Below are 141286 nucleotides of genomic sequence, written 5' to 3' on the forward strand. Positions count from 1 at the left end.
TTTCTAACTCTTTTATTGCATTAAATCTATCAGTCTCTCTATACTTTTTCTCTCTAATTTCTTTCTCTTCCATCTCAATCCACCCTGAAAAATGAATTGCAGGGCACTTTTATTCACCATGACAATGCAATACCACACGTGGGTGTCACTCAAACTGTTTTCTTTAACGGGAGAAAATAATCACACGTGGTTTGATTTTACAAGTAACCATTTAAATTAGTAAACAATTACTTTGCTTTGTCTTTCATGTAATTATAATATTAAGATGCAGCATTCAGGGTGAAGTTAATTTTATTCTGCTAAACTAAAGAAGTCATTGTACTTTCTTCAAATTAAAATGTATATTTTAAAGCTTTAAACATTAGATATTATTTCTTTAAAATATGTTTAGCCTTTTGACTGTAATCGAGATATTAAAATAACATTTTTCAATGTTAAAATATTTTTTAGAACCAAAACTGAAATTATTTAAAATTGCATAGAATAAAAATGTAATTAAACTGGAAAATTTATACCAATAATAAACCAACAATATTTTCCTAAGATTAATACGATGTTAAATATGTAGTTTATGGATAGAAGCATGTGTCAAATAATTGAAGGCAATAATGTAAGTAAAAATGTTTCATATTAAATAGAAAAAAGAAATTTGATATTGTCTCTTCGTGGTAGAGATGTTCAACTCTTCATATATATCGGACCAGTGTAATGAATTAATAAATAAATAAATTAAATCATTTGATTCCTTAAGCAATCTACTCAATTTTCTTTGCTTTTGCTAACTTATTCCAATACTGTTATATTTTGGTCTAAGAGAATAATTAGGATCGAAATCAATTAAGAACATATTTAGTATAGTTAAATTATTGATTTCAAGTTTTATTTGTTGTATTTGTACAAATTTAATCATCTTAAGATAATTCTTATTTTAAAAACGATATATATATATATATATATATATATATATATATATATATATATATATATATATATCGAAACATACTACTATTTCTTTTTTTTACATTAACCCATTCATGATTGATTGAATTTATTAAAATATTGAGAAAGTAAACTGATCTTCCAGTATCTTTCCTTTTTCAAATCCAAATTTAACCCATTTTGTGGACCCTAACAAGGTTGAGTGAATTGAGAGACAATCGTGTCAGGAAAACAATAACTCCAAATTAAAGCACATTAAATTGTCGAGTCTGGATTTTCAAATAGACCAATTCAAAGTAATTTGGTAAATGATCGAGTTTTATTTAAATGGGTTAAGACAAGAAGTTATTAGCATGATATTAAGGTTAAAAAAAAAATCAAATTGAATTCATAATCATATAAGTTTATATTTTTTTTAAAATTTAAATTTAAATTTTTAGATTTTAAATTCAAATATTTTTATTTGATTTGATATAGATTAAATATATTTTAAAGTTTCAAAAATTAAAATCAAGATATGTATATATCATTTAAAATAATGAAATGTTGCGTCTGATCAAGATATGTATATATCAAGACCAAATAAAGTAGCATTAGGTTGAGTTCATACAAAGAGAAGTCAAATTGTTCTAAAATAAAATCAAGCCAAATATGAACCCAGATAAGTCAAGTATACTTAAATGAAGTCCAAATTTTGTACCGAAGTTCTTTTGGTGTTGTCCTATGTAAATAGTAAAAATATACTATAATGGTACTTTAAAATATTTTTTTTAGTATATTTTAAAATTTTAAAATCAATGGTTATCCATATATTTTGAAGGTAAGTATAAAAATAATACATAAAAATTCAGTAAAGAATCCAAATTCACTTAAGTCCTATTGTGGATAAGTCTACATTCACTAATTCCGATGACAAGTTTACATTCATCTAAGTCATGACATATTCACATTCAGTCGAGTTGGATTGGCCTAGGTTAGTCTTAGTCTGATCATTATCAAATTAGGCATATAATTTGATTAATATTATGTCAAGCTTGATTCAAGTCAAGTTAACCCAAATTTAAGTTGAGTCAAATGAATTCAAATATAAATTAAGTCAAGTTTAAATCAAGCCGAATTATTTATAACCTAGATTGATTGGAGTTTCTTCAAAATCAAGTTGAGCATAATCTATTCAAACACAACTTAAAGCCGAGATAACCTGAGCCCAAATCCATTTGATTTTTTTTTTATCAAATACAAACCTATAATACTTTTGTAGGATCAATATATTAAATCCAATTAAAATTATATTCTTTTTCTACATTAAACACTTTTCAAAATTCATAATCACTTTTGTTTATATTCACATCTTCGGTGAAATCAAAAAATAGTTTTAATGTAAAATAATGATTATCACAACAACACAAATAATTATAAATACAATGTAGATAAATTTGTAAAAACCTTGTACATAAATAAATAGTTATGAAGATTTCTTATCGTATAGTAATTATTACAGTGATCTCTTCTACTAGAATTTATCAAGATGTAAACGTAATGCTTTTAAAATTTAGAGTATATATGAAATACAGAGAGAAAGCAGATCCGTACAGAATTTTAAAAGTATCTATATAAAATGCTATATTAAGAATTGGTTACGTTACAGTACACATTTAGGTGGCAAAAATGAGCAGACACTTGTTACACAAAATTATATAATCAGTATTATGAGACAAAAAAAAAATTAATATACTCAAATATAATGAGTTTTAATTCCTTAATTTTCATAATGCTATTATTTTAAAGTATTTTTTTATCTTTGAATTTAACTATCATTCTTTGAGAATAATTTAGTTATTCTTTTTAAGTTTATTATAATTCATTCTGGTTATCATTTTTTTTTCAGTTGAATTTTAATAATTTGATCGTTTTTATTAAATTGGTATTAGATTTGTATGAATTACAATTCACTTTAGGCTTAACTTGCTAGCATTCTTTTAAGGAGTACCATAATATTGTTGTGGAGGTAATAGCTTGAATTTTAGTGTTTAAATTTTGGTTTTATGGAAACTTAGAGGCAGAGGAGGTGGAGTGAGAAAAAAAAAAGAGATCATAAAGATAAAAAATATCTAAATGTTGATTTAATATTTATCCTATTACTCAATTTATTTTATTTAATAAATATTGAAGGTCAAATTAACAAAAAAGAAATATAAAAACCAAATATAAAAGTCAAATTATTAATTATCCTAAAAAAAGTATTGCATAAAAATATTAAATAATCTTAACTATTAAGAGATAAGATAGTACAACTCAAAAAGACGAAGTGACTTAAACGTTAAAACTCAATTTTGCCGCATCATGCATCATATATATTGGGCTGAACAAACGTGTAGAGAATCTATCTCAGTAGTAGTGCAGAATATGATGCGCATGCCACAGGCAAACCAGACTAAAAATAACTACAAAAGAAACAAGAAAATGGAAAGGTTTTTGCTCATTAATTTTCTCTCTGCGTTAATAATATTGTTCTCCGGTGGAGGCATAGTTGAAGTTAGGCCCGTGGCAGCGACGGGTCTTCCACTCCGCACGGAGTCTCGATGGATCGTGGGCCAAGATGGGCGAAGGGTAAAGCTGGCGTGTGTGAATTGGGTTTCCCACGTGGAAACTGTGGTGGCGGAAGGGCTCAGCAAAAAGCCCGTCGATGACATTTCGAAGGGAATAAAGTCCATGGGCTTCAACTGTGTCAGGCTCACTTGGCCCATACTTTTGGTGACAAACGACTCCCTGGCTTCTCTCACCGTTAGACGCTCCTTTCAGAATCTCGGCCTCCTCGAATCCGTCGCCGGCGTCCAAACCAACAACCCGTCCATCATTGACCTTCCGCTCATCCAAGCTTTTCAGGTAAATTCTTTACAATTTTTTATTATTCCATTATTATTTTTTTCTCTCAACCAAACCACTTTCTTCACCGTTCTGGATCGCTCACAGTCCTTATCTTCTTAACTATTGATCTTATCAGAAATTTTGTCTTTGGCGCGTATTTGAAGGTTTCTTGATAACTAAGTAGCTACTCCAACTAACTAATTGCCTTCTACGTTGCGACAGATTCTTCAATACAACAATATGCTTTTTGTTTTACTTTTTACGTCAAATTTGTCTGATGTAGATTTTTTTCGTATATTTAAAATCATTCTTTTACTATTATATATTTGTTGGTTTCTTTAATTAGGTAATTTTGATAGTACAAATCGCTATCTCAACAAACTTGCGAATTGCATGAGTTACTTGAAGTTTGCGTTGAGTGTGGAGAACATTTTAATTTTTTTTGGATGATTGTAGGCAGTGGTGAAAAGTCTTGGAGATAACGATGTGATGGTGATATTGGACAACCACATAACGCAACCAGGGTGGTGTTGCAGTAATTCTGACGGGAATGGGTTTTTCGGTGACAAATTTTTTGACCCAAATTTGTGGTTGTTGGGTCTCACCAAGATGGCCACACTTTTCAATGGGGTCAGCAATGTGGTGGGTATGAGCTTGAGAAATGAGCTCAGAGGACCTAAACAGAATGTGGACGATTGGTACAAGTAAGTGATCTTCAACACAAACTATTTGAAAAAAACACAATTAACGTTAAAATTGTGAGGGATATATTGATGTTTTAGATTAAACCAACTATAGCAAAAACATGACGTGAGTAATATGTTGTTATATGAACTGAAGGTACATGGTGAAAGGAGCAGAAACAATCCATGCTGCAAATCCAGATGTTCTTGTGATTCTATCTGGTTTAAATTTTGACAAGGATTTGTCATTCATTGAAAAACGACCAGTGAACGTGACGTTTAAGGAAAAGTTAGTGTTTGAGGCTCATTGGTATAGCTTTACTGAAGGTGAAGCTTGGGTGAATGGGAACCCAAACCAAGTGTGTGGACAAGTGGCTGGAAATTTCATGAGAACCTCTGGGTTCTTGGTGAACCAAGGATGGCCACTGTTTATCAGTGAGTTTGGTGTAGACTTGAGAGGCACCAACGTGAACGATAATCGCTACCTTAACTGCTTCTTGAGTGTGGCAGCTGAGTATGACTTGGACTGGGCATTGTGGACACTCGCTGGAAGCTACTACTTTAGACAAGGAGTTGTGGGAATGGAAGAGTTTTATGGGATTCTTAATTGGGATTGGTCCCAAGTTAGGAATCCCAGTTTCATGAATAGAATCTCTTCCCTCCAACTTCCATTTCGAGGTGATACTCCCTAAAAACTTCTTTTTTAACTGTAGATATATACTCCATACACACAAATCTAGATATTGCTTAAAGAACATGGTTATCTGCTAACTATACCATATAATATTACTGAAAAATGAATCATGCGCACCAAACATTCTTGCGTTTCTACGGATGTCAAAATAAGTTCTGGTTATCAGGCGAGTCTGTCGGCGAGTCAAAATATGGTGGGTTAGGTTTATCCTACCAAATTGACAGTTCACTCGGTTAGGTTAATTTATTTAATTAAAAATATAATTAAATATGCTTTAAATTTTTATTTATAAATACATATACTAATAAATTTACAATTTATTATTTCTTTGTATTTTACACCATGCAGGTCCTGGCATAACAAAAGGCAATCCATACAAACTGATATACCATCCCTTAACGGGGTTGTATGTGATAAGAAAGACATTACTAGAGCCATTAACATTAGGACCTTGCCATTTATCCGAAGGTTGGAAATACACTCCCCAAAAAATTCTGTCCATAAAGGGTACTTACTTCTGCATTCAAGCGGAGAATGAAGGGATGGCTGCGAAACTTGGGATAATGTGCTCAGATTCTAACTCAAAATGGGAAATGATCTCAGATTCCAAGTTGCACCTTCAATCTAAACTCAGTCATGGTTCTGATGTGTGCCTAGATGTAGATGACAACAACATCATTGTGACGAATGCATGTAAATGTTTGAGCAGAGATCGCACATGCGACCCTAGTAGCCAGTGGTTCAAACTTATTGACAGTGGAAGAAGGTCAATCTGCACAACTTCATCATCATCATCATGGATGCAAAATTCATCGGACCTTTTATGGAAACAATTGACCTCAATATAAGTAGCTTGAATAAAATTATATATTACCTGTTAAATATTGGACACCCTTTAATATATACCTGTTAAATATTTATTTCTTTTTTCTTTTGTATCTTATAAACTTTATAACTTTCTTTCTCTTTCTAGTATATATATATATATATATATATATATATATATATATATATATGTATATATGTATATGTCGATGAATATTTGGCGTGTACATAAACTATTTTCATAAGCATATCGTATTCATAAAATCTACTAAGAATCCTTCCTATGTTTCAACGCTGGGGCATTGATCATATTCTAAACCATTCTAAAAATTAATCTCAACTTTCAGAATTGATTCAAAATTTCAGAATTTTTTTTAAGGATTATCTTAAATCTAAACCATTCTAAAAATTAATCTTACAACTTCGTATCAATTCTAATTTATGCTAACAATGTTTATGTTCTTCTGCATGCTCCTAGTAATAATTAAGTAAGTGGTTTATTATTTTATAACTCCGTCTTTTCATTGTTAATTAGTTTTGGATTGTAAATTAAATTTGAAATTGAATTATATTAAATATAGCAAGTTTTTATTACTTTAAGTTAATAAATACTTTAAGTTAATATTTAGTATATAGTTATGTCGCATGATATAATACTTTAAGTTAATAAATAATTAATGCTATTGAATAAGTATCATTTTTACTCCTCTTTTTTTATTTTTAATTAATTTTATTTGTCATGTTAAACTATTCTTAAAGTTGCCAATTTTAAAAGTACTTTTTGTACAAAGCTGTTTTTGCATATACCCTTGTATCTGGGCAACAAAGAACCCATTATAAGAACAAATTGACGTGTAATTGTTTTATTTTACAGAAGATTCGAGTCCAAAACCTAAAAATACAATCCTTAAAAAAAAGTTGGATCATTCAAAGCAGTGTTATTTAAAAACCCACGTGGCTTATTAAAAAGAAAGAAAAATAAAAAAACAGCTCAGAAAATCACAAACTTTGCCGGTTGAATAAATAATAAATTAAAGAACACTGGCATGTCATAATAACTACATAAGTGAGTGTTTTTGTGGTGTAGAGTGTCTCATATGAAATGGAAACTGGTAGTAGGTGGTGGGGGTGGGTGGTGGTTTTCACCGTTTTCTTTGCGCCGATAATAATAATCACAACAGTGTTTCTCCAAGGAGCTACAGTGAAAGACGTTGATATCACAGAAGAGGCGGTGACGGGCTTTCTTCAAACGGATTCGCGATGGATCGTGGGCCGAGATGGGCGAAGGGTGAAGCTGGCGTGTGTGAATTGGGTTTCGCACTTGGAAGTTGTGGTGGCGGAAGGGCTGAGCAAAAGGCCCGTGGATTCAATTTCGAAGGAAATAAAGTCCATGGGCTTTAACTGCGTGAGGCTCACTTGGCCCACTCTTTTGGCGACCAACGACTCTCTGGCTTCTCTCTCCGTTAGAAGCTCCTTTCAGAAGCTGGGCCTCCTTGAATCCGTCGCCGGAGTTCAGACCAACAACCCCTCCATCATCGATCTTTCCCTCATCCAAGCTTTTCAGGCAAGTAATAAACCAATCATGTTTTATTTTTATTTTTTTTTGTAAAATAATATTTAATGAATATTTCATCGGATTTAACTATATTTGTATGTATATATTATGGCGTTGAGATGACGATGATGCTAGATATAAAATTGGCCGTTGACTTCTCATATTATATCACCGCAATGTCCTTATCATACCATCATGTCATCATGGTTAACGTGGCTGCACCGTTTTCCGAAATTAAATTAGAGATCCAACGTGTTATGTTGGTATAACGATTTGAATATGTCAAAATGTAGAAATCAATTTTGGTAAGGAACTATTTTCCTAATTTCTTATTCAAATTAATAAATTTACTATTTATGATAATTTGTTTCTGAAAAGTAGTGTAACAGAATATATATATATATATATATATATATATATATATATATATATATAATATTCTTTCAAATTAATATATATTTTTCTTTTAAGCTAAAGGAACTTTTTTGTCTAATTAAAAGGACAAGGAGCCGAATGACTCTTGGTTAAAAGAAACAAATCATGGTTTGCCATGATTAAGAATTAATCTTATCTTTCAAGCTTCTGGTAAAAAAAAAAGTTTAATCTTTAGGTCTTATTTATTTATGAAAAAAAAAAAGTGTCGTGTGAATTTTTAACTGAACTTCGATTTTTCATAAAGTCAGTCCGTAGTTTTTTCTCTTTTGAGAATATCTTGGATTTTAAACACATATAATTAGAATTGTGATATATAGAAAAACTGTATAAAAAAAACATTTGATAAATTAATAAATTTATTTTGATAATAATAAGATATAATATGTTATATATTAATTTTATAAAAATATATAAAATTTTTAAAAAATATAGTAAATATATAATTATTATTGTGTGAATTTAAACTAAAATAATATAATTAAAAGTTGTCAAAATAAAATATTATAAATTATTATTATCATAAAAATATTATTGTTCATATATTTATAGATTAAATACATTATTAATATGTATAGGTAAAATTTTCTAAAAAGATAAAACACAAATATGTGTTAGTAGTAAAGAGTATACGTGACTCCAATTAAAATATCTGTGCATCATAAGTTAGGTTACCAAGATGATTAACCATGCATGAGTTATGCAGACAGTGGTGAAGAGTCTTGGAGACAATGGTGTGATGGTGATTTTGGACAACCACCTGACCCGGCCAGGATGGTGTTGCGGTAACTCAGACGGCAATGGCTTCTTCAATGACAATTTCTTCAACCCAGATCAGTGGATATTGGGCCTCACCAAAATGGCCACTCTTTTCAAGGGAGTTACTACAGTGGTGGGTATGAGCTTGAGGAATGAACTGCGAGGATCTAAACAGAACGCTAATGATTGGTACAAGTAAGTCATAACAACTATCATTCTTCTACGCTCAATTCTATATAAGAGTGTGTAATCATTTGGTTTGGTGAAGACATGTGAAAGGCAAATAGAAGAATGATGAATGCTTTGCAAGAAATTATAACAAATCTTTTTCAACATTGATGCTTTTGAATGAAAGGTATATGGTAAGAGGAGCAGAAGCAGTTCATGCAGCAAATTCAGATGTTCTTGTCATTCTGTCTGGTCTAAATTTCGACACAGATTTATCATTTATTCGAGATCGACCAGTGAGCCTAACGTTCAAAGGAAAACTGGTATTTGAGATGCACAGATATGGCTTCACTGATGGTCAAGCTTGGGTTGATGGAAACCCAAACGAAGTCTGTGGAAAAGTGACAGATACTATAAAGAAAACATGTGCATACTTATTAGACCAAGGATTGCCATTGTTTGTGAGTGAGTTTGGTGGAGATTTGAGAGGTACCAATGTCAATGACAATCGATACCTTACTTGCATTTTGGCATTGCTTGCTGAGCTTGATTTGGATTGGGCTTATTGGTCACTTGTTGGCAGTTACTACTTTAGAGAAGGTGTTGTAGGAATGGAAGAGTTTTATGGGGTTCTCTCTTGGGATTGGAGTCAAGTTAGAAGTATCAGTTTCTTAAACAGAATCACTGCACTCCAACTTCCATTTAGAGGTATACCTATCCCTTGAACATTGACTTCAGATTCTCTAATGAATTTTCTTTTTATGTAGTTTTTCTACTGAGTTTTCAGAAATACATTGATGTTGGTATTTTAATATCATTAAGAACATCAAAATCAGTATCATAGTGTAACTTACAAGCTCAGCTAAACAATACCAAATTTTTGAGCATAATCCATCAATTTTTTTGGTACTTTCTTTGATTCATATTTTTGGCTTGCAAATGTAATAACTGCTCAGCAGAGATACAATACGAAAAACTCAGCAGAGAATTCAAATTCTTTGAACACATAATTTGTGCACTATTAGTTGATTACAAATATCATTACTAATTTTACACTTGATGGTGTGTTGTTTGTTATTGTGTAGGACCAGGTATCACAGAAGGCGATTCACAGAAATTGATGTTTCATCCCTTGACAGGTCTCTGCATCATAAGCACATCACAGCAAAAAACACTAACACTGGGTCCTTGTGCTTCTTCTGATGATTGGGAATACACATCTCAGAAGACTTTATTAGTAAACAATACAAACTTATGCATACATGCAGAGGCACAAAGGAAGCCTGCAACACTTAGCAGAGCATGCTCAGATTCTAACTCTATATGGGAAGTGATATCAGATTCCAACATGCACTTTTCATCTAAACTAAGTGATGGTTCTAATGTATGTTTAGATGTAGATGATAATAACATCATTGTGACTAATACTTGTAAATGCTTGAGTAAAGATAACAAGTGTGAACCTGGAAGTCAATGGTTCAAACTTATTGACAGTGGAAGGAGGTCGATCTCAACAACCTCAGTAATGTCCAATATTTTGGATTCATCAAACCTTTTGTGGGAACCATTGAGCGTGATGTAGTTGCTTTTAGGAAGTTCTGTATAATGTTAACGTTATGAAATGTGTCCTTTGCTTATGTTTCAATTGCATAAAAATGATGTTGTGAATAAGCGAAGCCATGTAAATGTTGGATTGGTTGTATATTATGTTTCAGTGAAACACGTAAAAATTCATTAAGTTAATAAGAACTTGTAAATGTTGCCGTACACCTTAATCAAAAAGTATTAAATGTTAATCATTGTGCATTTTGATCTATTTGTCATATAGTTTCCTAAATTTTTCATTTTAGCTTATACCAGTTGTCTAACGTAGCAAATGATGAACCCTTGAGAGCAATTTTAATGGTGGGTTTGTTAATATAACATTGCAAAAAGTCACTTTTATCACCGCTTTAGCGATGGAGAGAAAAAGGTGGAGGCAAAGAAGATTCTACAAGAAAAAAAAAGGGTATGTGGTTTAATTAAATTAAAAGAAAATAATTAAATTATTTGATTTTTAATTTATTATTTGTTAGAAATTAAAATTATTTTTAGTATAAATATATGAATTTAAAATAATAAATATGTGGAGTACCATGTAGAACCTTAAAAGGTTTAGCATGATAAAAAATTGAATACATCAAATATTATTGAAGTTAAGATTTTTTTTTTCATAATATTAGTATAAAATATTTATCAATCAGTCTTCTTAAATTTCTTATCTCAATTTTTTTTAAGAAAATATGAATTTAATTTGATTTGAACCAACACTATATTAACATATTTTGTGGAGTTTTGTTGAGATATCCATGTACAAATACAAAACTATATTTATCTTATTATATTGTCTACGATGTCGTGTCGAAATCTGACCTCGAATTGTTTGAAGCCACGTCAAACCAGTTCGAGTTAGTCCACCTTAAGTATAGATCAGGTCGCATACAATCCACGTAAGGAAAGTAACGTTAGGATCAGGCTAGTCCCATGAAAGACATGGTAGTTGAGTCGCTCCGAGATACGTGAGAGTCATCATACAACTCGGATTGGGGATAGGCCATTTTGAGAGGTCGGATAGCGACCCAAACACTCTCTATAAAAAGAGAAGTATGAGTTCAAGGAAGGCATATTCTTTCTACTCCTTTTTTCGTTGTCTTCTAAACAATCAGGAGTAGTAAATAATTATACCGAGCTAAAGAGGAGAGGAAGAAACTTGTTCCTAGTTCTGAATGTTAATCAACAAATGAAGGCCAAGATCTAGAGGCATTAGAGACTCGGTGAGGAGAAGGTGGAGGCGGCAACTGAGGAGACAAGGAAGTTAGAAGAAGCAGGCCACATTAGAGAGAAACAATATCACAGGTGGCTTGCAAATGTGGTCATGGTGAAGAAGGCAAAGGGAAAATGGAGAATGTGTGCGGACTTCACCGACTTGAACACAACATGCCCTAAAGATTCCTATATGTTACCAAATATAGACACCTTGGTGGATAAGGTTTCCGGATGTGGGCTACTAAGCTTCATGGATGCCGACTTCGCTACAACCAAATCAGGATGCACCCAGAAGATGAAGACAAAACTGCTTTTATGTGAATAAAAGCCAATTTTTGTTATAAGATGATTCCCTTTGACCTCGAAAATGCAGGCACAACCTATCAGAGGATGATGGACAAGATTCTTCAACCTATGTTAGGTCAAAACGTGGAAGCCTATGTCGACAACATGGTGGTCACCTCGATCAACAACGAAACCCATACAAAGGAATTGTAGGAGCTTTTCGACACCATGAACAAATATCAGTTGAGGCTGAATCGGAGAAATGTGTTTTCGACGTTAAAGTTGACAAATTTCTCGGTTTCATGTTAACAGAAAAGGGAATATAAGCAAACCTCGACAAATGCATAGCCATAATCAATATGGGAAGCCCCCGATGTGTAAAAGAAGTCCAACAGCTCACCAGAAGGATGACAACATTATCCAGATTCTTGTCGAAAAGTGACGACAAAGGTCACCCCTATTTCCAACGCTTAAGGAAGAATGAAAGGTTCTAGTGGACCTCAGAGTGCTAGCAAGCCTTTATACAGTTGAATGAGTACCTGAGTCAATCTCTCGTACTCTGCCATCCTTAGAAAGGATATCCCCTACAACTGTATATAACCGTAACTAAGCATGCCATAAATGGTGATAAATGTCAAGAATAAGTAAATTTCCCATTTGAAAATGACACTTATCATGTATCAAATGGTGTTATTTGTGTACAAAACAAACCTCCTTAACTTAAGATACAAAATGAGATATTAAGAAATAGAGTTTTATGAATTATAAAGATATTTTGTTATTTTGCAGTAAAAATAAAAGAAAATATCAAGTATACAGCTGAGCCACAATACTGGAGTTGAGCCATGAAAGTAAAAAAGACATGACAACATATTTAGACTTTCTGGATGAGCACAAGAAATGGAGTTGAGCCTCGTGAGGAAACCCTCTTTGTAACGCACTCCTCTGGTTATTTGTTCATAAGGTGTGCCATTTGCTAAAATTAGGTAAAGACATTTTTTTGGAGTGTTTGGTGTATGCTAGCTTTAGTGGGTGAATATTGGATGAATATTTGGTTTATTTGTTCATAATGTTAGGTTTTGGTTGTGATCGTGTCTTTGTTGTAGTTGGTTATCATGCCACGAGAGTCGAGGTTTTTCTCCTTATAGATTCATTTTTTTCTCTATTTCAGATTTTTCTCCCTCTTCAATTAGAACTTTTTAAGTGAAAACACCGAGTCTGACCATGCTGAGCAGAGTTACTGAGATGACCTTTTACGATCCTCAATATCCCTAGGCTCCCCTGAATTTGAAAAGGGAGTATAGTACTTTGTGCATCGACAAAAGGATTAAAGCTTTTAGGGGTAAGCAGGTCTTGTGTAAGAATGATGAGAAGGGTGTGGTTGTGGGGACCTGCGATTTAGATGAACCCGTGTGTAGAGATTGAACTCTTCCCCATTTGCAAAACTTTACCTTTGTATATGCCACCCTTTTCTAGCGACTCGGTTTCCGACTCCCGTTTAGTACCTTTGAGAAAGAGTTATTAACCATGTTGAATTTGGCTCCTGAGCGATTACATCCCAACAGGTGGGGCTTTATCCGAGCCTTAAAACTTTTGTGCTTTGATTTAGGGATCGACCCGACTTCTTCTGTATTCCTTTACTTTTTTTAGTTGAAACATAGTTCGTTTAGACAACTTTTGGCCTCCCATAGCGGCGCTAGTGGACGTGGCCTCTTTACCTTGTACTAGTCTTCTTATAAAGGCTTCAAGGGTGCTTTTGTGAAAATCCTTGCACCCGACCATAACCCTACCTTGCTAGAAGGGTTTCTCCTGTACTGGACGAGGCACCTTACTCCACAAGGTCCTTGATTTCGTGGTATATTGATTCCCCTTGTTTGTGTTGACAGAACTTTAGATGGTCTTTTCACAAAAGGACCTGCGTCATCAGATCAAACAACAATAGGCTGCGATAGTCGAGGCGAGCTCCAGGACTAGGAGTTCTCCCTCGAAAGTGTTAGTTTTGGAGAGTGAGTAAGAGACCACTCAAAAAGTGATCCCACACTTAAAAGGAAAAGAGTAGAGCATGTAGGTGGAGATCATATTACCTTGAAGATCTCAGAGTCTTCTAACCGCTTCCCTACTAATGTGGTTCAGTTTGCTGCTCTTCGCTTGAAGAAGAGATTCTAGGATGAGGAGTTTCCTCACTTAGTGCATGAACGTGCTAATAACTATTGTCATGCAGATGACGACCTGCTTTCTGATTGTAGTACCGCTTCAGTTCACAAAGGGCTTTTGCGTTGTCTTCATCAGGCTGAGGCATCCTCTATATTCCTTGTGAGTCGCCTAGAAGTGTCAGAGTAGAAGGAGTCAAAGGCTATTTTCGACATGGTACTCTCCAACAAAGAGATTACCCAACTTTAGGCTGAATTGTCCGAGTTCTCTAAAGTCTAAGAAACTCTCAAGGATAAGGAGACCGAGCTGAAAACGCTGAACATTGAAATGGATGAGTTGAAGCCAAAGGTTCAAACATATGAGACCCCAGTAAACTATTTGTCAACCCAATGTCGCACACTAGAAGGCAAAAAAGAAGAGCTCACCGATCAACTTTCGTCTACTCTGAATGAGGAATTCCAGCACGCTTTGGATCAAGTGAAGATCCTTCATCCCGATGTCGATGTGTCTGGTGCCGACATCACCAAAGAGATAGTGGATGGCCAATTAGTTTATATTTGTTAATGGATAGGAAGCTCGACTGTAACTTAGTTTTTTTATATACTTTCTATGACGACAACCTGTATTTAACTTTGAACATCTGTTTGGATAACTTCAATGTCTTTAAACATCTTTAACTTTTACTTGTTTGTACTTCAATCTTCTAATCGTTTACTCGTCATACTCATCGTATTTAATGATAATGCTTAAGTCTCAAATGGTAGAATCGTGTTAGTCTTTCGTGCTCTAAATACTCAAACAAAGCGGTTTCTCAATGTACTGAAGTTTATACCAAGCTCGTAGCGAGGTCGGACCGAGTTAGCTCTCAACATACTAAGGTTTATACCAAGCTCATAACGAGGTTGGATTGAGCGAGCCCTCAACGTACTAAGGTTTATACCAAGCTTTTAGCGAGGTCAGACCGAGTGAGCCCTTAACGTACTGAGGTTTATACCAAGCTCGTAGCAAGGTCGGACCTAGTGAGCCCTCACCATACTGAGATTTATACCAAACTCGTAGCGAGGTCGAATCGAGTAAGCCCTCAGCGTACTGAGGTTTATACCAAGCTCGTAGCGAGATCAAACCGAGTGAGCTCTTAACGTATTGAGGTTTATACCAAGCTCGTGGCAAGATCGAATCGAGTGAGCTCTCAACGTAATGACGTTTATACCAAGCTCAAAGCGAGGTCGGACCAAGTGAACCCTCAACGTACTGAGCTTTGTACCAACCTCTTAGAGAGGTCGGACTGAGTGACCCCTTAATGTACTGAGGTTTATAACAAGCTCAAAGCGAGGTCAGACCAAGTGAGCCTTCAGCGTAATGAGGTTCATACCGAACTCAAAGCGAAGTCAAACCGAGTGAGCCCTCAACGTACTAAGACTTATACCAAGCTCGTCGCAAGATCAAATCGAGTAAGCTCTCAGCGTATTGAGGTTTATACATAGCTCATAATGAGGTCGGACCGAGTGAACCATAGCGTACTAATGTTTATACCAAGCTCGTAGCGAGGTCAGACCGAGTGAGGCCTCAACGTACTAAGGTCTATACAAAGCTCGTAGCGAGGTCGGACCTAGTGATCCCTCAGCGTACTAAGGTTTATACTAATCTCGTGGTGAGTTCGAATCGAGTGAAGTCTAAGTGTATTGAGGTTTATACCAAGTTCGTAGCGAGGTCGGACCAAGTGAGCCCTTAGCGTATTGAGGTTTATACCAAGCTCGTAGCGACGTCAGACCGAGTGATGTCCCAGCGTACTAAGGTTCATACCAAGCTCAAAGCGAGGTCAAACTAAGTGAGCCCTCAACGTACTGAGGCTTATACCAAGCTCGTCGCAAGATCAAATCGAGAAAGCTCTCAACGTATTGAGGTTTATACATAGCTCATAACGAGGTCAGACCGTGTGAGCCCTCAGCGTACTGAGGTTTATACTAAGCTCGTAGCAAGGTCGGACCTAGTGAGCCCTTAGGTATTGAGGTTTATACCAAGCTAATAGCGAGGTCAAACCGAGTGAACCCTCAACATAGTGAGGTTTATACCACTCTCGTACCGAGATCAAACTGAGTGAGCTCTCAGCGTACTGAGGTTTATACCAAGTTTGTGGCGAGATCAAACCAAGTGAGGTCTTAACGTACTGAGGTTTATACCAAGCTCTTGGCGAGATCAACCTAATAAGCTCCCAGAGTACTAAGGTTTATACCAAGCTCGTAGCGAGATCGAACCGAGTGAGCTATCAGCATATTGAGGTTTATACCAAGCTCGTAGAGAGGTGAACCGAGTAATGCCTCAGCGTAGTGAAGTTTAGACCAAGCTCGAAGCGAGGTCCAACCGAGTGAGCCCTCAACGTAGTGAGGTCTATACCAAGCTCGTAGCGAGATCAAACCGAGTGAGCTCTTAGCGTACTGAGGTTTTTACCAAGGTCGTGGAGAGATCGAACCGAGTGAGCTCTAAGCGTATTAAGGTGTATACCAAGCTCGTAGTGAGGTTGAACCGAGTGAGCTCTTAGCGTACCGAGGTTTATACCAAGCTCATAGCGGAGTCAGACCGAGTGATGCCTTAACGTACTGAGGTTTAGACCAAGCTCATAGCGAGGTCGGACCTAGTGAGCCCTCAGCGTACTGAGGTTTTTACCAAGCTCGTAACAAGGTCGAACCTAGTGAGCGTTCAACGTACTGAGGTTTATGCCAAGCTCGTAGTGAGATCAAACTGAGTGAGTTATCAGCGTACTGAGGTTTATAGAAAGCTTGTGGCGAGATCGACCCGAATAAGCTCTCAGCGTAATGAGGTTTATCCCAAGCTCGTAGCGAGATCAAACCGAGTGAGCTCTCAACATATTGAAGTTTATACCAAGCTCATAGCGAGGTCGAACCGAATGAGCCATCAACGTACTGAGGTTCATACCATGCTCGTCGCAAGTCGGACCGAGTGAACCCTCAGCGTACTGAGGTTTGTTCCAACCTCGAAGAGAGGTCGGACTAAGTGAGCCCTCAGTGTACTGAAATTTATACCAACCTCGGAGCGAGGTCAGACTGAGTCAGCCCTCAGCATACTGAGATTCATACCGAGCTCGAAGTGAGGTCAAACCGAGTGAGCCCTCGACGTACTGAGGTTTATACTAAGCTCGTGGCGAGATCAAACCGAGTGAGCTCTTAGCGTATTGGGTTTATACCAAGCTCGTAGCGAGGTCGGATCTCTGAGCCCATAGCGTATGGTGGTTTATATCAAGCTCTTAGCGAGGTTAGACCGAGTGAGCCTTTAGCGTGTTAAGGTTTATACCAATGTCATAGCAAGGTCGAACATAGTGAGCCCTCAACGTACTAAGGTTTATATCAAGCTCGTAGCGAGGGCGAACCGAGTGAGCCCTAAACGTACTGAGGTTCATACCAAGCTTGTGTCAAGATCGAACCGAGTGAGCTCTCAGCGTATTGAGGTTTATACCAAGCTCGTGGCGAGATTGAACCGAGTGAGCTCTAAGCGGATTGAGGTCAAACCGAGTGAGCCCTCAGTGTACTGAGGTTTATACCAAGCTCGTAGCGAGGTCGAACCTAGTGTGTCCTCATCGTACTGAAGTTTATACAAGGCTCGTAGCGAGGTCAAACCGAGTGAGCCCTCAACGTACTAAGGTTCATACCAACCTCGTAGCCAGGTCGGATCAAGTGAGCCCTCAACATACTAAAGTTCATACTAAGATCGTAGCGAGGTCGGACCGAGTGAAACCTTAGTGTACTAAGGTATGTACCATCCTCGTAGCGAGGTCGGACCTAGTTAACCCTCAAGGTACTGAGGTTTATACCAAGCTCGTAACGAGGTCGAACCGAGTGCGCCCTCAACGTGCTGAGGTTCATACCGAGCTCGATGCAAAGTCGAACTGAGTGAGATCTCAGCGTACTGAGGTTTATACCAAGCTCGTGGCGAGATCAAACTGAGTGAGCTCTCAGCGTATTGAGGTTTATACCAAGCTCGTAGCGAGGTCGAACCGAGTGAACCTTTAGCGTAATGAGATTTACACCACGCTCGTAGCGAGGTCAGACAGAGTGATGTCTCAGTGTACTGAGGTTTAGACTAAGGTCGTAGCGAGGTCGGACTGAGTGAGCCCTCAACGTTCTGAGGTTTATACCAAGCTCGTAGCCGGGTCAAACCAAGTGAGGCTTCAATCTACTGAGGTTTATACCAAGCTCATAGCAAGATCAAATTGAGTGAGCTCTCAGCGTACTGAGGTTTATACCAATCTCATGGCGAGATCGAACCGAGTGAGCTCTCAGCGTAGTGAGTTTTATATCAAGCTCATAGCAACGTTGGACCGAGTGAGGCCTTAACGTACTAAGGTTTATATCAAGCTCATAGCGAGGTTAGACCGAGTAAGCCCTCAACGTACTGAGGTTTATAGCAAGCTCGTAGCGAGGTCGGACTTAGTGAGCCCTCAGCGTATTGAAGTTTATACCAAGCTCGTAGAGAGGTCGAACCGAGTGAGCCCTAGACGTAATGAGGTTCATACCAAGCTCGTAGCAAGGTTGGATCGAGTGAACCCTCAACGTACTAACGTTCATACCAAGCTCGTAGCAAGGTCAGACTGAGTGAGCACTTAGCGTACTAAGGTTTGTACCAAGCTCGTACCGAGGTCAAATCGAGTGAGCCCTCAGCGTACTGAGATTTATACCAAGCTCATAGCGACGTTGGATCTAGTGAGCCCTCATCTAACTGATGTCAATACCAAGCTCGAAACGAGTGAGCCCTTAACAAACTGAAGTTCATACCAAGCTCGTAGCAAGGTCGGATCGAGTGAGCCCTCAAAGTACTAACATTCATACCAAGCTCGTAGCGAGGTCAGACCGAGTGAAATCTCATGTACTGAGGTTTGTACCAGCCTCGTAGAGAGGTCAGACTTAGTGAGCCCTCAGTGTACTGAGGTTTATACCAAGCTCAAAGCGAGGTCAGACCAACTGAGCCCACAGCGTAATGAGATTCATTTTGAGCTCAAAGCGAGGTCAAATCGAGTGAGCCCTCAACGTACTAAGGCTTATACCTAGCTCGTCACAAGATCAAACTCGTATCGAGGTCGGGCCGAGTGAACCCTCATGTACTAAGGTTTGTACCAACCACGTAATAAGGTCGGACTGAGTGAGTCCTAAGTATACTAAAATCGATACCAAGCTCGGAGCGAGGTCAGACCGAGTGAGCCCTCAACATACTGAGGTTCATACCAAGGTCGTAGCGAGATCAAACTGAGTGTGCACTCAAAGTACTATCGTTCATACCACGCTCGTAGCGAGGTCGGACCGACTAAAGCCTCAACAAATTGAGGTTCATACCAACCTCGTAGCCAGATCGGATCGAATGAGCCCTCAACATACTAACGTTCATACCAAGTTCGTAACGAGGTCGGGTAGAGTGAGCTCTCGCATATTGTGGTTTATACCCAGCTCGTAGCGAGGTCGGACCGACTGAGCCCTTAGTATAGTGAGGTTTATACTATGTTCGTACCGAGGTCGGACTGAGTAAGCCCTCAACGTGTTGAGGTTCATACCGAGCTAAATGCAAATTCAAACCGAGTGAGACCTCAACGCACTGAGGTTTATACTAAGCTCGTGGCGAGATCGAGCTAAGTGAGCTTTAAGCGTATTGAGGTTTATAACAAGCTCGTAGCGAGGTCGGACTGAGTGAGCACTTAGCATACTGAGGATCATACCGATCTCGAAGCGAGGTCGAACCGAGTGAGCCCTCAACGTACTGAGGTTCATACCAAGCTCATACCGAGATCAGATCGAGTGAGCCCTCAACATACTAATGTCCATACCCAGCTTGTAGCGAGGTCAGGCCGAGTGAAGCTTTAGTGTACTGAAGTTTGTACCAACCTCGTAATGAGGTTGGACTAAGTGAGTCCTAAGTATATTGAGATCGATACCAAGCTCAGAGCAGGTCAGACCGAGTGAGCCCTCAGCGTACTAAGGTTCATGTCGAGCTCGAACGGGGTCAAAACGAGTAAGTCTTCAACGTATCGAGGTTTATACCAAGCTCGTGGCGAGATCAAACTGAATGAGCTCTCAGCGTACTAAGGTTTATACCAAGCTCGTGGCGAGATCGAACTAAGTGAACTCTCAGCGTATTGAGGTTTATACCAAGCTCGTAGCGAGGTCAAACCGAGTGAACCTTTAGCGTACTAAGATTTATACCAAGCTCGTAGCGAGGTCAGACCGAGTGATGTCTCAATGTACTGAGGTTTAGACCAAGCTCGTAGCGAAGTCGAACCTAGTGAGCCCTCAGCATTCTGAGGTTTATACCAAGCTCGTAGCCAGGTCGAACCAAGTGAGCCCTCAACCTATTAAGGCTTATACCAAGCTCATAGTGATATCAAACTGAGTGAGCTCTCAGCATATTGAGGTTTATACCAATCTCGTGGCGAGATCGAACCGAGTGAGCTATCAGCGTAGTGAGTTTTATATCAAGCTTATAGCAAGGTTGGACCGAGTGAGCCCTTAGCGTACTAACGTTTATACCAAGCTCATAGCGAGGTTAGACCGAGTAAGCCCTCAACGTACTGAAGTTTATACCAAGCTCATAGAGAGGTCAAACCAAGTAAGCCCTAGACATAATCAGGTTTATACCAAGCTCGTAGCGAGGTTAGATCGAGTGAGCCCTCAACGTACTAACGTTCATACCAAGCTCGTAGCGAGGTCAGACCGAGTGAAACCTCAACGTACTAAGGTTTGTACCACCCTCGTAGAGAGGTCGGATTGAGTGAGCCCTAACTGTATTAAGGTTTATACCAAGCTCCGAACGAGGTCAGACTGAGTGAGCCCTCAGCGTACTGAAGTTTATACCAAGCTCGTAAAAAGTTTGAAGTTTATACCAAGCTCGTACTGAAGTCGAATCGAGTGAGTTTTTAACATACTAAGGTTTATACCAAGCTCGTAGCAAGATCAAACCGATTGAGTTGTCAGCGTATTGAGGTTATAACAAGGTCGTAGCGAGGCAGGCCGAGTGAGCCTTTAGCGTACTAAGGTTTATACCAAGCTCGTAGCAAGGTCAGACCGAGTGATTCCTCAGCGTACAGATGTTTCTACCAAGCTAGTAGCAAGGTCGGACCTAGTGAGCCCTTAGCGTACTTAGGTTTATACCAAGCTCGTAGTGAGGTCGAATCGGGTGATCCCTCAACATAGTGAGGTTTATACCAAGATCGTAACGATATCAAACTGAGTGAGGTCTCAGCGTACTGAGGTTTGTATCAAGCTCGTGGCAGGATCGAACCGAGTGAGCTCTCAGCGTATTAACGTTTATACCAAGCTTGTAGTAAGGTCGAACCGAGTGAGCCCTTAGCGTACTAAGGTTTATATAAAGCTCGTAGCGAGGTCGGATTGAGTGAGCCCTCAACATAATGAGGTTTGTACCAACTTCGTAGAGAGGTCAGACTGAGTGAGCCCTCAGTGTACTGAGGCTTATACCAAGATCGAAGCGAGGTCAAACCGAGTGTGCCCTCAACGTACTAAGGATCATACTGATCTCGAAGCGAGGTCGAACCGAGTGAGCCCTCAACGTACTGAGGTTCATACCAAGCTCATAGCGAGATCGAATTGAGTGAGTTCTTAACGTACTGACATTCATACCAAACTCGTAGCGAGATCGGGCCGAGTGAACCCTCATGTATTAAGGATTGTACCAACCACGTAATGAGGTCGGACTGAATGAGTCCTAAGTATACTGAAATCGATACCAAGCTCAGAGCGAGATCAGACCGAGTAAGCCCTCAACATACTAATGTTCATGTCGAGCTCGAAGCGGGGTCGAACCGAGTAAGCCCCCAACGTATCGAGGTTTATACCAAGCTCATGGCGAGATCAAACTGAGGGAGCTCTCAGCGTACTGAGGTTTATACCAAGCTCGTGGCAAGATCGAACCGAGTGAGCTCTTAGTGTATTGAGGTTTATACCAAGCTCGTAGCGAGGATAAACCGTGTGAGCCCTTATCGTATTGAGATTTATACCAAGCTCGTAGCAAGGTCATACCGAGTGATGCCTCAGTGTACTGAGACCAAGCTCCTAGCAAGGTCGGACCTAATGAGCCCTCAACGTTCTGAGGTTTATACCAAGCTTGTAGCCGGGTCGAACCGAGTGAGCCTTCAACGTACTGAGATTTATACCAAGCTCGTAGCGAGATCAAACCGAGTGAGCTCTCAGCGTACTGAGGTTTATACCAATCTCGTGGTGAGATCGAACCGAGTGAGCTCTCAGAGTAGTGGGTTTTTTACCAAGCTCATAGCGAGATCGGATCGAATGAGCCATCAACGCACTGACGTTCATACCAAGCTCGTAGTGAGGTAGGACTGAGTGGGCCCTCATCGTATTGAGGTTTGTACCAACCTCGAAGAGAGGTCGAATTGAGTGAACCCTCAGTGTACTGAGGTTTATACCAAGCTTGTAGCAAGGTCGGACCGAGTGAGCCCTCAGCAAAGTGAGGTATATACCAAGTTTGTATCGAGGTCAAACTAAGTGAGCCCTTAGGGTACTGAGGTTTATACCAAGCTTGTAGCGAGGTTGATCCCGAGTGAGCCCTGAATGTACTGAGATTTATACCAAGCCAAATACAAAAATGCAAGAAAAGACAGGATTAATGTGAATGACCCACCTCGTTAGAAAACCCTCTAACGTGGTAGGGAAAAAGAGTGTAGGGGAATTTATTTGCGTGATCCTCATTACGACTTTTCACAATCATAAATAGAAAAAGGAAGTGCAATGTTACTAACTAAAATAGAAACGCAAAGTTGTCACGATCCACGTCTTGGGTATTGTCGCTACATCCACAGTTTCCATCATGTATGCCCCTCTAGGTAAGACCTCTCTTATACAAAAAGGGTTGACCAACTTGGGAGACTACTTATCTTCTAATTCAACCAAATGCACTCTTCTTAGGATCAAGTCGTTTACCTTGAAGTCTCACGGGATCACTTTGGTTTTATGTCTTCGTTCCATAAGTCGTCGTTTCTCACATGATCCATGCCAATTCTTAGACTTCTTCCAGGACATTAACTTAGAGACCTTGCTTGTCCGCTTCTAGTGCGAGGTTGTTCGCTCTTTCTAAAGGATTGTCGATCTCTACCCTTAGAAGACCATATGTTACGTACACCAAACTGAAATATGTTTCATGGGTTGTCGACTATGGGGTTATGCCCACATGATCCTGGGTATCTCTTTCGGCCAATATGCTTTGGTCGCCAGTATCCTGTACTTAAGGGCTTTTAGAATAATCTTATTAGTCGCCTCAGCCTCAGCCTCAGCCTCAGCCTGCCCATTTGTTTGAGGATGTTTTATTAAAGAGAATCGTTGTGTTATCCCTAGTTGATGACATGTGTATCGTACTTGGGTACTTGTGAACTGAGTTCCATTGTCAGATATAAGGCGACAAAGAACGCCAAAGCGGCAAACTATCTTCTTCCATATGAACTTCTCCATTCTGGAGACCGTGATGGAAGCTATCGGCTCGACCTCTATCCATTTCGTCAAATACTCTATTGCTACGATGAGGTATTTTAACTTTCGAGTTGTTATGGGGAAATGGCCTAAGATGTTTATACCCCACGAATGAAAAGGCTAAGGGGCATGTATGAAGTGTAAAATTTCTAGGGGAGCTCGATGAAGATCTATGTTTTTGGCATTGGTCACATCGTTTAACATGCTCTAAATAGTCCTTCTTCTTGGTGGGCCAAAAGTATCCAACTCATAAGATTCTTAGCAGTAGAGCACGACATCTGACATGACTGCCACAGATTCCTTCATGTAGCTCTGACATGATTTTATCGGACTCTTCCCGCTCTACACAAGTCAATATTGGTCTAGAATACCCAAAACAGAACAGGTGACCATCTATCAGGGTATAAGGAAGGCAAATTCTTTCTACTCTCCTTTTCTTTGTTTTCTATAATGTCAACAATAATAAATAATTATACCGAGCCTTTGGGGAAAGGAAGAAACTTGTTCTTGATTTTGTCTTTCCTAAGATACGAGACCAGATTATACTACCATCTTAATTGTTAAAACATATCATGTGATAAACGTATTATATATTCTAATATTACAAGCATTCATTAAACATTTTGTGGACCCAACCCAACCTAAAACCTTATCTTATAAAATTGCACAAAGTTTGTTTTCCCTAATCCTTACATGTTCCCAAAAATAAAGTTATTAAACAGCGCTTTAGTTCCACTTAACTTAATATTCCACAAGTTTCTAAAGGTCAATGTCATAAAGTGGCAGCAATCGTTATAACAATTTGGAAGCTTTTAGTAACGGTTTTTTTGCATCACAGTTTGCGAAAATAAAATTATTATACCTTTCTTGCAGTAACTCATAGCTTGTGATTCGTTTTGCTGAACTCCATATACTTTTGTATTGATAATTTTTACAACGTGGTAGATTAAAAGTGCCCTCGTCTGATATTTTTCCCTTTATTCTGGTGTGATGATGATTTTGATAACTATTTGACAGAAGATTCCAACAACAAATAGGAAAGCCATTACTGATGAAAGGTATAAATTCGACAAATCCTTTATCCCATATTCCAATTTCAGTTCCTATTTTATGTACTTTGAACCCAGATACAAGTAAGGTAGAGATTCACAAGAATTTGGCATCAACAAGTATATAAGAGGCCACTGGCACTAACAAGTACTCTAGCTCTAACTGCACTCAAATCATTACCCTTTTTCTGCTTCTGAACATTATCTATTAATCCTCCTTTCTGCATTCTTAATTTTCGTTAAAAAAAAATGGCAATTGTGCCTCGGAAGATGCAATCCAGGGCTAACCGCCATATTTTTTCAGCATCAGATGACACTACAATGACCAAAAATGTTCGAGCCACACATGCTCCTGATGATCGACACATTGAAGTTAGACCTCTTCTGAATGTTGTCCAAGACATATTTCACCGTGTTGCCTCTCTCATCCCTGACATTGTTCAGGTATATAATATAACTCAATATCTCAGACAATTTTGATTTTATATGTAGTTAAAATTTTCAATTTTTCTGAGTGTGGTTATTTTGAAAATATACACAGGGAAAACCAGTGCAAATGGGTGCCATGAAGGACAGTACCCAGCAATCAAATCTGGCCGAGGTGCTAGATATTTCGTACCATACAATCAACAGAATTTCCTGCGAGGTTTTCTCAGTCTCAGTCTCAGTCCCAAGATATTAATCTTCACTTAGAATTTTAACTTAACATCATGTTTCCCTATTGACAAGACCTCCAAAAAACATACTACTTTTAGCATACTCATGTTTTGATGTCGTGTCACAGATATGTTGCAAGTGTTCGAGTGGTGATGTACATGCCACGACCATGGGAATACTGAACATGCTCTCAGGCTATTCATGGGATGCGAAGGTGGTAATGGCGTTAGCAGCTTTTGCAGCCAACTTTGGGGAGTTTTGGCTGGTGGCTCAGCTTTATGCCACCAACCGTCTTGCTAAGTCTGTTGCAAAGTTGAAGCACATCCATGAAACACTTGAACAAGTGGATGATTTGGGACTAAAGTTCGAAACAATCAATGACCTTTTGAAGGCAATGTTGGATGTAACCAATTACATTGTTGAATTCCATGAGCTTCCTTCTCGGTACATTGACCCTCAGGCGCCGGAGATGGTGACTGCCTCCACTCTTATCCCCGGTGCTGTCTATTGGACCATTCGGAGTATTGTGTCCTGTGCATCGCATCTTTTAGGCATAACTGGCTTGATTTATGGGTAAACCTTCACTCTTCAAGTCACATTATAATCATCAGAATATATCTTAGTAACCCTTATTAATGTTTTTACAATAGTAATCCCCTATGAAACTTCAAATTGAACTTGTCCTGATTTTGTTAAAGCTAATACTGACTTTCCTGAGCTCGTTGCAGATATATGACAACAATAGTAGAGAGTTGGGAACTTTCCAGTTTGGCCCATAAGCTTGATAACTTAAATGGCCACCTTCGCAAGCAACTCACCCTGTGTCAACTGCATTTAAGTAAGCCAATCTAATTAATTCTTTCTTCGGGTAAAATATCTCTAATCTATTATGCCCATGCAGATGACCACAAACAGAGAGAAGCATTTGAAACACTTCAGCTCCTTTTTGAGACACCCCACCAAGATAATTTGAAGGCTCTCAAAGCTATGTTTTGCAGTAACGATGATCCTTTGTCATTGTTTGATGGTTCTTCCAAACAAAGGGTTAACCCTGAATTCATTTTCTTCTATCTCTTACTATATGTAACCATATATTGATGTTTACTTTAGACTTATTATAATAATAATTTTTCTACATGGTTCAAAATCCAAAAAGTTTTGGTAAATGACCCAATCACAAGATAAGGTTATGATAATTACACATGGTGTTTCTGTCACAACCTTCAGGTTAGCATTGAGGTACTGAGGAGGAAAATTGTTCTACTCTACATATCAGACCTGCATAACGTCTCTGATCAAGAGCTTGTGATATTTGAACAAATGTACCTAGAGTCACGCCAGGATTCAACCAGGTTAGAGAGTCAGTACGAACTCGTTTGGATTCCACTTGTGGACAAGGCAATCCCATGGGCTGAATTGAAGCCAAAGCTTGAGAAGCTGCGATCAACGATGTCATGGTACTCAATTTATGACCCTTCTGTTCTGGAGCCTGCAACCATCAAGTACATTAAAGATGTATGGCTTTTCAAAACGAAGCCTATACTTGTTGTGCTGGATCCCCTAGGTAAGGTTGTTAATCTGAATGCATTACCCATGATGTGGATTTGGGGAAGCTTGGCTTACCCTTTCTCTAGCTCAAAGGAGGAAGCCTTGTGGAATAATGAAACATGGGGACTTGTTCTATTGGCAGATACAATCGATCCATCGCTTCTGTATTGGGTGAGTCATTGCATTCCTTTCTTTATCTTCTATATATATAAAGCCATTATTGTGAAAACTGGTACGGAAAGACCTTCTGGTGTGAATCTTTGACTTTTGCGTATGAAACAAGCAAATTTCTAAGCTTGACTATATCTTCCCGTATATGTAGCAGTTTTCATTCTGTAGAAATGATAATTAAAACTAATGAAAATAATTAACAATAGCATACTTTGTTCAGATATCAGAAGGCAAATATATATGCTTGTACGGAGGGGACGATATGGACTGGATCCGAAAATTCACAAGCACTGCATATTCACTGGCAAAAGCTCTGCAACTACCACTAGAGATGATTTATGTTGGGAAAAGCAATCCAGGGAAGAAAATTCAAGAAATCAACAATGCCATACAAGAAGAAAAATTGAGCACCGTGCTCCCTGACCTTGCCATAATTTGGTTCTTCTGGGTTAGGCTAGAGAGCATGTGGAACTCCAAATCACAACATAGCAAGACAGTAGAGAATGACCACATAATGCATGAAGTAATGAGAATCCTAACCTATGATAGTGGTGACCCAGGATGGGCCGTAATTAGCCAAGGCACAGGAAGGATGGCACAGGGTAAGGGAGATACATTTCTAAGGTGCCTGAACGAACATGAGCAGTGGATACACACAGCAAAAGATAAAGGAATCTTGTCAGCAATGGCTGATTATATACAAGGACTACAAACACCTCACCACTGCAACCGCTTGATACTTCCAGGTGGCAGTGGGGGGATCCCAGACAGAGTGGCCTGCGCTGAATGTGGCAAAACAATGGAGAAGTTCTACATGTATCGCTGCTGTAACGAGTAAACCTCACACGTTGCTCACATCGCCTACAACGTTTAAAAAACATTTGAAACAGTGCCGACAGGAAAGTAGGGAATTCATGCCACTTGAAACTACTGGAGTTGAAGTACACAAGCTTAGAATATTCATTTCGCATAATTTCAGTCCACCGATTGCATGAATATAGTAAATTCAATTAACAGTCTAAATAGATTTTCAGTTCAGCTTTATGATTTTTATTGTTAGAGGCTTAATTGTATGCTAAGATCTGGTTGAATTGTTTGTTTCTCAAGTTCATCGTTCAGTATTTTTTCTAGATGCAAGAACCATAACACGAACTAAAAACATAGTTATTGGATTCACAGGAAAAAATCATTACCAACTAAAACTAACAGTTACAACCACAATGAGAAACTAGAATATCATTGGGGAGAAGATTTAGTGGCAGCGGAAACAGAATTCAATATCTGAGCTAGAGGGGCAAGAATAGGAGGCACGAGTGCACCTATCCCTTTAAGAGCAGCGCCTGAGGCAAGGCCAATTGCAAAAGTCTCGACATACCCCGGCTTAGAATCAAGCTTCAAGTCGAGAACAGTAAGCCTATTGCTAATTGAATCAATCTTCTTAGAAGACTCAGCCAACAGTCTATCGTTTCTACCTTTGCCAGAGGATACGACTCCAAATAGCGCCTTCTGAAGATCCTCAATGACCTTCATCGACGCCTCTTGCGAGTCCATACCCTGAGACTCATAGTGCGATATCAGCTCCTTCGGCGTGGGAAACTTCAATTTCGCCGAGGGCTTTTGTCCAACTTTAGGTATTGTTACATTTGGCAGTTCCATTTCTACAAATTTCCAACGTCGATGTCCAAAAGTCAATACTTGACTTATCATAATTGTAACATGTTGAATTCAACATATTCGCATAATGAATGTCAACCAATAATAGTTTTTAATGGTTCAGAATTCAGATTCTAGTATTGTTAGAATTGTGCAACGAATTGAATGTACCAGCAGACAGGTAGCGTAGTGTAGTAGATTAAACAAATTTACACTACGCTGTTTAAAACTGGTTATTCTAGAAGAATTTATTTATATATGCTTCGGAAACAAGAACATTCCCCATGGATAATAAGGGAGAGTTCACCAGAAGAAGCAACAAGAAAACATAATTGAAGTAAAGAAATGGTACAACGCGACCATGGAACAGACTACGACGGAAACCATAGTAGCCGTTTAAATTCAAAAACAGGTCGACATTGAAATTCATATACGCTTTCGTTGACACGTCCTTCGGCATTCGAAACAGACGAAGAACGTAACGCCTATCAAAAGCGACAAACGCAGAACACCAAATTTAGGAAATAATAATGGAACGAACCCTAAGTGAGAGAACATACTTGAAAATTCAAGCAGTCTTCGACGCAAAGATTCCGACGAACGTTTCTTGGCCTGGCGGCGCTAGGGTTTATCCCCTTCACGAAGTAAATAGGGGTTATGCCTCTGCTTTTATAAGGGAGCAGAGCGAAACCTACAACCTAAACTGATAGCCATATGGGCTTTTTTCAAAAATATAAAAGAAAATGATTTTGGGCCTCCGAAAGAAATTATAAAGAATTAATAAACGCAATTATTATCGATCTGCATCTCTCCTGTTCACTATTAATAGGAAATATTCTATTTAATAAATTGTAAATTGTAACTATTTATTAATTTATTAATTAATGCAGTAAAAAAATATTAATTAGTTAATAATAAAAGTTAATCAATTCATTATCCCACGAAGCTAAATACTCATATTCTCATTATTTTTTATGATTTCAATTTCCTTTTATGTTAACAAGTAGATTTAATAATGAAGTTATACTTTTTTATATAATTTTATTTAATAAATTATAAGTCCTAAGTTTAAATATTTAGTCTTTATAATTCTTTAAATATTATTTTAAAAATCATCATCTCTATTCTTTATTTAAACTTTAAATTCTATTTTCCTATATATTTTAAATCACACAATTATCCATAACTTAATTAGGAATGAGAGTTATTGTCTAACAGAATCAGTTACCTTAAAATTATACAATTATCCATAATCTATGGAATATTCTTGAAAAAATATCCACGGATATATATATATATATATATATATATATATATATATATATATATATATATATATATATATATATAATTGAAGGTATTGTGCATATCCGTAAATATTTTTATATTTTATTTAATATAATTAATTAATCAAATTTTAAAAATATAAATTTAGATAAAATATAATTCAAATTGTTATTCAGTAAAATATTGATATATATATATATATATATATATATATATATATATATATTCTAAGAAATAATTTTAAATGAGTTGGATTACAATATAAGTTATAAAGTGCTTATTAAAATATTGATTATAATTTTAAATTCAATGGGAAAATGCTTATTAAATAGACTACACATAAACAGAACGAAAAACATGTAATAATAGTACTGAAAACTTTATAATAAACCATTCCTTAACCTGACACTGGTTTCTAGTATTAGTTTAAACTAAGAATTCTCTATCTTGCAAATTTTAAGAATTTGTCTAACATCGATCTTGTAAATTTCAAGAATTTGTCTATGTTAGAGGTGGTATCAATTGTTTGGTAGCAGAGATAAAATGGACCTTGGATCACAATCAAATAATGGTATTTGAACAGTTACATTTTTAAGTAAAGAAAGTTACACTCTGACTAATAATTATAGTTTTTGGTCTAGTGGTCTAGTAAACAGTTAGACATAGAAAAGAACTTCCAGTTTTAACGATGAAAACGAAAAAGAAAATTAGCTTATAACAAAAATGGCAAAGGTTTAATCAGTTTGTGTAATTGAGTTGAACACTAGTAAAATGTTATGTTTGCATTTCCTTTATACAATTTTTTTAATTTAATCATGTTAAATTTTTTTGACGTTTCAAATACATTTTAGGATGGTGTTCAGATTGTTTACATCAATAAATTTTAGCTTAGATGTCGTCAATCTAAAACTAAGTGTATCAAACCTAAAAAAAAATTAATATTGTTAGCTTAAAATATTTCATTTTTTGTTTAAAAAATGTATCAATATTTAAGATAAAAATTAATTTCAATTTTACATATAATTTTAAATTATATATATATATATAATCTTATATTTTAATACTTGTTATGGCCATTTTTCAAAAAAATAAATAGGAATTTTATCTCAAGAAGTTGATATTGTTTTTTAAATATTATCTTAAATAGTCTATTCAGGTGTATAATTTTTCTAAATATTTATCTTTCTCAAGATGGTTCTTTTTCATCCCTTATTCCTTACATTTTTTTAAATGGTTACTCTTATGGATTTCATGGGTTCCATTAAACTTGTTTGTTAAAAATTTGGAGTTGATAATTTTTCCCATGACCCATATACGTTTTCATCAATCTCTATATACTTAATTTGTATTCTTGTGACCCATTAATTTGCGTCTTTTGCATTACTTTTCTATTTGCTCTAATAATTAATTTCCTTTGTAATTTTGAATAAAATACTTTAAAAGTTTCTATTATTTGTAAGCAATCTTGTTTTAATTAAAGAGGTATCTCAACCCTATTGGTTGTGTTAATAAAGTCTAAAAATGATATTCTCATACTTTTAGACGACGAGTTAACCATAAATATATATAAACATAATAAATATAATATGACAACTATATTTTAAATAAATTAAACACATACAAAGACATATTGTTTCTCCACTAAAAGATTATTTCAATAATTATGTTCAATAGGAAAATAAATTTAGTCTACTCTTTACTTTTAGTCATAGAGTAAATGGTAATTAGATATTTTTCTTCATCTTATCGTGCAATTTATAATATTTAAAAAATTTCACTTTGTCATTAGGTGTTTAGCATTTCACGCATCTCATTGTTATTTCCCTTTAATTTTGCATGGTAACAAATTTCATTATTAAAAAGGTGTACACTAATTCTTTAAAAGCTTTATTAAATAATCCATTAGCAATAAAAATGGCATTTATACTCGTATAGGGTGGAATATCCAATAGGTTATTTATTAATTGTATGCAATTGAAAATGAATAATAGGTTATAATTATTTTCCTTCATGCTTACAGTGAAAGTTTAATAGAGGTTAAGTTGATGCTCCATCCATTTAGTAGAAGAAATTAGATTAGAATACGTTAAAAGTAAAAACACATACTTTTCCATATCTTAATAAAGATTTTTTTATTGTATTTTCTTAATAATTATTAGAAAACTGCCTTGCATTTATTTATTTTTTAAATGTTTAAGTGGTCTCTTAATGGTTAGCACGAATCACGATCCTATGATAAAATTAATATTAATATACACAACAACAGTGCACATCCAGTCACAAATATTGCATAATTAATTTATTAATTTTATAGTAATATTTTAAAAATTAATACTATAATTGAATAAAAAACATTAGTATAAAAAATTATAGATTATAGATGAATTATGAATCCATGTGTATCTCTGACTAAAGAAGTGCATTAGGGTGAGGTATGAGTCAGGGATCCATGAACTTCGATAGTGATATGCAACAACAATCATTGACTTCATTTTTCCACACGGAGAAGAATAACTCAAACACAAACAAAAACCACCTCAACACCTCCGTCACCACCCCGTCCTCAGTATTTCGCCGCCGTGGATTCCGATTCACACAATTTGCTGCACAGTGCGTCGATTGCACCCTTCATGCTTCGCAAATCTCTCCTCCTGTTCCTCTTTCACTTGTTATCGTTGTTGTTCTCCGGGTATGCGGATCCCGCTCGCAATTGCACTCGGAACAGCCCTGTTGTTGGTTCGGAGTCTGTATTCGAAATGGTCCAACATCAGGTCCGAGGATCTCTCAAAATCACAGACGATTGCTCCTTTAGGGTTTCCCAATTTGATATGCTTCCCGGTTCCGACGTCCACTGGTGGGGTGCGCAGGGTCCTGGTTTCGATAATCTCACCAAAGGATTCATTGTTTCCGAGGCTGGATTGAGCGGAACCTACAAGAATTCATCTTTCAATGTGTCTTTGATGAGCAATGTTACGTGGGGCATGATCAATGTCCTCGCCATCTGGGATCGCGCCAATGCCTCCGATTTCGGCCACGTCGTGCTTCGCAAGGAGGCCCCGGCGAAGCCACCTCCGACGGTGTTCGACAATTGCAAGGTTTTGTCAAAGAAGTTCAGGTTGAGGTGGAGTTTGAATGTGTCTGAGGATTCCCTTGAGATTGGATTGGAGGCTGCGATTGGGATCACCGATTTCATGGCTTTTGGTTGGGCTGACCCCAGCGCAGAAGATTCTGATCTCATGATTGGTGGTGACATTGCTGTTGCAGGGTTTAAGGAAGATGGTTTACCCTTTGTGGATGATTTTTTCATTACAAAGTATAGTGAGTGTGTGAAAAATGGTGATGGTGTTGTTCAAGGGGTTTGTCCTGATTCAGCTTATGAAGGGCCTAGTGGGGTGGGTTTAGCAAACCATTCAATGTTGGTTTATGGGCATAGGAAGGATGGGGTGACCTTTGTTAGATACCAATGGCATTTGTCTAAGGTTGATGCAAATTATGATCGCCCCGTGAATCATTCTGCAAATATGAAGGTTATTTGGGCATTGGGGCCTATTAAGCCTCCTGATTCTATTAGTCCTTACTATCTTCCTCAGAATCACGGACCTGAGAATTATGGTCATTTGGTTTTGAATGTCTCGGAGCATGTGAATGACTGTACGGGTCCCTTGGATGCTGAAGACAAAGAAGATCAAGATATCATCATTGCAGATGCAAATGTTCCACTGGTGGTGACTTCTGCTCCAGCAATGCATTATCCCAATCCTCCAAATCCTGACAAGGTTCTTTACATCAACAAAAAGGAAGCTCCTGTCTTGAGAGTGGAAAGAGGTGTGCCAGTCAAGTTTTCCATCCAAGCTGGGCATGATGTTGCACTTTATATTACTTCGGATCCGCTTGGTGGAAATGCAACAACTAGGAATCTGACTGAAACTATTTATGCTGGTGGTCCAGATGCCCATGGAGTTCAAGCCAGTCCTACAGAATTAATTTGGGCTCCTGACAGGAACACTCCTGATCACATTTACTATCATTCGTTGTACGACCAGAAAATGGGTTGGAGGGTTGAGGTGGTGGATGGCGGTCTATCTGACATGTACAATAACAGTGTCAATTTGGATGATCAACAGGTTACCTTCTTTTGGACATTGTCAAAGCATTCCATATCTATTGCTGCAAGGGGAGAGAAAAAAAGTGGTTATATTGCTGTAGGATTTGGTAGTGGAATGGTGAACAGCTTTGTGTATGTGGGTTGGATGGATGATACTGGTATTGGACATGTAAACAGTTATTGGATTGATGGAAAGGATGCTTCAAGCATACATCGAACACGGGAGAATTTGACGCACGTGAGGTGTAAAACAGAAAATGGAATCATTACTTGGGAGTTTACACGTCCCTTGGACCCATCTTGTAAGCGGGAAAAGAGGGTAGAATGTAAAAATATTATTGATCCCACAACTCCACTTAAAGTTGTTTGGGCAGTGGGTGCTAAATGGTCCAGTGACCGTCTTACTAATAGGAATATGCATTCTAGTACAAGTAATAGGCCTATCCGTGTACACCTGATGCGTGGGTCAGCTGAAGCAGAACAGGATTTGCTTCCTGTTTTGGCTGTGCATGGATTTATGATGTTTGTTGCATGGGGTATCCTGTTTCCCGGAGGGATATTGGCCACCAGATACTTAAAACATCTTAAGGGTGACGGATGGTTCCGGATTCATGTTTACTTGCAATACTCAGGATTAATAATTGTTTTGCTTGCCCTTCTTTTTGCCGTTGCTGAGCTTAGGGGTTTTTATGTCCGCTCAACACATGTTAAATTTGGATTAGCTAGTATATTTTTTGCCTGTATACAGCCAGTAAATGCTTTCGTTAGGCCTCAAAAGCCAGCAAATGGGGAGCAAGCACCCTTCAAGAGGGTTATTTGGGAATATTTCCACGCATTTGCTGGTAGATGTGCCATTGTTGTTGGCATCGCGGCACTTTTTACTGGGATGAAGCATCTGGGAGACAGATATGATGTGGAAAATGTCCGTGGACTCAATTGGGCTATGGCAATTTGGTTCTTAGTGGGTGCTTTGATTGTTATTTATTTAGAACACCAGGAAAGGCAGCGCATAAAGAAGCAGGTATCTGCAAAAAGCAATTGGGTGTTTGGTAATATTGAGGAAGATGATTCAGTTGATCTCTTGAGCTCAACTAGAACAACTGCAGATAAAGAGTCACTACCTTCTGGGAGAATGGAAGTTCAGTTAGAACCTTTGAACAGATAAAATTGCATTGCCTGTTCTGGTAGACAGTTACCTGACTTTTACATATTTCACGTTTAATCTGCGAGATGGCAGCTTCTTTATTGGTTATGATATGAGTTGTTTTGTCGGAGGTGAAATGGGAGCCACTTGTCAATCTCTATTTTTGACATATGTTGCTTTCTGGTTTCTATGTAGATTAGCTTTCCTGCAGCATATAGTGACTATAGTAGTGATACATCTTCAATAGGATAGGTTATATACTTCACTCCAGCTTTACACTTATTTTCTTTTACCTCGTTCGATAATAGAAGAAATCAAACTTTACAAGGTGAAAGCTTTTTTCGTGGATCCATGTAAGTTCTGTATGGTTAGTTTGATAGTACCTTAGATGACTTGAGACACGGTATACTATCTGACCAAAGGCACTGTTGTAAAATATGAGATGCAGAAAAATAGTTAGACATGATTTTTTCTTGTAATAATGCTCTATTCTTATAGATTCCTTGTTCTTGCATCCTTCATCTTTGGTTCCATTAGAGCGTGTTTGAATAAAAAGAAGCTTTGGAGTGTGATTCAGATTTTAAAGGTTTTTGAAATGCAAGTATGAAAATAAAAGAGAGAATTTGGGAGTGTTTGAATGTCCTGTTTTTTTTTACCTTCTTTGCTCTTATATTGTTATATCATTAAAGTGTTATTTTATCTAAGAAGCTGTTGAAATGTATTTAGTCAATGTATGGAGTTTGGATCAGAGCCTTTCTCTCAAGTAAAGAATTGTCAGAATACATAGATAACAGACAATATTACAGACTATGCGTGTTTCAGGTTTTCATTTTGCATTCTCCCCAATCACGTTCCTAGCAGTTTTAAAAATAACTAAAATTTAATTAATTGAAAAAAATTTGAAAGACGAAATGAGAAAGAATGAAGTGGAAATAGACCGTTATGGTAAAAAATAACTTCAATTTCTATAGAAATATAGATCAAACCATTTTTTTCATAGGGATGAAAGTCATGACTTTAGCGTGCAAAATCACTTCAACCCATTTAACAATGACGTGAAATATGACGTCTAACAAAATTTCAATCATGGAAGTATCTATTTTTATTTATTTATTTTTACTTTCCTTGATTTTATTCGATACTCAATTTCTTATCAAGGTAAAAAAATAATGAGACAGTTTTAAACGATCGTATATTAATTAAATTTATTTAAATTAATAAAATGAAAATTATTTATATGTTTTAATTTATTTTTACATATAATAAATAAGTTTATGTCACTCATACATTTTACTCTAAAATGTTTTCGCATTATTTTTTGTATTAATAAAATGTCAGTTTTGTTTTAGCATCGAAATCCTTGAAGAAAAAGCTGGTCTTCTCACGCTGTATATGGCTACGCTTTCGCTCACTCTTCTTAACTGTGCGAGCACCGTCGAGAATCCCCACACCACATTTTCTTCATCGTTCACCACTCTCTCTCGCAGTAAGTCAAACTTCCTCAACCTTTTCTCTACTTATTTCATTGAATTTCTGTTTCTTTCTTTGTTTCATTGATTTGTTTCTGTTAACCCAAATTTGTCAATGGAAGAGATGAAGAGAAAGCCCAATAATTTTGTTTGAAAGTTTGGTAAATTCATTATTAAGTTTAATTTGGACTGCAATTAGTTACCTAGAAGGAACTAACCTAACCATGATTAGGCTCACGCGTTGAATTCCACCTTTCGGCATCACATTGAAAAAAGGGCAAAAACATTTCGTGTGAAACTTTTTTTTCTGTGGAAGTTTCAGCAGCTTCAGAAAACTTGCAACTATGTTTTGTTAGACGAGGGTGAAGATAATAAAACTAGGAGAGAAAATTAAGAAAATAACATAAACTTTTTATGTAAAATCAAATTAATTTATATATAAGATAAAAATAAGAATTCAGAAAATTTATACAAGATACCTTATACAAACAGACTTATGCATAAATTAATTTAGCTTAGAGAGAAATTTTCTTATTTTTCCTTTCTAAAGATGTTTATGATTGATTAGCTTGTCCAAGCAGGTTTGCAATATAGAACCATTCACGTGTATTTATCTAGTGGCTTGGCTTTTTGAAGGAGTTGGTTTATGACGTGCTTTTTGAGATAGTTAGACTTAGAGATGAAATATGGATCCGTTGACGTGCCTTTGTTACTAAATAATGTAGAATTCGATCATCCTTAGAGATGAAATATGGATCCTTGTGCATCATTACAAATGCTATTTAGTTTGAATAGTTTTTATATGATTTTTCACGAAATGAATGTTAACTAATAAGAATGGAGGGTTTGGGTACTATGTATGAAGTATTAGGTTCGATCTTCATTCCTGCCATTTTGCACACAAAAAAATTATAAGAACATCATGAGCCGTCACCTAATTGCAGAAACTTTTGCGATGATTGTTTCTTTAGAGTTTTTGTTTTTCTTCGCTTATGTAGGGAGTGGATATAGCACATGCTCTTTTGCCAAGAAATCATTGAGGAAATCCATAAGAGATGAACTAGAGGCATCCGGAGATATCTTAGATGATAAATTTGTTCAAAATGACAACTTGGACACTTCTCTCAATCCAGCTGCCAAGAATTCTAACCCTTTTCCTTCAAGGAGTGCCGTGCTTCAAGCTTGCATAATAACTTCTGGTCTTATAGCTGCTTTGGGATTAGTGATTCGGCAGGTTCTCTTCCTTTTATGCTTTGCTATATCAGTTCCCCCTTTGCTTTATTTGCATGTTTCCTACTTTGTTGTCTATGTTAATGATATAAACATGATTTTGTATGAAGCTTAGTATGTTAATTTAGCCATTATGGTAGGTATTTCGGTGTAATCTTTATTTCCTTTTTACACCACATTAGAAATGGATATCAAGTGAGTATTTGTCAAAGTACCACATGGAGTAATGTGAAAAAAAAAAGTAGGAATTTACAATAAGAACAAAGAGTTGAGTTGAGAGTTGTATTTGCAACTTATAAGTCTTTTGTTTGTATGTGGGACTTGGGTGGTTGAGTGTAGGATTGCAATTTTTGTCACAAAAATTGTATGAAAAGATTTGCAGGCCAAAAAATTTTTCAAAAAAATTTACGTTTTTGTTCAAAAAAGTTGTATGAGATGGTGAGTATTCAAGTTAAATTATTATGGGTTTTATTTATACTCTTATTTGTAACAGAAATTAACCTAAGATTGAAAGTTCTAATCAACTTCTTTTTTTTTTCATTTAGAAAGAAACTTAAAGCTTATCACACTTTGACTTCACATTGTTAGATGTATAAATTCGCATAACACAGGATATCGTGTTCATTTTGTACTTCATTTTTGTTTTTGCAACTTGCAGCTGTCTCATGTCGCATCTGTGGAAGGATTGCCAGTCTTGGACTGCTCTACAGAAGTATCATGTACTATTACACTCTTTTATTTCTTACTATTAGTTGTGGTTCAAAATTACACGGATTCTTTTCCACTAAATGGGTCATAAAATGATATTGTATATCAATAACTATTTTTGAACTCTTAATTGCTTAAAATAAATGTTCTCATTAGAGAGTTTGTGTAATACTTGAATGCATATAATAATTCTGGATTGACATTTTGGGTAGAAACTAATGAACCAAAGGGTAGATAAATTTGGAATTTTTTTAAGAATAAGACATGAAGCTCTTTGGTGATATTTATTGTGAAGTTTTCAGAAATATTGACATGACATTCAAATTTTCAGATATTCTATTCTTCTAGGGGAACTCTAACCAGAGATAAAATATATTGTAAAACTTTTATCTCATGTAATCTAATAGAGATATATATAACAATTGTTCATAAAAAATGTAATATTAATAAGCTTAATTATGTTTTTAGTCTCTAAAATTTGGTATGTAATAAATATTTCCTTTAAATTTTAAAACATGTTCTAATTTTTAAACATTAAATTTTTAAGGACTAAAATGATTTTTTCAAAACTTTTTTAGTTTCTAAATAGTTGATTTGTGGATTAAATATTAACTTTTCAAATTTGAGAGAGTAAAATACTTTTTTTACAATTTAGAAATTAAAACTGAATTCACCTCAAATTTCTAGAATTAAAAATATAATTAAATCTATTAATAACATATCAAAATATTTCTTTTGTATGTTAAGAAAAATATTTATAATATGCATTAAGCATCTGTTTTCAAATAACTATTTTTCTTAACAAAAAAATATAACAAGTAATATTTTGGTATATACATAATTATGATAATAAAATAGAATGACTGTGTCTCTCTTAAAAATTCAAAAGTTGTCAATACTTATCTTAATATTCATAATAGTTTGTCCTAGTAGTAATATTAATAAATAAACATTATTTCTTAAATCAATGGTAATCAACTTAGTATAAGTGGAAAACTTCAATCATTTGTATGTTTAAAAATTAATGAATTATAATAAAAAAAAAATCTAATTTAAAAATAATAGTGAAGGATTTCATGTAAAAATAGAAAAAAAAAACTATTGATAAATTAAAAACCACATAAAAATAAATTATATATTTAAAAGAGAAAAAATCATTACGTTCAAAAGCAAAAAACATTATACCTAAATATCGTTGTCTCCAAAATTATACTTTATAAGATAAAAGAAGTAATTTTACTAAATATTAAATGGTTTTCGTAATAAAAGAACTAATTAGAAAAAGTTCAGGGGGAGCCTTGCCCCCGGCTGCCTGACCTACCTCAGTCTCTTCTAATGTGCCATTAACTTTTTTAATTCGTTTAATCATTTTCAATGCGCAAATATAAGTGTGTTTGTTTCTTTGTTAATGTGCAAAGTTATCATTATGAAATATCGTAAGATTTTCTTTTCCACCTGCAGTTGGTTTTGAATTGTGGCACCTTGAGTTGATTACAGGACTTGTAGTGTTAATATCATCATGTCGCTATTTACTATTGAAGACATGGCCAAATTTTGCAGAATCTAGCGAAGCAGCGAATAAACAGGTAACTGAATCGAGCCATGGCTCTGGAAATGTTCTGTAATGTTTTGCTAGCTTAGTTTGTTGTTAGTGGATTGCAATTTAAAACGTGAATATTGTATAGAGGGTCATAGTAAGTTGAGTAACTAGAAATAGTTTCTTCTTGAGATAACTTGTTTGGTAAGTCTCTTGTATTTGTCACTTTTGTGTTTTAGTCTGTATTAGATTCGCTGATGCTTTGTCTGAACTCTGGAAATATTTTGTTTTCTGAATCAGGTCCTTAGCTCACTTCAGCCTTTGGATTATATTGTCGTTGCATTCTTGCCTGGTATTAGTGAGGTTAAAAGAGAGCTACTTTTCTTGGTCATTTCATCTTTCTTCATCATTCGACCGATATCACATATTACTACCTAAATTCCAGGAACTCCTTTTCCGAGGAGCAATTCTTCCACTTTTGGGAACGAACTGGAATAGTATTGGGATTGCTGCATTGATCTTTGGTGTTTTGCACCTGGGCAATGGTCGAAAGTATTCCTTTGCCATCTGGTGCATATCTTTCTAATTTTACCCATCTCCCCACTCCCCTGTTTCTTTCTCCCCATTTGTTGAAAATTGTTTTGCGGAATTTGATTCATAGACTATATCCTTCTAGATCTGTTTCCATAAATCACAATATTTTTCCATTATTGTCTGTTAGTTCTGAATGAATTACAATAAGATTGTTGTCTGTGTTTTAGGGCAACTTTTGTTGGTCTTGCATATGGATATGCTACAATTTTATCTTCTAGTGTGGCGGTTCCCATGGCTTCTCATGCAGTGAACAATCTGATTGGAGGGATTTTATGGCGGTACACGTCAAATACACCAAACCAGAAACTGAATGAATGATTGCCATCTTCATGGCTAAGTCACTGGCTCTCTATAATCTAACCCTCCCTGCCCTGGGTTTGATCTATATGTGAGACTCGTGATTGGGAAATCATGGAGCAACAAGGAAGTTTGCAAATACTAGTAGTAATGGAAGCTCTGCTCTCCTCAATTGTTTAAGGAAAAGTTCATGTTTGTATATTACATACTATTTATAGGTCTCTGTTATAGTCCTCTGAAAACATGTCATGAAATTATTTACCGTAAATAGATAACTGTAAATTGTAATGACAACGAGGTCACTTGGCTTGCTTGTTACCAATTTGACTTTATTTGTCTCCTATTTTTGGAATATGGTCATATTGGCTTGGTTTTTGTTAGCCCTTGAAGGAATGTTCTCCTAAAAATAAAAAGGAAAATAAACAGAAAAAACAAATCACCCGCGTTTTGGACGGGTGTGACACGAAAGGAAGGCAAGACCATCAAGATTGTTGTTTGTGTTTTAGGTCTTGTCTTTCTATTCCTTATCCCTTTATAAATGCTGCACCTACCTGCCTGTTTTTCAAACCATTCTAATTCTTCCCAATTTCTTCCCTGTCTCTCTCTTTTTTTTTCTTTTTCTTCTTCTTGTTGTCTGTTCCTTTTCCCCAGAAATTGGGTGACCACCGTACGTACCAAAGCTTCAATCTTGATGGCTTCGGTAAGATCCTCCCACCATGTTAATGCTATTCATCTCTAGCCCATGTTTTAAAAGATGTGAAACTGTGTTGTAGTTGTTATTATTGTTACTGTTATTATATAAAACAAAGCCGAAACGAGGTTTACTTTTGTACCAGGTTTCCAGCAAAATAACTATGTTTTTCATCTTTATGAATAATTAATCTATGTTTTGTCTGAAGCATTTATCTCTTCATGTACAGTATGAACAAGAAGGAAGGCCACTACCCAAGTTCGGGGAATGGGATGTTAATGATCCTGCCTCAGCTGAAGGATTCACTGTTATATTCAACAAGGCCAGAGATGATAAAAAAACTGGAGCAGGGTCCGTACGTGTTCAATCCCAGCGAAGAAATAATTCGCGCAAGGATGAGGATAAAACCGCCAAGGTAAGTATGAATAACACAAGAGTTATGTTATTTAGTGCCAGAAACATCATGACTATAAACTGAAGAGTTATGCATATGTTTTATTGCTTATTTGAAAGCTTAAAACAGATGAAATAACCATGGGAACGAGTTTTTGTGGTTGTTTCTTTTTAGCTAATACTATACATAAATATGTAAATGGTTTAGGCTCAGAAGAAGTGGTTTTGCTTTAAACCCTAAACAAGGATAAGAATGTGTTTGTCGCTGCTTGGGACGTATGTTGATTCTCTTCAGTTTTCTTCTGAGGCCTCATCTGTCTCCAGACCACGGATTAGAGATAAAAGGAAAAGAAAAGGCATAGTTGCAGTCTGCTCACTGTTGTAGCTTCTAGTTGTTCACATGTTTCCCCTTTGTACGCACCGGCACAAAGAAATATATGTAAATAGAAGGATAAAAAAACTACCTTTTGCAATCACAAATTAAGCAGACATTGTCTGCTCTTTTTACTTTCATGATGCTGATGTGCTCAACTAGGCAGCTTTTTGTCTTCTTTCTTCATCTTGTGCCATCTTTCAAAGAGGCTTCTTTTTATTTTATTTTATTTTAATTTAACTTTCATATGACTGGAGTTTGTTGAATGAAGACAATGTGATTCTTTACGCCACTAGCAGCATGGTGCTACCACGTTTGACTGAAAGATATGATGACATGTATTGAGTATATTTACTATATAATTATACTAATATATAATACTATACTATTATTGAATGACTTGGTTCAAATGCCCCAATACATGGGCTACTTGTGAGAGAGGTGAAAGTGAAGCATAGATTTTATCTGTTCAACTTATATCTTCTTCTTGTTCATCTCAGAAGGAAAATTAATCAAGAGGCCTGTAAAATAATTTAGCTACCATTAACATCTTTAAGCAACTAGGAGTATGTAGGGTAATGTAAAAAAGAAACATTATTCAAAAATTAAAGGTAAGAGAAATATCGAAGGAAGAAAGTACATAGTAACAGAAAGTAATAAAATGTCAATTAAATAAAAGTAGTAAAAAAAAGTGAAAAATATCAAGGAAATGATATTGTTGATATAAAGAAAGTGGTCGAAAGTAAAATAAATAAATAGTGTATCGATGTAAATAGTTGAGATTATCATAATAATTCATTCATCCGTAAACGTCTTACGATCCTATGATTTAAGATTTAAATGGATATTAAGTTTCAGTATAGAATATATGTATATAGAATAGAATACAAATACTCTAACTACAGGAAAATTATAGCAACTTCTAATAATCTTTTCCATTAATACTTTTGATCTTTAAATTTTAATGTCCGTGGCGTTCAAATTTTCATTTTTCAAAAACTGATATCTAAAATTTTTCAATGAAGATCAAAATAATTTGGGATTACAACTAGATAAAAAAGAGAGTAAAAGTCGTTAAATTAATTGGGCACAAAATAATGTTCTCTCGTGCCAAGAATTGTGAATACATGTTATTTTGATCTTTAATAGATTTGAAGTTGGGTTAATGATGACAAATTTTGATAAATTTAATTCTTTTTATACTAATTTGGTCCTCTTTAAGCATCTTATCATTTTCACAAATAACTTATTTTATGTTCTTAGTTATTTTAATCTTATTTTAGTTTTTTTTTTTGAAGAAAACATATTACATAACTTATAAATTACTCTCTATCCTTATTTGTAACTTTTTTTTCAGAAGACTATTTATCCTCTTTGTGATACTTTTTTTTTTGGAAATTATAGGTTGCATCCTTAATCAATTAATACATTTTTAACCAATAAATGATAAATATTTGAAATAAATGAGATAATCTCTTTCTCTTGTTACTATTATTAGGATAGGTGAAGACGAGCACTACAAGTCACATAACCATTATTCTCCTTCAAAACCTTAATTAATTAATTAATCAATTAGGGATGATTAATTTTTTTTAAAAAAGTAAGGGTATTTTCGAATAATATTAAATATATTGAAAAAATTAATATCAATAGATAATCTAACTAAATTTAAAAGAGTGTGAAATAACTAAAAGTGTTTCAAATAAAGAAAGAGAAGAATAAGTACAAATAATTTAATGATTTTTTTTAACAGAAATACATTATATATGAGTAATTTACAATATTTAATTAAACTATTTAGGATTGGCGTAGAAAAAGAAAACTTCACTAATATTTTTCAATAAATTCCTTTTATTCAATAATAGTTTACATTTTAAATGTTTATATTCCAATCAATGGTTTTATGGGAGAATGTATATGAATTGTCATTAACCACATCCTTTAAAGTACATGAGACTATTGCTTAAAATACAAATCATAATCCACTTAAAATATAGATCGACTTAATTAATAAAAATTTATTAAATTTGTCGTGAAAATTTGAAGGGTGGGTGAACGAGTTGATTTTACGAGTCTACCCCGTGTGATGAAAGACCCGTGCCCAATCACGAGGTCAAAACAGAAATTTAGTTAAAGCAAAAAAAAAAAAAAGTGCATATTTGTCTGAAGAAAATGATTGGAAGTGGTTAAACCTAAACATTCTTAATCGAAAACAACTCAGAAACAAAACTGTTGGTTGTGCTGTGGGTCTACAACTGTACGACTCGTGTCACTCTTTTCATTAATCAGTTCATGCAAAAACGGATTGAACCAAGGACGTGTCGTACTGCCACAACACACATGTCACACACACTCATCAACCACTTCTATCATATTCACCTAGGATCTATTACTCCGCATACTTAAATCCACGACCTCTTTTCTTCTTCTTTTTTCAACTTTACTTTATAACACATACCCAACAGTATATTATTCAAATTTCCAACCTTTTCCATTAATCAAACATACCTTAATCATATGTGCTTTATTATCATGTAATCACCAATTTAGTGTTACTTTTAGTAGAGATCGATATTTAACTACTTTTTTATTTTCATTTTTATTGAAACTAAAATCAATATTTTTGAAAGTAAAAAACCAAATAAGACATAAGTTGTTTCCACATGAATCATTTCCAATTTTACATCGAACAAGAGCGACAAAAACATATTTTTTTTCCTTTTATTTATAACGTTGCAACGTGACGTAATAGTTTTTGTATGAATAGAAGGTGGGTGAAATATGTGGAGTGGTTTGTTAGGTGGAGGAATTGTTATTGGTTTCACATACATACATTAATTGAATCCTCAACCTCCGTGCATGTGACTGGGATGTAGCAACTGCACAATATTTAAGGGAACTGTGTTGAGCAAATGTAGGAAAACTCCATAAGCAAGAAAATGGTTATAGCAGCAGCAGCAGCATGTAACAGAGTTGATAAGTGTGTCCTCATAATCTCAGGCCTCGGTTTCATCGTCACGCTCCACCTCCTTCTCTCCCTCTCCGCATGGATCTTCCGAACCTTCTTCCGATCCGAGAAGAACCTAATCCGAACCTACGGTTCCTGGGCTCTGGTCACCGGAGCCACCGACGGCATCGGAAAGGCCTTCGCCTGCCAGCTGGCACAGCGAGGGCTCAACCTCATCCTCGTCAGCAGAACCTCGCAGAAGCTGGAAGCTGTTGCGCGTGAAATCCAGGCGAAGAGTCCGACCGCGCGCGTGAAGGTGGTGGCGATGGACTTCGCGTGCGGGGATCTGTCGGAGGGGCTGCGGCGCGTGGAGGAAGCGAGTGAGGGGTTGGATGTTGGCGTGTTGGTGAACAACGTGGGAGTGACGTATCCGAACGCGATGTTTTTCGACGAAGTGGAGGAGAGCGTGTGGAGGAAGATTGTTAGAGTGAACGTTGAAGGAACAACGAAAGTAACGAAATGTGTTCTGCGTGGGATGTTGGAAAGAAGAAAGGGAGCGATCGTTAACATCGGTTCCGGCGCTGCAGTGGTCCTTCCTTCTCATCCTCTCTTCACGGTCTATGCTGCCACCAAGGCGTAAGCTTTCTCTCTAAAACTAATTCTCATTTTAACCATTAAACTAAAATTATTTTATATTATCATTTAATTATTTTTTTAAAGATAGTTGGTTGAAAGTATAAATGTAAAGTATAACTAAGAGATTGTAAAGCATGCAGTTACGTGGACCAATTTTCGAGATCTCTATACGTGGAGTATGGACAATATGGGATACATGTGCAATGTCAGGTACGAAGTTATTGCAATGTTTGCAGCTTGTTAGGTAACTCTGTTTGTGGTTGTAGGGTAAACTTAGTACAGTAGTGATGATGAATGCGAAGGTTGTTGTTAAGAATATTAATTTTGATGAGTGAAGGTACCACTGTACGTGGCAACGAAGATGGTATCAAGGGTGGCTTGTATTGAGAGAGATTCACTGTTCATACCAACGGCTGAGGCTTATGCAAGAGCTGCAATCGGTGAAATTGGGTATAAACCAAAGTGTATACCTTATTGGGCTCACTCGGTTCAGGGCTTCTTCGCACACTTCATCCCTCATCCTCTGCTTGATGCTTGGCGATTCTCCGTCGGTATTCGCCGCCGGAATAACCAAAAAACTGTCACGTCGGATGTTAAATCTACTTTCTCCGGCCACGTGAAGGCTATAAAATAAATTTCAAAGTGATATTCCGGCACCATAATTGAACCTACGAAAAGCAAGTCTACACATCTATGTTTTCAACCATATGTGGTGGATCATAAAGAATTCAAAACTAACCTTTAGTTTTGTAATTATGTTACTTTCAATACTGTCTAGTCGGAATGAACTTATTATCCACCTGTTAAACCCAATTCATTTTTTATATTTATCTAACTAAATCGGCTAAAAACAAACAATTATAGAGAAGTTTTTATTTAGGATCGGAGGCCAAAAAAATTAATGAATCAATTTTAGTCTATTAAATATTCATCGAAAAAATTGATTCGTTTAATAAAAATCCAATTCAATATACCCATTAATATTTTTTACTACATGATATCCCATCCATCCATAAAGAGTTAATTTTTTAAAAATAATAAGTCAAGTTTTAAAAGTAACTTTTAAACAAATATTAGAAGTACTTTTTTCAGCAACATAAATTGAATGTTATCTATATTAATGGTGGTGATAATAATGATCTTAGGTAATAATGTAGAAATGTAAGGAGAAGTATTTGTGCCTTACGGTTAGGATCTAAAAAAAATCTGCTCATGCGGGTATGTAAGGATAAAATTCAGAACGGGTACTGTATATTGAAAATAAATATTTACAGAGATAAATATTTACAGAGATTACGGATATAAGTATTTTTTTATATTTGCATGTTAATAGGATTAGTATGGGTATTATAGTATCTGTAAATGTTTATACCCGCTATAATCTAATTTAAATTAAAAATAATAATTAAAATATTAACACATTAATTTTGAATGAGTTATTTTTTATCAACGGGTTTTAAAAATCTTCATTTATTTGTAAACTATCATTGAATATTATTTAAATGAGTTATTTACACTTTGTTTGAAAGTTATAAATGTTATGCATTGTATTTTTATTTGAATTTATAGTTGAAATTTATTATTAAATATTAAAAATTTTTCTTTGTAAATATATGTGAGTATCCATGAATATTCATGAATTAAAAAAAATACGAATACCCGTATAACGGATATCCGTACGAATATGAGTACGAGACGAATACTTATCTAAGGGATACAATATAAGGAGCTATTACACCTACTTTATCCGTCCTAATGACATCCCTACTTACAATAATATATTTTATATTGAATACAAAACCTTCACATTTATTAACAACTACCACCAATAGACAAGTAAAAACAAACTTAAAACTTAATTAACTTGAATTTTGACAAACATGAAGGCATTACTAACTATTGTGTACAAAATTAAATTAATAAATTTGTCTTGATTTTTTTATTTTATTTTATAATGAATGACTTTATGCATTTTTAAATTAAATGAATGATGAATTTTAAATTAAATGAATGATGAATAAATAAAATGTTAAATATATTTATATTCTCTAGACTCGGATGTAAAATTAAAATTTGTTATTGTGTCAAGCTTTAATTATTTTGGTTCAAAAAATTAAAAAAATACATGAATATAGTTATTTTAACCCAATAAAATTATTTTTTAGAACTTGTCAAATGATGTAAACAACTTAAACACCAATTTAAAACATCATTTAACACACATTAGAAAGTTTAAATTAATCGAGTTAGAAAGATTATATATCTATTCATAAACTGCATCAAAATTTAGGACATAAAATTCCCATTAAAATTTAAAAATAAACAATATTTTTAACCCATGAATAAACATTATTTTGTCATTTGTTTGCAGCTCATGCATATTATTCCGAATTTCTCATTCTAGAAAGCCACTAACTTTAGCCTTTGTTTGTACCGCTTGATTTGTTGTTAAAATTGATGAATTTGTAATGGATTTGAAAGGAAATGTTATGTTTGATCTAATTTGTGTCCATTTGGGTGATAAAATGGTGGTCCCAAAGTTCACAAAGATGGCAAAAAACAAGGGGAAAACCATATTGGTTGTGCAAAAGTAATGTGGATAGGTAAAAGTGACCACATATTTATTCAACATCTTAAAGGGTTTAGTTGTGTGTATATTATTACAACTATTTGTTTCTAAAAACAATTATTTTAAGGCTTCACTTTAATAATAGTTAATTAATTAATAATTTAATCTTTATATTTACATTTTTGTTTTATGATAGTTTAATTTGATTTTTTATTCAATTGAATTTTTATTTTAAAATAAAATAAAATTAATTGAATTTTTATTTTTGTCAAAAAGATTTAGTGTGATATCTTTTTTTAAATTGAATTTAATAATATTTAAAAGTGTCACGTCTTAAATCTAAATTTATCACAAATCAAAATTTAAATATTTTAAATTGTATCATGTGACGTCCCATTTTAATAGATTAAACTACTAAATAAAATATCACACAGTTATAATAACGAGAAGCATTCAGATGAACATACAATGTAGGGGAGATAACTATTACAGTCATCCAGAAAATACTGCGAAAACGGATTTAGGCATGCCACCATACCATAAACAGAAACAAATCTAAAGTTTAACAGTTGGGCAAAAGAAATGCTCTAAGAGCATGGTATTACAAGGCACTAAGGCCATGGAACTTCTTCGAAAGCCACCTCAACGGGCCCACTAGGCTGCACTGCTACCACCATCAGGCCTACCTCCAGAAGTATTCCCATCTGCTCCCACCAACGGTGATCATCGCAAAAGAGAAGACACAACGGAAACATACATAAAGTGCAAGGGTAAGCTAGTGTAACTTGAAACTTATCATATTGTAAAGGGATAAGTGCATAAACATTCACAGGCATACAACACAGAGACATACAAGTCATGTTATGGCAAACAAGCAAGACACTATGACTCTATTATCCGGATACATATACTAAGATCGGATTCACTGGACGCTTGCACTTGTGGTGGCCTCTACTGCTCTGCAGAGCCATTGCCAATGGGTTTCACCCTACCACACACAAGGTTAGCCTTTAAACGTCTAAGGCCATTATCCTGCCAAAGACTAGGGCCTCCCGCTACTCTCACCACTTGGGTCAGTTTGCTCTACTTGAGACTCACTGACCCTTTAGAGTTTCGGGATGCAATCCTTACTTGAATCCTTATCTTAATATATACACTACACGCCACCATAAAGTCTCCCCACGAGACTCATGGAATTATGCCTATTTCACACCAACCTCATGGCTCATATCACATAACCACCACTTGCAACCTCAACATTTATTTCTCATGCTCATTATCAACCATCCAAACACAACTTCATACATTACTCATGCTATCATTCATCTCATACTTTATAAATGCATACCAAGACATACATATATCACAAAATAGTATTCATCCCAAATAAATGTGTGCCAAAATTTAAGTACCTGCAATTCCATACAATCAAGCATAATCCACAACCATAACTCTTACACCAAAATTCCAAAGAAAATTTATTATCATAAAACCAAAATCATTGCAGTAATGCGTGACACATTTCTCAAGCTACAGATATCTAATTGACGATCCAACCGGTCAAACCATAAAATAGCATGTTGTGAACCAAATGTCAAAATTTGAGCTCAATCCAACGGTTAATGAGTCAGAAAAATCAATTTTACTAAAACTGCGCATATCAGAAAAATACCCAGTCGCCCAGCGAGTCAAGGAACTCGCCCAGCGACTGTGCGACGCATCAGAATACGAAAAAAGACGTCAAACATCACAGTTTCATGAATATTTGAACCCCTAACTCAGAAATATACCAAAACTAACATTTTCCAATCATTTAAGCATAAAACATAAACGAAAACAAACCACATATTTCAAAAACGCGAAAAGAACCTAGCTTCCCTTACCTCGAGTAAACGGAGCTGAGGGAAAAAGGGCACACAAAGAGAGAACGGAGCAGTTATAAGGAACTGTAAACATCGTAGATCAAACGTAGGACGAGATTAGGGGCAGAACCAACTTAAGACAAACTTAGTGCATTAAAAAGGACAACGAAAGAGCTTGAGTTTCGATCTGTACTTACAAGGAAGCGGTTCGATTCACTTTGAGGGGAAACAGACTTTGCCCTAGTAGAGCTCCTGCTTTTCTTAGAGAAGTTGAGAGGGGAAGGCTGCCTTTCTGAAACAGAGATGAAGTGAAACTGTGAGGGGCTGTTAGGGTAGGGTGTCCTACTGAAGGGCTGGCCTTGGGCCTCCGAAAAGGCCAGGCCCAAACTCTATATACTGAAAAAGGGGCTTACAACATCTCCCCAACAATAAAAATTTTTCGTCCTCGAAAAATTAGACTTACCAGAACAGATGTGGGTATGAACTCCTCATGTCCTCCTCAAGCTCCCAAGTACAGTCACCTGTCCTCCGGTCCCAGATGACCTTCACGAGACTAGTGGCTCTTCCTTTGCGCTCCTTAACTTGGCGATCCTCTATAGCCACAGGCTGTACCACTACCTGGAGATTCTCCCTGACTTCCACCTCCTCCGCCTCTAACACATGTGATGGGTCAAACACGTACTTCCGTAGCTGTGAAACATGAAAGACTGGGTGTAGATTAGCCAACTGGGGTGGCAATGCAACCTCATAAGCCACGGGCCCTATCCTCCTCAAGATCTGATACGGACCCAAGAACTTAGGTGACAACTTCCTTGAGCGGATAGCCCTCCCCACACCAGTGGTTCGGGTCACCCTCAAGAACACGTGCTCCCCAGCCTCAAACTCTAAGGGTCTCCTTCTTCGGTCTGCATATGCCTTCTGCCTACTCTGAGATGCTTGCAACCTGTCTCTCACCAACTGCACCTTCTTTGTGGTTTGTTGCAACAACTCTGGTCCAACCAAAACTGACTCACCGTCCTGGTACCAACACAAGGGAGTCCTACATCTCCTCCCATACAAAGCCTCATAAGGCGCCATCCCTATACTTGCTTGGTAACTGTTGTTGTAGGTGAACTCCACCAGCGGTAACACTTCATCCCAACTGCTGCTAACTCTAGGTCATGAGTGGGGTAGTTCTTCTCATGAACCTTCAACTGCCTTGAAGCATAAGCCACCACCTTCCTCTCTTGCATCAAGACACACCCAAGGCCCTGATGAGAGGCATCACAATAAACCTCAAAGGGTTTACTCACATCTGGGATTACCAACACTGGAGCACTCGTCAGCCTCTGCTTAAGCTCCCTGAAGCTCTCTTCACATCTATCAGTCCATGCAAACGGTTGATCCTTTCGGGTTAACTGTGTCAAGGGTGCTACTATCTTGGAGAACCCCTCTATAAATCTCCTGTAGTAGCCAGCCAAACCCACGAAGCTCCGAATCTCAGTCACTGATTTGGGACACTCCCACTGTATCACGGCCTCTACCTTAGCTGGATCCACAGCTATACCCTGAGCTGATATCACGTGCCCCAAAAACTGCACCTCTCTCATCCAGAAGTCGCACTTAGACAACTTGGCAAACAGTTGTTTCTCCCGCAAGATACCAAGCACTATCCTCAGATGCTCGGCATGTTCCTCATGCGTCCTGGAGTAGATGAGAATGTCGTCTATGAAGACCACGACAAACTTATCTAAAAGCGGACGGAAGATCCGGTTCATGTAATCCATGAACAAAGCTGGAGCATTAGTCACACCGAATGGCATGACAACATACTCATAGTGCCCATATCTGGATCTGAAAGCAGTCTTCTCAACATCTTCTGCCTTCACCAAAATCTGATGATAACCTGACCGGAGATCAATCTTGGAGAACACCGACGCCCCATGTAGCTGGTCCATCAAATCATCTATTCTCGGCAAGGGGTACTTATTCTTGATAGTCAGCTTGTTCAGCTGCCTATAGTCCACACACAACCTTGAGCCACCGTCCTTCTTCTTCACAAGCAAAACAGGCGCTCCCCACGGCGAAGCACTCGGCCGTATAAACCGTTTCTCAAGCAATTCCTCTATCTGCTTCTTTAACTCTACTAACTCTGCTGGGGCCATGCGGTAAGGAGCTATCGATACAGGTCCGGCTCCTGGTACCAAGTCTATGGAGAACTCCACTTCTCTTCTTGGGGGCAAACCCGGTACCTCTTTGGGGAACACATCCTCAAAGTCCCTGACCACTGGTATCGCGGTGATCCTCTCCTCCTTCTCGACTTCTATCCTGGCAAAGACCATATAACACTGCGCGCCGCTCTGAATTTCCTTCATTACCCCATAGAAAGACAACAACTCGGGCTCCTCTGAGTTGGAGAACAACAGCTTCTTCTCTCGACAGTCTATGAGAACACGGTTGGCAGAGAGCCAATCCATTCCCAAGATCACATCTAGTCCTTGCAGAGGGAGACATATGAGGTTGACTTTGTATACGCGTCCCTCTACCTCAACTGGACATCTAGCACACACCGAAGAAGTCCTAACCAACCCAGATGCCGGAGTAGATACCACGAGATCAAACTGTAGCTCACACACCGGCAGACTCAACTCCCGCACACAAGACTCTGACACAAAAGAGTGTGTCGCCCCGGAATCAAAAAGCACACAACAAGACTTGCCAGATATTACACAACAACCAATAACAAGGTTACCTGAACCTGCTGCCTCTGACCCGGTCATCGCAAAGACCCTGCCTGTAGCCTGAGGCCTGCTGCCTCCTCCTCTCTGCTGAGTCTGGCCTGAACTCTGACTCGGAGTGTGTGGTGAAGGTCGTGCAACTGTCCTCCTCAGAGTGGGGCAATCCCTACCAAAGTGGCCCTCTCTGCCACAATGGTTGCACCTGCGGAAACCTGATAGCTGCGGGCAGAAATTCTTCCCATGCGGCCCTCCGCAATGATAGCACTGAATCCTGCTGGGCGGGGAAGAAAAGCCTCTAGACCCCTGTGGCTGTGGATGAGGCCTAGCATAAGGCTTCCTCTTCTCTTCAACCCTCGGCCTGGACCCAGATGGTCCACTGACTCTCTGCTGTGGCTGTTGCTGAGCTTCCACCTCTACCTTCATTCGCTCAATGACCCTGGCCTTTTCCACCAAGGCCGCAAAGTCCTTAATGGACAGTGGAGCTATCATCAGGCGGATATCTCCTCTGAGACCATTCTCAAACTTCCTGCAACGCCACTCCTCATCGAGCGGCATGGTGTAAAAACGCCCCAGATGCTTGAACCTCTCGGCGTACTCAGCTACTGACTTGTTCCCCTGCGTCAGCTGGAGGAACTCAACCTCCTTAGCGTACCTCACGATATCAGGGAAGTACTCTGAAAGAAACCTCCTCTTGAAGGCTTCCCATGTGATATCCTCATGCTTCTCTTCCATCACCAGCTTCATGCTAGCCCACCAATGCTCAGCCTCTCCAGTGAGCATGTAAACAGTGAAAGCCAGTCTGCTCTCATCGGGGCACCTCTTGGCATCAAAGATGTGCTCCATATCTTTCATCCATTGGTCCGCCTGATCGGGACTCTTCTTGCCATCAAACTTGGCAGGTTGGTGCTTCAAAAAGTCTTCCAAACTCCATTTAGGGGGTGGAGGTTGGGGATGAGGACCATACATCTGAGCACCAGCAGCATTCTCCCCTAACTGACGGAAAGCATCCACGTGCTGCCTCTGAGCATCCTCTGCAGCCTGCCTAGCAGCTTCCATCTGCTGCATCATGAAGTTCTGCTGCTCGAGAGAGGCTTCCTGGCGCTGCATCGCCGCCTCATGCTGTTGCATCATGGCATTGCTTTGCTGAGTCAAAGCCGCAGCCATGGCCTCGATCGCCCTGGCCAGATCTTGTCCGTCGCCCTGAGGGGGTGGAGTAGGAGCGATACGCGGGGGTGCCATATCACTGGACACACAGAAAGCACCATCAGAACTTGGTTAGATTGGAAACTCATCGAAACATGACAGGAAGACACAACGAAAGCTAAGCAAACACATAGCCCACAGACACTTAGGAACGAAGGCTCTGATACCATAAAAGTGTGACGTCCCATTTTAATAGATTAAACTACTAAATAAAATATCACACAGTTATAATAACGAGAAGCATTCAGATGAACATACAATGTAGGGGAGATAACTATTACAGTCATCCAGAAAATACTGCGAAAACGGATTTAGGCATGCCACCATACCATAAACAGAAACAAATCTAAAGTTTAACAGTTGGGCAAAAGAAATGCTCTAAGAGCATGGTATTACAAGGCACTAAGGCCATGGAACTTCTTCGAAAGCCACCTCAACGGGCCCACTAGGCTGCACTGCTACCACCATCAGGCCTACCTCCAGAAGTATTCCCATCTGCTCCCACCAACGGTGATCATCGCAAAAGAGAAGACACAACGGAAACATACATAAAGTGCAAGGGTAAGCTAGTGTAACTTAAAACTTATCATATTGTAAAGGGATAAGTGCATAAACATTCACAGGCATACAACACAGAGACATACAAGTCATGTTATGGCAAACAAGCAAGACACTATGACTCTATTATCCGGATACATATACTAAGATCGGATTCACTGGACGCTTGCACTTGTGGTGGCCTCTACTGCTCTGCAGAGCCATTGCCAATGGGTTTCACCCTACCACACACAAGGTTAGCCTTTAAACGTCTAAGGCCATTATCCTGCCAAAGACTAGGGCCTCCCGCTACTCTCACCACTTGGGTCAGTTTGCTCTACTTGAGACTCACTGACCCTTTAGAGTTTCGGGATGCAATCCTTACTTGAATCCTTATCTTAATATATACACTACACGCCACCATAAAGTCTCCCCACGAGACTCATGGAATTATGCCTATTTCACACCAACCTCATGGCTCATATCACATAACCACCACTTGCAACCTCAACATTTATTTCTCATGCTCATTATCAACCATCCAAACACAACTTCATACATTACTCATGCTATCATTCATCTCATACTTTATAAATGCATACCAAGACATACATATATCACAAAATAGTATTCATCCCAAATAAATGTGTGCCAAAATTTAAGTACCTGCAATTCCATACAATCAAGCATAATCCACAACCATAACTCTTACACCAAAATTCCAAAGAAAATTTATTATCATAAAACCAAAATCATTGCAGTAATGCGTGACACATTTCTCAAGCTACAGATATCTAATTGACGATCCAACCGGTCAAACCATAAAATAGCATGTTGTGAACCAAATGTCAAAATTTGAGCTCAATCCAACGGTTAATGAGTCAGAAAAATCAATTTTACTAAAACTGCGCATATCAGAAAAATACCCAGTCGCCCAGCGAGTCAAGGAACTCGCCCAGCGACTGTGCGACGCATCAGAATACGAAAAAAGACGTCAAACATCACAGTTTCATGAATATTTGAACCCCTAACTCAGAAATATACTAAAACTAACATTTTCCAATCATTTAAGCATAAAACATAAACGAAAACAAACCACATATTTCAAAAACGCGAAAAGAACCTAGCTTCCCTTACCTCGAGTAAACGGAGCTGAGGGAAAAAGGGCACACAAAGAGAGAACGGAGCAGCTATAAGGAACTGTAAACATCGTAGATCAAACGTAGGACGAGATTAGGGGCAGAACCAACTTAAGACCAACTTAGTGCATTAAAAAGGACAACGAAAGAGCTTGAGTTTCGATCTGTACTTACAAGGAAGCGGTTCGATTCACTTTGAGGGGAAACAGACTTTGCCCTAGCAGAGCTCCTGCTTTTCTTAGAGAAGTTGAGAGGGGAAGGCTGCCTTTCTGAAACAGAGATGAAGTGAAACTGTGAGGGGCTGTTAGGGTAGGGTGTCCTACTGAAGGGCTGGCCTTGGGCCTCCGAAAAGGCCAGGCCCAAACTCTATATACTGAAAAAGGGGCTTACATATCACGAGTCAAATTAAAAAATAATATAAATTTCAACATATAACAATCAATTTAATAAAATAGAAGAGATCATGTTAATTTTTTTTATAAAAATAAAAACTCAATTAGTAAATATAAAATTAAAAACAAATTATAAGTAAATATATAAAAACCAAATTAATAATTAAATCTAATAGTAAATTATTATGCTTAAATAACTAGTGAATAAAAAATTTATTTAAAACTTAAATTAATTACATAAAATAGATTAATAGCAAAATATCATAACCCTGTATTTTATTATTTTATTTGGTCACAGATTTTCACTGATGCAAGAAGCAAAAAGGATTATTTCATGTCACATGACATCAGCACGAGTCATAAAAAGTACATAAATATTGTTATATAATATAATATTTTCCTGTTTTATTTTTAATGTTGTACTCAACTTTTGGTATCAATAATATATATCTTGTTTCGTATGTTATATTTTAGTTATTTCTAAAAGTCCAATCGTTGATATGAACCGAATTGTCTTGCGTAATAAAAATATAGGAATAATAAATGAGGAACAATAAAAGATCAAGAAGTACATTACGTGGGGACAGCTTGAAAAAAAAATAATAAGACTGAACTTTCGCATCAACTCTACCACGTGGATCACTGTTCACAGGAAAATGTCCAATAAACAAAGAAACGATCCATGATTCACTGTATAAGAATACGATCAAGGGAAAGCAAAAACATTCGCGTCCGAAGGATAAAATTTGTCACGGGTAGCTAGTACATACTGATAGTACGTAGAGATGACAAATAAACCTGTATTTGTAGATATTGTCCGAACCTGTTCTCGTTTTAACGGGAAATTCCCGCATGACTAGACATGTGTATACGTATGGAGAATCTCCGATTTTTTCAATTAGGTATGAGGATGGGGATGGGGATAAATATATCCCCGCCATAATACCCGTCCCCGCCATATCTCCATCCTCATTTAAATTATTAAAATATTCATAATTAATTAAGTAACCCTATATATATATATATATATATATATATATATATATATATATATATATATATATATATATTCTTTCTATTTTTTATTTTTTCTAAATATTTTGTTTGTCATGAAACTCATTCGCATTTTCAATATTTTTTTTATTTTATCATAACCTTTATGTAATTATGTTAAAATGATGTATGTCAATTAAAAAAAATTTATGTCTAACATTAGAATATTTCTATTATTTTTAATATTTTTATTTATTGTATATTTTCCTTTCACCTGAGAATGTTTAATACTTTTAATTTAAGTGTTTAATAGCATAAACATTTCATTTACAAGGTAATATAAAAAAAAAATTACTTATTATTATTAATGTTTGTTTCATTTGAATAACTCTTTTATTTCGCTAAAAAAAATTGTTATTTCTCAACCATTGAGTATATATGTTGATATTTGAAAAGTTTTCTTAGATCTCTAAGATGTTTTTCGTCTTATCATACCATTAATTATACATTTATTTTTCTTTGTGCAATTCCTTCCAATAGTCTCCAAATTGTTTATAAGACACACATTTGTTAATTTTTTAATATTTTTATTTTTGTTTATTTTCATCATATAGAATACTATTTCGATAAATTTTATCTAATTATTTTTTATTTTCTAACTCATTACAATCATACTTTAATATTTTCAATGTAATTTTATAAATAATTTTTATTTACTACAATATAAAAATTTAATGTAATTGCCATGAATATTTTTTTATCACCATCCAACATATATTGGAGTTTAAAAGATACAAGATCTATGATAAAATTTTATTATGTTTACTATTTGTTCTTTGCGTCATTTTTTTTATCAACAATTGAGTATATAGGTTGATATTTGAAAAGTTTTTTTAGATCTCTAAGATATTTTTCATCTTATTATACTTTTAATTATATATTTATTTTTCTTTGTGTGATTCCTTCCAATAGTCTCCTAATTGTTTATAAGACACACATTTGTTAATTTGTTAATTTTTTTATTTTTTTTTATTTTCATCATGTAGAATACTATTTCGATAAATTTTATCTAATTATTTTTTATTTTCTAACTCATTACAATCATACTTTAATTTTTTCACTATAATTGTATAAATAATTTTTATTTACTACAATATAAAAATTTAATGTAATTGCCATGAATATTTTTTTACCATCACCCAACATATATTGTGGTTCAAAAGATACAAAATCTATATTAAAATTTTATTATTATATTTATTATTTGTTCTTTGCGTCATTTTAATCAAATGATGTATTATAACTTTTATTAGTGTATAAAAAATAGATTCATTATAATTTTAAAAATTGAAGTAAACAAACATTTAAAATATATTTTAATTTAAATATTTTTTTCCTTTTATAATTTTTAAAAAAATATTTTTAAAATTTATCAACTAGGTTTCATTAATGTTTGCAAATTTAATAAATGTTTTGGTTCTCATTAAATTTTATTTGGTATTCTAATCTAAAATGTAAACCATTATAATTTATTTCAAAGTATTTGATATCGAAGAAACAACCATACTCCTAATATTGAATATTTGATAATATTATGTTTCCTTTACCGTAATTTTTTATTATTTTATAAAAAATAATTAAAATTAATATTAAAGTAGTAAGAAAACGGGTACGGGTATGGGTACGAGATTATACCCGTTACCCGGTGGGGATGGGGATGGGATAAAAGTTTGATACCCGTTGGGTTTGGGTATGAGGATGAGGATGAATTTTTTTTACGGGGATGGGTATGGGATAGTGAAACCCGTCCCCGCCCCGCCCCGTTGCCATCCCTAATAGCATGTATTCTAATATCCGTTTATAAATAGATCGGATACGGATATCATACTATTTGTATCCGCGAGTACCGGTTGACCGTAAAACATTAAAATTAAAATTTAATTTATATTTTATTAAGTTAAATTTAATTAAAATTAAAATTAAAATTATATTTTATTAGATTAAATTTAATTACAATTAAAATTAAAATTTAATTTAATTATACTTTATTTTATTTTTATAATTTTATATTAAAAAATTTATAAAATATATATATTTTTTAAATATTTGCGGGTATGCGTGTATCCACGGGTACTCGCGGATTTTAAAAAAATCCGCGGATATTTTTAAGCGGGTACTCGACAGGTAAATGGACAGGTAATAGGGGAATTTTTTTTTTTGCAGGTCGGGTTGCGGGTAAGCACTATCCGTGCCTGACCCGACCCATTGTCATCCCTAGATACGACACATGCAGTAAATACAATTAAGGATGACAATGACTCGAAATAGGCCGTTATATACAATTCGACCCATAACAAAAAAATTAACTCATTACTCGTTTATTTATTCATTAGATATTTGTTTAAAAAATATTCACAAACTTTTTAAAACTAGCAGGTACATGTAGATATCTATGAATGTTTAAAAAATTATTTTATAAATTTTAAAACAAAATTACAAAAAAAGCATATATTAAATAAAATAAAAATTAAATTTTAATTTTAATTTTAATTAAATTTAAATAATTAAAACATAAAATAAATTTTAATTTTAATTTTTTACGAGTAACGAATATCTATGGGTACAAATTCATCCATTTATAAATATGAGAGACTAAATTGATTTAGAATTTCAAATTCAAATTTTTACTGGAAGTGAAGTTACCAAAATCACATTTAACTCAAAAAAATTTCATACCTGTTGCATACAAAAACTATGTTTCATTTTTTTATTTTTCACGTGTCATTAAAATGGAGTGGTGATGTGACACTCTATTTACCACATAATTTTGATTGTTTACAGCAGTAAAATTCATCATAATTTGTATTATCGTTAGATAATCCATCGATAATTAGAACTTTAATAATTCATTAGTAAATCTCGTCAATAAAATGAATGTCAAAATTTTCATCATCCGCGTTGGATTTTGACTATTTGATAAAATTTGTCAATCATTTTTTTTTAATTCATCGATAAAGTAAGCATAAAATTTTCTATCAAATTCAATGAAATATATCATTAAATACAAAGGGGGAGAAAAAGGGGAAGAAATAGAAAAAGAAGGAAGAGAATGAAGAACCAAATTGTTATAATTATCAATGGATAATTACAAATAAATAGTTATCGATTATAATTGTTGGTAATTATTGACAAATAATTTCCGACGAATATATGATTTTTAGTAAAGATGTCAACAAAATTCATACTCGCAAGTATTTGAAGATAAAACCTGTAACGAATAGGAAATGAATATTATAAATGGATACCCACGGGTAATGGATTCAAGTGTTTTTTATACCCGTATGTTAATCGAGTGAGTATAAGTATCATAGTATCTGTACCGTGGATATCGATATCCGCTATACTCTAATTTAAATTTAAAAAAAAAACTAAAAAGATATGATTAAAATATTAAACCATAAATTTTGAATAAGTTGTTTTTCAATTGGTTTTAAAATAAAATCTTATTTTCTTTATCAACTGTCATTCAACACTATTTAAATAAATTATTTGAACTTTGTTTAAAAATTTATAAATATTATGTAATGTATTTTATTTGAATTTAGAATTAAAATATATTATTAAATATTTTAATTTTTTTATAAATATTAACATATATATTTATATATCCATAAATATTAAAAAAATATGAAATATAACGTATGTCCACACATATATACATATAGAACATATACAAAGCGGATATTTACCTTCACTTTTCCGTTAACAAAATGATTTTAGTTACAAAACTGTCCATCTATAATTATATATTTTTTTCTTATATTTCATGTCAAACTTAACATGATATATTTATAAATCTGAACATACAGAACCATGTGTGTTCTGAATCATGCAGTACTATATTGCATTTATAATGAAAAAACAGAAGGCTGGAGACAGTTTGGTATAGAAGAGAAAAAAAGGAAGAAAATTGTCATTGATTAAGGAACTGTATATATTGATAAAAGAGAGCAATAGTTACATATACATAACTGTCGAAACCAGAGAAAAACAGAAACTAACTGCTAAACCCCATATTAAAGATAAATTGTCGAGAATAGTAACATAAAATCTTGTTTTCAGGTAGTTTTTAAGAACATGGCTTTCTCTAAGAATCTCTCTCTACTAACGAGAGATAAATTGTTATCAAACTGAAAAAATATTGAAGCTTTTAGGCCTCATAAAAAAATAGTTTTTTATTGTTGAATTACAGTTCCAATCAATGGAAAATTATTTCTTGAAATATAGTTAAAATTTTAATTAGTGTAAAAAGCTGGTTAAATGGTTATATATTTGGCTTAAATAGGAAGTATTTTGTGTCTCTTTAAATACCATATGAATATGTCCCCTATGTTTTCTTTCATAAACCACTTCATGCTTCATTCAAGTGACTTAAATAAACGAATATGACATTTCATTTCGTAAAATTATATAATTTGTGATCTACTTTTGTTTTTCTTATTTGTACAACGTTACTAGGCTCACTGCATATATGTTAGCATTAATGAATGACGGCTTCACGTTTTAGATACTTTATTATTATATTAGTTTATTTATAGCATTAATAACTATAATATATTAAAATGATCTTTAATAAAAATAATTATAACTCTTTTTATCTTTATATAATTTAAAACTAATACAAAATAACTGGTTTGAATATGCTTTAAGCTTATGGAAACTATTCTCTCTTCCTATTTTAGTTCCTATAGATATTTTTTTTGTTATTTTTAAAATTTCGACATTTTTTATCAGTATTTTTTTAGTTCTTTTATTAACAACCATAGTTAATTTAATCAAAATTATAAAACATTGTTTTGAAAAACATTAAATATTCCTAAATTAGCTTAATGAAAATAATGCAAAGAAAAAGAGAAATGAAAGAGAGAAAAAGCGTTAAGGTGGAGTGTTCTTACGAAAGGCAACCTCTGTGTCCAAACCAAAACCATTAACGCCACGAACGTGAACCAAAACGGAGCGTTTGAACAGCGCCGCGAGGGGCTCCACGCTGTAGAGGTCGGTAGCGGAGTACTTATCAGCGCGTCGCGACAGCACCACGTGCAACACGCACACGCCGTTGGGCTTCAACGTGCGTTCGATCTCGGCCACGAAGCGTTCCGGGTAGAGCGCGTGGTCGAAGACGTTCGAGAATTCGAAGTCGAACGTGCCGTTTCGAAACGGTTGGTCGTGAAAGTCCCCCTGAACCACCAGGGGAGGGTACGGAACGAGGTCCATTCCCACGGAGTCCGAAACGCCCACGCGCCTTAGTGCCTCGACTTCTTGCCCCACGCGCGCGCCTACGCAAAGCGCCTTGGACCCCTTGTGGAGAAGCTTCTTTCCCTTAAGGTCCTCGAAGAAGCGCGCAAAAACCGGGATCTTGCGGTTCCAGTCGCGCGTGTTCCATATTTTCCGGAGGCGCGGGTTGAGGGTTTTGTTGAGCTGGCGCTGGATGTAGGCGTCGTAGGAAGAGTAACCGGGTCGGATTCTGAGGTTGTTATTGTAGGTGGTGGTTGTGATGGTGGTGATGGTGGCGTGACGGTGGTGTTGGTGCGGCGGAGAGAGGAGGGGGAGGAAGAGGAAGAGGAAGAAGGGGAGGGAGAGGATGAGAGAGAGGAGAAAGTATCTTAGGATTAATGGTTTTGTGAGTGTTATGTTCATTCCCGCATGCATGTCGTGCTATGAACAACAATAACAGAACGTGTTCTTTCTCATGCTTGGGACGAAAGGCTGTGAAAAAAAGCTTAATTTTGAAGAAAGAGAGAGAAAGAAGTTTTAGAGGATAATAGATAAGCCATTTATGCTTTATAGTTGCTAAAGATAAGTTGCATTATCCATTAACGTAATGAGGATTTTAACTTTGTCTCTTGATTTGGGATAGAGCTAAGCTTTGTTATTTATAATAATTTTGGATATTATAAAAGTTTATTTTTTTTGTAAAGGATTTAAAGTTATCATATAAATTTATTTTTATATTATGTTTCATAAACCACTTTATTTGTTCCCTATTTTTATTGATTTTATTCAATTTGGTCTCTATTTTCGTTTTATGTTCAATTAGGTCATCATTTTCGTTAAATTATGGTCAATTTGGTCATTTTCACTAACGGTATTTAAATAGTTAACGTTTTTGAACAGTACATGTCACGTGTCAGCTCCTAGTTTTTTTGATTTTTTTAATATATTTTTTTAATCTTTTTATATTTTAAAAAATAATAATTTTTTTAATTTTAATAAAAGTGTCCACGTGTCAAGTCACAATTGTGCCACGTGTCAGTTTGTAGTTGTATTATTTATTTTTGTTCAATTTAGTCCTGATATTCATTATTTTTATTCATTTTAGTCTCTATATTCGTTATTTTTGTTTAATTTAGTCCCAAATTTTGTTAAAATAAAACCATTAAATTTTTAAAATTGACAATATTATTAGTTATTTTTAAATTTAATTATAAATTATAATATTTAGTTATTAATTGAATATAATTCTTAAATTCAATTGTTAAATAGAATATAATTATTTAAATATTATTAAAATATAATTATTAAAATTTTAAAAATATATATTAACATTTGTAAAATTCACATTTAAATTTAAAATATATAATATTTTTATTGCATTTTAGATATTAAAATCTAAAATATTCTATATGTAAATGTTAATTTTACAAATATTAGTTTATTTTTCTAAAATATTTTGAATATTTAACATATTTTTATATATCAAATTTAAAAATATTTTAGAATATAAATATTAGAAGAAAAAAAATAATAATCATATTCTTATAATATTTTAAATAATTATATTCTATTTAGCAATTAAATATAAGCATTTATTCAATTTATAATTAAATTTAATATTTTATAATTGAATTTAAAAAATAATAAATTCAAAGGTCAATTTTAGAAAAGATATTAATATAATTTGTATAAAAGATATTAAATTTAGTGTCAATTTGATAGGGACAAAATTGATTAATTTGAACAAAAATTGGGACTAAATTGAACAAAAATAACGAATATAGGGACTAAATTGAACAAAAAAAATAATACTACCACGGACCGTTTTTTTTTAAATTAAAAAAATTAAAAAAAAAATTAAAAAAAAATTAAAAAAAAAATTAAAAAAAAATTAAAAAACGTTAACTATTTAAATACCGTGAGTGAAAATGACCAAATTGACCACAATTTAACAAAAATGAGGACCTAAATGAACATAAAACGAAAATAGGAACCAAATTGAATAAAATCAACAAAAATAGGGACTAGATGTATATTTAAGCCTAAAATAAAGCACTCTTTCTATTCGGATTGTTTCGGTTTGTTATTATATTTTGATAATATAAATATATTTGCGGTAAACTGTGATAATAATGTAAATTCATTTTAAAGAAACACTAGACACTTTATGTCCGTATTTTTTAAATATATGTGATATTATATTAGTAGGTGATGATAATGTAATGTTATTAAGTTAATATATAAAATAAAATTATATTTATTAAAAATAAAGTTAAATATATCAGAAAATATGAGATAATAACGGTTGATAAATAGAGAAAAAGAGAAGAACAAATATTGACGATTTTATAAAAACATTGTAAAAGTAATGGTCAATTTAAAAAAAAATATATAAATAATTATATTTTAAAGAGTAAAATTGGTATTTTAAAATGTGAACACAAAAGAAGGAATTCTCTTTATATATTGTTATAGATATTGTGTATGTTTAAGTACAATTCATTTTGTTGTTGGTTTTGAATCCAATCAAACCGTTGAGTTGAGTGGATAGATGAATTGAAATGTTCACTAAAAAAAGTTTTTAAATAATAATTAGTTTTAATCACTAAAATTGTTACTAATGACCAATTTAGATATTAATTTATAAAATAAAAAATTATAATTATTAAATTAATCACTAATTAATTAGAGATTGATTTAGAAACTAATTATTTGGTATCAAAGTTTTCATAGAATATTGAGTGACCAATTTATAAACTAACTCATTTGGTAGTCAAAACTCTAGTAACTAAAATTTAAAGACCAATTATAAATTTGTATTCATAATAGTAATTATTTTGATAACCAATAATTTTTTATTTTGAAAATTGATATTTAAATTGGTCAATATAGTGACTTTCAATTTTTTGTCATTAAAATTAGTTGTTAATGAAAAATTTTCTTGTAATAGTTACATATTTGTTCAAGTTGTCATTTTTCTCGTGAACTATGGTTGTTGTGTTTTTTCTCAACACAATGAGGATAATGGATAAATGATTCAACTATGTGAAATTAGCTTTCGTACTTTTTATCCTGATGTTGATATTTTTAACTACTTATCTATCTTAATTTATTACCTCTCCAATTAAATTTTGATATTTCTTTTCTAAGATATCAATAATTTAAATTAATATATCTAAAAATTGTCAATAATTACAAAAAGAAAATATGGATTAAATATGTTTTTGATTCCTTAATTTTTAGTAAAAATTAGAATTAGTGTCTCTTCAAAACTTTGATCTAATTTAGTTTCCTAACTTTATAAATGCGTGAATTTAGTCTTTAAATCAAATTTTGTTAAATTTATTTGATGATTCAAACACGTTTCATAATATTATTTTAGTTGTTTACACCATTTGAAACATTTCCGCACTTCAATGTTAGTTGAAAAACGCATTTGAAATATCAAATAAACTTAACAAAATTTGATTACTAAATTCATACATTTCTAAAGTTAGTAGATTAAATTGGATTAAAGTTTTGAAGATAGACTAATTCTAATTTTCATTTAAACTTAAGGACAAAAAAAATTTAACCCAAAATATATCTATGGAAATTTAAATTATTCTTTATAAATATTAACTTTAATTTATATAATACAAAAAATATTTATTATAAATTTTAATTATGTAAAAATAATCATTCTATGTAATGTACCCGATAATATAATTCCATATTAAATGACAACCGCAAGTGCATTGTGTAATATTTTATGTAATGTTATTGATTCATTAGTTGTTTATGTAACGCCCACCACCACCTTCAACTGTCAGAACCAACACTAGGCAGAAATTGACGTATAGTAGAGGACAATTTGGAAGCCATGAAACTTGAGTTATGTACATTTTGCAGCTACAACCTCTATTTACAATAGACATTTCATAGTTTGGAACTTAATTATGTATTTTGCAGCTTATTTTGTGTAGGACATGTACCTATATGTTGTTTTAACCAAGTTCACTGTCATGTAATTTTGAAGAAGAATGTTCTCTTTATGAATGTATTTGCAAGTAATTTCATATGTATTTGCAAAAAAAAATAAAAAATTAACGTAGATTTATTCTTTCTATATAACTCAAACTTTTCATTAATTTCATAAGATTACATAACAATAGGCTAAGACCTTAACATCACACTTACTACAAGCCACAACCTACATACATCTAACTTATACAACATTTCATGAAATTTTGAACAATATTGACACATAAATTATATTAATCAAACCAACAAAACATATCATCCCTATTAACACATTTACCCATTTTTCATGAAAATTCAAAAATTTTATGAGATTTCTCTAGATTATATATCTTCTTCCTTTGTCTCACAATAGTGGTATCATTTTTTTTTTCATTATCTTTATTGCACCATTTGAAATAATTGTATTCTTTAAAATATTTACTTCTTGCTCTTCAGAAAAATCCAAGAGACAATTAGAATTTGTTACCAATAACTTTTTTCCAAAAAATAAAAATAAAAAATATGCATCCTAAAAATATAAAATTCATAGATCTAACTTTTTAGTTAGGACAACCTCAAAATTATTTCCCATCATTCTTAATAGTTCTAGCCACTCTGAACAATGCAACCTCCCCACAAAGACAAATTGGTGTTACATCCAACCCCCTAGACCCACCACCATGAGAGGGTTTTGCGTCTCCCACAAACATGATAAACACACATGATAACAAGACATAGCAGACTTCAACAATCAAGAAATGTAGAGGTCCAAACTTCAACAACCAACAACCGTTAAGGAGAAGATGCGAGATGGAGAGTCCACACCATTCATTAGAGCAAACATCATCTTCTCTATACTATAGAAAGGCACAAATTGACACGTAACCGTTACACTTTGTCACATCACCTCCCTCTTAACACTGTTTTTGAAAATCTAATGCAAAGAATTTGATTGAAACATTTTGATGAATTTTGAAACGTAATTGAAACAGAAAATTATGCAAAGAATCAATTTGAAACTTTTCAACCAAAGTAAGAACCAAACGAGTAATTAAATCTATTTTAAAATATAAGAGTGATAGAGAACTAAAAGAAGATAATTTTGTAAAGAGTCTAGATTCCTTTTTATTATATTTACTTTGTGCAATGGACCTCATCAAGTTGGAACTTATGAATGTACTGTTATTTAATGAATCGATTTAAAGATTTGGCATGCCATGGTTAATTAATCATTAGAATAGTATAACTTACATAAAAATTACTATTTTACAAAAATGTGATATATTTTACATAGAATAGTATAACTTACATGAATGTGATATATTATTTATGCTGTAAAACTTAAAAAAGAAAGAAAAAAAACGTAAGCTCACACATTAGTGTAGAAAATGTGTAGCTCAATTAAGCTGAAAATATGGAAATCTGGTATAAGATAATTCGAAAATGTGCTTTGTTAACACTAATTGATAGTTCAATCGAAATGAGTTGGGAATAAACGGTGAAAAGGAAAAACACTTAAGGAAATCATTTTGAAATTTACCAAATCTTGGTCATTATAGGATAAAAGTTTAATCAGTGAATTGGATGATGTAAAGTAAAGATAAGATTATTTTATCACATCCTACAAGCTCGCCAAGCAACGAATGAAGTTTGTCCTTATTTTCTCTATCGTGCTCTCTAAACCGCACTTCATGGAATCATCAGTCACAAAAATGAATGACAAAAAATACATAATCAATCTCAAAGCTGAACACCAAAATAATTGCAATTCAGCTCGGCTAACTTTGGTGAAATATCAATTCTAGACAGACTGCTAAAATAGAAAAGAAATGCATATTTTCAATGAATATACATATTTTACACTCACTCCTGCCACCACGAATACAGGTGGGAAGAAAGACCAGGAGGTGGAATTGAGGGATCAAAATAACAGGATATTCAATTCATTTTACTGTTTATCAAGTAACTGCATCCATCATCAACTAATTAATTCATTGTTGCTTTAATACATCCCCTTGAAAACGGGATTTGTACGGCAAATGCTAGCTCCATACTCCTCATATTCTGCTTTTGTATGACAAGCCTGTTCATTGGAACATAAATTGTAATCTTGTTTTGTATAGAGACATATGGGAAGGATTAAAGAAACAATAATAAATTATGGATACTCTCAATACGAGAATATCATTGCAAGAAAACTGAATACATGTCGCCGTCCACAAGGTTGGCAAACCTAAAAAATAGTTTTAGCCTGTTCAAGTTTCATAATTCTAAACTTAGCAAACATTAATACTGTTACCATATATATTGTTACCAAAAATGCAACCATAGATTGTTTAAACATGCTAAGCATACAAAATCAGGTTATCAAAACTAAACAAAGAAGCAAAGACAACCAACCAACTACAGACGTGACAGTTAGGAGTTGGGAAATTAGTTTAAATGGTTAAGATATTATTAGTTAGTTGAGGGGTTAATGAATTAAATATATAGGAGAATGTAAGGGGAAAGGGTTCACTATATCTTGTATCATTTGAGAATTGATTTTTACTCTATCACAGGAGAAACCATTGGAGGAGTGTTATTTCTGTTATCTTCTGTTCTTTTGAAATCACGAAATATCATCTTCCTTCTTTTATTTTCTAACTTGAGTTCCTACCAAATTTGTTTGACCCACTCACAAATTTGACCAGATTCCGGATTCAAATTTGAGAAAGGATTGGACAATTCATAAGGTTCTTGAAGGAAGGGACCACCGAGCTACTTGTGTTTAAGCAATAGGTAAAGACGATAAACAAAACCAGAACCAGCAATGACCACATGGAGTTGAATGTTCAGTCGAACTCCGGAAAAGATCTAATCAATCAGCTTTTGGAGATCAAGAAGTTTCAGGGAATCAAAGAAATTCACACACTTTTGACTACACTCTCTACAATCATATGAATTTAATTGGAAACTAGAAAACGACGATAGAGCCTTGCAAGAAGTTCTCATGAAATTTTGTGATTTTTAATAAAATTTAACCACAGAATAGGGAGTCCATTTTTAGTATTTCTCTAAAAAATATGATGCAGTTGTTGATGAAGAAAGAAGGCATCGAGTACATGGGTAACGTTGTCATGGCAAGACATTTCTTCAGAGCAAGAATCAAACCACCTTTGGGGGAGCTAGAGTTTAAAGACCTAGTTGAGGGAGTTGAAGTTGCGGAGCTGGGTGCCAAAAACCTGAGGCTGAGGATTTGCAGCAGAAAATGGAGGAACAAGGCGAGTAGGACAGCATCAGAATGGAGGGAGTTGGCCAGAATATGCTAAAGCACAGGCTAGGTCTTGGACAAGAAATATAGAATAACCCACCCTTAACGGAAGCACAACATAGAAATAACTTGAAGGGTATCTAACTCATCCTTACAAAACTGGTTTACAAGGTGAGATTTACCTCTATTTGTATACTATAATTTAACCTTATTTCTAATTGATATAGATGATTAATATAACCCCTCACACCAAGGTATGAACATCTTGTGCATAGGATTAGATATTTGTGATAGTCCGATAACAAGTAATATGATAGACCCAAAAAACTTCATTAAGATAGACTCTTTTACTATACTAAGAAGTGAGTTTAAGTCTGACCTATCCTCATAAAACATGCCTGTAAGATAAGGTTTCTTTCTGATTATATACTGTAATTTGATTTTGTCTCTAGTTAATATGGGATCTTCAACTATATTGAAGTAAAGAAGGTTCAATAATCAAGAATCCCACCTCATGTGATGTAAAGAACCAAAAATAAAGTAATATTACAGTGGGGAAAAAAAATTGAAATAGTTTTGGACAAGGAAGAAGGTGATCCTTCATTGGAAAGGGATAAACAAAAGGAAAACAGAGTGAAGAATGTAGGATGCAATGACTATTTTCAGGACAACCCTGTAAGAGGTGGAGATGCAACCAGGGCTCCTCTTTCAAAACCCAGATTTCCAGGAAAAGCTTGTTAATGTTAGACATAAATTGGACCATAAAGGTGGATCGAAATCAATGGCGTAGGAATCTTGGAATTCAAACATGCTAGGTGAGCCTTTATCATTATATATTGGTTGCATCTAAGGTTCACAGACAATGGAACCAAGGCAAGACAGTCCACAGGCAATTATGATGATTCAAGTTATACACAATCAACCTCATCACCACCACAACTAAAGTTGTTGGACCTGAGTTCGCATGCAGTGGTGACTGGCTTCACAGTTGAGCCCTCATGGATGGATATCAAAGAGGCATCTCTTGTAAGAATACACAATTTGGCTCCAGAGAACGTTAAAAGAGGGTAGATTTGAGATTCTTCAAAGTGGATCAAATTTGACCTATGGGTCCGGAACCTCTTCTTTCTTGTATTTTCTAACAATTTTCACATTTCTAAACTTGCCAAACAATACCATGAGGTGCAACCTAATCCATTTAACTTAACAAGCACACAAAACTCCACACATTAATGCCAGAGAAAAAAAGGCAAAGACAACCAATTATAAATGTGACATTCCACCTACCATGGCTTTTCAAAAACAAATAATTACATCTCAAACCTACATATCTATATATGCTATCACACAAATTGTCCAGGACCAATGTGCTCAAAAGCACGTTAGTAGAACACAAAATAGTCATTATGAGATGCATTAACCGTACCTCCTAACCCCAAAAAAGAACGTCAGAAATGCATACCGTAAAAAATTCAGGTGTTGATGCAAGTACCGATCCTCCAAACCAAACTGCAAATCTCTGGATTGGATGGCTGAGTACATTTACCTCCACAGGCTGTGACTGCAGGTACCAAATTAACGAAGTAAAAAAAGTAAAAGCAAGACCTAAGCAATAAATATACAGCAGTCCAGCCTGACATAACTACACCGATGTGACTATTTTGTCCATGCAATTGTTGGGCCCAGGGGATGGGAAGACCTCCTGAGCACAAACTACATAACCAAACCAACCAACAATCCACACAACACTATTTTCAATATAAACAATTGGGACAAATGAATTTATGTAATTATTTAGTACAATATAACGATGCATTGATTGTTGATTGGTTTAGTCTGTACAACTTGGGCAAACAAGTTTCTCATATGTGTGTGTGAGAGGGAGGGAGAGAAAATCATCAATTTAAAGAAGGTTTAGAGGTACCAATTAACTTACTCTTATCTCCCCGTTCAAGCGTGCTTCAGATGAAAGGACACGAGCATCCACTATTTTTTTAAGATCACGTTGCAACCTCCTGTGAAAATCCTTGAACATGGTTGAACCTCCAGACAGCACTATATTCTGAAATAAATAAATAGGCAAGTAAAAAGATCAATTGTCAACAATATGTAAACTGAAGGGCTTGAAATTCTTGCGATCAGAAACTAAATATCATTGCTGTATTGATACGGTATAACTTAACACTAATAAACTCCATCCGGGTTAACAACAAAAAAATGCCCCAAGCTAACATTGAGCCTTGGAAGATCCCCAATTTTATGATTTGAAGTGGCAATTCACTAGAATTTAAAAGTGCTCCTGGGGCTTATTTATATACATGTCAGTGTGGTACTTCACCTTATATAAGGATCTCCTTGTGTCAATTGGTGCAGACTGAATGCACTTGTCTATTACAACTGGCAAAGGGGTCTTGAAGTCACTACCATATATCTCAGGATTGAAGAAAATCTGCAGAGGAAAAACAAAAGTTAAATTAATTGGTCTTTTTGATATAATGACCCCAACTATGCCGATAGATTAGCCCAGGAATTACACCAAGCCACTACTACATTTTCATGAATTCTTCAATAGTTAAATTGAAGGAACTACCCCGTGAGGAATCAGTGGCTGTGGCTAACTGACACCAAGATTCTTAGAGATAGAAACTACGATCTACATCCCAGGTTCAAATTCTTCAAATCCCAGCCAGGCTACACTGCCTGCACTTAAACCTACCTTGCCCCTTTCCACACTACTTCTTGGACCTCTTTTATAGCCCATAAAGGAAAATGAAAAGGGAAAAGAAAAACTAATCATCTAAAGAGAAAGTCCATAAAGGAAAAGGGGAAAAAAACTCTAACCATCTAAAGAGAAGGTTTGGATCAAGACAAAATGCGTAGTATCCCTTTAATATTTACCATTTTCCATTATAGGTCCCCCCGCTTCAGTTAGATATTAATCATAGGAAGTCAGAAACTAAACAAGTATATATTTATCTAATTCATCAGTTCATGGAATAAGTTCAGGTATTCACAACAGAGAAATCATACTAAAATAGTTATATAAGGAGTGGCCATCAAACAAACCTCAGGACCAAGAAATCGTTCATAGCCAATATCACATGAATATGGTGCCCCTGTCTTCGGTTTAATACCTCTCCAATGCTTGATGTACTTGCCTGGTTCTTTGTCATGCTTATTGAACTCCTAAGAGAAATTGAGCTAATGTTATGTAGGAAAACTAATAAGTTGAAAAGAAAACTTTAGTTACAACCTTTGGTTCACAAAAGGAGCAAATTAATTAAATGGGACAATTTATCGGCATCCAGTATGCTAACGCCATATATAACAAAACTATTGGCAACAGCGCACAACAAACCCTCGTGATTCTGTTAAAGAACCCAAGTATTGAACTAAAGAGTAAAGACAACCTTCACAATGTCAGAGCAGGTGTAGCAATACATTTCCTTTACTTTCCGTGCAACTTCAAAAGAGTCTTCTGGTGGTACTTTCTCTCCTCTTTCCTGTATGAAGCAATGCCAACATAACAGTTCATGAATCTGCTTAGCAAAATGCAGATTGACATTTGGGTACAGATTAACAATAATACTATCATGCACCCGACATTATTCAACCAGATTACCATAACATGATTGGTTTCACTAGATAATGTGAATGGTAATTTGTGAAAATGTTCAACATTAACAACAGCACCACTAGGTAAGGTCAGCTACTTCGACATTAACAAGAGGTTTACAAAAATTCACAGATATTCAAATGAGAGAGCAATACCAACATAATAACCTTTTAATTTTAATACTACAAGGATTACCCACCCGCATAAGCTGCTGAACAAATAGTGTAACATCCTTTCCAGCAACAGGAATCGATTTGATACTGCTACCTATAACGTAGCCATCTGCAACAGGTACCACATGAGTTGCACCATCTCCAACATCCACTACAACTCCTGTCATCTCACACTAAAAAGAATTTAAGATCAGCCTAAAAGGAAAATATTCCTAAAATATATCTCCTATGATACTGTTATAAAGTTGAAGTACAATTATGCAAAGTCAACATTTTATGTCAACACGATGAGGGGAGCTGCTGAATTATCCTATGCGCTAGTTCATGACATTTATTCTACGGAGAGGTTACTTTTGATTTCAAGTTAATACATCCAAATGCGTCAAATTGCAGGAGCCGGTGAAATATCCTGTGCATTTTGCGTTTAGTAGCAACCAAGCATACGGGGAATTTCATACAACATACTTAATATGTAAAGCATTCAAGATTAATCACCCTGTTCCAATTCTATACGCAAGATAATTCCCAATCTTTATTCAGTGAACCAATTACCAACCTTAGATGTTGTGTACCCAGCTGCAAGAGCAAGCACAGAATTCACAGCAATGTAAAGTCCAGGCACGTTAAAAGTCTCAAACATGATTTCTCCAGTATACTCGCGACTCTCAGGTGCGGTCAATGGACTCTCGGTCAAGAGGAAATAGTGATCCTCCGGATCACACCTCAAATAGTTGAATATGCACTGCTGCCAGAAGCGCTCCATGGCATCCCAATTCTCAACCTGGCCATGCCGAATCGGGTAGCTGAGACTGTAAGTGCTGCTAGATCGAGACTTGGATAGTGCATCATCCCCAATGAAGAAATCAAGATCTGCCATAACCCCAGCATTGTGCTGGGCCACCCAATTGCCTTTAGAAGAACCCCTCGATTGATTCAGAAACGACTCATTAACTGCAACCACTGTTGGAGCAATAAAACACGGTTCAACATTACCAGCAAATCCCATCTTCGTATACCTGAAGAAAAAAAAAAAAAAAAAAACAGTTTCATAATACGGAGAAAACCAATTCAAGTCAATTAAAGTCAATCCAAGTCAAAAAACCCAAGAAAACATCACTTGGGCATTTCAACAAACACGTTGTGTCATAAACAAAAAACAACATTTACATTAGGCCAAAACGGAAAGTGGGTGGTAGAAAAGAAAGTAAAGGGTACCCGGAGCCATTATCGATGACTACAGCTGGTCGAGAAGTAGAGGGGTCCATGAGAGAGAGCGAAAAAGTTGGTGTGATATTGAAAGCTGAAGATGGATCCGCGACTGAGATCCGAGAGTGAGTGTCGGGCAGAAGATCATGGTCGTGAAAAGCTCAATAAAGATGAAGAAGAAGGTGGTAAAGATGACGTTGACGCAGACTTTGATCCGAAGTGAAAAAAGATAATAGACAAATAGGAATGGTTGGTCATTGTGGCTAAACCCATTTGAAGTGAAAACTGAACTGTGGGGATGGAAGTGCAGATGCAGGTCCCATTTACTTCCTCATCATCATCGTCATCATCATCATAATTCTGTTGGTTTCCCAAAGATGCTTTCCTTGCAAATCAAACAACAACCCTTCCCTCTTCCCTCTCTCTTTCTCTCTCCAGATTCTGTCTCTTTCTTTTAGCATTAACTGTAATTAATTTGACAGTAGTAGTAATTAGTAGCTTTGTATTTTGATGCAGAGCATGAACTTGACGGCAACTTCAATTGTGGTTGGTGTGTTGGGACGAAGAAAAGGTGTGAGATTTGAAGCACCACTTGCAGGGACCTACCAACACTAATACCATGTAACTTGTTTCCTGTTTCTTTCTTACACGCCAACCTTTTTCTTTCTTCCTCCATCATCAATTCATCCACCTCCATTAAGAATACTGTCGGTAGTTTTTAATTTACATCAATTTAAAACATGCTCTTTTTCTTGCGGTTAATTTTTATTTTTCCTTTAAATTTAAAAAATAAATGGTTCGAAATAGCCATGATATTTTATATACCCAATTGTACATTTTGTCATTTCATTATTTTCCTTTAAATTTTATCATCTAATTCTCTTCGCGCATTTTATTACTGCGCTTCTTCGATTTTTACAATATATATTTTAATACAAAATGATATTATTTCAAAAAAATTATGATAAAATATAATATTTTGTGAGTAATTATAGCCTAAATTGGAGGTTATTGTTTTCTAAATTCAAATCAATTTGTATAATAAGAACTGTGTCTATAATTCTGTTTCAAGGATTCCTTATAAAGAGAAGAAGCTGAAACGCCCTCATATTTCACTTGACTTATCCTCGGTACATTTTATAATTATTTTTTAATTTACTCTTTATACATGGAATTGATTTTGATTTTGTTTGTTAATTGTTAAGTATTTCTTTTCTTCTTTTTCAAGTATAACCATTTTTAGTTTATATGAGAAAGAGACGAAGATTTCTTGTTAAATAAGAAATTAGTTCTTATTTTAGGATTTTTCTATATTGGGATTATTTGAAACATTGTTTCACGAATATAAGCCTATGTGTGATAACTTGAAAAGTTATTATGAGATAAATTGATATATATTATTGATATGAAAGTCTTTTTATACAATGCTATTTCAAAAACATACCTCCAAATATGGTATTATATACTTTAAGAGTGGAATTATGGAGTTTATTTTTTCAAAGGGTGTATTCCTTTTGGTACTATGGATTTGGAAGAGAATGTTAAGATGAATTTGTGTGAATTTGAGGGGATGAATTTGTGTGTTTTTTTAATAAATTTAAAAGATAAAGTGATTAAATTTAAAAATAAATTTTGTGAAACTTACTGAGTAATTTGATCGATGCAACAGATTAAAAAAATTGTGAAAATAGATAGAATTTGAAGTTTACCAAATTACCCTTGACGATAAAAAATATAATGATTTTATAATTTGATGTAACAAAAAAATTAAAATTGAATAATATGAATTTAATAAAATTTATAAAAAAAATACAAAATTTACAATTACAATTATAATTTTGTATTAATGGAAAAAATTTTAAATTTTAAATTAAAATCAACCAAAAAAATGAATCACACACAAAACATCGGTTACGTAACCGGTGTCACACACTCACAACACCAACATTGGTTACGTATCAGGTGCACACACACACTATGAACACTGGTTCACACATAATAACACCACGCCAGTCACAACCTTCAACCACAAAACAACAACATTACATTATTATTGTCCAGCGCTACAACCTTTTGAAGTTTTCCACAAACAGGTACACACACTATGAACATTAGTTCACACACAATAATACCACGTCACTCACAACCTTCAACCACAAAACACAACATTACATTGTTATTGTCAAACGTTACAACCTTCTAAAGTTTTCTACGAACAGACACACAAATGTGCAACATACAAACCATTTGTGTTAGGGTTAAAGTGATAAAACAGAACAATCACCCACAAATCTTTTGTCTCAGGGAGGATGAGATAATTGTTAAATCCCGCACCCATTTTTTGTCGATATCACGTGAAGAGAACATATGCACTTTTTACGATTCGTCTTCATAAACATGTGGGAATAGTGACATTCGTCAAAGCAAACACAACCTAAAAAAAAAAGGTTAAGAATAAAGAAATGTATTTTTATATATGATGATTAATTTTTATGATGTAGTTAATAAGTTCACTAAAAAATTTATAAAAATATGAAGAGGTCAAAATGAGATTTTTTTTTTCAAAATTCAATGCAAATATTCTAATAATAAGATAAAAGATATCTAAAGTTATATAAATTTCATTTTTAAAAAGGCAAATTAAATGGTGTCCTGACTAAAACATCGAATTTGAATTAATAATATTCCATTAAAGTTTATGGAAAAGAAAGTGTGTAAAATGAGAACAGTCAAAATCTATTGTTGACCTATATTGAGTTAGAATGTGTTTAATTGGGTGATGTGAGGAAAAAAGTTGAAGAAACTTAATCAAATAAAAGTAAATATTTTTTATTAAGATTTGTTAAAACAGTAAATATTAAACTAAACATTTTTATGAAATTAAAAATAATTATTAGATCATTATACGAAATTGTCTCATTATTCATGAAATATAAATCTGCGTGAAAGTTGTTTCACATATTCCAATATAGATATTTCATATGCCTTTGCAGAAATTGCAACATTGATTCTTGAATATATCCAATACTTTTTTTTTTAACTTTTATGCCATTTTCAATTTTGTCAAAACTAATTATTCTCTCCTCCAAATAGTATCATCATCATTGTATGTTAACTTTAAGTTAAACAAAGTTATAAGTGTCACAAGCTCTCAAATGTGTGTTCATAACTCTTACTTTGCCAACCAAACCCGATCATACAATATACCGATCATACAATATACAATATACAATATTGTAAGTAACTAGTCACCATCTCTAAAAACTAATTCAGCACTTTACATCTTCTTCAAAGCACACAGGTGAAAATACATGTATATTCATATTTTTATTTTACGAAAAAAAAAGTATAAAATTAAATAAACTTAATTATGTTTTAAATCAATGATAAATTTTGAAACTTTCAAATTTATAGTGTACTGATTACTCAAAAAATTAAAAAATCATAAATTTATAAAGTTATAAAATTATAAAATCATAAATTATAAATTATAAAATTATTATAAGATAAAATGACATGACAAAATAATAATTTTAACAGTTATATCATCGATTAATAACAATTTAATAAAAAACACTAAATTGAAAAATATAAATTCATTGAGTACATAATAAATCATAAATATTTATTAGAAATTTAATTAAAAAATTTAATTTTATCCGTTTATTTACAAATAAAAATTTAGTTCAGAAAGCAGTCACTTAACCGCCATATCATATAGTAACAAAATGTAATATCAAACACTAAATTAAAAAATATAAATTCATTAATTACTTATAAATAATAAAAAGTTATTAAGGACTCCATTGAAAATTTCCAATTACTCAAAAATAATTAAATTAATTAAATATAAATATTTTTTTTAATTTTTTTAAAATTGTTTTTTATAAATTATTTTTTTATTATAAATAATTAATTTAGTTTTAAAACAACCAAATTTAACAAATCACTTAAAAAAATTGATAAAATAATTATTTTAATTTTAAAAAAATACTTAATTATTAAAAGAAATAAGAAACAAAACGTCACACTCGTTCACAAGAAAATAAGAAAATATTTGATTCATCAAACTCTCCAATTCAATTCATTCAGTGACTATTTTTCACAAGATGATATCATTCACGAAACCCATTCCGTTTTATAGTTACATAAACTGATAAAAATAATCAAAATTTCATGGCTAACGCTGCCATTTGCAAGGTGTAGACTTTCTGCTATAGTTCATAGCTCTACGATTTAAGGTCCAGGACTTGATTTCTCGTATAGACTAAGAATGGAGATATTAGTTAATAATCAAGATATTCTATTCTGTTCATAATTAAGTTTTTTTGTTCTGTCTACATAAATTATAATTTGTAATACTCAATAGAACTTAACTAACCAAAATTTACAATCACAAAATCAATCCACTTTTCCTTTCTCGATCTAAATTGTCCCCGAACCCTAGCTCAACGTGCATCGAAATATGCAAAGGTGTTACAAGATGTATATCAAGTTCTCAAAACTGCATGCACCATACAAATTCAAACTCAATCAGATCTATGATAGGGAGATGGAAGGTCCCATAACAGTTGCAACAAAAAGAGATCGGAATGGAATGAATCAAGGAAGTGACAAGAAAAGAAAAAAAAAAAAAACAAAAAGCAGAAGAGAAAGGTGATATAATATAGCATCATCAGATAGATACAAGTTACAAGAGAATTATGGTATGATGATATCACAAGGAATTAAGTTCCTCACTGTTTCATCATCACTGAGATCTCATCCTGTTGATCTGGTTCAGAGCAGGCTGCAAGATGTTGAACAGCACCCACGCAATAGCCGGTGCCACCACAAACAGCAGAAGCTGCCCCCTGTTGTCACTCGCGGCTTCGGCGATCGCCGCCACTTCAGCGGCAGCGGCATGCGGCGGCGCCGCCGCCATGAGTCCGGCCAAGCCGCCGAGACCCAGCCCGATGATGAGTCCTTTGGTGCTGCGCATGCGGTTGATTTGGTTGAGCGCCGGCTGAAAAATGTTGAAGAGCACCCACCCTATGGCCGGGATTATGGGCAGCAGCAGGGCCAGGCCGCGGTTGTCGCCTTCCGCTATGTCCGCTATCTGCTGCGCGGCGAAGGCGGCGTCGCAGGTTCCGAGGGCCGTGAATATGGCTCCGGCGACGGCTGTGGGAAGGGAGAGGTTGGTGGGTTCGGGTGAGGCGGCGATGAGGCCCTTGGGAAGAGAAAGGAGAGAAGGTTTTGAGGGTGTGAGTTTGGTGGGGAATTTTGGCGATGTGGGGTTGAGGCATTTGGCGTTGATCATGGCCATTGCTGATATTGTTGCTGCCATTGTTGAGTTGAGTGGGTGAGTGCGTGGTGGTGGTGCGTGTGGTGTGGGAGAGGGAAGATGGGGAACGTGGTTCTGAGTGAGAAGTGGCAATTTAGCGTTTGGAAAAGCCACGTTGGAGAAACGAGGTCCAATGGGGTTCCGCTTTCTAGATTCTTCTCTTATCCAAACAGAGACTTAGATTAGATTTCCACCTCATATTCTTCATTTTTCTTATCACTTCGGCTTCTCATAATGTCCCAAATCCAATTTTTCTTGTCTTTGTTACCGCTTGTCCCAAACACGCCTTTCTACGGTACCGCAACGACACGTCGTTCAAAGATGATAAATTAATCATATGTGGTTCTAAAATAATAAAAAAATGTAAGAATATAATAACATTTTTTTATTGGTTTTAATATGTTATATAGGCAATGAAAATAATTGTTTTTTTTTACTCTCTCAATATAAATTGTATATGTAATCGGTAATTGATGTACTTGGAAGAAGGTTATGTCTAAATACATGAATTTACTTACTTTCAGATAGTTCCAAACCATCTTCATCTTCATCTCATAAGATTGGTGTCGATTCTGGGAAGGAAAGCAATGTTAGGCATATGTGTAATTAGAAGAACGCATCTTAATATAATGATAACTTAGTTAAAGTTTTCTTATATTCTTATTGATATTTTGAAAATGAATAGTATATAAAAGAGCTCTTGCTTTGTAAACTTGTTAACCCAGTTAAGATCATTGTTTTCTTCCCAATAAAGCCATGTAAACGTGCTTTTGAAGAACTTGAAACTTTTAAACAAGTCATATTCAAGTTTAAAGAAAGTTCTATAATATATAAATAGTCTGAAAATAGCTTCGTTATGACTAAAAACGCTCCAATCGAATTATATTGATAATATTCTAACCACCATCAAGTCATAGTGTTTTTTCTTGACGAAAGTTTGAGAAACTATTATATTTTAAATTAATTTAAATTCTTTTGAAATATGGGTTATTTGTTTTGTGTCTGGATGATGTGAACGTAGTAATTTCTATAAATAGAGTATAAACATAACGTTAGATGATGTATCGAAATAAATTCTATATAGAAAGTATATTGACTTTGCTAATATCAAATTCACGTATAATGATATATAATTATGAGAGTCAATGAAAACTCTTACAATATGAAGATTTGATGTGAAAATGGATTAGACCTTGCAAATATAAGGAGTTTATCGTGATCACGCAAAAGATTGATTGGGAACTTTGATATATAAATTTATAACTATAACTTCAAATAGGTCAAGTTGAGTTTTTGAATTACAAGGGTTGAGACATGAGAACTGTGTTATATTTGAATCACGAGGATTGTATCGTGAGAAAAAACATTTGATTCTTGATGTAAATTATTTGTTTTTGAATCAACGATATTATTAATTTATGTATTATTGTTTACTTTATCTTGTGTGTTTTTCCCGTGCTGTGATATCTACTTGCGATAATCATATATTATACATGAACATGAATAAATGACGATGAAAAATAATAATGATACTGTAATATATATATATATATATATATATATATATATATATATATATATATATATATATAAAATGATATAAATAATAATAAAACATATACCGGTTAGGGCAGTTACAATTATCATCTAAAACAGAAGTATTAATCATTTAGGATTTCAACACACGCATAAAAATGTTTAATTAAAAGAATTATGATAAATAACTTTAAAAAATTACCAACTACTTATGTCTTATTATTTTATGCTTTTATATTTTTTTTCATCAAGGATATAAGTTGATTACATTAATAATAATGAAAAAGTATCACTTCGTAAATTTTTCTTTCTTATTGTAAGTAACTTATCTTTCAAACTCTCTCACTCAAAGAAAAAAAACACACACGAATAATTGTACACGAATAATTAATATGTTAAATTTAAGATAAAACTATTTCAACATTAATAAATATCGATTATACCTTACTTATTTTCTAACCAATGTATTAGTTCAAGATAAAACCTCCAACCACTTACAAACACTAAAAACTTATTTTAAAGTATAATGATTTATGATTGTTATAATTGTATATAACTATTTTTTAGTTGTATCTAATATATACAAGTAAAAGGGGAAAGGAGGGCTAGAAACTACACTTATAATAGCGAGTGATATATATATATATATATATATATATATATATATATATATATATATATTATCACGTATGCGCCTTTAGAAGGTTAAATGTTATAGTCAATACCAGAAAAGTTTCCATAAAATAGTAATTCCCTTTTAGTTTTACGACATTTCTCTTTCCCCAAATCGAATATTAATTTATAACGATAAATAAAAAGTTTACTTTTTTACTAATTTTATCTTTAATTATTTTATAAATAATTTACTTTAATCTATTATTATAATTTTTTTTTTATTTTAAATTACTATTTCATATATATATATATATATATTTTAATTTTACATTATTTTAAAAATTATTTATTTATTTATTATTGATGTTCTTAAAAATTAAAAAGATACGAACAGACGGCTTCGCTAGCTATATTAATATAAAATTTGCCGCAAGATTTTCAAAAATATTTTTTCCGTGTCTTCGCTCGTCCATAATTCATTTTCCCTCCAATTCTAAAATTCTCCATTCTCTCTAGTTTCCTTTTCTACCTTGCATCTGAATGAAAGAAACAAGATGGAGGTTGTTTTTGCATCGTCGTTTCTTGACGGTGGAACCGGCTTCTGGAATCTTCGCGCTACCGTTGAGATGCTCTGCTACAAATCTCGTTCGTTGCCTCGTCTCCGTTGCCCCGCTTGCTTCATCGCTGCTTCTAAGCTTCAGAACCCTCTGTGTCCTCTCCGATATTTTATGTTCAAAATAGGTTTATTTCATCTCCACTGTTCTTCGTTCTTTTCGCTAAGCCACACTTTTTATGTTGATTCCGGTTGAGTTTTCTTTATTTACGCTGGCGTTTGTTCTTCAATTTGTAGTAATGGCTAACTCCAGTATCGCAATCTACCAAGATAATTATATAATCGAAAATCATATGTTTGGGACAATGGTTGAAGTGAAGGTTCTGCTGATTGTGGCTTTTGGCTCAGAAATATCAGAATCAAGGTAAGCTCTGAAACCTTCTATATTCCATGATTGCTTTCGTTTGTCCTGTTATCGTAACTTAGTATCGTTTTCAATTGCTTGTTGCGCTTTGGGTCTCCCACACGCACCCTTGTCATTCATTGGTTATTTCGTTGCAAGTATTTTTATTGATGTTGATCTTGTAATGGTTATAGTGTTAGGATTTAAGGAGTCAAAAGAGAGTAAGGAGAATAGTGTGACTGAAGAAAGAAACTTTTATTGTCGGAATGTCACAAGTACAATGGCGCTACAAAGGATGCAGCTCTCCTTTCACCCAATTTAATCTTGTTCATACCGCCATAAACCCTCAATTGCTCTATACTCTTCCTCTCTAATTGACGTAATTGCCTCAAAAGTCCTAACCATCTTCCGTATTTTTCCCACTACCGTCTTCTATGTTTCCTTTGATACACTAAAAAAGGTTTTTGGTCACAGCTTGTGTCTGACCTTGATTCTCTTTCCTAACAATACCTGCCCTCCAAAAAAACCTTGTCGTCAAGGTTGAATTCGGGAACTTATTATTGTATATTAGTTTTATCTTCCCAAGTTGCCTCCTCCGGTGATGTATTCTGCCATTGAATCAGCAGTTGCTGCACCGTTTCTCGTCCTTGCTTTAGCATCCTATTGTATTCCTGTGGAATGGCCCTGTGATCCTACAGGCAATGCTGATTCTACAGGATGATCTCCTACTGCTAACTTGAGCTGAGAGAGATGAAAAACTGGTGAATTCAGTTCTGGCATGCACTGGAAGCTGTAACTGAAAAGCCTCTTCTCCTATATGCTTGATCACTTGATAGGGTCCATAAGACCTGGCTGCCAGATTTTTATGCAGTCTTGTAGTCATCGAACTTTTTGAATGAGGTCGACTCTTTAAATATACCCAATTTCCTACCTTTATTTTAGATGGTATCGTATCCTGTGTACATTAGCATATCTCGTCATATGATCCAAAGGTCTTCTCAAAATGATATACAAACTGTTTAAAGCTCCGCCCCAGTCGTTCATTGTTCAGAAGTGAAACATCGTAAATAAGTTTCAATTGTTCTGTTCAGTAATACAGTGCCTTGTCTTCTGAAGAGTTCCTGTCCAAGGAGACTAAGAATACACGATATCACTTACTATTGAAGTTGAAATTCCATGCAATCTGACCACCTACCTCTCTAAAACATCAGCAGAACGAGGAGAATAAGGATGCTTGAGAAAAATAGAATGGTCATTTTCTCAACTGTCCACCACTAACAGAATTGCATCATACCCGTTAGATGTAGGTATCGCACCACCAATCCATACGACATCCTCCCATATGGGACTTGAGAGTAATTATTTTATGACAATAAAAAAAAAAGACTACGTGATCATTTTTTTTGTTATAATAAAAAGTAAAAGAAAAATATTATTAAACTAATAATATATGCACTAAAACTGTAATAATTTTTTTTCAAAAATTATAATGTCGCTCTGGTATCAAAGACTGAGATCACTTAACTGGAGAAGGGGCTTGTATTGTAGTATTCTTAGCATTTTCATTAGTATTTAGTAAAATCACATTCTTCAAAATTGGTACCTACATAAACTACTGAACTATTTTTTTTTTCAATTATTTAATATTATATTCTTAATTTAGATAAATATTTGTACGTTTATGTATCATCTTCTATCTTATCTAACTTTTCTAATGTTACTTTTATTTCTATTCTAATTATATTTATTTAACGCACATGATCACAATTTTCTCCATCATCACAATAGTTATAATGTTGTAACTCTTTATCATCTGAGATATATTATCTTCTCCTTATGAATCTAATAATATTTTTTGACCATTTGTTCTTGAAATTCTTCACTCATATTTAAATTATTTAGTTTTTCTTTTGTCTTAAAAGATTTTATTTTTTCATATCCAAATCTTTCATATCTGTAACATATGATATTATTTTGTATTACCCTGTTTTTCATTAGTATTATTATTAAATCGCTTTATTGGTTATTTAGGGATTGGAGTATTCTTTTTGATTATTTTGTATTTTTAACATTTTTCCATTAGTTTTTTTATATTTGTATTCAATATAAAAGTTTCCTAACTCTGTAATTTCTCCGGCTTGACTCTATAATCCAATTTTCTACTTCTAAATTATGGAATATAGGAACTTTTGTATTTTAAATATAAAAAATATCTACCATAAGTTCTCTCTTTTGTTTAGGCATTATGATATTTATTTTACAATTTTTTTAAAGAAAATGATATATTAACAATCGTTTTTTAAGAACTTCTCTCACTACCTGATGTGACAATAATTTTTTATTTTTCATTTTTTTTTCACACTTCCACATTGGATGCTTGAATACGAGAGAGAAAGAGAGGTTGATTGAGTGACAAAAGTGAGAGAAGCAAGGAGAGAGAGGTTGAGAGTGAGAGAAAGGGAGGTTGATTCTGGAGAGGGGTGGGTGAAGGGCAAGGAGAGAGAGGAGTGGAAGTCCTGAGAGAAGTGGAGAGCAGTTTGTTCTTCCTTGTCTTCTTCGTCCATCTCCTAAGTTTCTTCTTCCATTCTCCAAATTTGTTGTTTTTCCGTTTTTGAAGTTATTTTTCGATGGGGTTCGTCATTTCATCGTTAGTGGAACAAAAAAAGTATTAGGTTTACCCACTGCAACAAATTCGTAGTTTAGGGTTTAGTTTTGTGGAAATGAGACATTTTTGTTTTTCTTTTTGGAGAATATTTGATAAAGTGTGAATTTTTTTTGTAACAATGTTGTTCAAGAGCGAAAGTTGAAGGTCAGTTGTAGAAAATAATCACTCTAAAGCGGAATCTGCAGGATTGATGTTTCCAGTTTATGTGCAAAGTAATGGGTTCGTAAATGCGAACCTGTATTTTTTCTGCATTACTTTGTTATCTCTCACCGTGGTGTGCGTAGTAGCAATTAGGTTTTGAGAATTTAACATGTCTGCATCATGGTTGAAGTGGGTTGGAATAAGGTGTATCCATTTAAAGAAATGGTTTTGTCACTCGTTGTCCCACATGTGAATTGGGACAACGAGTGACAAAACCATTTCTTTAAATTGGTACACCTTTTCCAACCCACTTCAACTATGATGCAGACATGTTAAATTATCAAAACCTAATGGCTACTACGCACACCACGGTGAGGGATAACAAAGTAATGCAGAAAAAATGCAGGTTCGCATTTACGAACCCATTGCTTTGCACATAAACTGGAAACATCAATCATGCAAATTCCACTTTAGAGTGATTATTTTCTACAACCGACCTTCCACTCTTGAACAACACTGTTACAAAAAATACACACTTTATCAAATATTCTCCAAAAAGGAAAACAAAAATGCCTCCTTTCCACAAACCTAAACCCTAAACCACAAATTTGTTGCAGTGAGTAAACCCAATACTTTTTCTGCTCCACCAACGGGTAAATGACGAATCCATCGAAAAATAACTTCGAAAACGGAAGAACAACACACTTGGGGAATGGAGGAAGAATAAACTTAGGAGATGGACGAAGAAGACACTTGGGGGAAGGAGGAAGAACAAACTTGGGGATGGAGAAAGAACAAACTGCTCTACACTCCTCTCTCTCCTTGCCCTTTACCCACTCCTCTCCAAAATCAACCTCACTCACTTTCTCTCTTGCTCTCAACCTCTCTCTCCTTGCTTCTCTCAGTTCTGTCACTTCATCAACCTCCCTTTCTCTCTCGTACTCAAGCATCCAACGTGAAAGTGTGAAAAAAAAATTAAAAAATAAAAAATCACTGCCACATCAGGTAGTGAGAGAAATTGTAAATATATCATTTTCCTTTTTTTTTTTAACCTTTTCTGCAAAGACTAAAGGTAATACTCGTTTACAATCTTAAAAATCATGGACATAAAATCACCAGTATCCCTGTTGACACTTCTTCTTAAGCCTCCAAAGGTTGGACATCTCAGATCATGTTGTAGTTCTAATGGTTTTTCATAAAATGTTTTTAAACCTTTAATAAAATTATGCATTATTGTTATTGGTAATGTTTTAATCATTATTGGTATTGTGTGGTTTTTTTATTGTTTAACACAAGTAGTTATGTACATTTTGTTTAATTTAAGTTCAGTATTTATATCCCACCAAAGGATGTCAGTAAAACCTTCAATATTTAATTTTATTGTTTGATTTTTTGAATGTTCGACTCTATTGGCTGAGACAACTATAGTCATTTGCTGTTTTTCTTGTTATTTAATGATTTATCATTCCATTAATATTTCAGTCAGAACTTTCTTGTCCATCAAGTATTGATGGATATTCTAATTCTTTAAATTGAATGTGGCGAAGGTTAGGTCAACTAGAAAAATTTCTTGAAGGCAATAGTCTTATTCTAGGGTTAGGATTTATTCTTCCTTTACTTATTTTATATAAGTTATCATCAAATTATTATTCTTCTAATTCATTTTCATCTTTATTTCCTAATTCTTTGTTAGGAATGTTTTGAGGGTGGAGTTTCCGTGTCTAGGTCTTTTAATTCCACTTCTAAGGCTAATACTAGTAATTGATGGAGTATTTGATTTGTATAGGTCTTTATTTTGGATATCTTTAATATTAATTTCTCTATTCTCTTTTATCATTTTAAAGGAAGAAGCTGTTATTTCTTTATTTTCAATATTAAAAAACTTTGTTTTAATGATGGTATAATTCCTTCTGTTTCTCCTTAAAGGCCTTTAATATATTCTTTACCGATTTAATCATATCTGTTTGTAGTTTGTGTAAATAATTTTGTTCTAACCAAGTAAAGTATGAAATCATTTTGTTTATTACGATTTTCTAGAGTTATTAGGATTTCAATTCATTGGTTATTTTACTATGTTGTAAAGTTTTCGAGATCAAAACATTTACTCTTTTAGAATACTAAAAGAAGGAAGTTTCATTGTTTGTTTAGAGATATTAATAATGCTCGTAGGACTAGTTGAGTTTTTGATTACCTTATGACATATCCTGGAATTATAGTTATAGGTATATAGATTTGGGTTTCATTCCTCATTAATCATTTTATATCTAACACAATGTTATATCAAGTATTATTGAACCTTTTTAAGGATATGGAATAATTAGGGTGATTATTTTTATATAATGGCCCATCATGAAAATTGGTTTCAAATATTGCTAATATTTGATCTTGTAATCCTGTCAACCTATTGTCTCTTAATATGGCAAAGAGTTTAAACAACCTTTGTGAAAGTATTTATATTGTTTAATATGTTATTAGATTAATTGTGTAGAAGTTAATGGAATTGTTTCATGATATTGTTTTATGTGTTCTCTACTCTTATAACTACATATTCTTATTTGAACATATCACTTATTCTAGTCCATACAAGGTATTGGTGGATTATGTAAGATTCTTCTATTTCTTCTATTTTTTTTTTCTCTTTTCTTTTGTTAAATAGCATTTTAATTAGTCTTAACAATGCAGAAGCTAACTTTTAGAGATGGCCGAGACCACCAAACTTAAAAATGATTGAGAAGTTAACACTCTTATTGGCTGACTGATGGAGAGAGCAGCTTTGACTTCTAAATATCGGTAAAAGACTTTTACTTAGTAAAAAGTTGACAACAGAATAAAAGTCTCTAAATAACCTAATTTTCACCTACACTCCCCACAAATTAAAACATCTCTGAGTGATAATGACACCTGAGTATATAAATTAGAGTATTGTGGTAAGTGTAAAATAAAAATACAAAAAGACAATGTTTTCTTCCTTATTTGACTAATACCTATATGTTATAACAAATTTTATAGTTACGAAAATATAATAGAAGAGATAATTCTTGAAAATCCCATCCTTATACAAAATTCTTTTAAAATTTTTGAAATAGAAATAAGATGCAAAATAATTTATTTGAATTTATAAAAAGAGCAAAACTTTACCCTAAATATTCTCCTAGATATTCGGAGATATACTTTCAAGTGGATTTATCGAATTTGTTATAACTGAATAATAACAATTATATTAGAGTCAAAAACTTAGAAATATATATTCGTGTCATAATAGTACTAATACTTTCATCTTATTATCCAATTTAATATTTATATTCAATCATTTTTCTATTTCTTACTGATTTGTATTGAAGAATTTGTAGGTGGATTTCATCACCAGTAACTCTGTGGATCTTTATCAATTCAATTATCTTCAGAGGTAAATATTATCAATCTCTGGAGCAAACTCTACTTTCTAGGAATATCTAAAAAAAATAGAAGAATGATTAAAGAAGTCATTTTTTTCTTCAAAAATTATTATTTTTAAATAATTAAGATATCGTATGCGTAATAAATAAGAATTAATTAATAAATAATATAAAACATTAATACTGCTTTGTTTTTTTGTCTCCCGTTTTTTCTTTAAAATTCTCCTGAAGTCGTGCATCACTTCCATAAAAAAAATTACGTCAGTTACAATATTGGTTAATTCTTCAGGCGAAAGTTTTATCAATTAAAAGTATTATTAACTTTTAACTTTTTTAAAATTTTGTGACTTAATCCACTAATCAATTCCATTGAAGATCGAAAATTTTCTAACTTAACTCAAATTTTCTATATGAGAAGATATATTATAGTATTTTATTTTTGTGATTCCTACGTGATATGTTATCACTTTTCTACTCTTTATGTAAACTCCATTCTTTTAAGATGCACAATTATAATTTTTTTTATCCTAATTGAACCGTTTAGTGTGCTATATATGTGTCTAATATGATGGTAAAGTAAATGATTTAATCAACATAACCAATTTCAAGTTGCACGTATTCTTATTCCATATATTTGAATTTTATTTTAGTTTGAAGAAGATATTAGTAACAAAATCAGGTAAGAAAAGTTAAGATTTAACAAACTTTAACAAACGTGATTATTTGGTTTTATCATCTCTAAACTATTCTGTTGCAATAATATCATATATAATGTGTAATTAAATAAGTATTTTTTTTACTCTTTTCAAATATTGTCATATGTTACTATATACTGTATATACTGTATACTATAATATACTATAATACTAATTAAAAAAAATAATCTCTTCTCAAAGTATCAATTAAGAAAAAAAAAATGACTGCTACGTAACGGTAGCGTGTAGCGACACCTCATCGTCATCATCATCTCTTCTTCATCAGAAAGCATATAAGAGCGCTGGACATAGAAAAGAGAGACCCCTCCATTTGAGGAACCTTAAAATTATTGATTCTTCCAGTCACTCCCATAAACCATACAAAACTTCGAGTCTCTCTCTGATTTTCACCTCTACGCCATTCCATCACATACCAACATCTTCTTTGTTTCGTCAAAAAACGTGATAACCCTCTGTACAATTCTCCACCGATGGTGAACACTCAATTTGAGGAATTGTTGTTGACCCCTCTCATAAGTAATGACCTTTTTCACGTGTCTCTGCTTCGATCTATATCGATCATAATGAATTCCATTCACCCAAAACTTGTTTACCATGTTTTATATTCCGTTTCCCTTGATTCTTTATTCTTTTTAATTTTTTGGTTTCCTCTTTTCATGTTTGCGTATCCAACAAGTGTACTTGTTCATTGGGTTACTTGTGCTTCCCTGATCTGGGAAAGTAAAAAAGAAAGGAATTTTGGTTTCTGCATGGAGAAGGTTATTTTAAAATTTGATTCGTTTTGGTTGGGATGATCAACCTTTTATTACTAGCGATTTTTTCAACTTCGATCAGGAAATTCTTCTTTTTTTTTGTATGATTGTAGAATATCCCATCATCTGGGAATAGTATACTTATCAAAGTTTTCTTCTTTGGGTTCCTTCTCCTTAATTTCACCCTCAATTTCAACCGCTCCTGATTTTTTAGTATGGTGTCTATGAAAAGTAAAATCTATTTGTCTTTCTGATCATCTTCAGTTTCATGACTAAATGCTTTCTTTCTTGTGTCTTTGATTTATAGGGCGATTGTAAATGAAGACAAATAATTATGTAATTCAGCTGTATTTAAAAAAAACTGTCACTTTTATAAGCATGTTTTTTCTTTGTAGGTTTGAGGCCTGAGATTTGCTAGTCAAATACATTCTTGAGGTACATGCTTGTTGCAAATTAGAACAATGTGTAGAGTTTCAAATGTTATAAACTGAGAAACTGGAATTAATTAACATTAACATAGTAATACATTTACGCATATTTTCATAATTCCCAGAACTGTTAGATCCTCTCTTCTGCTGTGTTTGGGCACTGTATAGAGTTAGCAGTGCCCATGGATGCCACTACCAGTGGAACCCCAACTATCCAATACCATAACATCCCAGATCAGCCAATTACCACCATTGTTGCCACACAATTGCCTACGCTTCAACGGGAGCAACGACATTGCTTTGGGGATTCCAGTCCAGGAGAGTTTCCCTTGTCTGCTAATCCTTCCATTGTTCTTCATCTCCTTACATCATACGACTTGTACGCTCAAGACCTTGCTAAACTTGAGGCAAGTGATGTCTATTTTGCGGGTTTTTTAGTTGTTAATTGAAAGTACTAATTCCAGCATTGCCTGTTTCATATCTGATGTGGTGTAGGCAACATGCTCCTTCTTCAAGCAGCCAGCAAAGTTTGAGCCCGATTTCGATTTGTCCTTGTCAGAGCTTGCTGCATTAGACATGTGCCAGAAAAGAGCCATTTTTAAGCCAATGACGACTGAACAACAGCAATATTTGAAGCAAAGATGTGGTGGTTCTTGGAAATTGGTTCTGAGGTTTTTGATGGCTGGAGAAGCATGTTGCCGAAGGGAGAAATCACAGGCAATAGCAGGTCCTGGTCATAGCATCTCTGTGACATCAAAAGGGCTTGTGTATTCATTTGGGTCCAATAATTTCGGCCAGCTTGGGCATGGCACCACTAGAGAGGAATGGAAACCTCGACCAATTAGGTTGGAGCATTAGTTAGGACATTCCACAGTTCTTATATCTTATTCTGCAAACATATAAAGTAAACTTGTTGAATTAAAGTTAACTGAACTCTTTGTGGTGCAGAGCTTTGCATGGCATCCGAATTATACAAGCTACTACTGCGACTAGGAGGACAATGCTGATCAGTGATTCAGGGCAGGTTTATGCCTTTGGGAAAGAATCTTTTGGTGAGGCTGAAATTGGAATTCATGGATCTAAAATGGTTACAACTCCACAGTTAGTTGATTCTTTGAAAAACATATTTGTTGTGCAAGCTGCAATTGGAAACTTTTTCACTGCTGTGTTGTCAAGAGAAGGGAGGGTTTATACTTTTTCATGGGGTAATGATGGCAAACTCTGTCACAATACTGATCCAAATGATGTTGAACCCCGTCCTTTATTAGGAGCTCTGGAACACATACCAGTAGTGCAAATAGCTGCTGGATTCTGCTACCTGCTTTGTTTGGCTTGTCAACCCAGTGGAATGTGAGCACCGGATTTATCTCATTTCCTTAACTGTTCCATCTTTTTCAACAACAATCGAGATAGAAGTTCTATCTTATGATGCTAATTAAGCACTCTTCTACGCTTAATTTTTTTTACGCATATTGATGCGGTTAGAGTGTGAAGAGATTTTTTTTGTATGTTATGATTTATTCCTTTGCCTACATATTTTAGCATCAGAAGTCCACATCTTCCAAGATTATGAAAGTTTTAACCATTGCTGATTTTTTTATTTTTAACTTACGTAGACTGGTTTTTGCATTTCATATCATTTTATTTAATAACTATCTTTATGTTTATTGATTATGTGATCCTTATCTGAAATCTTAATAGGTCAGTGTACTCGGTTGGGTGTGGTTTGGGTGGGAAGCTTGGACATGGCTCAAAAACTGATGAGAAGTTTCCTCGTCTGATCGAACAGTTTCAGCTGTTAAACCTTAAGCCGATGGTGGTTGCAGCTGGTGCGTGGCATGCAGCTGTGGTGGGGCAGGATGGCCGTATTTGCACATGGGGGTGGGGTCGTTATGGCTGCCTGGGTCATGGTAATGAAGAATGTGAATCTGTACCTAAGGTGGTGGAAGGGTTGAGAGATGTCAAAGCAGTTCATGTTGCTACAGGAGATTACACCACCTTTGTAGTGGCTGATAATGGTGATGTGTATTCATTTGGTTGTGGAGAATCTGCTAATCTTGGCCATATCCCCGAGAATCATGAGGAGGTCTGCTTTCTTATGCCTTTCACTCTATTTGATTTGTTTGCCTTTATTGAAAGGAAGTCACTTTCGTTTGATTTTTGTGCAATCATATGATGAACTGGCTTGCGGTTTCTGTTTTGAAAGAATTAGAATTTTCAGTTTCAGAATGTAGCTTCTAATTTATGCTAAATCTGAATGACAATACTGAATTCAAAGTGCAAAGTGAACTCTGAATTCTGTATTGGTGACTAGAGTGCATTGTATTAAATTTAACCTTATGTTTGTTGTTGTGCAGGGAGACATGCACGCAAATGTGTTAAGTCCAAAGCTTGTGACTTCAATGAAAGAGATGAATGAAAAAGTGGTGCAGATTAGTCTGACGAATTCCGTATATTGGAATGCTCATACCTTAGCCATAACTGAATCAGGGAAGTTGTATGGCTTTGGGGCTGGGGACAAAGGACAACTAGGCGTTGAGCTTGGTGCCAACCAGACTGAAAGAGGAAAGCCAGAGCAGCTTGATATTGATCTTCGTTAACTATGTGTGCTGGTGTACACCCAATTCTTTATACCATCTCATCCTCTAATTTATGCTTACCATGCACAGTATTTAGTGTTTCAATCTCTTCTTCATTATGTAAATGCATCCACAAGTTCCAAGCTAGGCATCAGATGATAGGGGCCTCTTAATCTTAGGCTTCAACTAGATTATGATACTTGAAAATGGTGAAGGTTTACATACTCTTCATTTTTCTTGACTTTTATCATTTGTTTAGATCAAGTTGGTTAAGTTTATTAATTTGCGATTCACTTGACATCACTGACTTCTTATTTTAATGTTTATAGGTAAGAGGGGTACTTCTTCTTTTGGTAAGAGCCAACTTGTTTTATATTTTTTTATTATATATTCAAAACTATAATTTTTTATGGATGACTTCAATTTTACATAAAAATGGCAGTGAAGAGGGGGAATGGGAATAGTGGTTCTGAGTGAGGATTAACTCTTAGATCTGGAGAGTTTTGGGATATATTTGGCTGTCTTTAGAAATAAATTACGATAAAGTTTTAGTTAAAAATTTATTCATGCAAGACTTTAATTGTTTTTATAAACTCAGTTGTAGATACGGAGACCAGGGATGGATGTGAATTTGACTATTTTATATTCGTTTTCATTTTCATTCTTATTTTCATAATTATGGGGATAAAATTTGTCTCATACACATTCTTAAAAACTGAGTTTGTTTTATATACATTCTTAGAAAATGGGTATATTCTTATTACATTTTTAAATATTAACTAGATAATTTTTTTACAAAATTTAAAAATCACGAAAAAGGTATTCTAAAGTTTTTAATGTTAAGAGAATATGCTTTTTTTAATTTTAAATATTAAAAATTATAATTAAATAAAACCATTAAATAATTATAAAAATATGTGTCTTAGAAGAATAAAAACAAAAATTAGAAAAATCAAAACAAAAGTAAATGTAAATATAATTCTTTTATATTATTTAATAAATTATAGATGTTTTTGTTAAATATGTATATATGTATGTATATATAATTTTTCTCTTATCTTATCTAATATAAAATATCAAAACTATTATTCATGTATGTTTTTAATATAGAATTTGATTAAAAATCGAAACAAATTTGTATAACAACCAGGTCAACACTAATTACAAATTTAAAGACATCTTTAATATTTGGAAAAGCCACGTTGGAGAGAGTGGTCCAATTGGAATTGTGATTTCTAATATTCTTCTCTTATCCAAACAGTGACTTGGATGAGATTTCCACCTCATATTCCCCTTTCTGGTCACTTACCGTGATTTTTTTTTTTCTCATTCCTAAGCCTTCTTTTTTGTTGATGTAAAAGGAATTGTAGGAGTGAAAAAAAAAATGAAGTTGCTTGTTTGAAGTGATAAGGTGCAAAAAAAAAAAATAGAAAAAGAGGGAAATTTAAATGATTATATCTTTCATCGGAAGAAAAATAAAAGTTTGTGATGAAGTATTATTATTTATTATTGTTATACTTTTGTCTTTATTTTGTGTATTTTTCACTAAATAAAATAAAATAAAAACATAATGAAACATCCAAAAAATACTATATTTACCTGTAATTAATATATATATATATATATATATATATATATATATTCTTTTTATATTCTTAGTAAATTAATTCCCTCTTCCTAAATATTTAGATACATTACTAAAATTTAAATTAAAACATATAATGTAAATATCCTTCTTCTACTAAAGTTGATTCATGTTAAGCTTTTTTACATGTTACTACATTTGTTTTTGTGTTATAACATGATCATCTTAGTTAACTCAAACCACAAATCATATAACAAAGGGTAAATTAATGTTTCAAAATTTCACATTCATGGGTAGCATAAAAAAATTATATATATATATATATATATATATATATATATATATATATATATATATATATATATTCTCACAATTTATAAAATTCATTTACATCTCATCCATATATTCAATTCATTCACTATACATTTATATACACATAGGCCTCACATTCATATATACACACGTGATAAGGAATATCTATTGATGTCTTTTAGAAAATCTATATTTGATATATCTTAGAGACAAACACATAACACACAACGAGTCTCTCAGGATTTAAAGTATATCTATATCTAGACCTCAACGTATGTTTTGATTATACAATAAACTTTTTTTTTAATTTCTTATCACTCCTTTGTCTATGTAACTTAAACTATGAAGGAAACATGAGATCATTGTAATATTGGTGCATACACTTAATACCTCCCACCACCACTAGTATTCAAATACCATCCATGTTGTGACTTTAACTTTCATATATTTCATTCATGTATATCTTAAACATATATTCTTATTCATATACATTGGAACTCAAATAATATTTTTCATCATACATTTCAATTTTTTCATCTCTTCGTACACATCATCAATTACATATTTTTTCACACACTCATATCAATTTTATTATTCAAAATCCTATATTCCAACATAAAATAAAAACTAACAAATTTAGATTCACCACTCATCACACTATAATGATATTAAAGTATAAAAGGTGATAAAGTTTACTAATCTAGTGAAATATAAACAATTTTAGCATTTAGAAATATTTAAAAGGATGTTTCTTTTTCAAAGTTCATAAAATATTGTTTTGTTTGTTAGCATTCTTCTTGCTCATCTATTAGGCAATGTCTAAATTCATCTAGCCATTTGCTCACCCGAAAGTTTCTTCATCCAACAACTTTTTAGTTACAAACAAATTTCACTTAATTGAATTTCGTCTAACGATTCTATGATTGTCTAACAACTGAACTTCTCATGTTTTCAATTAAATGAATTTCATTGGGTGAAAAGAATAGTTATCCAAAGACTATCCATAAAACATATTTGCATTTATTTTAAGATTGAGCTTAAAACTTACAATTTTAGCCGGTTCCAATTGCTTTAGGTTCCAAAATCAACTATCACAACATTCATTTCAAACTTAGTCTATCATTTATTTCAAACTCCATAATCAAGCAATACACAATCATTCTACATTTTCAACCAATTACGATTGAGTTCTCATTTCTTAAGATTAACTTAACATTCATGCTGATAAAAATAAATCTTAATATCCATCATTAACTTGCTTACAAAAAATTAAAATATCAAACTTTTTCTTACCTAAAAATCTAGCTATTCCAACAAAACTCTAATAGTCCTTGATTCACATAGAAGCTGAAGCCTACCTATGAGTAAAATCTTTCTTAATACACTGAAGAGATCACTACAACCCTAGAATAAGAGATATTCATTTTTATCTATCAAACTACACATGCAAGCAAATAGCTTAGGATTGTAAATTACCGAAGGAATAAAAGAAGAAAGAGAAATTTACTCTAAATGAAATTTTGATTAGATATATAACTTTTATTCTTTACTAGCTTCACTATGGTAGGTTTGAAAAAAAAAAAAATCAAAAGCCAATTTAATCAGTTCAACCGTTTTTTAACAAGTTGAAATCACTTAAAATGTTTTTTTTTTTTTCATTTCAATCAGGGATACATATTTCAATATGTTGATTTTAACATAGTGAAATTAATTGCTAATAAATGTTCCAAGATTTTAACAAATTGAATTAATTAAAATGTTTAGAAGAATCCTAAAGACATTGGTTTTACTATTTTTTTCATGTAAAACTTAAATAACTAAGTCTATTAATTAAATCAATATAAATGCATGTAATATATTTCATAAAGACAAAATTGTCCTCTGAAAATTTTAAGCATGATATACAAATAAGTATTTTAGAACTTTTAAGGTCTTTGTTGAAGTTTAGGTAATTAATTTTTTTATATCGTTAGATTTATGTATTTATAATTAATAATTTCAGATATTGAAATATTTTTTTTAATACAGGGATTTTGTTAAACTAATATGAATATCGTAAAAGGTTATTAAGTTAGAGAAAAGAAATTAAATGAAATCTTAAATTGATATTTTAATTTTTTTTTTGTAAATTTTTTATATGTTTAACACTATTTTTTGTGGTTTTTCTATTAATTTATTTGTTTAATTATATTTTAATTTTTAGCAACATTAAAATAGAATTATTTTATTATTTAATAGTTTTTTTTTTGTTTTTTAAATAAAATAAAACTACACTGATGATTATTATGTCAGATTTTATTTATTATTACACTTAAATATGAACTTTTACAAAATTCAATGTATATTAGATATCCTTAACCAGTATCCTTAGGATACTGGTTAGCAAGACCCAAATATTTAAGTATGCTTTGTTATAAGATTATGAGCATTTTAACTCATTAAAGTGAGATGTTAACTGATTGAATTTTTCTTGTCCTTCTCCAAATAACTTTTTTTTTATTCTTCTTTATCATGGCTATGTCAAGTTTGGATTACCCTCCCATGCTTTAAGGAGACCTTGTTGAACTAGGAAATCACACATCTTCGGCAAGTATAATCCAAAATCATTCAATCTAGTGAGTTTTCTAACATCATACTTTGCATAAGTTATGATGATTGATAAATCAACATTCATCGTATAAGTTTGTTATAAATATAACTAAACAAGTTTAATGTGAGATAGTCTATAACAAAAACATTATATAATAACAAAATTATCTACAATCAAAATACAAAGAAAGAGGGTGTGAAAGAGATAAAATTCACATTGAAAATAATATGATTTAATTTAAGGATTAACATACTTCCACCTAAGTATATGATAAAATTCACTATAAATACAAATATTAAGATCAAAAGTTTTCCACAATCTTTACAATTTGTAACAACTTTAACTAAGTGATAATTACATGTTAAAGTGAAGATAAGGTTCTTATACTTGTAGGTAAGATTAACCTAAGTAACTTTAAGCACATGCACATAGGACAAGTGGACAATGCCCATGTCTGATCACAAACAACAATAGAAGACACTCACAATTGGTGATGAACATAAGATACTTCAGTCTTATTAGACATTATGGAAGACTTGGTATTAAGAATAAACAATGTTAGATGATCTACAAACCTTTAAGCATATTTTAGTGAATCAATGGTCACAACTATAGTTGCGTAGATGCAATGGCGGATTTCTTTGGGGGCAGGGAGTGCTCGGCCCCTCCAAAATTTTGATTTTTTTTGAATTATATATATATATATATATATATATATATATATATATATATATATATATATAATTCAAAAAATATGAAAATATATTTAAATTTTTTTAATTTTTTTAAATTGTAAGTAATATATATTAGATATTAATAAAAATTTAATTTTTTATTTCTTTTATTTAATTATAATATTTAATGTAAATAATAATAAAATATAAAATTAAATATAATAAAAAATAAAAATATTCAGATTTAATTTTTTTTGTTTATATTTTTATTTTAAAATTGACACTAGGATTAAGTTAATTACACTAATAAAGTAAATCATCCATATTAAGAGTCTCAATTTTAATAAAAGATCATTGATCTATTTGGAGGAATTTAACGAAATATATTGTAAAAGACCGAATTACATCAGTTTTTCAAAAATCGGAACCAAATTGAGATTAAAAAAAAAAATTGAAGGACCAACTTAACATTGTTAAACGAAAGCATGAATCAAAAGAGTAATTAAACCAAATATTTATTAACATAATTTTTATTTTCATTTTAATTGTCTTTTTAGTTTTTCATAAATTGTAATAATCTCTCACTCTCATATGTCTTCTTTTTTTTTCTAAAGAAAAAAAAGTTAGATATAAACTCATTATATTTCTCATTTATCCTTTTCCTTTCATGTCTCTTGTCGTACTTGATAATGAAAACATTATTTTTTTTATCTCATGAGCTTTTTGTATATTCATTTTTTTATGAATATAGAAAAAAATAATAATAATGTATTATGTATTAATAATAATGAATATATATTTTTTTAATAATTATGTGTCTTACTTTTTTATTAGATTATGATCAATTATTTTTTAGTATTATTTACAAAAAAAGTATATTGATAAAGAATGGAAGAATAAATTAATTGTTTAAGAGTCATGAAAAGGAAATTATTGACTAAAACAAGATAGATTCTACCTCTTCACATATTATATTTTGAAACATTATACTAATGATAAAAAATGTTCAGTTAGAAGTCATTTTTTGAAGCATTATACTAATGATCAAATATAATGATCTCAAAATTATATTACGTTGGCCCCTCCGACACTTTTGGTCAAGATCCGCCACTGCGTAGTAGATGTAAATAGTTGAAGATTTTAAATGTGTTTGAAAAACATTTGAGATGAAATACATGGTATAATTATGTAAAAAGGTAATTACTTATATGGTAACCTAACTTATTTGTAGTATAACGTGAATATTTTGTTATGAAACATTTTAAGAATAAAATATTGAGACTTCATTAATAAACCATGTAAATGAAAAATCAATAAAAATTCGTAAAGTTATGCAATAAGCTATTACTTTATTATAATACTAAATAAATTTTAATCATAACTCAATTTGTTAATTTTATATAAACATACTTCATACATATACTTCAAAAGTCTTCAAATTATAAATAAGATATGGTCTAAGTCTTATAAGATTATAATATAATTAACATATTTAATTAAAATAAATATCTTTATATGATTATTTTGTATATATTTATTTTTTATTATAATTATGTGTTAACATATATCATTTATTTATAAGTTGTAATTATTATGTTGCTACATCATTTTATAACACATGTTCTCATTGAATTTTAATGAGTTGATTCGAGCCGAAAAGAGCCTGATAATCAAAAAAGGAAAAGTTTACTTACAAGAATTTAGATGTTTAAGTCAGTTAGATATACCCTTATAAGTAGTTGAATATAAAATGAATATTGAGTTATATTACTCACTGTTATAAGGATTTATAGACTTTTCTGGATCAATTAGTACGTAAAATAATAACAAATGAAATAAGGTCAAGATATAACAACCTATTAAAATGTATAACAACATATTAACATATATATAACAACTTAATTTAATTTATCATAAGATTTTGTTTATATTATCGTAAATATCAATTTTACTGATTTTAGAGATGTTAATATATCATACAAATATCATATTTTAATATCGTGAAAGGTATTTTAGACGTGACAATATATTTTCGGTCGGATAACTCAAAACATCTAAATTTCTTTATATAGATTATATATATATATATATATATATATTTATATATAAAGTGTTTACATTTTATTTATGTAACTTTTTCTTCTTCTATACAACTCATACCAGGCGCATCAGTATGGTACTTTCACATCATATTTACATAACTTAAAGTTAAAGAAGACGCAAACTTATGTGTTAACATTTCCAATAATACAAATAAAATTATAAAAAATAGATATTTATTCTGTTTATATAGGATATATATATTAGTAGAGATATAAAAAGCCAATTGTAAAATGAGTGTAAACATTAAATAAATTGGTGTGACTTAAGAGTGCCACACACCACATCATCATCAGCAATAATCAAATAAATAAAACAGAGAGACAAGAGACCCTTGCATTTCAGAAACAAGAAATTATTGATTCATCCATTCACTCTCAAAAACTATACAAAACCTCTACTCTCTCTCTTTCTCTTTCTCTCTCTCTGTCACTCTGAATTTCAGCTCTTGGGCCATTTCATCATACGCTCACTTCTTCTTTTCGTCATTAAAAAAACTTGACAACTCTCTGCACAATTCTGCATCGATGGTGAAGACTCCGTTTGAGGAATCGCTGTTGATCCCTCCCATAAGTAATCACCGCTTCCACGTGCCTCTGCTACGATCTATAACGATCATAATCAATTCCATTCACCCAAAACTTGTTTACCATCTTTTATTTTCGGCTTCCCTGGATTCCTTTTTCTTTTTAATTTTCTTACTTTCCCCTTTTTTGGTTGCGTATCCAACAAGTGTACTTCTTCATTGGGTTACTTGTGATTCCCTGATCTGGGAAAGTCAACAAAAAAGGGGATTTTTTTTATTTTGTTTCCGTGTGGAAGAGGGTATTTTGCAATTTGATTCATTTTGATTGGGATGATCAACCTTTGATGCGATTATTTCAACTTTGATCAGAAAATTCTTTCCTTTTTTCAGTTTTAAGTTTTTGGTTGTATGATTGTAGAATATCCCATAATTTGGGAACAGTGTAACTCTCAAAGATTTCGTCTTTGGATTCCATCACTTTATTTGGATCCTCATTTTTGATCATACATGGTTTCACCCTTAATCAATTATACGATCGGTCAAAAATTTAGCATCGTATTTAAGTTTTTTTTTTGTCTTTCTGATCATCCTCAGTTTCATGACTAAATTCTTGCCTTCTGGTGTCTTTGATTTATATGTGCCGTTGTGAATAGAGACAGATAATCATGTAATTCAACTGCATTAGAAAAAAAAATTAAACTTTGTTTCACTTTTGTTAGTATTCTTTTCTTTGTAGGTTTGAGACCTGCGATTTGCTAGTCAAATACATTCTTGAGGTACATGCTTGTTACAAGTTAGAACAATGTGTAGAGTTTCAGATGCTATAAACTGAGAAATCGAAATTAAATTAATATAGTAATGCATTTGCACGTATTTTCATAATTCCCAGCAGTGTTAGATCCTCTCTTCTGCTGTGTTTGGGCACTGTATAAGGTTGGCAGTGCCCATGGATGCCACTACCAGTGGAACCCCAACTATACAATACCATAACATCCCTGATCAGCCAATTACTACCATTGTTGCCACACAATTGCCTACATTTCAACGGCAGCTACGCCATTGCTTTGGGGACTCCAGTCCTGGAGAGTTTCCCTTGTCTGCTAATCCCTCCATTGTCCTTCATGTCCTTACATCATGTAGCTTGTATCCTCAAGACCTTGCTAAACTTGAGGTATGTGCAGTACTTATCTGCATTTCGGCTCTTAATTTGTTAACTGTAATTACTAATTCTAGTACTGCTTGTTCCATTTCTGATCTGGTATTTCGTAGGCAACATGCTCCTTCTTCAAGAAGCCTGCAAACTTTGCTCCGGATTTGGATTTGTCCCTGTCAGAGCTTGCTGCATTGGACATGTGCCAGAAAAGAGCCATTTTTAAGCCAATGACGACTGAGCAACAGCAACATTTGAAGCAAAGATGTGGTGGTTCTTGGAAATTGGTTCTGAGGTTTTTAATGGCTGGAGAAGCATGTTGCAGAAGGGAGAAATCACAGGCAATAGCAGGTCCTGGTCATAGCATTGCTGTGACATCAAAAGGGGCTGTTTATTCATTTGGGTCCAATAGTTCAGGACAACTTGGGCATGGTACAACTGAAGAGGAATGGCATCCTCGACCAATCAGGTTGGAACATTAGTTATTGCATTCTACAGTTCTTGTTGAATTGGAGTTAACATAACTAGATCATGCTGCAGAGCTTTACAAGGCATTCGGATTATACAAGCTACTGCTGCGACAGGGAGGACAATGTTGATCAGTGATTCAGGGCAGGTTTATGCCTTTGGGAAAGACTCTTTTGGTGAAGCTGAGATTGGAATTCAAGGATCTAAAATGGTTACATCTCCTCAGTTAGTTGAATCTTTGAAAAACATATTTGTTGTGCAAGCTGCAATTGGAAACTTTTTCACAGCCGTTTTGTCAAGGGAAGGCAGGGTTTATACATTTTCTTGGGGTAGTGATGGCAAACTCTGTCACCATACGGATCCAAATGATGTTGAACCTCGTCCTTTGTTAGGAGCTCTGGAGCACATACCAGTAGTGCAGATAGCTGCCGGTTTCTGCTACCTCCTTTGTTTGGCTTGTCAACCAAGTGGAATGTGAGCTTCAACATTTGTTTTTTCTGTGCCTATTGCTAGATTGAAAAGAGAATATTTTGTATTATGATTTATTCCTCTAATGTCAACACATACATCTTATATACTGTTTTATTTAATTGTCTACATGCATTTTCATCCCAAGTTCCCAACTTCAAGATTTATGGAAGTGCTTAAGCATTGCTGATTTTTAATTCTTAGTAAATTATACTTTACCTTTCCTTTCATTTTTATTGTAATAACTATATCTGTGTATGTGTGTGTGTGTGTGTTTATTGATTGATTATGTGATCCTCTTCTGAAATCTTAATAGGTCTGTGTACTCTGTTGGATGTGGTTTGGGTGGGAAGCTTGGGCATGGCTCAAAAACTGATGAGAAGTATCCTCGTTTGATCGAACAATTCCAAGTGTTAAACATTCAGCCAAAGGTGGTTGCAGCTGGTGCTTGGCATGCAGCTGTGGTGGGGCAGGATGGCCGGATTTGCACATGGGGATGGGGTCGTTGTGGCTGCTTGGGTCATGGTAATGAAGAATGTGAATCTGTACCTAAGGTGGTGGAAGAGTTGAGAGATGTTAAAGCAGTTCATGTTGCCACAGGAGATTACACCACCTTTGTAGTTGCTGATAATGGTGATGTGTATTCCTTTGGTTGTGGAGAATCTGCTAGTCTCGGCCATAATAACCCTGAGAATCAGGAGCAGGTATAGCTTGCAATCATGACATGACACAAGTAGCACAAACCTAGTTTTATGTTGGTGACTACAATGCATTGTACTAAAGTTTAACCTTTTGTTTGTTGTTGTGCAGGGAGACATGCATGCAAATGTGTTGAGTCCAAAGCTTGTAACTTCAATGAAAGAGATGAATGAAAAAGTGGTGCAGATTAGTCTGACGAATTCCGTATATTGGAATGCTCATACCTTTGCCTTAACTGAATCAGGGAAGTTGTATGGGTTTGGAGCTGGAGACAAAGGACAATTAGGCGTTGAGCTTGGTGCGAACCAGACTGAAAGAGGAAAGCCAGAGAGGGTTGATATTGATCTTGGTTAACTATGTTTGGTTGGTGTAACCCCAATTCTTTACACCATCTCATACTCTAATTTATGCTCACCATGCACAGTATTTAGTGTTTCAATCTCTTGTTTATTGTGTAAATATAATCAAAGAATGCATCGATGATGTCCAAGCTAGAAAAGATTACAGGGGCCTCACCTGCACCCACTTCTTCTAAGGTTGTTGTTGTCGGTTAATCTTATAGGCTTCAACTAGATTGTGATATTTGAAAATGGTGAAGGTGAAGGTTCATATACAGCTCAGTTGTCTTCACTTTCTTGCTTATCCTACCATCATTTGCTTAGATGAAGTTTGCTTAAATTTACTAATTTGCGATTCTATTCATACCACTCACTCTTTATTTCAAGATTGAATTTTTTTTTCTCCTATAAAATCAAGGCCTTACTTACCCAAGCGCTAATACTGAAAACTGGGCAAGATATTGAGCTGAGATTGTAGTGTTTGAAGAATTTTGTCGAGATCTTAAGATAGTGGATGGAGAACGTAAAGTATAAAGCTTGCTAAAATTAGGAAAACAAAAAATAGATCTGGATTAAGTGCCATTATGGATGATGAAACAAAAAGAAGATTGGTTACAAACCGTAAACAAAATTTGGCTTATTATCATACAAGGTTACTATTCGTTTTAGAATCTGAAATTTCGTTATAATTTTATATTTAAAAAGAATAAGAATGGACTGAAGAAAGAAGAAATATTTAAACTTTTTTTATTCTTAACCCGTGAACATGTGAAATTAATGGATGTACCAAGATCAAATAAGTTTTTGAGACCTTAAACAAAGAAAACTTATAAATAAGTTTTTAAAACCTTAAATAATGAAGCTTATAATGAAAATTGTGTGCTAATTTATTTAACTAAATTTTAAGTATGAAGAAAGTGCTAAATAAGTAGAGGAGGAACATTTTTTGTTCCCGTACTTAAAAATAGTGGATATATTTAAAATGGTGTATATTATACAAAAAGCATCATAAAATATAGTATGAAAGTGTTAAGAAAAAGGGTAATCGAGTTAAGATTGAGAGAAGACATTCGAATTAGAGATAGTCAATTCAGGTTCATGGATATGTGTGTATATATGGGTTGTACATGTGTATGATAATGTAAACTATTGTGAGTCTTAAAAACAAGACAATGGATTTTTCCACTAGTATAAAATTACATAAAAACTTATATTACGAAAATGCTTAATCTAGTTTTGAATGTACCTACCACTTAGAACATAATATGTGTATTTTAATTTGGACAGTAAATAAGAGGAAAATTACTTGGAGGTTAAAATGGGAGATGTTGTCTAAGGAACTCTTTCTATGTTAGCATTAAGGGTTACTCATAACATCTCATTACTGTTGAAGGTGTGGAGTGAGAAAAAAAACATCACCAGTTCAACCTTAATTAAACAAATACAATAAAAAAACAATTTGGAATAATAAGGATGATGTAACTAAATTTGTTATTAACCCACCATGAAATATATTATAGGAATCCAAGGTATTTCCATGTTGCGGACAATAATGAAGGAACCATAGTACATGCATAACTTGATTTACGTTAAGTAAACTTATTTTAATTCATCTTAATTATGGAATTCCCTTAAAATGTTTACATTTTTAAAAAATAACTTTAACACAACAATAAATAATACATTTGTTTATAACTAACAATTCATTTCCCCGTTTTTTACATTTTCATCTAAAAAGAGTTTAATTATTAAAATGCACAAAAGTAGTGTAGAAAGTATTTTTTTTTTTCACATTTGTATCCAAAAAAAAAAGTTGCTAATTTATCAACTGCCAGCAAAGATTTGCCATCATTAAAACAAACAAAAACAAATCTAAAAGGTTGGTTACCGAATTCCGTTACAAATCACAACCACCAACCATACATTCCTAACCGTAAGCAGCGAAAAAACCTGAACTGTACCGTAAGTAACGGTTCTCCACAGAACTCACAACTCTGTTTGGTTTTTGGTAGCCTATAAATACGAACGCTCTCTTCATTTGTTTTCAGCAACCACAACACATTCTAATCTTGAGTGCAGAACTTCACCAATTCCCATCATAAAAAAAAAAAAACTGCACCTTCAAGTTTAATAAAATCTTTGTTTAAAATAATGGCACGTGCAAGCAGTGTTGTGGTTCTCGCCCTCCTCATGTTCGCCGTCATTGGCCTCGCATCCGCGGCGGAGAAGTCGTCACCATCTGACGCCAGCGCCGACGACTATGATGAAGATTATTCCATTGATGACATCAGAAGCGGAGCCTCAGCCAACGGCGTCGTCGCTGCACCCCTTGGTGGACCCGTGCCTCCCGGTGCTTTCGACCACGCCAAGGGTGGTGTTCCTTCTACCACCAGCGCCACCACCGCCGCCTCCTCCTCTTCCTCCGTACATTTTTCTGCCGTCGCCGGTGTTGCCTCCGCCGCCCTTGCCGCCGCCTTCTACTTCTAAATTTTCAATGTTTAGCTGGAGAGGTTGAGTACTTGCATGTAAACTTAGATTCAGCATGAAAAATATATAAAAATATATTTAATCATCTTACTTTTTATTTTTATAATAAATATATATATATATATATATATATATATATATATATATATTGTGATAGATAGTAGAGGGGAAAAAATAATTAATTAATATTAAACTGGTAATTATTTAATTTCACTAAAAATTTGGCGTTTAAATTCAAGAGAAAAGCGTTTAAAATAAGCAAATAATTTTTTTATAATAAGTTTTTATTCAATTTTAACATGATTGTGAAAGATACACCTGTTCTAAACAAATATTAAAATGATTTCTCGTGATCGTGAAAACCAGAAATAAAGGTGAACATCTTTTGAGGGGCGATAATTGTTGAAAATGTTGAGTTTTTTTCTTTAATATTTGTGATCGATGAGTAAACAACTAGTACTACTTCAAACTTCCAGGTCTATTTTCTTTTTCATTTTTTATTATTTGATTAATGTGAAAGAAAAATAAAATTATTTTTCATTTGATTTCTCTTATATTTTAAGTTTTTTTTTTTTTTTAATTTTCTTCTCATTTTTCCTCTGTACTAAACATGGAAATAATGCTGCCAAAATTTCTAAAGCAATTTATAGTTTTAGAACCCTTTTCAGTTTATTAATATGATTAGTACATCAAAATGAGAATTATATCAACTTAATTCCTATAAAAGTAATCAATAACTCAAACTTAATAGCTAAAAAAATCAACTAATTAGAAGATTAAAAGGGCTACAGTATTCTATCATTAAAATCTTGAGAAAAAAATCTATTTTTCTTGGGATCAAATATCCTATTATTTTGTTTTGCAAGGAGTAATATGGATATTTATCCTATTTTGCATCTTGATCACAAAATAATCTTAGTAATATTTAATATACCTTTTAAAATACTTTTGATCACTTGTAAAAAAAAGTAAAGGGTAAACAATTTTTCTCCATAATAAATGTATTTTTATTTAAAAATTTTAATCATTATTTGTTGGTCCATCTTAATTTAATGTTCTAAAATATACCCAGTCAGGGAAAACACAAATTTGTATTGTAGCAAGTCGTCAACAAATTACTATAAGCACTTGAGTGATCACATTGAACATTGTTTACTAGAATAATGTTACAGCAATAATTGGACATTTTTTTTCAAACATCAATCGATGCCTTCGTTGGTTTCCACAAATAGATTCGTATGAAAAGTTTTGATGATTTTAAAAAGGATAAAACGTGCATGATAAGTTTGATTTTTTTTTTCTCATAAATATTTGGTGAAAACTTTGTTCAACACTGACGAAATTTTGATGTCAAAATGTTGCAAATGTTGTAGTTAAAGGTCTATATTAAAGGCAATAATTTGTTTGATTAACTTTTCATATTTCTCAAGATATCTTTTGAACTTTAATAATTAAAAATAGAAATATAAGAGTTATGGTAGAATTAGGAAACAACTCTTACACAGATATAACTTTTTCACTCCCTTAATAATATGTACAAACAACTCAGAAAAATACTCCTGATTCTCTATAACCTTCTCTGAAACATAATAAATCAATGCTCCTTTAAGAACAATGCTTCCACTTTAAATAATAAATTTTAGGACAATAATGCAATGTAAAACAAATTTTTTTAATATATTTCGTTCCTAACACAATGAAAAAAAAAATGTTAAAATTTTAGTATAAAGGTTATTTATATATTAATATTATTGTTTACTTCAATAAACAAGTAATGTTTTACTACAAATTAAATACATATTTAATAATTTTATTAAAAAAATTAATAGCATTAAAATTTCTATATTAAAATTATAATTTTATACTGTACTAAATATGAAATATGTTATTATTTATATACTGAATTAAATTTTATAAAAATAGAATAGAAGGCATAAGCAACAAAAGCTTAATGTGAAATTTGAATTTTATGTTGAGTTTTCTTATATTGTCTACTTGCTCTACTTTTAGAATACATTGATATATACAATATTTTTTTATATTTTAAAATGTATTTTGAGCATAAGATAATGCAAAAATTTAATAAAAAAATGTAAACTCATCAACATACTTGCAGAAAGAAAATATAATTATGGTTTAAAAACTTTGTTTTTCTTGTAGTTTGAAAATTTTGCATATGATTCCGGTTAAAAATTTTCTTCCATTTTATTCTTTGATAATATGTGGTTGCTTGCGTAATGGTAATTGTCCTTTAATTAAAATTTATGTATCTTTTCCTTTTGATCTTAATAAAATTTTACATTTTGTTCTCACTATTAATAATTTTTTAAAGAAATACATATATTTCACGCCTAATTTTAAGAGGTTAATGATTTACTAAAGGTAATATATGTAACTTTTTAAATTATTATTAAAAAAAATTAATCAATTTGATTAAAAAGAATCAACATCAATGATTAAACTTGTTTTCTTAAAAACTACTCAAAAAAATACATTACAAGATATTTATTCCATGAAACGAAATGTGAAAACCCTAACTGAAACGGCAATGAAATAGTCTAAAAAATACACAACAATCAAGTCATAATCACTTAACAAAGAAGTCACAAAAAAGACGTCAATAAATAATAAATAAAACTATGGAAAACCAAAGTGGAAAAAAAGTTATTGAGAATAATAAAAAACCACCAAAAACAAAGGATAAAAATCAGAACTAAAAATTCAATCGAGAACTACAACAGGAGAAAATTTATTAAGGATTATTATATACAGTATTCACAATTTTACGAGAACCAAAAACTTTTTTGAGCCTTCCTATATTAAAAGTGTAGGGAGAATGATTTCACATTACCTGAAGTACATGACAAATCACGAGTAATTAACGAGACAAAAGAAGTATTTCTAGTTTTGATCATGAGTAAACAAAATACAAACTGTACAATATGTACCAAAAAATTGCAAAATTATATGATTACGGTAAACACAAAACCAAACCTGCACTGTTGCTTATTACAATTCAATAAAAAACGAATTTGACTTCTTACCTAAAAAATGAATTATGAGTCCCAACAATGAATGACAAAAAATGCAGAACTTAATCAAACTCTAATGCATGTGTTCGCTTCATATACATATTTTACAATCACTTCCACCACCTCAACATAGGTGGGAGGAAAGATCAGAAGGCGAATTGAGGATCAAAATAACCATCCATTCATTCAACTTTCTCTGCTTTAATGCTTTAATACATTCCCTTGAAAACAGGATTTGTACGGCAAATGCTTGCTCCATGCTCCTCATATTCTGCCTTTGTATGACAAGCCTGCACATTCGACCACAGATTGTAAAACTTGGGCTAATTTTGCATTCAAATTTATCGGAAGGATTCAAGAAACATTAAAAAAGTTATGGATGCTTAAATAAAGTGTAGAAATGTACCGTAAAAAATTCAGGAGTTGATGCAAGTACTGATCCTCCAAACCAAACTGCAAATCTCTGAATTGGGTGGCTCACTACATTTACCTCCACTGGCTGCGACTGTAGGCTCCAAATATCAAAAATAATAAATTCCAAGGCCAAAGAAATAAATATATAGCAGTCCTGCCTATGAATACTTTGTTATTTAACACAGCCTAACGATGTACTGGTTGTTGATTGGTTTAGTCCAAACAGCTAGTGAAATCATGGTTTATATTAAAGAATTTCTCATCTCTGAATGAGAGAGGAAGATAAACATCAATTTAAAGAGGTTTAAGGTACGTATAACTCTTACTTTTATCTCCCCATTTAAGCGTGCTTCAGATAAATGGACACGAGTATCCACAATTGTTTTTAGATCACGTTGCAATCTCTTGTGAAAATCCTTGAACATGGTTGAACCGCCAGACAACACTATGTTCTGAAATAAAAAGGAAAAGGAGGAAAGAGGTAAAGAATTCAATCATTCAAGAACATGGCTAGACTGGCTGATTAATATAACATTTGAAACTACTGTATTCAATCTGGCCAACAACAAAAAATGCCCTAAGCTAAACATTGAGCCTAAGAAAATCCCTAATTTTATGATAAAAAGTGGTTCACTAAAATTTAAAATATACATATCAATAAGGTAATTTACCTTGTACAGTGATCTCCTCGTGTCGATTGGTGCAGACTGAATGCACTTGTCTATTACAACTGGCAAAGGGGTAGTAAAGTCACTACCATATATCTCAGGACTAAAGAAAATCTGTAGAAATCATAGGGAAAACAAACAAATACGTTAATTTGACCAATTCTGTTCATATAATGACCCAAACTAAACTCGTGGATTATCCCAACAATTAGATCAAGGTACTATACATTTTTGTTCATTCCACTATAGAATAGGTAACAAACTGCAGTGGAAATTGCAGAGTGATATCAAGACTCTTAGACATGGAGACTATTTATCATTCATCCCAGGATCAAATCCCAAGCAAGACTGCCTGCACTTAAGCCTTCTTGCCCCTCGCCACACTAGTTATTGACCTCTTTAATTACTACACAAAAATGGATGTGGATAAAAGCCTGACCTTCTGAAGAGAAGTGGAAAAACGTTTTTAATAGCGCCCTCTATTATGTTGGATATTAATGTTAGGAAGTGAGGAGCTTATAAAGTATATATTTAATTATTCATTAGTTCATAAGATAGGTTTAGTTACTCACAATAGAAAAATCATACTAAAAATAGGTACAGAACAAATAGGTATAAATATATCTTACACAAGATCCTAATTAGGAAAGTGTATGTGAGAAGTCAGAAGAACAGAAATAGGGATAGAAATACAATACAAATCCAGTTGATACTAACTCAAAGCAGTTTGAGTATAATTATAATTAACTTTTCTGTAAAATAAAAAGTAGGTTGGTCAGAGAGGGAAGGTGATGTTGTAGGGTACACTGGGCAAATTTCTGGGCACTTTAAAATTTCCCTGAATTGTACATTATTAACTCATAGGTGATACTGATTTGGAGAATGGATCCTATAATAAAATTTTGCATTCTTTCTGTAATATTGTGGAATCCCAAATTTTTTTCCAATTACCAATTGATTCAATCAATATCCAATCCACGGCTCCCAAATAGTTTGGCATCCATTATTGAGAACATATAGAGCGAAGTCATAGAACAAACCTCAGGACCAAGAAATCGTTCGTAGCCAATATCACAAGAATATGGTGCCCCTGTCTTTGGTTTAATGCCTCTCCAATGCCTCGTATACTTGATTGGTTCTTTGTCATGCTTATTAAATTCCTGAGAGAAATTGAGCCATTGTTATGCAGGAAACTAATAAGTTTAAAAGATAACATTTGCTACATCCCTTGATTCACCAATAAGAAAAGCAATTTAAAGTAATGAGATTTAATTGACACTCAATATGCTAATGGCAGAGGCATAGCACAAACGCTTCAAAAGAACTAAGCATTGGACTAAAGACAACCTTCACTATGTCAGAGCAAGTGTAGCAATACATTTCCTTCACTTTTCGTGCCACTTCAAAAGAGTCGTCAGGTGGAATATTCTCTCCTCTTTCCTGCATGGAGCAACGTCAACACAACTCAGTTCATTAACCTGGCTTAGAAAAATTGCAGATTGAGAATTGGATATGTATTATTACTTATCTCAATCTCAGTCAGTTCAACAAAAAGTCTATACCTGAATACGCAAATAAGTTCCATACTCAATTATGAAATAAGTAAATTTCATTTCTACTTATTCAACACTACAAGTGTAGCAATAATACTATCATAAGTGCGTCACAACCTTTTCATCCATAATTTACCATTTATACATGATTAGTTTCACTAGCTATGTAAATGATCGACCTTAACAAGAGGTTTACAGAAATTTCCAGATATTCAAAAATGGAGACAATACCAGCACAATAAACTTTTAATTATAACCACAAGCATTTCCTACCCGCATGAGGTTCTGCACAAAAAGAGTAACATCCTTTCCAGCAATAGGAATTGATTTGATGCTGCTACCAATAACATAGCCATCTGCGACAGGTACAACATGAGAAGCCCCGTCTCCAACATCCACTACAACTCCTGTCATCTCACACTAAGAAGAATTTCTGATCAGCCTAAAAGGAAAGTGTTCTTAAAATACGAGAGATATTGTAAGAAAGAAAATTTATTGGTAGCTACTAAGTTCAAAATATAGTTATGCATAACCAACCTAAGATTTTATTTCAACGTAATGAGGGGAGCAGATAAATTATCATTGTACTAGTAATAATGAAAAAAATAAAAAACAGTACATATTCTACACTACGGTTTACTCATGATTTAGTGAATGCATCCAAATATGTCAAATTGCAGGGGCTGATGAAACATCCTGTGCCATCTGTGTTTATTTAACTACGAAACTTGTTGCTGTTGATATCATTATTAAGTATGCAAAGCATTCAGATTAGTCATCCAATTCAATATTCAACATAAATTCCCTTTTGGTTTCCGTGTATAAATTACCAACCTTAGATGTGGTGTAACCAGCTGCAAGGGCAAGCACAGAATTCACAGCAATGTAAAGCCCAGGTACGTTAAAAGTCTCAAACATGATTTCCCCAGTATACTCGCGACTCTCAGGCGAAGTCAAAGGACTCTCGGTCAAGAGAAAATAGTGATCCTCCGGATCACACCTCAAATAGTTGAATATGCACTGCTGCCAGTAGCGTTCCATGGCATCCCAATTCTCAACCTGGCCATGCTGAACTGGGTAGTTGAGGTTATAAGTGCTACTACATCGCGACTTCGTAAGTGCCTCATCCCCGATGAAGAAATCAAGATCCGCCATTACTCCAGCATTGTGCTGGGCCAACCAATTGGCTTTAGAAAGGTTCTTCGATTGATTCAGAAAAGACTCATTAACTGCAACCACTGTCGGAATAATAAAACATGGCTCGACATTACCAGCAAACCCCATCTTAGTATACCTGAAAAAAAAAAACATCATTTCCAAATTCAAGGTAAACCCAATTCGGGAATGTCAATATTACAGACAATTCTGGTCACAAAAAAAAAAAAAAAGAATCGGGCTTTACAGCAAACACACGATGCCCACATATTGAAAGAGGGAAAAAACACAGGATAACGATTAGAAAAAAAAAAAAAAAAAAAAAAAAAAGTGGGTGCTATAAAGGGAGGAAAAGGGTACCCGGAGCCATTATCGATTACTACAGCTGGACGAGGAGAGGGATCCATGAGAAAGAGAGAAACGGTGGTGATGATGGTGAGCGTTGAAAGGGGATCTGCGAGGGAGATCCGAGAGTGAGTGTGAGGCAGAGGATCATGGTCGTGAAGAGCGCAATAAGGAAGAGGGAAAAGAGGAAGAAGAAAAAGAAGAAAAAGAAGAAGAAGGTGGAAGTAGAGGTAAATATGATGGTGACAGAGACTTTGATCCCAAGTGAAAGGAGGAAATAGACAAAAGGGAATGGTTGGTGATTGCTACACCCATTTCAACTGTAAGCCGCAGGTCCCATTAACTTCATCGTCATTCTCTTCGTTTCCCAAACATGCTTTAAACAAAAAACAACCGACCTAACCCTTTTCTCTCTCTGACTTTGTTGCTTTCTCTTTTATCTTTTTTTTTATATTATTATTATTGCTATCATATTTTAATTCAATAATTACCAATAATTTTGGGTTGCCCCCAAAGCCCAACACTGAGTACCTTTCTATATGTCCTTGTCAATGCACGGCATCACGGCAAAATGGTACTGCCAAATGGGTCGTTATCGATTTGGTTTGGCATAATTACAAACATCTTGTAGGTATGTTTTTTAAATCATAAAACTGAGTTGAATATCCCTCCAACCAATGAAATGGATATTGATTTATTGAATGAAAATAATTCTTAAGAAAATCTTCTAAACTTAGATATAAAAAAAAAATTTGATGCAAAGTAATTTGAAGAAATTATTGGAGGGGCCACCTGAAAGGAATATTGAAGTGGTCTGGTTTCCTTCTTAAAGCGAACATTTTGCTTTCGTGCTGCTTTCTTTCTACTCTGACACGAACCTCCATCAAGAAAAATTCAAAAAACAACTGTCTGAAGTTTTTAATTATAAACAAAAACTTAAAAGAAAACGTATTGTATGGAACCAAATAATCTTGTAAGATAAAATATTATTTTTTGTTTGTTTGGATATGTTCTGTTTTTAAAATTGGATGTTCTCGCCAAAATGTAATATAATGCACCTTTAACATTAGTCAAGATTTATTTCTTCTTGCATTTATCTTATATTTTAACTGCATTTATTTCATATTTTTAAGAAAAGGATGAGCCCTTTTCTAATGGTGTAGTATATGGTAATACATTTACTAGAATAATTAATTAAAGATTGATTATTTAAAATAGATATTGAACCGGTCCAATCTCAACTAATACTTGTTTATTAATTCATTCTAAATTTTACTATAACTTATGTAAACTCTAAAATACTCATTTGAACATCTCAAAACATACTTCACTGGTTGATGTGATGTTCTAGAATTAAAATTTTTGTGAATTTAATCTTCATGCTGAGGTTTCCAGTAAATTTTTTTCTGCAACAATCAATTAAGTACAAATCATCGATATTTGTTTATATTTACTTTTTAATTCAAAGAGAGGCATCTTCCTGTACATTGAGAAATGAGGATTAACATTCACTTAAATAAATTAAAGTCGTGTCAAATTATGACGACTTTTGTGATAAATGATCTAAGAGTAAAGTCATGTCATTTTAGCACCACTTCAGTTCTTGAATAAATGAACTGAAGTTGTGCCTTTTTGTGATGACTCTAGTTCTAAATGAAATGAATTGAAGTCGTACCATCCTATAATGACTTCAATTCTCCATAGTTGAAGTCATCACAACATGACATGACTTCATTTCATTTCATTCAAAACTGCAGTGGTAATTTCATTTTATTACAAAGTTAAAGTTGTCTCAAGTTTTGATGATTTCACTTTTAGATAGTTTTTTTTTTTTACAGAAGTCATCATTAATGGGTACGACTTCAGATCATCTATAGTGAAGTCGTTTCAGTTTGGCACGATTTTTTCATTATGAAGTTCAGCCAACTTGGCACGACTTGTCCATATGTGATTTTTTTTAAGTTGCACCACTCTAATAACTTATAAAATGAAATTACACCATAATGGAGAAAAAATTATATTATACATGACTTGAGTTGTTTCTTCTTGATTCTCTTGAAAGAGTAGTCAATTTTAATTCTCAACATATAGGGTGAGGATGCATATTGGTCCTCCTTACATTTGAACTGCCAAAAATGAATCTTAATCATTGATCAATATAAAACTTGCGGATTAACAGGTGTACCATAGGGACCGATTCCCCCACAATAGTCAATCGACGCCCAAGAAGTCTACACAGCGCCAATTGATGCAACGCCACGTGCCCCAAGCCACATCGTTGGTTGTCTTGCAATCCAACGATTAGGTTCGAAGTCGTGGCTAGTTGATGTGACAATCTCACCGGAGTGATACAAGGAGGTCAACAACCAAGCGATCGCAAGCCACGACGGCTGACCGAGCACGCCCGCACTACATTTGCTTATTCAACAACTAACTAAAAATCACATTGAGACCCTTCTTAGATGCTTTTATTCTCCTTGAAAGTAAACCATCCACTTCCCAAACGAGCGCAACTGTATATCGACGACCTCGACAACACCGATCATAACTTGCCATTCTCATTTGATTGTTTGGTCGCCAAGTCACAATCGAGGAAGGTGAGCACGCACAACCACATCGGTCGGGCGACAGCTATAGAAAGACCAGATCTTTGTAATTAAGGTAAACAGGTTGATAATCAAGTTTAAAAAGCAATTGGACTTCAATTAAGTAAACCCTAATCCAAAACCCATATAAAAAACTATAAATAGGACTCCAAGGTAAGTTGTTAAGGAATTTTACTTCGTAGTTATTACAACATTAATTACTAAAACATGGATGGACTGTTACTGACTTAAGCATCAAAGTCTAATTAGCAGGTATTACACTATCAATCGGGAGAAGGAGAAGAATATCGAAAGACGAACGAAAAGAAAAAGAGACAAGTCAAATGTTTAGATAGACGTTCAGTCCTTGTACCCGAAACAACATGTTTGTAATGTTCCACATAAATACTTTGGGTATGAAGTTTGTAAATTATTATTTTTTAAATATAGAAAGTCCTTTAAAATTTTAATTCAAAATTTAAGTATCTTAAACAATCTTCAAACATAATAATTAAAAAAATAGTAGAAATAACAGCTAACTTTTATGCAACAAATCCATTTCTTCTTATGGTTTGGGATGCAAAATTCCACCAAAAGTGCAATGTTTTAGTTGGAGAATGTTCTTGAATAGTTGAAAAATGTTCCTGAACAGGTTAGCCGTTAAGGATAAGTTAAGTATTGTGTTGAAACAATCTTATTTGGATGTCCTCTCTTTACCACAATATGTTAAAGAATAGTTAGAGCGTGTACATGCACAACGTGTGGTCCAAATGCTATAACTATGTGAACCTTAACCTTAGAATCGTACAATAATATGAGCTACATGTACACCTTTTACAACACTGACTTGGAGTGAGACTGCTATAAAAAGCATTATGTTAAACGTGAATTTAATTGGTGTGAAGCAATCTCTATTGATATTTGTCAGTGAGCTAAATATACTTTTAGTTCTTGAACTTCGTAAAATTGAAATTTGTTTCTATCTAAAATTTCAATACATTTTGATCTGAAAACTTTTAAAAAAATGAATAGAGTCATTTTAACTAAAGTTTTTTTTTACGTGTCATACTTTTGATGCTAGTATTTGATTTGTTTGCATTATTTAACACGTTTATGTTTTACTGAAAAACACATTTGACATGTCAAAAATATCTAATATAATTAAGTTAAAATAATTATATTTATTTATTTTTAAAGTTTGAGAATCTAAATATATTAAAGTTTTGAATGATAATGAATTATAATTTTACATTAAAATTTAGAAACTAAAAAGGTATTTAACGTTTGTTATGTAATCATGAGTGTGTTTAGATCTAAATAGGTAACCAAAGCAAAATCTCTATTTCACTTAGGATTTGAATCCTTGTTTCATTGTTAATCAATATAAATGGGTAGTGCATATGCCACACTTATGGGAAGGTATGCCAGGTAAATGTTGCAAAGAAAATAATACCTCGGAACAGGTTAAATTCGAAAGCTATATGTGATAACAATCTTACAAGGAAGAAAAAAAGGTGATTGAAAAACAAAAGGGGTGGTGGTGAGGTCATTTTCAGTACCTTTTCGAGGCCACTTGTAAAGGGTTTTATACTTTTATTCAAGTCAATGGAGAGGAGAGAGTGAGTGAAGTAACAGTGGACTCTGTACAGAGTAAATACGTGTTAAGAAAATGGGAACAGAGACAGAATATTGATTAAATAAACCCAGTTTTCCCACGCTAGCTTTCATCTACCAAACAACTTTCTACTTTTAATAATGTCTATGTTTAACATCTTAGTATTATAATAAATCGAGTACCATTATACGTTCGGTTCAATGTTAGAAGTTGAGAAACAAAAGTTTGTCCAGTGAAAAGATCTTTTGAATGTTATTTCTTGCAGAAACATTAATTTGCATAAAAAGTACTATATAATAAATCGAGAAACCTAATGTAGAAGTGACTGTCTTTTTTCGTGCAAATAATCAAATAATCAGAATAAAATATTTTGGTCTTAGATTATGGAGACTGGGACAGAGAGGTTAGGACATGTTATGTTGACAGGAACTATAGCATAATTCATCTGTTTTTTAATAATCATATTTTTCTCTCTTTGGAAAGCATAGTCCGATTCTTTCTTTGGTTGCTGCCATAGGACTTCAAACTAAACCTTCAACAAATCGAATTAATGTTGAAACATTGTCTACCTTATAGCGATGTATTGTGTTCGTATATGCTACTAAATTTTTAGGAGTGGCTGCTGCGAATAATTGCGTAGTCTAACTACTTCAGGCTAACTTGAAGAACAATACCTTAATATAAATTGGAAAACTTAACTTGGCATATGATGTAATCGATGTGGTAAAACGGCTGATAATGTGAATAATGTAGTTTTTTTTTTATCCCTATTGTGATAATTCAATCATAATAAATATATAATTTTTTTTGTTCAATTAGGTTCAAATATCTATTTCGTTCATGTGAATCCTCTCATTTGCCTCAAATCATAATTTTACAGTAAGTTAAAGAACCACAGCTGCAACTTAGAATGTGTTCTCTTAAACATCAATATACTAATATGTTTATAAAAGAAAAAAGACTTACAACCCCCAACTTCCCAGTCATAAAACTAAAAATGTACGGTGACATTCAAAAATCGAGACGTCAAAATCTCAAACATCTCAAAATATGAGCTGATTCAACCCATTGGGGGAATAGCCAAATAATTTGGCGCTTAACCCATTCCAATATAAGAGATTGAGCACTCAAATAATAGATATGATAAATGCGTTGGCTTGAAAAAACATTATTTAGTAGTTGCAGAATGTGATTTGAGGGACAATAAGCCTGTCGCTATACAATATGCAAGGAACAGGAGAAATAAAGTCAATGATGAGAAATGAAAAAAAGTTAAGAAATTATGTTTTGTGCAAAGAGCATTATTGGAATTTTAAAAAAAATAAATAAAACCAACCCGTCACCCCCCACCCTTTCATGAAGCTGATAATTTCTCAACATTGTCCAATTGGTGAACTATTCATGAAGGTAAACCACAACTAATTATATTCATCCACTCATTTTCTTTTTCATTCCTTTTTTCACCCCATTTATTTAATATATTTCTCTTTCTTTCCAATTAGATCACTTACTACATTTTTAACTTTCTCACTCTTCTTTTTTTATACTTTGTATCCCTCTCTTACTCAGAAAAAACAAACTAAACTACAACCATCTCGTGTATGAGATGATTTGTGCAGTATAGCTCAGCATCAATCAAGTCCGTGGCAATTAATCCCTATTCCTGATCAATTACTATAAAGGACCTATAAACAGAAGCACCAATAACTAGAAATCAGAGTATTTGACATGCCTTATGCATCTAAGTGGACACAAACCTAGTGGAGAGAAAGAGCCAAGGGCCAGAAATCGGAAACCTGTCTACTTGAGTATCTCCTTTCACGTTTGGAAACGGCCATTAATGCCATTCTAATTGGTAACCAGTACTATAGATGTTTCCGGTCCATCAAACTCCTGTACTACCCAAGCAATAGGTAATTGCAATATACAAGGCAACAAGCAGGAATTAGAGTATCACACGATCATCACCATAACTACAACATTCCACTAGTGGAGGGAAAGCGTAAATATTCTCAGTACTAAAATAAATGTGCACAATAGACATCAGCCTCCATTATATCCCACCATTGCACTAGATAGTTGCCACATACTAGAAAACAACACAACTAAAATATTTCACTTGTGGAAGGAAAGAGTACAAATTCTCAGTACTTGCACACATCACCAAAGACATCAGCCATCCGTTATATTGCACCATTGCGCTAAACAGTTGCAATATACTATACAATCATAAAGTGAGTAACACTGATCACTAGTAAGGAGAAAGAGTGAAATATTATGTGGCAAAATGCTAATGGAACCTTCCAGAAAATTCAACCTATTACCCCTAGTTTTACTAAAACTAGTTCCACAGAAACTAGGAATATCCATAACAAAAATGTGACAACATGCAATAGGTAAAATCCACAAAAAGATACCAATTACTTACATGATTTAAATGCAGTTACCTTACCTTAACAACACTAACCTTCAATAGAAAATCAGACAACTCAATCAGTTCATAACTACATATACCAGAGAAAGGAAGTGGTTTCCTATTCTAGTCTTTATGAACAAACAATAACTCGGTACAATCAAATTGTAACAAAGCAAACATGACAATAAAGTCATTGGATTGAACTTAAGACATTTAGCTGTTGAGAGTACTACTGCAGAGCTTTTTTGTAGCAGTCCATCCCCATAGTAGCCTGGGGCAGTTAACCCTAAAAACGTCATAGTAAAAGGATGGCTAAAGATAGAATGCAAATAATTTATACTGCCTAGTACACAGATATTAATTTTCATTTAAAAAAAAAAGAATAAACCAATTAAAATGAAAGACATGTTTATCATTAATAATCAAAAGTCCATAGCTTAAACACATAATCATCATAAATGTAATGCCTAATTGATTAGTAGCAAGAGTCATCAACATTTCCCATGCACAAGTCTGTAAAAAATACAAAAGACAATAACAATGATGGGGCAATTACTCATACCACAAGGTTCTCCGGAAAGGGCATAGAATCGAAATAACAGCCAGCAATGTGTAAGCAGAGGCAGGCAAGAACGGAGAGGACAACGCAAACCCAAGTGCATACTTGGGCCAAAAAGCGAGTGGCTGACTTGAAGAGTGAAAGAAAACACAAGGGCCAAAGATTAATGAACATGAGCAACTGGGTTTTGTCAAAATTAAGGGTTCTGAAAAAGAGAGTGTGAAATCATAAAAGGAACCCTGGAAATGATTTTGCCACATTTTCGTACAGCAGTGCAGTCAACCTCAATCAATGACTATCTATGCACACGATGCTAGATGTAAACTTTAGTGAATGCAGCTGTAACAGCACAATGGTGGCACCACACTGTTCTGTTTACAATATTCCTCTAGACAGCAAAAACCAACAAGAAGTTCTTCTACTTCTAGACCAAGTACTTGCCTAATTGCAATACTGTCAAGACCTTGGGAAGAGTTAAGCTTGTACAGCATTTTTGGCACTTGCTTATTTCAGTTAGTATTGCCACTTCATAATTCCTCTATCGCTCGATTTAACCCCAAAATTCTGTAGGCGAAAAGTATGAGAAGTAGGTTAAAAGAAACGCTGCAGGAAATGGTTTGATACTAAGTTTCTACTCTACAACTTATTTTTAAGCAGAACAGTCTATCCAATTATATCTGAATATCAGAGCAAAACACAGAGAACAAGGGAATCGCTAAACAAGTAAGAACACATTCACAATATAGGAGAAGCAGCAGCAGCATCAAATGATTTATGCACCAGAGTAAGATGGACAAACTAGAGAGTTTACAGACTTCTATTTCAGTCCGTTAATAATATGATCCAATACTTGGTTGATTTCCAAACTCATACTTGTAAATAAGAATAAAGGTTCAAGTATGACCTAAAAAATCCATGGAAATGCTTAAAAATTTGGTTCATAACCTGAGTAAGTGTTCCAACAATTACTAACACGCGTAGCATTTTATGAGACAAATGCGTGTGTAAAGAAACACATTAGAAATCCATGCAATTAAATTTGAAATGCTCGGGAGTACCATATTTTATTTGAGCACTAGACAGAGCATGGGAAGGAAATTGCAAAGCAAAAGGCAGCAAAATTACAACATATTCGAATTCAATAATAAGGATCCTTCTGATTGGCCTGCTGCTGCAATAATTCTTCTCTAACCCTTCTGATCTCCGCTTCCTTCTCCAACCTCTCTTGCTGAAACATATTATGACACAGAAAGAGGATCAAGAAAGTAAAAACAAATTAGAGTTGCACAAGTCCACGAACTTTGGCGCACCAAAAAAAAATATTGCGCTTTTCATTAGAATGCGATAATACAAACTCGGTACTACATTTAGGACAAATAATGTATATACGAAATGAAATCCTAAAATAAAATTAAACTTGGTTAGGTGTGAAATTATAATTGTAATAATGATTTGTTTGATGATATCTAGGGTTTTCTTTGGCTGAAGTGTAAAATTGGAGAAGGGAATTGCGAGAAAGATGAAGAAAATGAAGATGCAAAGGGAAAGAACCTTTTCGTCCTGATGGAGAGCGATCCAGACATGGACTTTGTCCATGGATTGCCAGAACACGAAAGCACCCAACGTCATCGCGAAGTACGATGCCACCCTAACCATCTTTCTTCTTCTCTGTTACGATTTAGTTTCAGCTTTTCCCCTTATTATCAAAATCTCTGCTTTGCTACTTTTCCCTTCTCAGCTTCTTCTTCTCCTTCTATGTTGGGAATGTGATTTCGCGATCCACAGCTTTCTTGGGCTCATGGTTACAGTATGACCCAATTATGATGCGAAACCACATCTCGTTCTGACCTTGAATTACAGGTCATACTTCCTGCACCACACAGTTTCTTTGTGCAACTCCCCCAACTTTAAAGTAACCACTTTACCCTTTTACCCTCTGTAAAAGTGATTTCGAAATTACATACGGGGAAATCTTTTGAAATAAAATTTTTAAAACAAGATTCTTGAAATAGAATTTTCAGAATGAGATATTTGAAAAGAAGTTTCGGAAACAAATTTTTTGAAATGTCTGAAATTTATTTTGTAAAAAGCTTTTTTAAAATCTATAATCTATAATAATACATACAATTTTGGAAGTAACAAATTGAAACTTCTGGCGCAAAAAATAAATATCTATTAAAAATACAAATAAAATATGTCATGGTTTCCAGGTTTAATCTCTGTTCTCTTCGCTCTTTGTACGATGGTTTGTTATTTTCATCCTTTGTTTTCAATTTTTTGTTTAACATAATCTTTGATTTTTTTTAGACATTAGAATTTTCACAGATATTTTGTTGTGGAACATTAATAAAATCCGTTTGTGATGAAATTAATTATATCTCCGGATCAATTCATTTAAACTATTATATAATTTAATTATGTAATCAATTTTAAATTTTAATTTTACTCAGCTGGCATTAATTAATTTAGAAAAGACAAATTCCATTAGCTGTTAGTATGATCAAAATGTGGCCCTTGTTTCAATGAATGAACACAGCAAGCTCCCTCCTGAAATAAAGAACAAAAACAAAACCACAAAAACCGTCTTTGTTTAATATTATATAATAAAAAGAATTATTGCTTGTGAAAAGTATTGCCTAGAGTGTATCTACACGAATGCATGTGTGCAAAGTGTAAAATATTGCCAACTTGGACTTTGCCAATCACATCCAACCGAGTCAAGAACCCTACACTGTTTTACACTCCTCATAACTCTGTCTACTGAGTTCCCAACACACAAAACTTTTCTTAAAATAAAAAAACAACACACATCATTTGACTATGATTCTAATTTATAAAATTGATAAAATTATTAAACGCCCGACTCAACTTTCACAACATGAATCAATTAGGTGCATTAACATTTAACTAATATTTCCATAATATAATTATAAAAAAAACATTTAACCTATTGTTTGGAAGAAATGAAAAAGAAGTAGAAAAAGAAAAGAACACTGAATGCAACTTTTTTATTCTTCTTTTTTTAATAATTATCTCACTTTCTTTTTTATTTTATTTTGCTTGTGGGATTCAGATGGATGGTATTTTAATCATAAATTTCTCTTTACAAACTACTAGAATCAGCAAAGAGAGAGAGAGAAAGATAATAAAGCTTCCAACCAAATGAAGAAGAAAAGAACAAATAAAAAAGAGAGAAAAACATTGAAAGAAGCAATTTTGGCCTTGTATGGACAATGCTCCGGCATACAGTAAATGCTTCCTCGGTCCCCAACTCTCAATACACATCGCAACATGCAATAAAAAAAACACAGAGATACCTTTCTCTGTCTCGTAACAACCTCGAACCCATCGAAATCACTCTCTTCTTCCTCAATCCATTCCACCCTCTTCACCCAATCTTTTTCTCTTTTCCAATTCATTGCTACTTTTATCTTTGAACCATGAGAATCCAGTCATGGCTGCAAACATGTTCTTGCTCTTCCAGCTCCACCGCCACCCACAACTCCACAATCTCACTCCTTAAACAAAAGCAACATGCATACGACACCTCAACAACCTCCTCTTCAGTTTCCGAAGCACCCTCTTCCGCCATATCTAACACCACCGCTTCCTCTCTCGAAACCAACCTCTCCATACAAACACTCCCTTCCATTCCCTCTCTCCAAACCCAAACCCTCACCTTCTCCGTCTCCCACCACTGCCTCAACTCTCTCACCCCACACCCCTCTCGCCCTGTCACTTCCCTCGCCGTCATCAACAACCTCCTCTACGCCGCAACGGACCACGAAATCAACGTCTACGACCGCCACACCTGCACCACCCTCCACACCTTCAACATCCAACCCACTTCCAACTCCACCAAAGCCATCACCTTCACCGACAACAACCTCGTCCTCACCACCCACCAGGACTCCAAGATCCGCGTCTGGCGAAACCACAAGACCCACCACCGCGTGTTCACCACTCTCCCCACCGTCAAAGACCGTCTCCACCGTTTCCTCCTCCCGAAGAACTATATAACGATCCGTCGCCATAACAAACGGCTCTGGATCGAACATGCAGACGCCGTCACGGGGCTCGCCGTTACCAACGGTGCCATCTACTCCGTTTCGTGGGACAGGACTCTGAAGATATGGCGGCTCTCGGATTTCCGCTGCGTGGAGTCCGTGAATGCGCATGAGGACGCGGTCAACGCGGTTGCGGTGTCTTTTGATGGGACTGTGTACACTGGATCCGCGGATAAGAGAATACGCGTGTGGGCGAGACCCGCCGGAGAGAAGCGGCACGTGCTGGTGGCGACTTTGGAGAAGCACAAGTCTGCGGTGAACGCTTTGGCCTTAAACGACGACGCTTCGGTGCTGTTCTCAGGTGCCTGTGACCGTTCCATATTGGTGTGGGAGAGAGAGGACAGTGCGAACCACATGGTGGTGAGTGGGGCTCTCAGGGGGCACCAGAAGCCGATATTGTGCTTGGTCACCGTCTCCGATTTGCTCCTCAGTGGGTCAGCTGATCGGACGGTCAGGATTTGGAAGCGTGCTACTGATGGACGGTTTGGATGTCTTGCTGTCCTTGACGGTCACCGGAAACCGGTTAAATCCTTGGCCGCTATTCTGGAGAATGATGAAGCTTCACCACATAATAACACGGTTTCGGTTTTCAGTGGCACTCTTGATGGAGAGATTAAGGTTTGGCAAGTTTCTATCACCGGCAAATCCACGCATTATCCAGAAAATAATTAATAGAAAATTGATTTCTTGTCATTTTCTTATAAAACACATTATTTTTTTAATTATATTATATTATATTATTTATGCACCTCTCTCCTTTAGTTAAAACTGTGGAAAAATTTTAAACTTAATTAATATTGCCAATGGAAAATAGGAAGGCATATTTATGCTCCATTTTTTTTTAATAATTTATGCACATTCTAGGGTGATGAATGTGCTCCACCCTCTACAATGAAAGAAAGAGATAAAAATAAATAAAATTAAGTGTAAAAGTGACTCATGAGAAATAAAGAATAAAAATGTGACGATGGTTAATGAAATGTTTGGAGTGGATGACACACATATATTATGTTTGTGTTGTGAATTACTTTATTCTCTTTTTTATTTTCTTATACATATAGAATCTAAAAACTTGTTATCTGAAAATTAAATTGAATGCAGATTTTTTGCTCAAAACTAACCCTCATAACCTTGTGTGCCAAAATCTACCATAAAAAAAATAATTATCAATAAATCGGTGGTAAAATTAAGTTATTTATAAATTACCTAAAATAATTATCATTAGCATAAAAACTGTCATCCACATCATCATCATCACTATCTTTATTATCCGTGTATTCCTAGAACTTATAGATAATATATGCAAGTAATATTTACATGTAATTTTTGTATGAATAGATCTGTAAATTATTATATACAAATACAAATACATAGTACGTGGTGCTGATTATTGTATATGATTATACAAAAATATTCATAAGTTATTATAATATTTCAAATAGGCGTGAAAAAACTAGAATCATCAATAAAAAAAATAAAGGTTAAATTACTTTTTTGATCTCTCTATTTGTCATGAAATTTCATTTTGATCCTCACGTTTTTCGTTGTCTCAATTTGGTCCTTATTTTCTTAAAAATGACTAAATTTGGTCCTCACCGTTAACTTTAACCAGACGATGTTAAAATCAACGCCACGTGTCAATTTCTGATTTGTTTATTTTTTTTAATATTTTTTGAATTTCTTTTTGCATTTTTTGAATTTTTTGAATTTTTTTTTATTTTTTACACGTGTCATTTCACCGTTGTACCACATGTCAAAGTAACTCAATTTGGTCCTTATATTTGTTTTTAGTTTCAATTTAGTCATAATTTTTGTAAAAATGAAGCAATATTGTCCCTCCTTAGATTGAGACTCAATTTAATATTTGTATACAACTTATGATGATATTCTTAATAAAATTTACATTTTTATTAAATATTTATAGAAACATTTTTAAATAATTTTTTTTAGTTTTATTATTAAACAAAGTTAAACCTCAAACTTAATTTCAAAAATTAACAATTTTGTCATCATATATAAAGGCATCAAGTGTATCATATTATACAAACTTGGTAAAGATTAAAAATCAAATAACTTGTCACACATAAATTTAGGAACTAAATTTCAAGTTCAAAACAAAATCAAAGTCTAATGTTTTGTATATAATTTAAAGTTAATTTAAAATATTTATAGAAATATTTAATAAAAACGTTAATTTTAGTAAGAATATCACCATAAAATTTATAAAAAAGTAGATTTAGTGTCAATTTGAGGAAGGACAATATTGCTTCATTTTTACAAAAATTGGGACTAAATTGAAACTAAAAACAAATATAGGGACCAAATTGAGTCACTTTGACACGTGGCACGACTGTGAAGTGACACATGTCACAAAGAAAAAAAATTTAAAAAAATTTAAAAAAATTCAAAAAAATTTCAAAAAAATTTCAAAAAAACCAGAAATTGACACGTGACATTGACTTTAACACCGTGTGGTCGAAGTTAACAGTGAGAACCAAATTGAGTCATTTTTAAGAAAATGAGGATCAAATTGAGAGAATGAAAAACGTGAGGACCAAAATAAAATTTTATAACAAATAAAGGGACCAAAAGGATAATTTAACCAAAAATGAAAATAAGTATATATTATATCTAAGTTTAAAAAAATATATATCATCCAAACATGATAAAATCCAATAATAAAAAAATTAAGCATAGTAAAAATTCAAACTAAGTAGTGTAATACAAAAGTCGTAACACACTGATTATCGTTATAACCATCAAGTGAATCATGTTGATATTTATCGCCTTGTACTTGTTCATTCTTCTATTCTGATTTTTAACTTGATTTTGTCACTGGAGATTATTTGTTGTTGAAAAATATTGTATGCAATAATTACTGAAACTATACTATGGACAATTTCTTTTCATTGATCGTGAAACGTTATCTAAGTTAGTTAATCTTCTGTGAATTAATTTATGAACTGTATTATGTACTTGTCCATAACACCTTTCACGTCGAGATCAATTTCTAAATCATTTTTCTTCAATAGGATATCCAAGAGTGCATTGTAAGACACCAAAGTAGAAATAAAGTAAAGAAGTATTTGATAATAATTAATTTTCAAAATTTTCTTATTTAAACAAAACAATTTGCTATAAGAATAATAAGTAATTTGAGTAAGATGTGATCAAAGAAACTCATGTCTGTCACCCTAAATTTATCATCATGAACTCTCCACACTTTTTTCATATATGTGAGTGACAAAACTCCATTTCAAAAAAAAAAAAGAATATTATAAAATAAATGTTATAAAATAAAGGTAATAAGAGAGACAAAGGAGAGGAAGAATAGAGAATGAGAGAGTAGGGAGCAACTTCTGGTTTTATGTGTGTCTAATTACTGATAGGACGAGTCCTATTTATAGGTACAATATGGTAACCCAGAAAGGATATAAAATCAAATAGTAAATACAAAATATTACATCATAAAGAGTAATGAATAATATGATTATCAATCATATGAGTAATTGTATAAATCAATGGACAACCATTAATTCATAACACTCCCCCTTGGGTGTCCATTGATAAAAGAATGTGCCTCGTTAAAACCTTACTAGGAAAAAACCCTTTGGGATAAAAACCTAGTGAAGGAAAAAGAGTACATCATTCTATATAATATTGTTCTTTGCATCTTCTAATTTCTCCCCCTCATGTAAACTTACATCATTAAGATGGCGGAGTCCAATCCTATGAACCAATTGCTCAAAAGTTCTCCTTGACAAAGACTTTGTAAATAAATCTGCTAGATTTTCACATGAGCGAATCTTTTGGATCTCTACATCACCATTTCTTTGAAGATCATGAGTGAAAAAGAATTTTGGAAGAATATGTTTTGTTCTGTCTCCTTTAATATATCCTTCTTTCAATTGAGCAATGCATGCACTATTGTCTTCATATATCGTTGTTGGTTTCATTTTTCCCAAGGATAAACCACAAGTTTGTCGCACATGTTGAATTATAGACCTTAACCAAACGCATTCACGACTTGCCTCATGTAATGCTAAAATTTCTGCATGATTTGACGATGTTACTGTTATTGTTTGTTTCACAGATCGCCATGAAATCGCTGTGCCACCACATGTGAACAAATATCCTGTTTGTCATCGTCCATTATGAGGATCTGATAAATAACCTGCATCTGCATAACCCATTAGATCTAATTTTGAATCATTTGGGTAAAACAAGCCCATATTCATAGTGCCTTTAAGGTAACGGAGTATTTGTTTTACTCCATTCCAATGTCTTCTTGTAGGTGAAGAACTATATCTTGCTAACAAATTTACAGCAAATGCTATATCGGGTCGAGTATAATTAGCAAGATACATTAGTGCTCCTATAGCACTAAGATATGGTACTTCAGGACCAAGTAGTTCTTCATCTTTTTCTTGAGGTCTAAAAGGGTCTTTATCAACATCTAATGACCTCACCACCATTGGAGTGCATAGTGAATGTGATTTGTCCATATAGAACTTTTTAAGCACTTTCGTTATATAAGCTTCTTGATGTACAAGAACACCTTTGTTTAAATACTCAATTTGTAATCCCAAACAAAACTTTGTCCTTCCAAGATCCTTCATCTCAAATTCTTTCTTTAAACAATCAATTGCCTTTGTGAGCTCATTAGGAGTTCCAACTATGTTTATGTCATCTACATAAACAGCAATTATGGCAAATTCATTCTCGGATCTTTTCATATAAATACAAGGACAAATAGGGTCATTTTTATACCCTTCCTTTAATAAGTACTCACTTAGACGGTTATACCACATACGTCCTGATTGTTTCAATCCATAAAGGGACTTATTCAATTTTATTGAATAATCCTTTTTAGAATTTGCTTTGTTGGGCACATTAAATCCTTCAGGGAGTTTCATATAAATATCATTTTCCAAAGAGCCATACAAATAGGCTGTAACAACATCCATGAGGTGCAAATTCAAACCTTCTTGTGCAACAAGGCTAATTAAATATCTAAATGTTGTTGCATCCAATACTGGAGAATATGTCTCCTCAAAATCAATACCAGGTCTTTGTGAAAAACCTTGAGCAACTAACCGTGCTTTGTATCTAACAATTTCACCATTCTCATTTCGTTTTTGTACAAAAACCCATCTGTACCCAATAGGTTTTACACCCTCAGGTGTGCGAACTACAGGTCCAAAAACCTTTCGTTTAGCAAGCGAATCTAATTCTGCTTGGATTGCATCTTTCCATTTTGGCCAATCATTTCTTTGCCGACAATCTTCAATTGTCATTGGTTCTTGATCATCATTGTCACTTATGACATCCTTTGCTACATTATATGCAAAAACCTCGTCAATATTGACTTTATTTCGATTCCATATTTTATGATTCATGACATAATTTATTGAGATCTCATCATTTTCAACAATTTCAGGTACCTGAGGTTCTTCTGGAACCGAATCATTGATTATGTCAAAAGAATCTTTTGGGACTTTTACCCCCTCGATTAGGCCATCTTGCCTTTTTTCCCTTTTTCTCACACGAGGATTTTTATCTTTGGAACCCAAAGGCCTACCACGCTTTAGGCGTGTTTGAGATTCATTTGCTATATTAGATTGTCCAACAGGAATATCAATTCTGATTGGAGTATTAGCAGCGGGTATATGCGACTTAGTTACCCTTTTTGTGTCAGTAAAAGCATCTGGTAATTGGTTGGCCAATTTTTGTAAATGAATTATCCGTTGAACTTCTAGTTCACACTCTTTTGTACGAGGATCAAGATGAGATAATGATAATTCATTCCAACCAATATCTTTTTCCAGTTTCTTTCTTTCTCCCCCTAACGTTGGAAAAATTGATTCATCAAAATGACTATCAGCAAATCGAGCTGTAAATAAGTCACCTGTTGATGGTTCAAGATATTTTATTATCGATGGAGAATCATATCCAACATATATTCCCAAACGTCTTTGAGGACCCATCATAGTCCTTTTTGGTGGGGAAATTGGGACATATACAGCACACCCAAAAATTCTTAAATGAGAAATATTTGGTTGTTGACCAAAAACCAACTGTAAAGGAGAGTATTTGTGATAACTTGTTGGTCTGATGCGAATCAATACTGCAGCATGCAGAATTGCATATCCCCAAGTAGTCATTGGAAGATTAGCTTTCATAAGTAAAGGTCGTGCAATCAATTTTAGACGTTTTATCAATGATTCTGCAAGTCCATTTTGAGTATGAACATGTGCTACTGGATGTTCAACTTCAATTCCAATTGACATACAATACTCATTAAAAGCATGAGATGTAAATTCACCAACATTATCAAGACGAATTTTCTTAATTGGATAATCTGGGAAGTGGGCTCTTAACTTGATCAATTGTGCTAATAACTTAGCAAATGCTTGATTTCGAGTTGATAGTAAACAAATATGTGACCATCTAGTGGACGCATCAATTAATACCATGAAATATCTAAATGATCCACATGGTGGGTGTATTGGACCACAAATATCACCTTGTATTCGTTCTAAAAATGAGATTGACTCATTTCTAATTTTTTCTGGTGATGGTCTTATTATCAATTTTCCCTGCGAACATGCAGTACATGAGAAATCATTGGACTGAAGAAGCTTTTGACTTTTAAGTGGATGTCCACATGAGTTTTCAGCTATTTTTCGCATCATGATATATCCAGGATGACCCAGCCGATCATGCCAAACAAGAAATTCATTCTTATTTGTAAGCTTCTGGCTTACAATAACATGCGTCTCAATCGCATTAATATATGTGTAGTACAAGACATAAGAGAAGGCTGATAATTTCTCCAATACACATTTTTTATTTGACTCAATTTGAGTGATATAAAGATATTCAACATCTCCTTCATTATTTGTCTCAATATGATATCCATTTAGACGAATATCCTTGAAACTTAATAAGTTTCTATTGGACTTAGGAGAATAAAATGCATTTTTAATATGCAATCTTGTACCTCTTGGCAGAAGTACTGTAGCTCTTCCAGAGCCTTCAATTATATTTGTAGTACCAGAAATAGTACTAACATTGACTTCTCGCATTACCAAAGTAGAGAAAAATTTATTACTCTTGAGAATTGTATGAGTTGTTGCACTATCAGCAAGGCACAGATCCTCATCATTGGTGTTAATGCCAATATTCATTCTTCATATAAACATAAATATCAATATTAGAGATTACTTTGTAAGAGGAGAGAAAGAAAAAAATAAAATAAAATAAAATAGAGGATTTTATTCATAAAAATATAAAAACTTGTACATATAAAAGCAACATGAATTAAATATAAAACATTGTCTTAAAAATTAATCATAAAATAAAACTATTTTCTAACACTCCCATCACCAATAAGGTAATCAATGCTTCCATCGGGTTTAGAAAAGAAATCACCAATATCAAGATGAGTAGTATCCATATGACCATAATCAGAATCACCATCTTCATAAGCAAAGTGTGTTTCTACATTCTTCTTTTTAAGTGATTCTTGGTAGAGTTCAACAAGATGCTTTGGTGTATAACAGGCACGGGTCCAATGACCTTTACTACCACAACGGTAACATATATTTTCAGCCTTTTTGCCATTATTTTCACCCCTTTCTTTTTCCTTTTTCGCATTCTTGTTCCACTTCTGTTGATGAAGTTTCTCTTTGAAATTTCCTTTATAACCATGTCCACGACCATGATTAATAGCACGACCACGACCACGACCATGGCTACGACCACGGCCAAAATTACGACCACGATTATTATTATGGTCTTGACCTCGTCCATGATTATATGGATCAGATGTTGCTGCATTCACTTCTGGGAATGGAGCAGAACCAGTTGGTCGGCCTCATGATTTTTCATCAAGAGCTCATTATTTTGTTCAGCCACAAGAAGGCATGAAATCAATTCAGAATATTTGTGAAAACCTTTTTCACGATACTGTTGTTGCAAAAGCAAATTAGTTGCATGAAAAGTTGAGAATGTTTTTTCCAACATATCTTCATCAGTAATTCTTTCTCCACATAGAGTCAATTGAGAAGTAATTCTAAACATTGCAGAATTATATTCACTTACAGTTTTAAAATCTTGCAACCGTAAATGCATCCAATCATAACGAGCTTTTGGCAAAATCACGGTCTTTTGATGGTCATATCTTTCTTTTAAATTTTTCCATAATACAGAAGGGTCTTTTATAGTAAGGTATTCAATTTTCAACCCTTCATGAAGATGGCGACGAAGGAAAATCATAGCTTTAGCTTTATCTTGTTCAGATGCTTTATTTCCTTCTTTAATAGCATCACCCAGACCCATTGCATCTAGATGAATCTCAGCATCTAAAATCCATGATAAATAATTGTCCCCCGAAATATCAAGGGCCGCAAATTCAAGCTTTGCAAGATTTGACATGTTTTAGAACTAGCACATAAAATATTAATATAATCAAATTTCATGTATGAAATTATTAAAATCAAATAATAATAATAATAATAATAATAATAATATGACAGAGAAAAATAAATCAAACAATTATCATTACACAAAAAAAAAAGAAAATGAGATAAAGTTTGTGAATGAGAAAAAGATTAGAAAGAACCTCGATTAAGGAATATAGAGCGTTGTTCTTAGGGAGAAAGAAAAAAAAAAATATGCCTTCACGCTCAGTTGGATAACCCTCGTGCTGATAACATGTTATAAAATAAAGGTAATAAGAAAGACAAAGGAAAGGAAGAATAGAGAATGAGAGAGTAGGGAGCAACTTCTGGTTTTATGTGTGTCTAATTACTGATAGGACGAGTCCTATTTATAGGTACAATATGGTAACCCAGAAAGGATACAAAATCAAATAGTAAATACAAAATATTACATCATAAAGAGTAATGAATAATATGATTATCAATCATATGAGTAATTGTATAAATCAATGGACAACCATTAATTCATAACAATAAACAATTAATACATAATTATAACATCATAAATGAATATCAACAAATATTAAAGAGTTCATATCAATCAAATAGTGTGATTGTGCACATTGATGGATCTCCAATACAAACTCCCCACCTTTGTTAGATGTCAGATTTTTCTTAGTTGAATTTGATTATCCTCTAATATGATAAAAATCACGTACTTTAAAAAATAGTTACTATAAAATTAGTTAAAAATATATAAAATATTTCTATTTTACGTTTCCGATATTTCTAATAACTAATAAAAATTATATTTGTAACACTCATGGATATTTGGGGCAAAATACTCAAACAAAGTTGCAAAACATAACACTCGTGGATATTTAACCGAAAATCCCAAACTTCCACTTCAATTCCACTCACGTGAGTCAACCTCAACCCACTTAAACAAAACGCCAATCACGAAACTCACACATTGCCGCAAAAAATGGCTTCTCCGGCAGCTACGGCCATCCTCCTCGCCGCCATGTTCGGCATGTTTTCGATCACGAAATCCACAGTCTCACACGAATGCGCGGCAGCACGGAATCAGAACCAGCAGGCTCTCCGTCGCGACAAAGTCACCGTTCTGATGAACGGCTTCTCGGAGTCGCGCATCCCCCTCCTCCATTCCCTGGCCGTGGCATACTCCCTCTCACCCATTGTCTCCTCCGTGCTTGTCCTCTGGGGAAATCCCTCCACAGCGTCAACTGTTCTCAACCAACTTGCCCGCAACCTCTCCCTCTCCCCTTCCTCCACGCCCATCTCGCTTCTCCTCCAAGCCTCCGCCAGCCTCAACAACCGCTTTCTCCCCCGTCCTAGCCACATCTCCACCGACGCCGTTTTGATCTGCGACGACGACGTCGAGGTGGACTCAAAGTCGTTGGAATTCGCGTTTCGCGTGTGGGAGAAAAACCCTAACAGGCTAGTGGGACTCTTCGCGCGGTCCCATGACATCGATCTGAACCGAAGGGAGTGGGTCTACACGGTCCACCCGGACCGGTTCTCCATCGTCCTCACAAAGTTCATGCTTCTGAGAGCCCATTACCTGTTCCTGTACACGTGCGTGGGTGGGGCCGGTATGGCGCGCGCGCGGGGGATCGTGGACGCGGTGCGGAACTGTGAGGATGTGTTGATGAACTTGGTGGTGGCGGAGGAGGAACAGGTGGGTCCATTGTTGGTGGGGGCGAAGAGAGTGAGGGATTACGGGGACGCGAGGAACGAGGGGGAGGAAGAGGTGAGGGTGGGGTTGAGTAGTAGGAAAGGGGAGCATAGGAAGAGAAGAGGATGGTGCATTGGGGAGTTTCACAGGGTCTTGGGGAGAATGCCTTTGAGGTATAGCTATGGCAAGGTCGTTGATGATGTTGGGGAACAGGGCTTGTGTTATAAAGGTGGCAAGATTGTCTTCTGTGATCAATCATGAAACAGGATTTTTTCGCTTCATTCTCTTTGATTCTAAATCTACTGTATTTGGTTTTACACTTCTCAAGATTTTCTTTGGTTGAATTCCAAGCTCGTGAAGGAGGGGTTCTTTTTCTTTAAAGTTGGAGGAGACATTAACTCCAGCGTAGGTGGACATGGCATGAGATTCAATTCCAAAGACATGAAGGGGATGGTGAAGTTTGAGTGCAATGATGTTTTGCTGTTTGGGGTTGGGGGCTGTCCTTAGGGGTTGCCGACAGGTGAGAAAGCTTCTAATGGAACTTTGAACTCTTTATTCACCATGATATCGATCTGGTTGAAGGAAGAAAGTTTCAAGGTGGAGTTAAGGGATCTTGTGAAGGTTCAATTGACATGTTTCGGAGTTTCATGTTGTTTGTGATGAGTGAAAGTTTTTAAGAGAAAGGAGGGAAAAATTTTAAGATTACGGGGGTTTTATGTGAGCAGATTCACTACTATATTGTTGGCCTGTATACATAAACTAGTAAATGGAGAGCAGACGCCCTTCAAGATTTGCGAATATTTCCACGCAACTTTCATTAGATGTGCCATTGTTGTTGGCATTGCTGTACTTATTACTGGTTTGGAGCACCTAGGAGACAGATATGATGTGGAAAATTCCATGGACACAGCTGGGCTTTGGCAATTTGGCTTCATAAGTGTTGCATTGGTTGTTATTTATTTGGATTACCGTGAAAAGCAGCGAATTAGGCGGAAGATATTTGAAAGAAGCAATTGGGTGCTTCGTAATCTTGAGGAAGATGATTCACTCGATCTCTTGAACAACTAAAGATAAAGAGTTACTACCTTCTGTGAGAATGTAATTTCACTTAGATCGTTAGAACAAATAAAATTGCATTCCTTAAGTTCTGAGAGAAAGTTGCCATTCTAGCCCGATTTTCGCAAATTTTTTGTTTAATGTGAGCTCACATTCCTCTTTGTTAGTTATGAAGCGTTTTCGGAGGTGAAAAGAAAAGGGAGTCAATTACTTTTCAATATTTTTTTAACATATGTTGCCTTCTAAAGTCTAGGAAGAGTACCTTTCCTGCAGCATGTATTTCCTATACTGATACATCTTCAACTGTTTAGGTTATATTGATTCTTAACTCCAGCGGCTACACTATTTCTTTTACTACTTCGTCTCAAAGTAGAAGAAATCAGGTGAATTAGTAGGTTCTATCTGTATGGTTAGTTGACAGTATCATAATAGATGATTTCAGAAACGGAATGTTATCTGGCCAAAGGCATTGTTGTAAATTATAAGATGCAGAAATTTTAATGCCTAATTTTTTTCTTGACCATAATGCAATATGGTTTTAGATTATTTATGATTACTTGTTACATCTTTTGTTCTCTTAATCCTCCATGAAGCACCCTAGTAATATTAATTTTAACTATAAAAGATAAATTCAAATGACTTCAGAGTTTAAGAGTTTAGATGACTGTGTAGCTTGAAAATGGTTAAAGTACTAGTTGAAGTGATTGCAATACCAGCAGTTACTGGAAGCTCATGTAACCTTTGAGTATTTACAATAGTACGTGTTTAATCATTGTATAGAATTTCATTATTCTGATCTGATGTAATGGAAATTAGACACCTATCGGGATAAGACTTTGTTGTTTTTTTTGCTGAAGTGATGGAAATTTTTGGATCTAGCCTTTTGTTGTGAATATTTTTTTTTTTGTTTCAGTTAATCAATTAAGCATAGCGTTATTGTGAAAGACAATTTTTCTTACAATCAACTAAAGTTTGATTTATTTCAGATTCCTAATTCACCTTCAATATTAGAGTTTGAAATTTAAAGAACTCTTTGATAGATTTTGTCTTTGCTATTGTTACACTTTCTGGTCCTTAATTTTCTGTTTTAACCCTAGTGAAACGGTATAGTTATGACTTGGTGATTTGTTGGTCCATCTTTCAAATTCGCCAGTTGTGTCTCTTTGCATGTGCAGGGGTACGATTGCATACAATGACCCTCCATCAGGCCTTTACATTGTGCGATACCTTCGAAGGTACGTGATACAGTAGTTGATTTATCTATTATAATAATCTCAATGTAATCTTTTAACACTTGAGATTTTTTAACAGATTTCTTCAAATTGGTCATACTCATTTATCAGATATTATATTCTTCAATTTTTATCTCTGGTTCCGGAATTTTATTTTTTTTCAAATCTGATATATAACTGCGGTATGAACACCTGCTTCCTACGTGTTTTTGAGGCAGAGAGGTTGAGTGCAAATAGTGGGGCAAAGTTGAGCAATTTATTTATCAGCCATCTAGGTAAAAATATGTATACTTCTACCAATTCATCTATAATTCCATTATTTAAAGGTGATAAGTTGATAACTACACGTTTGGCCAAGAACATGAGACTATAAAACCACACATTTTATAGTTTGAAACAAGCAGAATTGACTCTTAATTCGACTTGGATTCAGGAGTGAAGATGAAACTACTTTGCATTGATGTTAACAATTTTTGAAATGTTGTATTTATAGTCATGAATTGTTAAACTAAATGGCTATGTTGACAGTGAATGGAAAACAAGTATTTAACAAAGAGTGAGATTAGGAAGAGGGTGTTGCCAATCTTGCTCTGTGATAGAACTCTGTTGCTGATGGTGCCTTCTTCTAATATACTGTCACCAATGCATTAAAAGACCTATTAACGTTAAAGTAATCTTCCATTTCGTTTTCCTCATCAATATATAAACATACCTTCTCTAATACATGTATGTTTCGGTTTTCCTTCCTCTTCATTTTCTCTCTCTTTTTTTTTTTTACATGGTATCTAAAATCAAATTTTGTAACCATGGCTTCTCCATCATTTGTTGCAATAAATTAAAAAAAAAATCTTGCTGTCTCTTCCTTTGTTGCTCATAGTTTCAACATTCATACCACTCTCAAACTCGATAATGACTACTATATGATATATGGCAACAACAAGTGTTAGCAACCATACGTAAACTTAAGCTCACAATTTTTATTGAGAGGATAATACTAAATGTGATTAGGTTCGTTCGAAAGATTTTGGAAGAAAGATAGAAGAGTTTTAGAGTTCTACTTCCCTTCACAACAACAAAAATATTAACAAATATTTGTTGATAAAAAAGAAGTTACTACATTTTTATACAAAAAATAGTAACTTACATTAAAAAAAGTAATCGAAAAATGAGTACGATGGTCACAAAATTAATAAATAAAAAATTACTAAATGTCACACTGGTTGTACCAATGAATCAAGAGATAATTATGACAAATGATACTGAGATTAACCAAAAATATTTAAGACGATAAACTTGTAAACTTTTTATACATAATTGTACTATCCCAGTCATTTGGGCTCTAACCCGATTTTCGGAGATGGATATTATGAACCAAGAAATTAAGTCCTAATTTGTCCTATATTAATTTAATTTTTATTACAAAAAGTGATATCTTTTAAGTGTATTATTATCTTTGTAATAATTTGTCATTATTGTTATATTATTTTATTTTTATCCTTGTAATTAAAATATTATCTGAAATTTGAGAATAAGAATGATTTGTAATTATTTTTATCCATAAATAAAATGTTAACTTTCACAAGAGACGGAACTATTTTGACCTTACTACTCTTTACTTCACTTTAGGAAAGATACTTCTTCATATTTATATTTAATAAAAGACTCTCTGGAACAATAATTAACTCTTTATTGAGGGTTATTGATTTTTTATATTTATATTCAAGATTTTACCCAAATTATTGAGACTTGTTGCAACGTGAACACTGATTGTTGCACAAAAATAAAGAAATGTTTAAATCAGTGTGGTTGGAAATATCCGACAAGTCTCCCACCTAAAATGTTTGCTATGTTAAGGAAAACAAAGGATGAATAAGGACGTGAATAACTTTTTTTTTTTTTTCCTAATCACTGGGTTTGATTCCAAATTCCCACTGTAATTTTTATTTTTCTTGCCTCTTTGAGATGAGCAAAGAAGTTTATTGAGACTAGATGAACATTAATGCAAAAACTAAAATTGACTTTTAGAAACATAAAATATACTGAATACTAAATAAAAAGTCGGTTCGTAAATTTCTTGTAGTGACTTTAAAGTTGTAAAAAATACGTGAAAAGATTCATATGTTGATCTAATTCATAATTGGCTCAAGAGTGCTCACATGTGATGGTCTTATGAATTTCTATCAATGATATAAAAGAATCCATAATTTTATAAAATTGTTTATGCGACAATTAAATTTTAAAGTGATGTGTAATCTCTTCGTTAACATTTTTTTATTAAGGAGTAAGGATGACGTGCTTTGGTAAATATATATATATATATATATATATATATATATATATATATATATATATATATATATATATATATATATATATATATATATATATATTTACAAAATGATAAAATGTATCAATTCACCCGTTGAAAATTCACATAAAATTAGTCAAACTTACGAAATTTTATTTATTTATTTTCTAATATTAATACTGAATAATATCATTTTTTTTATATAATAAAGTACGCATTCAGGTCTAGTGACTGAGTGTATTGTGTAAAAGTTGGTAGATCATCATAATAATATCATGAAATAAATGTTATCAATTATTAACGGTGTCAATTTATGATAACTTATCCTATATTCAGGATCATTGAACTATCTTTCCTTCTTCTTTTTCGTTGTCCCGCTTTCAAAGGCAAAATCAACATAAAAGAGATAAGATAATCAATAGGATTTCAAATGTAAAACCAAAAACATCATATACACACACGGATAATCGAGACTTTTATGCACGTTTAATTTCCTAGTTAAAGTCAATCTTTATTGATTCGATCATTATTAACATAGAAGCCACCTTCATA

General features: G+C 33.7%; 19 protein-coding genes, 2 long non-coding RNA genes and 1 other non-coding gene across 31 annotated transcripts; 12 read left to right on the plus strand and 10 right to left on the minus strand.

Annotated features, from left to right (window-relative positions):
• Positions 1–3310: 3310 nt before the first annotated feature.
• Positions 3311–6039, plus strand: LOC114177138 (glycosyl hydrolase 5 family protein-like). The gene is made up of 4 exons (XM_028062392.1): positions 3311–3825; positions 4264–4511; positions 4648–5168; positions 5533–6039. Exons 1-4 carry the CDS (start codon positions 3346–3348, stop codon positions 6030–6032), a joined length of 1749 nt encoding a protein of 582 aa, XP_027918193.1. The 5' UTR covers positions 3311–3345; the 3' UTR covers positions 6033–6039.
• A 1057-nt stretch (positions 6040–7096) lies between these two features.
• On the plus strand, positions 7097–10687 carry LOC114175009 (glycosyl hydrolase 5 family protein-like). Its single transcript, XM_028059763.1, has 4 exons — positions 7097–7573; positions 8703–8950; positions 9111–9631; positions 10009–10687. The coding sequence occupies exons 1-4, from the start codon at positions 7112–7114 to the stop codon at positions 10503–10505; spliced, it is 1728 nt and encodes a 575-aa protein (XP_027915564.1). The 5' UTR covers positions 7097–7111; the 3' UTR covers positions 10506–10687.
• Positions 10688–24560: 13873 nt separating this feature from the next.
• On the plus strand, positions 24561–28351 carry LOC114178557 (protein SIEVE ELEMENT OCCLUSION B-like). The gene is made up of 7 exons (XM_028064546.1): positions 24561–25151; positions 25249–25353; positions 25492–25937; positions 26093–26202; positions 26266–26408; positions 26592–27083; positions 27304–28351. The coding sequence occupies exons 1-7, from the start codon at positions 24957–24959 to the stop codon at positions 27919–27921; spliced, it is 2109 nt and encodes a 702-aa protein (XP_027920347.1). The 5' UTR covers positions 24561–24956; the 3' UTR covers positions 27922–28351.
• On the minus strand, positions 28170–29443 carry LOC114178558. Of its 2 annotated transcripts, none has more exons than XM_028064547.1 (2): positions 29297–29443; positions 28170–28741 (listed from the first exon to the last, which is right to left on the minus strand). In XM_028064547.1, the coding sequence occupies exon 2, from the start codon at positions 28737–28739 to the stop codon at positions 28320–28322; it is 420 nt and encodes a 139-aa protein (XP_027920348.1). In that variant the 5' UTR covers positions 28740–28741; positions 29297–29443; the 3' UTR covers positions 28170–28319. The 2 variants fall into 2 exon arrangements, with proteins under 2 accessions (XP_027920348.1, XP_027920349.1); XM_028064548.1 differs by having other exon boundaries at positions 29278–29421.
• On the minus strand, positions 28900–29056 carry LOC114180011. The gene has a single exon (XR_003603589.1). It is a non-coding gene; the product is annotated as a small nucleolar RNA snoR137 (small nucleolar RNA).
• A 2987-nt stretch (positions 29444–32430) lies between the features above and the next one.
• Positions 32431–35786, plus strand: LOC114178084 (cytochrome b561, DM13 and DOMON domain-containing protein At5g54830-like). Its single transcript, XM_028063782.1, has one exon. It carries the CDS (start codon positions 32654–32656, stop codon positions 35291–35293), a length of 2640 nt encoding a protein of 879 aa, XP_027919583.1. The 5' UTR covers positions 32431–32653; the 3' UTR covers positions 35294–35786.
• Positions 35787–36580: 794 nt separating this feature from the next.
• On the plus strand, positions 36581–41454 carry LOC114179674. Its single transcript, XM_028066086.1, has 7 exons — positions 36581–36758; positions 37740–37975; positions 38630–38690; positions 40141–40265; positions 40517–40579; positions 40662–40786; positions 40978–41454. The coding sequence occupies exons 1-7, from the start codon at positions 36665–36667 to the stop codon at positions 41126–41128; spliced, it is 855 nt and encodes a 284-aa protein (XP_027921887.1). The 5' UTR covers positions 36581–36664; the 3' UTR covers positions 41129–41454.
• Positions 41455–41621: 167 nt separating this feature from the next.
• On the plus strand, positions 41622–42889 carry LOC114179675 (protein NOI4-like). Its single transcript, XM_028066088.1, has 3 exons — positions 41622–41807; positions 42028–42213; positions 42400–42889. Exons 1-3 carry the CDS (start codon positions 41646–41648, stop codon positions 42430–42432), a joined length of 381 nt encoding a protein of 126 aa, XP_027921889.1. The 5' UTR covers positions 41622–41645; the 3' UTR covers positions 42433–42889.
• A 2467-nt stretch (positions 42890–45356) lies between these two features.
• Positions 45357–46915, plus strand: LOC114179196 (very-long-chain 3-oxoacyl-CoA reductase-like protein At1g24470). Its single transcript, XM_028065440.1, has 3 exons — positions 45357–46147; positions 46288–46357; positions 46485–46915. Exons 1-3 carry the CDS (start codon positions 45504–45506, stop codon positions 46779–46781), a joined length of 1011 nt encoding a protein of 336 aa, XP_027921241.1. The 5' UTR covers positions 45357–45503; the 3' UTR covers positions 46782–46915.
• Positions 46916–49122: 2207 nt separating this feature from the next.
• LOC114177225 lies at positions 49123–50662 on the minus strand. The gene is made up of 2 exons (XR_003603113.1): positions 50600–50662; positions 49123–49420 (listed from the first exon to the last, which is right to left on the minus strand). It is a non-coding gene; the product is annotated as an uncharacterized LOC114177225 (long non-coding RNA).
• Positions 50663–50712: 50 nt separating this feature from the next.
• Positions 50713–54534, minus strand: LOC114178572. Its single transcript, XM_028064566.1, has 5 exons — positions 54260–54534; positions 52602–54094; positions 51871–52523; positions 51042–51595; positions 50713–50866 (listed from the first exon to the last, which is right to left on the minus strand). Exons 1-5 carry the CDS (start codon positions 54532–54534, stop codon positions 50713–50715), a joined length of 3129 nt encoding a protein of 1042 aa, XP_027920367.1.
• A 161-nt stretch (positions 54535–54695) lies between these two features.
• LOC114179727 lies at positions 54696–56544 on the minus strand. Its single transcript, XR_003603522.1, has 3 exons — positions 56349–56544; positions 56173–56235; positions 54696–54993 (listed from the first exon to the last, which is right to left on the minus strand). It is a non-coding gene; the product is annotated as an uncharacterized LOC114179727 (long non-coding RNA).
• Positions 56545–62466: 5922 nt separating this feature from the next.
• LOC114175224 lies at positions 62467–63353 on the minus strand. The gene has a single exon (XM_028059988.1). The coding sequence runs from the start codon at positions 63266–63268 to the stop codon at positions 62495–62497; it is 774 nt and encodes a 257-aa protein (XP_027915789.1). The 5' UTR covers positions 63269–63353; the 3' UTR covers positions 62467–62494.
• A 5072-nt stretch (positions 63354–68425) lies between these two features.
• On the minus strand, positions 68426–75733 carry LOC114178528 (actin-related protein 3). The gene is made up of 9 exons (XM_028064497.1): positions 75093–75733; positions 74434–74893; positions 73904–74050; positions 73499–73591; positions 73155–73274; positions 72427–72537; positions 72025–72150; positions 71551–71649; positions 68426–68918 (listed from the first exon to the last, which is right to left on the minus strand). Exons 1-9 carry the CDS (start codon positions 75140–75142, stop codon positions 68838–68840), a joined length of 1287 nt encoding a protein of 428 aa, XP_027920298.1. The 5' UTR covers positions 75143–75733; the 3' UTR covers positions 68426–68837.
• A 3848-nt stretch (positions 75734–79581) lies between these two features.
• LOC114178530 (photosystem II core complex proteins psbY, chloroplastic) lies at positions 79582–80490 on the minus strand. Its single transcript, XM_028064499.1, has one exon. The coding sequence runs from the start codon at positions 80407–80409 to the stop codon at positions 79834–79836; it is 576 nt and encodes a 191-aa protein (XP_027920300.1). The 5' UTR covers positions 80410–80490; the 3' UTR covers positions 79582–79833.
• A 10214-nt stretch (positions 80491–90704) lies between these two features.
• On the plus strand, positions 90705–94487 carry LOC114178527 (ultraviolet-B receptor UVR8-like). Of its 2 annotated transcripts, XM_028064494.1 has the most exons (7): positions 90705–90946; positions 91578–91617; positions 91736–92017; positions 92106–92455; positions 92559–92960; positions 93312–93696; positions 93968–94487. In XM_028064494.1, exons 3-7 carry the CDS (start codon positions 91793–91795, stop codon positions 94208–94210), a joined length of 1605 nt encoding a protein of 534 aa, XP_027920295.1. In that variant the 5' UTR covers positions 90705–90946; positions 91578–91617; positions 91736–91792; the 3' UTR covers positions 94211–94487. The 2 variants fall into 2 exon arrangements, with proteins under 2 accessions (XP_027920295.1, XP_027920297.1); XM_028064496.1 differs by having other exon boundaries at positions 90718–92017.
• Positions 94488–101769: 7282 nt separating this feature from the next.
• On the plus strand, positions 101770–105376 carry LOC114178526 (ultraviolet-B receptor UVR8-like). Of its 4 annotated transcripts, none has more exons than XM_028064490.1 (7): positions 101770–102023; positions 102713–102752; positions 102866–103147; positions 103246–103595; positions 103667–104068; positions 104379–104766; positions 104873–105376. In XM_028064490.1, exons 3-7 carry the CDS (start codon positions 102923–102925, stop codon positions 105113–105115), a joined length of 1608 nt encoding a protein of 535 aa, XP_027920291.1. In that variant the 5' UTR covers positions 101770–102023; positions 102713–102752; positions 102866–102922; the 3' UTR covers positions 105116–105376. The 4 variants fall into 4 exon arrangements, with proteins under 4 accessions (XP_027920291.1, XP_027920294.1, XP_027920292.1 ...); XM_028064493.1 differs by having other exon boundaries at positions 102869–103147; XM_028064491.1 differs by having other exon boundaries at positions 101770–102752.
• A 1753-nt stretch (positions 105377–107129) lies between these two features.
• LOC114178531 lies at positions 107130–107662 on the plus strand. Its single transcript, XM_028064500.1, has one exon. The coding sequence runs from the start codon at positions 107251–107253 to the stop codon at positions 107584–107586; it is 336 nt and encodes a 111-aa protein (XP_027920301.1). The 5' UTR covers positions 107130–107250; the 3' UTR covers positions 107587–107662.
• Positions 107663–110484: 2822 nt separating this feature from the next.
• Positions 110485–115146, minus strand: LOC114178529 (actin-related protein 3-like). Its single transcript, XM_028064498.1, has 9 exons — positions 114769–115146; positions 114088–114547; positions 113527–113673; positions 113048–113140; positions 112741–112860; positions 111704–111814; positions 111359–111484; positions 111025–111123; positions 110485–110908 (listed from the first exon to the last, which is right to left on the minus strand). The coding sequence occupies exons 1-9, from the start codon at positions 114813–114815 to the stop codon at positions 110828–110830; spliced, it is 1284 nt and encodes a 427-aa protein (XP_027920299.1). The 5' UTR covers positions 114816–115146; the 3' UTR covers positions 110485–110827.
• Positions 115147–121640: 6494 nt separating this feature from the next.
• LOC114176466 lies at positions 121641–123757 on the minus strand. 2 transcript variants are annotated; one of them, XR_003603004.1, is made up of 3 exons: positions 123480–123757; positions 121932–123156; positions 121641–121655 (listed from the first exon to the last, which is right to left on the minus strand). XR_003603004.1 is itself a non-coding variant. In XM_028061513.1 (2 exons), exons 1-2 carry the CDS (start codon positions 123582–123584, stop codon positions 123067–123069), a joined length of 195 nt encoding a protein of 64 aa, XP_027917314.1. In that variant the 5' UTR covers positions 123585–123742; the 3' UTR covers positions 122714–123066. The 2 variants fall into 2 exon arrangements, 1 of the variants encoding a protein (XP_027917314.1); XM_028061513.1 differs by lacking the exon at positions 121641–121655 and having other exon boundaries at positions 122714–123156; positions 123480–123742.
• Positions 123758–125004: 1247 nt separating this feature from the next.
• LOC114178860 (protein JINGUBANG) lies at positions 125005–126726 on the plus strand. Its single transcript, XM_028064985.1, has one exon. The coding sequence runs from the start codon at positions 125369–125371 to the stop codon at positions 126665–126667; it is 1299 nt and encodes a 432-aa protein (XP_027920786.1). The 5' UTR covers positions 125005–125368; the 3' UTR covers positions 126668–126726.
• An 8556-nt stretch (positions 126727–135282) lies between these two features.
• LOC114176237 (glycosyltransferase family protein 64 C3) lies at positions 135283–139330 on the plus strand. Of its 4 annotated transcripts, none has more exons than XM_028061203.1 (3): positions 135283–137577; positions 138370–138429; positions 138645–139328. In XM_028061203.1, the coding sequence occupies exon 1, from the start codon at positions 135425–135427 to the stop codon at positions 136397–136399; it is 975 nt and encodes a 324-aa protein (XP_027917004.1). In that variant the 5' UTR covers positions 135283–135424; the 3' UTR covers positions 136400–137577; positions 138370–138429; positions 138645–139328. The 4 variants fall into 4 exon arrangements, with proteins under 4 accessions (XP_027917004.1, XP_027917006.1, XP_027917003.1 ...); XM_028061205.1 differs by having other exon boundaries at positions 135283–137236; XM_028061202.1 differs by having other exon boundaries at positions 138370–139330.
• Positions 139331–141286: the final 1956 nt, after the last annotated feature.

The sequence above is a fragment of the Vigna unguiculata genome, chromosome 3 (genome assembly GCF_004118075.2).
Source record: "Vigna unguiculata cultivar IT97K-499-35 chromosome 3, ASM411807v1, whole genome shotgun sequence".
NCBI classification, from domain to species: Eukaryota; Viridiplantae; Streptophyta; class Magnoliopsida; order Fabales; family Fabaceae; genus Vigna; species Vigna unguiculata.

Bases quoted from the DNA above. Each gene is read 5' to 3' on its own strand.
- LOC114177138 (XM_028062392.1), top strand. From the start codon at position 3,346: ATGATGCGCATGCCACAGGCAAACCAGACTAAAAATAACTACAAAAGA. The intron at 3,826-4,263 runs GTAAATTCTTTA...GGATGATTGTAG, and splicing joins CGCTCATCCAAGCTTTTCAG to GCAGTGGTGAAAAGTCTTGG. The intron at 4,512-4,647 runs GTAAGTGATCTT...TATGAACTGAAG, and splicing joins AATGTGGACGATTGGTACAA to GTACATGGTGAAAGGAGCAG.
- LOC114175009 (XM_028059763.1), top strand. From the start codon at position 7,112: ATGGAAACTGGTAGTAGGTGGTGGGGGTGGGTGGTGGTTTTCACCGTT. The intron at 7,574-8,702 runs GCAAGTAATAAA...TGAGTTATGCAG, and splicing joins CCCTCATCCAAGCTTTTCAG to ACAGTGGTGAAGAGTCTTGG. The intron at 8,951-9,110 runs GTAAGTCATAAC...TTTGAATGAAAG, and splicing joins AACGCTAATGATTGGTACAA to GTATATGGTAAGAGGAGCAG.
- LOC114178557 (XM_028064546.1), top strand. From the start codon at position 24,957: ATGGCAATTGTGCCTCGGAAGATGCAATCCAGGGCTAACCGCCATATT. The intron at 26,203-26,265 runs GTAAGCCAATCT...ATGCCCATGCAG, and splicing joins CCTGTGTCAACTGCATTTAA to ATGACCACAAACAGAGAGAA. The intron at 26,409-26,591 runs GTTAACCCTGAA...CACAACCTTCAG, and splicing joins ATGGTTCTTCCAAACAAAGG to GTTAGCATTGAGGTACTGAG.
- LOC114178558 (XM_028064547.1), bottom strand. From the start codon at position 28,739: ATGGAACTGCCAAATGTAACAATACCTAAAGTTGGACAAAAGCCCTCG.
- LOC114178084 (XM_028063782.1), top strand. From the start codon at position 32,654: ATGCTTCGCAAATCTCTCCTCCTGTTCCTCTTTCACTTGTTATCGTTG.
- LOC114179674 (XM_028066086.1), top strand. From the start codon at position 36,665: ATGGCTACGCTTTCGCTCACTCTTCTTAACTGTGCGAGCACCGTCGAG. The intron at 36,759-37,739 runs GTAAGTCAAACT...TCGCTTATGTAG, and splicing joins GTTCACCACTCTCTCTCGCA to GGAGTGGATATAGCACATGC. The intron at 40,266-40,516 runs GTAACTGAATCG...TTTCTGAATCAG, and splicing joins GCGAAGCAGCGAATAAACAG to GTCCTTAGCTCACTTCAGCC.
- LOC114179675 (XM_028066088.1), top strand. From the start codon at position 41,646: ATGCTGCACCTACCTGCCTGTTTTTCAAACCATTCTAATTCTTCCCAA. The intron at 41,808-42,027 runs GTAAGATCCTCC...CTTCATGTACAG, and splicing joins CTTCAATCTTGATGGCTTCG to TATGAACAAGAAGGAAGGCC. The intron at 42,214-42,399 runs GTAAGTATGAAT...TAAATGGTTTAG, and splicing joins ATGAGGATAAAACCGCCAAG to GCTCAGAAGAAGTGGTTTTG.
- LOC114179196 (XM_028065440.1), top strand. From the start codon at position 45,504: ATGGTTATAGCAGCAGCAGCAGCATGTAACAGAGTTGATAAGTGTGTC. The intron at 46,148-46,287 runs GTAAGCTTTCTC...TAAAGCATGCAG, and splicing joins GTCTATGCTGCCACCAAGGC to TTACGTGGACCAATTTTCGA. The intron at 46,358-46,484 runs GTACGAAGTTAT...TGATGAGTGAAG, and splicing joins GGATACATGTGCAATGTCAG to GTACCACTGTACGTGGCAAC.
- LOC114178572 (XM_028064566.1), bottom strand. From the start codon at position 54,534: ATGGCACCCCCGCGTATCGCTCCTACTCCACCCCCTCAGGGCGACGGA. The intron at 51,596-51,870 runs GTGAGTAAACCC...TGTTGGTACCAG, and splicing joins CAGTGTTGGTAATCCCAGAT to GACGGTGAGTCAGTTTTGGT. The intron at 50,867-51,041 runs GTAAGTCTAATT...TGTTTCAGAAAG, and splicing joins TCATACCCACATCTGTTCTG to GCAGCCTTCCCCTCTCAACT.
- LOC114175224 (XM_028059988.1), bottom strand. From the start codon at position 63,268: ATGCATGCGGGAATGAACATAACACTCACAAAACCATTAATCCTAAGA.
- LOC114178528 (XM_028064497.1), bottom strand. From the start codon at position 75,142: ATGGACCCCTCTACTTCTCGACCAGCTGTAGTCATCGATAATGGCTCC. The intron at 74,051-74,433 runs GTTGGTAATTGG...AATTCTTTTTAG, and splicing joins CTGGGTACACAACATCTAAG to TGTGAGATGACAGGAGTTGT. The intron at 73,275-73,498 runs GTTGTCTTTACT...AATTTCTCTTAG, and splicing joins CCTGCTCTGACATTGTGAAG to GAGTTCAATAAGCATGACAA.
- LOC114178530 (XM_028064499.1), bottom strand. From the start codon at position 80,409: ATGGCAGCAACAATATCAGCAATGGCCATGATCAACGCCAAATGCCTC.
- LOC114178527 (XM_028064494.1), top strand. From the start codon at position 91,793: ATGGATGCCACTACCAGTGGAACCCCAACTATCCAATACCATAACATC. The intron at 92,018-92,105 runs GCAAGTGATGTC...GATGTGGTGTAG, and splicing joins AAGACCTTGCTAAACTTGAG to GCAACATGCTCCTTCTTCAA. The intron at 92,456-92,558 runs GTTGGAGCATTA...TTTGTGGTGCAG, and splicing joins TGGAAACCTCGACCAATTAG to AGCTTTGCATGGCATCCGAA.
- LOC114178526 (XM_028064491.1), top strand. From the start codon at position 102,923: ATGGATGCCACTACCAGTGGAACCCCAACTATACAATACCATAACATC. The intron at 103,148-103,245 runs GTATGTGCAGTA...GGTATTTCGTAG, and splicing joins AAGACCTTGCTAAACTTGAG to GCAACATGCTCCTTCTTCAA. The intron at 104,069-104,378 runs GTGAGCTTCAAC...AAATCTTAATAG, and splicing joins GCTTGTCAACCAAGTGGAAT to GTCTGTGTACTCTGTTGGAT.
- LOC114178531 (XM_028064500.1), top strand. From the start codon at position 107,251: ATGGCACGTGCAAGCAGTGTTGTGGTTCTCGCCCTCCTCATGTTCGCC.
- LOC114178529 (XM_028064498.1), bottom strand. From the start codon at position 114,815: ATGGATCCCTCTCCTCGTCCAGCTGTAGTAATCGATAATGGCTCCGG. The intron at 113,674-114,087 runs GTTGGTAATTTA...AATTCTTCTTAG, and splicing joins CTGGTTACACCACATCTAAG to TGTGAGATGACAGGAGTTGT. The intron at 113,141-113,526 runs GTAGGAAATGCT...TGCTCCATGCAG, and splicing joins TTGTGCAGAACCTCATGCGG to GAAAGAGGAGAGAATATTCC.
- LOC114176466 (XM_028061513.1), bottom strand. From the start codon at position 123,584: ATGGTTAGGGTGGCATCGTACTTCGCGATGACGTTGGGTGCTTTCGTG. The intron at 123,157-123,479 runs GTTCTTTCCCTT...AATATGTTTCAG, and splicing joins CTCTCCATCAGGACGAAAAG to CAAGAGAGGTTGGAGAAGGA.
- LOC114178860 (XM_028064985.1), top strand. From the start codon at position 125,369: ATGAGAATCCAGTCATGGCTGCAAACATGTTCTTGCTCTTCCAGCTCC.
- LOC114176237 (XM_028061202.1), top strand. From the start codon at position 135,425: ATGGCTTCTCCGGCAGCTACGGCCATCCTCCTCGCCGCCATGTTCGGC.